We start from the raw sequence: 124869 nt of genomic DNA, 5'->3' as shown, positions 1-124869 counted from the left end.
AAAGTTCGTGCAAGTCCTATATTAAAATGCAAAATCTGTGATTTCGGCTGACCTGTCAATCAAAATGGCCGCCATTTTGTAAGTTTAGGCCAACTTTTTTTTTGGCAAGTTTGCTTTAAAATGTTCCTTAGGATGTCCCCTTTAAGAAAAATGTTGTCCCGGAGGACGGAGGGGGGGGGGGTGCAATTACTCCTATTGTCATATGCCGGACTAATACGAACGTACTTACACTCTAGGGTGGTCCTTAACTACATGGCAAAAAAAAAAATGTGCGATCTTTTCCGCTCCCACCCCCTAAAGTGGTGACCTCGGGTGAAAAAATAATTCCTTACTTTTTAGTTTTTCCATTTTCAAAAAATTCAGGCTGCGGTGGGCCCCTCAATTTTCAAAAATTTGAAAAAAAACCTAATTCAAAGAAAAATGTTCAAAATTTCAATATTTTGAGTTCCATCATCTCTAGAAGGTCCTTTTTGAGTGAAAAAGACCCTCATGATGATTTTAGCCCCCTTCCATGAAAACCAAGGTGACACCCCCCCCCCCCCGAATAACTGAAATTTGTATATTACGAGTGTGTGGGATGTCCTAAAATTAGTTGTTTTTGGTCTTTCCTCCTCCCAACTCCACAAAGTGGTGTCCTTTGGTAAGAAAATAATTCCTTACTTTTCATTTTTTCCATTTTCAAAAAATTCGGGTTGCGGTGGGCCCTTTAATTTTCAAAATTTTTTAAAAAATCAATTCATAGAAAATTTTTAAAATTTCAAAATTTCGAGTTCCATCGTCTCTAAAAGGTCCCTCTTGAGTAAAATAGACTCTCATGACGATTTTAGCCCCCTCCCATGAAAACCAAGCTGACCCCACCTGAATAACTGAAATTTGAATTTTAGCTTTTCATTTCGAGGTGAAACGAGAAAAGGATTAAAAATGATGTGAAAATTTTCGAGATACCTACTAACTGCTGGAGTTGTATCGAGCCAGAATGTGTTGTACCCTAGTTTTCCCATCCCCTGAAAAATACCACGAAGCACCACGTTTTTTTCTGTTCATTTGAGGTGGCTGACCACGATTTTGAGGTCATTTTCATATTTTAACGAAATATAATTCTGATTTCGAGTCGCTGATTGCGAATTTGAGGTTATTATTGCGTTTTAATGCAGAGTAGTACAATTAATTTGAGGTCACTGATTAGTGATTACGAGCTTCAAGATTTCGAACAGAACGCATTCAAATTCCATCAAGATGAATCAGCTGATTTCAGCACCATAAGTTGCAAAAGAGCTGAAAAAAAAATCAAAAAAACGAGACAAAATGCACGCAACAAAAAAACAAAAATTTTTATATCGAGGTAATAATACAATACACATTCAAATATACAAAAATAACAAAAAAAAAAAAAGAAGGAAAAAACGAGAAAACTAATTTTAAAAAGAGAGAGAACGGGCATTAAAATTCAGTAACTGGAGAAATAAATAATTATTCGTTTATTATCGTAATTATTTAGGTAAATTGTTCGGTACTTGTTCGAAGGGTTGCTTTGGAACATCATTTTTTACGCCAGACTGAGGAATCGCATTATCGACGGGAGCTTGAGGCTGCTGGGCGAACTGCTGACCTTGCTGAGGTTGCTGCGGATACTGTTGATTTTGTTGGGGTTGCTGGGCGAACTGTTGGTTTTGTTGAGGGAATTGTTGGTTTTGTTGTGGCTGCTGAGGCTGAGGGAACTGTTGATTCTGTTGCGGTTGTTGAGCGAATTGTTGATTCTGTTGAGGTTGTTGAGCGAATTGTTGATTTTGTTGAGGTTGTTGAGCGAATTGTTGATTCTGTTGAGGTTGTTGAGCGAATTGTTGTTGGGTTTGCTGAGGTTGTTGAGCGAATTGTTGGTTCTGCTGAGGCTGCTGCACGAACTGTTGGCCTTGAGGTTGTTGCACAAACTGTTGACCTTGATGAGGCTGCTGTACGAACTGCTGGTTTTGCTGCGGTTGTTGGACGAATTGTTGACCTAGCGGAGCACCCGGTGGTTGAACGAATTGCTGACCTTGAGGTTGCTGGACATACTGGTGACCTTGCGCACCTTGCTGAGCGTACTGCGGCGCAGCGTATCCGTTGCCTTGAGCCTGATAAGCATATTGCTCATTGTCATTATTAAAGTCTTGTTCGCGTCTGTTTTTAAAATATTGATCGAGAATTTGTAAATTTTTAACGCGGTCTTGTTCACGTTTATTAACAACATCGAGCTGCAAATTATGATACAAATATTACGCTAAGGCATGCCTTATCTTACTCTAATTTACCACTCGTATCGACGAATGCGTGACGGTTCATTAATCTGCTCAGATACCTACACGATCATTTCGTTCGAAAATATTCGTAATAATAATTGTACAAATCAACGTCCTACTCGTATACTTACTAATGGTTCTCCGGTGCCGAGGTGATTATCATTTACTGGATATGGGTGAGGTTGGATCTTTAACAGAGACAATAATACACCATGAATAACAATGCCATGATTGGTAAATATTTTAATAGGCCTAAGAATCTCACGAGTCGTACCTTTCCTTGTCGAATCATTTCATCCATGTAGTCTTTTCGTGCTTTTTCGAAAGCTGCCATTTCTTCGGGAGAGTAAACTTTTTGTTCGTCGATCGGATCCCAACCAGTATCTTCGTTGAATTCTGGACGTAGGGACATGGCGTGGAATTCTTGCCAACTGTAATTCAATCGTAAATAAATGTAATTTTACCAACAAAATATCATCCACTAAAAAAGCAAAGAAAGAAGAGTAAGAGTACCTTATTAATCTGTCTCGGTTTCTATCCATTTCTAAGAAAACATGCTCCCTCATTCGTTCCATTTCTTCGGCTCTTTCCATCAGATCAGCGTGAGGCATTCCTTGAACGTATAATTTATCCAGTTCTTTCATAAATAACGCTTTTACTTCTTCTTCATCGAGGAATCCGTTACCATCAACATCTGCGAAAGAAAAAACATCTCGTATTATTAAAATCAACATCTCTCTTTACAACTCTATACCGAATGAAAATTTACCATGCATGACGAAAAACGTTTTAGGGTTGAAATCGTTTTTATTCATATGATCTTGTTCGACCCAGACTTCTTCCAATTGCTGTTTACTTCCAGGATGATGAATCTGAAAGAAGAACGATTCTTTAAGTTCGGTTCATCGAACGCGAACGATGCTCATGTCAGAAGATCTAGAGCTTACTTTCTTTTTAGCTTCAGCCTCTCTCTTTCTTTCTTCTTCTTCCTTGGCTAAAAATTGTTTACGTTCGTCTTCGGTCATATTTTTGATCGTTTCTTCTCTTTCGAAATGTTTCTGCATTTCGTACTCTTTGAACATTTGTTTACGCTTTTTATCAGCGTCTTCGAGATCTTCGGCGACCTGAGTAAAAATTACAACGAAATTACGAACTGTGAAGGTAAATAAAAATATATATCCGTGTAAAGCTTACTTTTTTGATCAGTTTCTTGAAATCTTTAACTTCAAAAGTGTTAGGATTCTCATGATCTATATGTCCAGGAGGAGTGAGATTAGCGTGGGCTGATTCTCGCACTAAAGCTCTCAATCGATCAAGTTCGGTTCTTTTCAGTTCGTCGAGTTTCGATCGGACATGATGATTGACGAATTCCAATTCATCGGCGATCTTGGCTGACTGAAAAAAAAACATCGCCATTATCTTGCTCGAATTCAAACCGATGATTCTCGAGAACAGCGAATAAAATACACTAACCTTGATATCGTGTTCATCGGCCGATTCTAACTTCTTCTTGAATTGTTCGTCCTTTTCTAACGTTTCGATAACTTGTTGTAAATATCTAGTATATTCGATGCCTAATTCTTCCTACATAAGATATGATGAAATATGAAATTAATATCACAGTATATACTAGTCTTGGTTTAGTACGAAATAATAGAGATGAATAGAACTTACTAAGTAAGGAGGACTTTCTTCCTTCGTTGGATGTTGCTGCTTTCGTTGTTCTTCTTCTTGTTTGGCTAGTTTATCGAATTCTTCATCGGAGAGCCGCTTTCGAGGAGGCAAACAGAGACTAGAACTTATTAGATAGAGTAATATAACGGAATATTTACCTAAATTTAACATTATTTATCCGGAAGTGGAAAGTTTAAGTAGTGATTTACGCGTCTTGTTCATTAAGTAGAGAGACGAATACAAGTAGAAGGACCTTCGACGTTTACATTACGAATGAGGAATTTATCGCGAATTTTTTCTCGATTCGATTTGATTTTATGGCTGATGCAAATTAAGATTTTAATGACGATTGACGATCGATAACGATTCAACTTCAAGTTATCAGGTTTGAGTGTTTTTATTATTACGTGTACACTGTACTTTGCCTCGAGCCTGGTGATCGGATCGCAAATGAATGGAGTCCGTTGGAACACCACTAGGAGCGCTATGCGGAAAAATCAAAATTTTACCAAATTGACTGAGAAAGGGAGAAAGCTGAAATTTGGAGTATACCCTATTTTCGACATGCCAAATCGATTGGAAACGGTTTCGACCCGTTTTGAGCAGTTCTGGAGCCTCCAGCCGATTTTTGAAACTCGAAAGTCCCACAAAATAGTGAAAATTCCATCAAATTGGAGTTGTAAAGCTAAAATTTATTCTAAAAAAATAAAAACTAATTTCAATACGCTACGAAGTACTGTAGGTGAATTTCAAGTCGTTTTGGAGCCTCCAGCGAATTTTTAAAAAAATCCCTGAAACCTCCAGTCCAGCAGATTTTTGAAACTTTAAATTTTCACAAAATTTCATCAAATGGAGATGGAAAGCTGAAATTTACTCTACACTCCAATTTTAACACCCTCTGAAGACGACTTCAGGTGGTTTCAAGTCATTTTAGGGCCTCCAGGGACTTTTTTGAAAATTCCTGAAGCCTCCAGCTGATTTTTGAAACTTTAAATTTTCACAAAATTTCATTAAAAATGGAGATGGAAAGCTGAAATTTATTCTATACTCTAATTTTAACACCCTCTGAAGACGGCTTCAGGTGGTTTCAAGTCATTTTAGGGCCTCCAGCGACTTTTTTGAAAATTACTGGAGCCTCCAGTAGATTTTTGAAACTTGAAATTTCCCCAACTTTAATTTATCAAATGGAGTTGGCAAGCTGAAATTTACTTCGCAGACTACATGGTGGTTTCAATTCAAATGGTTTTGAAGCTTCCAGCTACTTTTAGGAAATTTCAATTTTCCAAAAAAACATCATACAACCTTTCAAAAAGTTGCTGGAGGCTCCAAAACGACTTGAAATTCACCAGCAGTCAACTTCGTAGCGTATTGAAATTAGTTTGCAGAATAAAGTTCGACTTTCCATCTCAGTTTGATGAAATTTTTGGGGAAATTTCAAGTTTAAAAAATCTACTGGAGGCTCCAGTAATTTTCAAAAAAGTCCCTGGAGGCCCTAAAATTACTTGAACCCTCCTGAAGTCGTCTTCAGGTGTTAAAATTGGAGTGTAGAGTAAATTTCAGCTTTCCATCTCCATTTGATGAAATTTTGTGAAAATTTAAAGTTTCAAAAATCTGCTGGAGATTTCAGGGATTTTCAAAAAGTCGCTGGAGGCTCCAAAACGACTTGAAATTCACCTACAGTACTTCGTAGCGTATTGAAATTAGTTTTTAGAATAAATTTTAGCTTTACAACTCCAATTTGATGGACTTTTGTGGGAATTTCGAGTTTCAAAAATCGGCTGGAGGCTCCAGAACTGCTCAAAACGGGTCGAAACCGTTTCCAATCGATTTGGCATGTCGAAAATAGGGTATATCCCAAATTTCAGCTTTCTCGGTCAATTTGGTAAAATTTTGATTTTTTCCCTCATTTTTGGCCTAAATTCGATTTTCAAAAATTCACCAAAAATCGAAAAACGCATTTTAGCACTTGAAATTTTGACAGGTGATAAATTTTTGCATGATCTTTCGATCTACTTTTGTAAAGTTTGAAAAAGTTCGTGCAAGTCTTATGTTAAAACGCAAAATCTGCGATTTCGGCTGACCTGTCAATCAAAATGGCCGCCATTTTGTATGTAAGACCAACTTTTTTTTGGCAAGTTTGCTTTAAAATGTTCCTTAGGATGTCCCCTTTAAGAAAAAAGTTGTCCCGGAGGATCGGGTGGGGGGGTGCAATTACTCCTATTGTCATAGACGGACTATTAACCACGCGAGAGCGAATTTCGCCATTTCCAGCCTTTCTTCATTCTTGGGCCACCCTTTAATTTTTGAATACATATTTTTATTATGAAAAAAGCTGGTCAAAAACCCACTCTTGAGGTGTCCCCTCCGGAATCGGCTCAAATGTGAATAAATTCGTTAAACAGGTCGAGTATAACACACAACTCGATTTTTAGCTGCCCAACTTCATATTCGCGCCTTCTGAAAGTTCTGGAGAAATTGAAAAATCGCGCTGGAGCCTCCAGAATAGCTGGAAATGGCGAAATTCGCCCTCGTGGGGTTAGTTCATGGCAAAATACAGCGATTCACACAAATTTCGAAAATTTCCTCGCAAACGGTAAAATTTTGATTTTTTTGGATTTCTTATTATGAAAAAAGGTGGTCAAAAAACCACACTTGAGGTGTCCGCTCCAGAATCGGCTCAAATGTGGATAAATTCGTTAAACAGGTCAAGTATAACACACAACTCGATTTTTAGCTGCCCGACTTCATATTCACGCCTTCTTGAGCAAATTGAAAATTCTGGAGAAATTGAAAAATCGCACTGGAGGCTCCAGAATGGCTGGAAATGGCGGAACTCGACCTCCGAGGGTTTGTTGTGTTCGATATACAGCGATTCGCGCAAATTTTGAAAATTTCTTCGCATTTGATTTTTTGGATTTCTTATTACCGTAAACTGGGGTAACATTGAAGGATTTTCCATAATTTTTTATGTTTGAGGGTATGAAAGGCGGAGGTAGGGGAAATGTGTGTGGTGCTTTTGATGAAGCTATGTCAGCACTACGTTTTGGCGGTTACAGATAAGTTGCCTACCTTTTTCCTGTCAAGCACAAGAGCCAAAAGAAGTGCCCTTCAAAGTTACCCAGCGTTTGGGGTAACTTTGAAGGCCCCCTTGAAATGTGCTTCGCTCAAGGTCAAAAATTTTCAGAAATATAAATATTCACTTCTCAAGCACTTACAAAATGATCCATATTCACGATTGAATTCATGAAAGAGTACTCCAAAATGATAATTTGAAATTTTTCTAGTTTTCACTGCAGGGGTGCTAACCTTAATTATTTTTATTAAGGTTACAGTTTCACTCCAATTTTTTCATTGAAATTTTTCGGTTTTTGTTTCGGTTTTGGTTTTAAAATTCAAAATTTCAGTTTTGGTTTGGGTTTTGGTTTTATTTACAAAAATTCCGGTTTTGGTTTCGGTTTTCGGTTTTTTTCGGTTTACGTATTTTTTAAAAATTTCTTCAAAATTTCTCAATCTCAAAACACAAAGTGATTTAACAACCCAAAAAGCAACAAGTCAACAACAACAAGTCAACAACCAAGGACCCAATTTGATAGGTTCATTAAATTTATCAATTTCCCCGGATTTCGAGTCTCAAAAGTCGAAAATGTGAAAAAATCCCCCCAAAAAAATTGAAAAAACTGAAAAAACCCAAACCGAAAACCGAAAAAAACCGAAATAAATTATATCGGTTTAGGTTTCGGTTTCAGTCACTCTGCTTTATTATTATTGTTATGGTTTTTTAGGGTTTTTAAAAAACTTATGAAATTTTGGTTTTTGTTTTCAGTTAGGGTTTGAAAATGGCTAAAATTAGGTTCTTGTTTGGGTTTCGGTTACGGTTTTCGGTTTTTTGCGGTTACGGTTAGCACCAGGGTTGTACAAAAACGTGTTTTTTTTGAAAAAAACAAAAAAAACGTTTTTTTTTGTTTAAAACGTTTTTTTTGTTTTAAAACAGTTTTTTTCTCATGTTTAAAACTATGTGTTTAAAACGCGTTTTAAACGCGTTTAAAATGTGTTTTAAACACAAATTCATTTGTTTTGGGTTCACCAGACATCAATTTTTGAGATGTGACGTCATAAAAACGCTATAAAGCTCAAGAAATATTGAAAAATTGTAATCAAAACACAAAATTTGTCTCTAAAAATACAGTTTGTTCAATTTCACTTTTTTTCAACAAAAAACTAAAAAAAACGTGTTTTTTTAGGAATTTGGAGTTGAAAAAAAACACGTTTAAAACAAAAAAAACACAGTTTTAAACGGCTATAAACGTTTTTTTTTGTTTAAAACATCGTTCTGTTTTTTTTCACTTGTTTTAAACGTGTTTTAAACATGTTTAAAACATTTTTGTTTTAAACATGTACAACCCTGGTTAGCACCCCTGGTTTTCAGGCGTTTTTCATGCATTTAGGCCAATTTGACCAAATTTCATGATTTTTCAATGATTTTAGAGCTGTTTTTCAAGTTTTCACATCGTTTTTAACAAGTTTTCAAGCATTTTCAATTTTCATGCATTTTCGGCCAATTTTACTGAAGTCTGAATTTTCATGATTTTTTTATAGCCTTCAAAGTTACCCCAGTTTGAATATTATTATTTTTGAATTTCTCGATGCTTTTTAGTGAATTTTCTCCTGTTTTGATTGATTTTTACATCTTGAATTTTGGTGGTGATTTTTTTCCAAAATAACAGAGTTGGAAAAAACGTTTTTTTTTGAAAAAAAACAAAAAAAACGTTTTTTTTTTGTTTTAAACAGTTTTTGTTTTAAACAAATGTTAAAAACAGTTCCATCGATTAGTTGTTTAAAACAGTGTTTAAAACATGTTTAAAACACGTTTTAAACACAATTTTGAATAAATAAGCAAAATAAATAGGTAGTCAAAACTCAAATCTCAAAAGTCTTACTTTTGTTGTTTAAATTTTATTCATCATGTAGTGTTCTTTCTACTAACGATTGAAATTTCTGTTTATCATTTTTATATTGGTTATCAAATGATTTTTAAATGTGACGGTGATTGTAAAAAATTGGGAAATTCATGAGAAAAATGAAAAAAAAACATGTTTTTTTTCCATTTCAAAAAAAACATTGTTTAAAACGTTTTAAACGTTTTAAACACTTTCCTTGTTTTAAACACTTCAATTTTTTTGGGACTGTTTAAAACACTGTTTTAAACACTGTTTTAAACATGTCTGTTTTTTTTTTGCCAACCCTGCAAAATAATGTTTCCATGAGATTTTGCTCTGCATTTTGATGATGTTTTTCGCCTGAATTTTTGCACAATTTCATCACCTTGAATTCTCGTGATTTTTTCATTGAAATTTTCCCTCGACCTTGTGTGATTTTATTGCTCAAATAGTCGGGATTTCTCCTTATTTTGGTTCGATGGCTTTTTTTGAATTTCGTGAATTTTCATCTCCGTCGATTTGGTGAGTTTTCTTTTGAAATTTTGTAGATTTTCCCCTATTCTGACGGGTATGATTTTTCTGAATTTTCGCGAGTTCTGTTTTTTCAAATGTTTCGATAATTTTCTCAGAATTTTCATTTTTTTATATTTTCACATTTTGGCAAAGTTTCTCCAGTCTTGACAAACTTCTTCAACATTGAATTTTCACGAATCTGTGGTTTTTATTCTGCATTGAGGTCCTTTTTTTGCCTAAATTTTCACTGCATTTTTTTATTTCAACAGTTTTTTTTGAAACAAGTGATTTTTCTTGCTCACATTTTTGTAGAATTGTGATTTTTTTCTTCCAAAAATCGATTTCCTTTAAATGTTAATCTTTTTTTCGAGAAGGAAGGGAAGCTTCTTCAAGATTTCATGACTTTATTAATTTTTTTTCACTTTTTGTGGTGGATTTTTCTGCATCTTTATATCTTTCATTCGTTGATCCCTCTCTCTCTCTCTTCCTCTTCCCTTCCAGTTATGAGGAAAGGTGCTCCGGATTTCCTCTCTCTTTGAACATTTTTTTTTTTCAAGTTCGAATTATTTTTCTCTGTTGAATCTTCTTGAGTTTTGCTAGACATTTTTCGATGATTTTTCTCAACATTTTTCTGATTTAGTTCCGAATTTATACCTAAAATTATAGTTCCCGTGAGTTTTCTGTTCCGAATTCTTAATGATTTTTACTCAACTGAATTTTCGAGATTTTTTCATTTTCATCATTTCCATAATTTTGTTTTGAATTTTATTGACTCGTTTTTCTACCTAAATTTCTGTTCTTAATTTCGGCGAAATTTTTTTTCTTGAATTTTCGAGATTTTTCATGAAATTTTCTCCTAATTTAGCCCCAAATTTTAGTAATTTCTTCTGCCTAAATTTTTGCGGAATTCTCCTGCTTACAGATTTTTTCCGAGTTCTTTGGACTTCGAGGCTTGATGATTTTATTTATAATGTTTTGTGGATTTCTTGATTTTTTTTCAAGTCTTATTCTTTTGAATTCTCATAGGTTTTATTTTCCAATTTTTTGACGATTTTCCCCGAATTTCCGTGTTTTCTCTTGTGAGTAAATTTTTGTGAAGTTTTCGCATTTTCATCGTTAAATTTCGTGAATTTTGTTTTCAATTCGTGCGAGGTTTTTTTTAAAATTTTAGTGTTTTTTACTTTAATTTTTTTGATGGAGTTTTTTTATTCTTCTAATCGAATTTTCATTCAGAAATCCTCGTGATTTTTTTCAACTTTTTAAATTTTGACAAAACTCTGTTTTTTGGTTCATTTTGAATTTCGCGATTTTGATTTATTTATTAAAAGAAGATCACGAAGAAGTTTTTCAACATTTTTTTTTCTTTCCAGATCTTGATCTTTGCTCTGCTTCCTGTTTTGGTAATTTTCTCTCAATTTCAATAATTTTGTCAATTTTTTTCCATTTTTTGACAGTTTTTAAGGAATTTTTTTTCTTTTTGAAGCAAGGTACATTTTTCTGTATTCGAATTTTTAAAATGATTTTTACAAATTACTTTTTTTCCAAATTTGGATTGCAATCTCCCCCCCCCCCGCCGCCTTTTCCTGATAATTTTAATAAGTTTCCCGTTCTAAAATGATTCTTCTTATTTATGGATTTTTTTTACAAATTATTAATTATTATTTCTCAACACTCGAATATTTTTTCAGTAGCTTAACACATTTTTTGATTATGTTTCCGGAATCCAATATTTTTTTTATACTTTCTTTTTGTATTTTGATCTACGAGTAGTTCACTTTCGAAATGTTGATAATTATCTGTTTTGAGCTTTTGCTAGTTTTTTTTTCTAAAATGGTTTGTATTGGAATATTTCAATGTTTTTTTCCTGTGTTTTTTGAAAAAACTGCAATCGAAATTTTCGTTACGTTTTTTTTTTTTTTTTAATCTAAAATAAACTGTAATGTTTTGTATGCATTGAAATTTTTTGGTTGCAACTTTTGTTTACATTAACATTTTTTTGGGTTACTTTTTGGTTTTTTTCCGGCTTTTTTGGTTACCAAAGTTACTTTTTTTGAGAAAAATTTCAGTATAATCCCTGCATAAATGCTTTATTTCCGTTCAAACTGTTCTTCGTTTAATAATTTTTTTATTTTTCGATTAGATTTTGAAAAATGGAAATGGAAACACCACTTTGAGACCGGCGAAGTTTGCAGATTTGTGAAGAAAAGCGGTGCCAGGGTAGGCGAAGCTGGTAAATCGATGTATTTGTACTGCAGTCGTAGCGGAACGTTCGTCAGTCAAGGAAAAGGAACGCGTTTGAAGAAAATAGGATCTTCCAAAATTAGCGCTCATTGTACTGCTCTGATAAAGTACTTCGAGGCTTGATGATTTTTATTTATAATGTTTTGTGGATTTCTTGATTTTTTTTCAAGTCTTTTTCTTTTGAATTCTCATAGGTTTTATTTTCCAATTTTTTGACGATTTTCCCCGAATTTCCGTGTTTTCTCTTGTGAGTAAATTTTTGTGAAATTTTCGCAGTTCCATCGTTAAATTTCGTGAATTTTGTTTTCAATTTGTGCGAGGTTTTTTCTTAAATTTTAGTGCTTTTTACTTTAATTTTTTTGATGGAGTTTTTTTATTCTTCTAATCGAATTTTCATTCAGAAATCCTCGTGATTTTTTTCAACTTTTTATATTTTAAAAAAAAAACTCTGTTTTTTGGTTCATTTTGAATTTCGCAATTTTGATTTACCTACTTATTAAAATAAGAGCACGAAGAAGTTTTTCTGCAATTTTTTTTTCTTTCCAGATCTTGATCTTTGCTCTGCTTTCTGTTTTGGTCATTTTCTCTCAATTTTAATAATTTTGTCACTTTTTTTCCATTATTTTTGAATCGTGTCATTTTTTGACAGTTTTTAAGGATGGATTGCAATCTCACCCCTCCCCTCCACCACCGCCTTTTCCTGTTAATTTTAATGAGTTTCCCGTTCTAAAATGATTCTTCTTATTTATGGATTTTTTTTTACAAATTATTAATTATTATTTCTCAACACTCGAATAGTTTTTTGTCCTCAAATTCTTGCAACATGTTTGCTATTTTACGATTGGTATTTTTGTGTTTGATTTTTTGAAATGAATTTGAATTAAAGATTAAAATAAATTTCGTTCCACCCTGTTCCGGTAGACTTCCCCCTCTTCTTTCAATTTTGCAATTTTTTCATTAACTTAATACATTTTTTGATTATGTTTCCGGAATCCAATATTTTTTTTATACTTTCTTTTTGTATTTTGATCTACGAGTAGTTCACTTTCGAAACGTTGATAATTATCTGTTTTGAGCTTTTGCTAGTTTTTTTTTTCTAAAATGGTTTGTATTGGAATATTTCAATGTTTTTTTCCTGTGTTTTTTGAAAAAACTGCTATCGAAATTTTCGTTACGTTTTTTTTTTTTTTAAATCTAAAATAAAATGTAACGATTTGTATGCATTGAAATTTTTTGGTTGCATCTTTTGTTTACATTAACATTTTTTTGGCTTACTTTTTGGTTACTTTTTCTGGCTTTTTTGGTTACCAAAGTTACTTTTTTTGAGAAAAATTTGAATACAATCCTGACAATTTTACATCGTTTTATTTTTACCTATTTTATGTATTTAGATGAAAATGCTTCAATAATCGATTTTTATTTTAGTTTTATAGTTATTCGTACCAAAATTAGATACCTCTGGAAATATTCAATAACTCAATACCTACATTATTAATTTACAATTGAAAAATTTTAACTTTTAAAATGACGATGAAATGAATAAATGATAAATACAAGTTGAACGAAGTACCTCCGACAATACCCGACAACTTCCGAGGTTTTGCACCGAAAAAAAAATTAGTGCACTTTAACCTCTAGCTCCTCTAGCTAGTGTTTTAACGACGTCATGAGTAAAATATTCATGAATGGGGCAATGACGAAACTGCGTTTATTATTACATTCTACCTACGCAATTCGATAACGAGCATTTGACGTGGAATAGTGATGTTGATATTTAGAAAAATTTCATATCGATATATCACGATATTTTTCCAACAGATATCGATATATCGACGATATATCGATATCTTCAATATTGCCTTAAAAGTACCTATTTTTCCCATTTGTATACTCAGTCATTCTAGTTTAATTGCGAACTAACAACTGCAAAAAATTTGGTACGACAAAAAATTATTTTATAGATTTTTAAAAAAGTGAGAAAATTTTTTTTTGAAAAAAATGAAAAATTTTTTAAAATTTCTTTCTAATTTCAATTTTTACTCATATTTTTGGCTGTTTTCGTGCATTTTTTCCTCAATTTTTGACGATACGATATATCGTCGATATTGATTTTTCATATCGATATGTCGATATTGGATCTCATATCGATATATCGTTTAAGATATCGATATATCAACACCACTAACGTGGAATGGTAACTTGAAAATTGAAATTTTTACTTGTAATTCGACTAAATTAAAATAATTTTACTAATTTTGTGTACGTTGTACTCGTCTAATCGTTCTACGTGAAAGAATATTGTTGAATTGGTAAGTTCATCTCGTATAATTTACAGATTTCTGCTTTGTAATTGCGTTTATGGGGCCCTGCCTAATTTTAATTTTAAATCACCATACAATATACATATGTGACAGTTTTGCGACGTTATTTTACAGTTTAAATCGAGTACCAAAGCAGCAGTCCCTTCATGATCACCAGTATGACGTTGGATTGCCCCAAGAGGGCAGTTGTTATAAACTCGTTCAACTCGAAATTGGTATGCCCGATACCAAGCCAAAGATTAACCCCTCTAATATCCTACAGCGAAAACATTCGAATCAAAGAAGAATCGTCATGTTCGCAAAAGAAAGGCAGAAAAAGATCTCTGGACCATTTATCATACGAGGAAAAGCTACAGCGAAAGTGAGTGTTTACATCAAGAAGGTACTTCAATAAATTCCCCATTCGATGTACTACATAATTATAACCTGTTGACTATGTTTTTTTTTTACAGAAAATTAAAGAATAGAGAAGCCGCACAAACGTCACGAGATCGTAAAAAAGCCCGTATGGATGAATTGGAAAGAGTTGTAAAATTCCTAGAGAAAAATGTACGTACGTTTATTCGTGCGTAGGCCTACACGATTGATCGATCCTTTTTAGGCCGCCAACTAAAATAATCGATTATTACAGAATAAAGATTTAAGATCGGAAGTCAGCTCGCTTAAAGTAGAAAAAGAAGAAATGCGAAAGGAAAACGAAAGGTTGAAGGAAGAATTACAGCAAGCTAGATGTGCCAAGGAAGACGATAGGTTAAAGGAAGAAGAATCACGGTGTGCCAGATGTGCTCTTGAGTCAACTCCTGGATCTGCAGTATCCACGGTTTACCCTCTGCCGCAGGGTCGCTCGAGTCATCTAGTTCATCGGATACCTCTGCTAGCCCATCTTGTTTTCCTGAGCTCGATTTCGATTCTCTTTTGGATCACAATGAGGGTTATTCACCTACGTTTGAGGAATTTCTACGAGACATCACCATCTCACCGCTGGCTTCTTCAGAGGTATGTATTTGCTGATGAAACCAGATTTCGTTAATATTTCTCTTACTTTCACGTGTTTACTTGACTGGTCGTTTTTTTGCGCAGAATATCCAATTTAACCTCGATGAAATGGTGGGGCAGCCATCAACACAGTTGGAACCCAGCATCGCTACTGTACCTTCTACCGATCACGACAACTTAACCAAACCCACCGAACCGCAGAGTAGTACGATTATTCAAGACGCGTGGGAAATGACCTCAAACACTATCGAACCCTCAAATACAACAATCCTCGTTGGTATACCCGAAATAAAAGAAGAGCAGCCGGAATTCGTTCTAGAAGACATGATATCCGAAGAGATAGTCATTACCTCGGAAGATCACTTTTTAAACGAAGCCTACTGCGATGAGAAAAAAATATCCCCTAAAAGTATCTGCAGCGATATCGATATCGATGATAGAAATTCCGACCAAGGTTACGAGTCGATCGATTCGCCTCTCAGCGACGTTGATCTCTCGTTACCAGAATTGTTTCCTGAATTGATGTAAAACCACACTGACACTGGCGTCTGTAATTTTAATAATTTTTCTACAAGTTCCCTTTCTTTTAATTTATCGTTATGTTGTTTATTTATATGCTCTTAAGTTTTCATCACGCAGTATTCTCTTCTATGTGTCTTGTGTAAAATAAATCTGTACTACTACTACTACGTCGAGTTAGTTTTTTCTGTTCAGCAGACAACGACAATAATGCGACACATGTCACTAACAACAACAACAACAACAACTGTATAAACAAATAACGATACAATGTTTTAATTAACATTTACAAAATTATTGCTCATCGACAGCATGGTACATAATATAAAACGAAATATTCGTACAGAATATAATAAGTTTTTTAAAAAAATAAAATAAAATAGAAAAAAAATTGTGCCTAGGCTAAAATAAACATTTTTAATCACAGAATAAACTGGCCGCGTCTACTTTTGCAGTCACCAGGTGACGAAATACATAATTTAATGATGTAATAAGAAAATCATGAAACCGAACATCCTATTAGTATCACAGCAACGGGAAATTTTCCAAATCGATGTCCTTGGAAATTAATATTTAGTAGATTGTAGAGCCAAAACGGACGCTTTAGGCTAAATCCGTTAGACTATACAGCGATTGGATTTTTCTTTCTTTTATTTGTGAGATTACTTCGATGAGGTTGATTTGCCTGTTGAAATAATCACTTACCGGACTGCTCGTCAGCGCAGTCGCTATGAACTGTTCGGCCGTGATTCGCCATCCATCTTTTTTGATTGAAGCCTAAAAAAATAATAAATACGTTCAAGTGTTTCGAATAAATATGTACCTGAAAATTGAAGTGAGCTGTACAGCTGTTTGATTAGCTGGCTTAAAAATAGAGGAAGAGTAGCGAGGGTGAAGGAAATGATGTTTCCCGGAATTTAATTATCTTATCTGTTGATACGTATTTTTACACGTTAAACCGTTTATCGCTCGAAATGACGGATTTTTGGAACGAATGAGTATTTTTCCCCAGAAAAAATTGTGCTTCGGAAATATTAGAATCACGATGAGAAAAATGAGTAACGTAAATTCAATTTTAAAAATACTCGATAGATACTAAATTTGGTGAAAATACGAAGAAAAATATCACGAAAACATTCACAGGGATTGTACTCAAAATTTTCTCAAAAAAAAGTAACTTTGGTAACCAAAAAAGCCGGAAAAAGTAACCAAAAAGTAACCCAAAAAAATGTTAATGTAAACAAAAGTTGCAACCAAAAAATTTCAATGCATACAAAACATTACAGTTTATTTTAGATTAAAAAAAACAAAAAAACAAAAAAAAACGTAACGAAAATTTCGATTGCAGTTTTTTAAAAAAACACAGGAAAAAAACATTGAAATATTCCAATACAAACCATTTTAGAAAAAAAAAAACTAGCAAAAGCTCAAAACAGATAATTATCAACGTTTCGAAAGTGAACTACTCGTAGATCAAAATACAAAAAGAAAGCATAAAAAAAATATTGGATTCCGGAAACATAATCAAAAAATGTGTTAAGCTACTGAAAAAATATTCGAGTGTTGAGAAATAATAATAATTTGTAAAAAAAAATACATCAATAAGAAGAATCATTTTAGAACGGGAAACTTATTAAAATTAACAGGAAAAGGCGGCGGTGGTGGAGATTGCAATTCAAATTTGGAACAAAAGTGATTTGTAAAAATCATTTTAAAAATTCGAATACAGAAAAATGTACCTTACTTCAAAAGGAAAAAAACTCCTTAAAAACTGTCAAAAAATGGAAAAAAAAGTGACAAAATTATTGAAATTGAGAGAAAATGACCAAAACAGGAAGCAGAGCAAAGATCAAAAAATTGTGGAAAAACTTCTTCGTGATCTTCGAAATTCAAAATGAACCAAAAAACAGTTTTTTTTTTTTTTAAATATAAAAAGTTGAAAAAAATCACTAGGATTTCAGAATGAAAATTCGATTAGAAGAATAAAAAAACTCCATCAAAAAAATTAAAGTAAAAAGCACTAAAATTTTAAAAAAAAACCTCGCACGAATTGAAAACAAAATTCACGAAATTTAACGATGAAACTGCGAAAACTTCACAAAAATTTACGCACAAGAGAAAACACGAAAATTCGAGGAAAATCGTCAAAAAATTGGAAAATAAAACCTATGAGAATTCAAAAGAATAAGACTTGAAAAAAAATCAAGAAATCGACAAAACATTATAAATAAAATCATCAAGCCTCGAAGTCCAAAGAACTCGAAAAAAATCTGTAAGCAGGACAATTCCGCAAAAATTTAGGTAGAAAAAATTACTAAAACGTGGGGCTAAATTAGGAGAAAATTTCATAAAAAATCTCGAAAATTCAAGAAAAAAAATTTCGCCGAAATTAAGAACAGAAATTTAGGCAGAAAAACGAGTCAATAAAATTCAAAACAAAATTATGGAAATAATGAAAATGAAAAAATCTCGAAAATTCAGTTGAGTAAAAATCATTTAAGAATTCGGAACAGAAAACTCACGGGAACTAAAATTTTAGGTATAAATTCGGAACTAAATCAAAAAAATGTTGAGAAAAATCATCGAAAAATTTCTAGCAAAACTCAAGAAGATTCAACAGAGAAAAATAATTCGAACTTGGAAAAAAAACTGTTCAAAGAGAGAGGAAATCCGGAGCACCTTTCCTCATAACTGGAAGGGAAGAGGAAGAGAGAGAGAGAGGGATCAACGAATGAAAGATATCAAGATGTAGAAAAATCTACCACAAAAAGTGAAAAAAAAATTAATAAAGTCAGCAAATCTTGAAGAAGCTTGCCTCCCTTCTCGAAAAAAAGATTAACATTTAAAGGAAATTGATTTTTGGAAGAAGAAAAATCACAATTCTACAAAAATGTGAGCAAGAAAAATCACTTGTTTTTTTAAAGCACAAAACTCAAAAAAAAACTGTTGAAATAAAAAAAATTCAGTCAAAATTTAGGCAAAAAAAGGACCTCAATAAAAACCACAGAATCGTGAAAATTCAAAGTTAAAGAAGTTTGTCAAGACTGGAGAAACTTTGCCAAAATGTGAAAATATAAAAAAAATGGAAATTCTGAGAAAATTATCAAAGCACATGAAAAACAGAACTCGCGAAAATTCATAAAAATCATACCCGTCAGAATAGGGGAAAATCTACAAAAATTCAAAAGAAAACTCACCAAATCGACGAAGATAAAAATTCACAAAATTCAAAAAAAAACATCGAACCAAAATAAGGAGAAATCCCGACTATTTGAGCAATAAAAAATCACACAAAGTCGAGGGAAAATTTCAATGAAAAAATCACGAGAATTCAAGGTGATGAAATTGGGCAAAATTTCAGGCGAAAAACATCATCAAAATGCAGAGCAAAATCATGGAAACATTATTTTGGAAAAAAATCACCACCAAAATTCAAGATGTAAAAATCAATCAAAACAAGAGAAAATTTACTAAAAACCATCGAGAAATTCAAAAATAATAATATGTACCTGTTGAAATTAGAAAACCTCTAAGTACATTTTAGAAGAAAAATCATCAAAACAGAAAAAATTGAATTCGTCGAAGAATGTTGGATAAAATTTTTTTAAAAAAATCTGTGAAAAATCTCGGAAAAAGTAACTTTTAGTAACCAATATTTTAAAAAAGTAACCATAAGTTACTGTTTGTAACTTTAGTAACTTGGTTACTTAAAAAGTAACCGAGTACAATCCCTGCATTCATTCTGCGTTTGTTTGATTAGAAATCAAATTTCAACAAGATCAAAATTTTCCCATTCGTTGAAACAAAAACGTTGGAATTTTTCATAACATTTCAAATTAATCGAGTCTCAAATATTAATTACGCGAACTCAGATAAGCAAAAAAAAACTAAACGTTTCCGAATCGATAAGGGGCAACGTACATGGAAACCATGTTACTCGTAGTAGGTAATTGAAAAACGAAACGTTCCAATTCGGCGATAAAACGATTTAATTTCTCTCGCTCGATAAACCGTATCAATGACGCGTAAGCCAAGCTCATTTACCTCGTCTAAATTCGAAGACGACATTTCTTTCATCATGAACTTTTCCGTCGCTTCTCCCAGATTGAAAAGCATCGAACCTAAAAAAAACACAGAAAATTGAAAATACTTAGAATACGTAATCGCCGTTATCGCGTTCAAAAGGCCACTAAACGTTTACCGATTGTCGATAAAGCGGCGTACAAATTACTCGGGTCGGGTTCAGTCTCAAAGATATCGTAAAGTGTTTCCCATAAAGCGCAGAAATGTTTCTTATCCATTTTAGGCAACGCTTTCGTGTCGGAACGGCTGATACGATTTTCAAGTAATGAACGGAATGACCTTAGACTACATAATTCGGAATCTTCGTCGTTTTCGGTACCTGAAATTGGGCAAAAAACATTATAATTTTAGAAAACAGCTAACCGGATGGTTGCACGATGATGAGTCAGATTCGTACCTGAATTGGTGGTGGGATTAAAATCAACGAATCTTTCGAAAGTTGGAGTTGATTGATTAGACGAAACAGGAGTAACAACGGGACTACTCGCGTCTTCGAAAAATTCCACGGCGTCGGTAGCTACTTCTTCAGCTTCGATGCCTAAATTCAGAAGACGTAATTTTACGGATAACGAGCGCATTTGTCAAGTTTTTAAGATCACACAGAAGGACATACTGACCAGAAACGCTATCTCTGCGGAGATCACAAGCGGGTAAAATAGGAGATAAATGCAATATGTAAAGTAGAGTCAGTCTCTGCGATGCTTCGACTTTACTCATCAGACCTATGGCACGGACAAACTCCTTGAAATTGATGAAACCATCTTTATCGTGATCTAAAACCTGAAATAAATTTATATTTAAACTCGATCATCTCAAAAAAAAAATAATAATAATAATAATGTAAACATGACGTATTCGTACTCTGAACAAACGTGCAGCTAGATCTTCGGCAGTGCTAGCTTTGCCCCAAGGCGATATGCTCACATAAAACAGCTTAAAAAGCTGGAAATCAATTTGATAGGAATTATAAACTGGTTGCGAGGAATCGTATTTGATCAAATCGCAGTAATTTATTTGCTTCTCCGGAACGACTGGTTCTTCGTGGCAGGTATCTACCGACGTAGTTCGTTTTCGAACAGACATGTTGAATTTTCTTTGCATGTTGAATATTTCTTCTTTGACCAAATTCAGTAATTCCTGAAACATTTCGTAAAATGTTTTCATTTTCGATTTTTACTTACGAAGACTTCAAAGCGCAATACGATTCAAAAAGATGCTAATGGAACATGGATAAAAATCTAATTTCGTACTTGAAGTTCGTTCATTTCGAAAAATCCATCTTGACAAACACTTCTAACGACATTTCTACCGATTCCATCTTCCAAAGACTGAACCGTATGAACTCTGTGTTTAGATCTGAGTTGCTCGATGTATCCGGTGGTCAATTTACCGTATTTTACGTACGAATCGAACAATAATCGTCTAACTGAAACACTCTGTAACAAGAGCATTCAAGGGCTCGATCATAAAACAAATCCGAAACACCAACGTCAAGATTAACGACCATTCGATGACAATTTACCTTCTCACTTTTAATGCTTTCCTTGAGAACAACAACCTCGTCAGTAGATTCGTCATAAACCCCTTGTAAATATTTCGTCAAAATTTGAATACCTTCCCCATCATCAGAACATTGAATTAGTTTCTCTTGATTAGCCTCCAAAACAGTCAAAGTGACCTATAGGAAGATCAATAATTATTAAATCCGTAATCTTAAATACCTAATTTCCAAGTAAAAATTTCCGCTCACTTGGAATATAACTTTGGCACCGTCGAAGAAAAATGCATCCATAATGTTTACAGCGCTATTATAAGGCATCACGCTGCAAAACAAATCATCGTACATATAAATAATCTCGAAATGAAAAGTGAGTCTAGACTTTGACCTCGTAATTGTTAGCTTACTTGATAAAAATAGTTAAAAACCAAGCTAACGAGATCATTCTTATCATATCTAATCGTTTCAACGTCTCGTGTAACGCAGGTAAATATTCGGCGATTAAATCATCCATGACTCCTTGATCGATTAAAGCTCCGACCACTTTGTTATTGTAGTAATCTGGTAAGAGATATTCGCATAAACAAACCAATAACCAGAAAGCTTCTTCTTCCGTGCAATAGATGAGTAAAACAGACGCGACTATATTCATAGCTTGACAATATCCTGTTTGAAAATAACTCGAATGAGTAATCTAAATCGGAAATTATTTCTCTGAATCGTCAGTCATCATCGAACCTATTTGCGGATTCCGAACAGCGTATGCTTTCAGAACACGTCTCAAAGCACCAATGCCGGCATCGGTCTGATAAGCAGGGTATTCTGGTAAAGATCGATGGAGATCACGTTCAATTTCGTCATTGGTTGTAGAAATAACAGATGAAGATTTGCGCAGTAGTTCTTTGTACGTTTCTGTATTCGCAGCCATTTCATTCCAAGCACCTGTTTATCACATCCGTCGTCGCATCAAAAATACTATTTTAAACAGGCGAATAAGAAGGAGAATGATTTAAATACCGGAGAAAATCATCCACACTTCGCGACGCAGCGAATCAGGAACGCCTTGAAGAATCAAAGTAGATAATTCGTTCGTCCTGTATATTGAAACACCTCGACCGTAGTCGTTAAAATGCAATTCCCATTGTTTTTCTCGTAATTCTTGCTTGGCTTTTACATCTGGTGGTAGTGATTTTTGATAAACTTTGAGGAATAAACCTTGCATCGCATCGTCTCCTTCACCTGTAATGAAACATGTGGCCAATATGAAGGAGGTGATTGGAAGAAAGTGTGATCAAAGTTGTATTAGTTACCTCTACTTCCAGTTGCGTTCGCATTTTCATCCATTACTTTTTCAGAACTAAAAAAGAAAGATAAAAACGCACGAATTGAAAATTTTCATGAATTACTAATTAAATTAAAAGAATCGAATTCCGTTTAGAAAAAATTTTCATCAAACACTTACACAGATATTTTAGACAAAAGCTCTGATAACTTTCGAATGAGAAAATCACGATCTTTAATCCTCGAAAACAAAAATACAGGTTTAGAGGCGCTTTTCATCGATATAGAAATCGCCTTATGAAGATCAGGATTCGAGTTATTCTCGACTTTTTCAACTTGACTAACATCGCGTAACGGTATAACCAAAGATACCAATCTAGGTACCTGGAAAAATACATCGATTAGCGAACAAACCTCGAATCAATATCGCTAAGATTAGATATCTCACCTTGCTATCGAAGCATAAATAATTCTGCGATAAAAACATAGTGCCGCAGTTGTATTTTTTATTGTAGGGAGTAAACAGATTGGCGTCCGTACTGCCATCTAATTTTTCAGAAACTGGAAGACGAAATAGAAGCCTGTATCCTTCGGAGATGGCTCTAGCATCGAGATCACGTTTCAAAAATGAAGGCTTCTTCTTTACATTTTTACTACGAATAGAAATACCGAATTAATACGATGATTAACTTGCGAAGAATAACTTGGAATTTGCATATTCAACATACCTAAGCTTGTTTAATAATTCTTTATCTTCATCGAAGCCTATTTTTTCATCAATTAGTCTGCAAAATTCGCATAAGTCAGTTGTGATAAAACAAGAACAAAAGTATCGAGATCACATAGGTGCTTACTGTCTCATCGTGATATTCATCAGTTGCTGCATAAGAGAAAATATTTCATCTTTTCGCATGTAGACAGAAAAATAATGCTAAAAAGATAAAATCTAGTTTAGTAAAAATACTCGGAGGAAAAATAAAACTAGAAAAAAGAAAATTATTCGAACGAACTTTCTGCTGATCCTTCGTAGTAACTTTGATGGTATCGTGTAGTATGTGTTTTTTCGATCTCTTCAAATCGATCACATCAGTCCAACGTATCACTACTTTGGTCTCCACTCCCAGAATAAATGCGTGAAAACATAGATGATTTATCGATAAATACATCCATCCTTGATAGAACATCGGACCTCTCCAATAACTAGCATAAAAAACATAATGTAATTAGAATATTAATCTAGACGTTTGACGTACCAACACAACGGAATTTAGAAATCAAACCTGCTGGAATAATAATTGACCAATTTCTCTTCAGCTGGCATATTAAATAATCTTGAAAACTTGTAAGAGGTATTTTTAAAAGAATCATCGTCGTCTGTAATAAGATCTACAAAGTATTAGCTGATTAAACACACGCTAAAAAGTCGAATACCTACGTGAAGAACCAAGAGAACGAAAAATACCGTACCAGGAGCATCGTTATTAGCAACAACAGATCGAACTTTACAGCATACGAATTCGGTAACTTCTTCTTCTTTTTCAAAAGCAGTCAGACACATTAGATTTTTCTGCAACCAGTCCCAATCTTTCTCGATTTCTTGCAGAGTTAACGAACATGCTATTTCTACGATTACACGAATAGACTTAGGTACTCGAATATATCAAAATTCAGTCGATAGAGATAGTTAGTAATATGTACAAACCGTAATAAACTTCGGAATTTGGAGTCTGGTGTAGAATTCTAAACGGTGGAGGTTTTCTATCAAGGACGCTGTCGAAAGTACCGACTAAGATACCAGATAAACTTCGGTTACTTTCACCATAGCCTTTCCGTTTCTGTAGAACGAAGTACAGAGTCGATTGCTCGGTAGTCCTAAACATATACAGTATATGAGATAATCATTTTCGAAGAAGGAAATATCGAAAAAATTGATCAACATACCAGAAAGCGTTGGCGATAAGAACTTCTTTCGGATTAACCAACATGGTTGACCATTACTCATTTGTACGTACCCAACTTTGTACGACTATTTCACGATAATGCTACCGATCGCGTACAAATTTATGATTTCTCTCGAAATTTATGATAGATAAAAGTAGTGGTTTACGATCAAAAACAGCTATTTATCGTTACGTAAACGAAAATATGAACGCGAATTCGTCTTTTGGAACGTCTAAAATTACGCATTCATTCCATTATCACTTATCAGTGCTTTGTTCGGTTTGTTTACTAACATTAGCCAATGAGAAGCGCCCCTCGTAATCAATTGAAGAAGTGGAAAAAATTTTGAATTTGTTGGCAAAAATGGATCTTCTCAATTCGAGCTGTACGTCGCTTAGAAATGTTTGAACAAGTTTTTAAATATTGTCGCTTGTTTTGAAAATGGATTCAATTTTTTTTTTCGTTGAGGAAATTTTTACCTTATCACTGAAAAGTGTACTGTCTATACTGAAAAGTTTCAAACCATCTTGGAACCTTCAACAAATTCTCAAGAATCTCCGAAAAAAAAAAAAAAAATAGAAAATTAAATTTTCAAAAACGTTATAGTCGGGGGGGGGGGGCGCATAAGGATCACTTGCATCCCCCTGCCGATCCTCCGGGACAATTTTTTTCTTAAAGGGGGAGTTCTAAGGAACATTTCTAGCCCTTGACCTCAAAAAAAAGTGGCCCTAGTTACAGAATGGCGGCCATTTTGATTGACAGAGGTCAGCCGAAATCGCAGATTTTGCATTTCAACATAGGATTAGCATAAAATTTTTCAAACCGTACAAAGGTAGATCGACAGAGCAGGCAAAAATTCATCACCTGTCAACATTTTAAGTGCTAAAGTGCATTTTTCGATTTTTGGTGAGTTTTCAAAAATCAAACTTTGGCCAAAATGGGAGAAAAAATCAAAATTTTACCAAATTTACCTTATTTACCTATACAAAGCTGAACTTTGGGATATGCCCTATTTTCGACCTGCCAAATCTATTAGAAACGGTTTCAAACCATTTTGAGCAGTTCTGGAGCCTCCAACAGATTTTTGAAACTCGAAATTCTCACAAAATTTCATCAAATGGAGTTGGAAAGCCGAAATTAATTCTGCAAACTTATTTCAATACTCTACGAAGTTGACTGCAAGTGAATTTCAAGTCGTTTTGGAGCCTCCAGCAATTTTTTGAAAATTACTGGAGCCTCCAGTAGATTTTTGAAACTTGAAATAAATTTTCTCAAAATGGAGATGGAAAGCTGAAATCAACTATGCACTCCCATTTTAACACCCTCTGAAGACGACTTCAGGCGGGTTCAAGTAATTTTGGAGCCTCCAGTGACTTTTTGAAAGGTTTCATGGCGTTTTTAGCAGAATTGAAATTTCCAAAAAGTAGCTGGAACCTTCAAAACCACTTGAAACCCCACGCAGCCGACTTCATATTATTGTATTGAAATTAGTTTGTATAAATTTCGGTCTGATAACTCCATTTGATGAAATTTTGGGGAAATTTCAAGTTTAAAAAATCTACTGGAGGCTCCTGTAATTTTCAAAAAATCGCTGGAGGCTTCAAAACGACTTGAAATTTACCTGCAATCGACTTCATAGAGTATTGAAATTAGTTTGCAGAATTACTTTCAGCTTTCCAACTCCATTTGATGAAATTTTGTGGGAATTTCGGGTTTCAAAAAAATGCTGGAGGCTCCAGTAATTTTCAAAAAAATGCTGGTGGCTCCAAAACGACTTGAAATTCACCTGCAGTCAACTTCATATAGTACTGAAAATAGTTTGCAGAGTAAATTTCGGCTTTCCAACTCCATCTGATGAAACTTAGTGGGAATTTCGAGTTTCAAAAATCTACTGGAGGCTCCAAAACGACTTGAAATTCACCTGCAATCAACTTCATAAAGTATTGAAATAAGTTTCCAGAATAAATTTTGGCTTTCCAACTCCATTTGATGAAATTTTGTGGGAATTTCGAGTTTCAAAAATCCACTGGAGGCTTCAGTAATTTTCAAAAAAATGCTGGAAGCTCCAAAACGACTTGAAATTCACCTGCAGTCAACTTCGTAGAGTATTGAAATAAGTTTGCAGGATAAATTTCGGCTTTCCTTTCAAAAATCCACTGGAGGCTCCAGTAATTTTCAAAAAAATGCTGGAAGCTCCAAAACGACTTGAAATTTACCTGCAGTCAACTTCATAGCGTAATGAAAATAGTTTGGTGAGTTAATTTCAGCTTTCCAACTCAATTTGATGAACTTTTGTGAGAATTTCGAGTTTCAAAAATCTGCTGGAGGCTCCAGAACTGCTCAAAACGGTCTGAAACAGCTTCCAATCGATTTGGCGGGTCGAAAATAGGGTATATCCCAAATTTCAGCTTTCCAGATCAATTTGGTAAAATTTTGATTTTTTCTCACATTTCGGCCAAAATTTGATTTTTGAAAATTCACCAAAAATCGAAAAAGGCACTTTAGCACTTAAAATGTTGACAGGTGATGAATTTTTGCCTGCTCTTTCGATCTACCTTTGTATGGTTTAAAAAATGTTATGCTAGTCCTATGTTGGAACGCAAAATCTGCGATTTCGGCTGACCTGTCAATCGAAATAACCGCCATTTTGTAACTAGGGCCACTTTTTTTTAGGACAAGAGCTAAAAATATTCCTTAGGACTCCCCCTTTAAGAAAAAATTGTCCCGGAGGATCGGCAGGGGGTGCAAGTGATTCTTATGCGGGCCCCCCGACTATTATACCACATCAGAGAAATTGGAAAATTTTTCTATTTTAGAAATTTGATGGAGCCTAGCAAAAAATCTTGGTCAAGTGACTTCAAAAATATGTATGTACGTAGAAAAAACGTCAAATTCTTGGATCAATTTTTAACCTCATCGTCCCTACCTCCCTCTCTCTCACACGAGAACTTCAGATCGTACAACTTTTTGAAAAATTCCAAAATTTCAAGAGCTATCTGGTCAAACTTTTTCAAAATTGACTCCAGATGTCCAGAATTGAGGGACCTTTGACTTTTTAGAAAATTTGCTTTAAAAAAAATTGTTTGGGAAGCTGTAACCACCACTGCTCTTGGATTTTGTAAATCCAGAGTGTCTAACAGTTCCGCTAATCCTACAAGTGCTGCATTTTTTTGTCTTACAATAGATATTAAATTTTGAATTTTTTAAAAATTTATCTTCGAATTCGAAAATAAATTCGCTCAAAAAGAAAAAATATACTCGATAAAAACGCCGCTCGTCTTGATATTTTTGAATCGAAAATTTTCCAAAATTTCATATGCTCGCTTTTCTTGGCCAAAAAATGTGCTCTTCCTTTCTTCAAAAGTAGGTTTTTTTCTTTTTTTTTTTTTTAATGGAGCTAATTACAATTTTTTAGAACAAATAGCGTACGTTGAAAATGTACAATGGTAATTTCATTAAAAACTCTCGAAAAAGCTTGAAAATTTCAAAAATGATAGATTGAAATGGTAGAGGTATTGTTAACACTCCCTCTTCTTCTCTTCTCCCTCCAAAAAATGCTTGGAACACCCCGAAAACCTTGGAAATTTGAAAAAACCGACTTGTAAGTAAAAATTTATATTTTTGGCAAAGAATTCTACCAAAACTTTTTTTTACTGAAAATTTTTTTAAAATTGTAAACTTCAAAATTTTGACTTCTCCATAAATTTTTAAAAAATCTAGTTTTTTTGCCAAAAAGTTGCAAAATAGTCTGACTATTTCGACAAAAATTGTTAAAGTGTATCTCTTTTTGCTAATAATTATTTGTCAAAGAATTTTGTTTTTTTTTAGTGATTTTATTCGCTGCATTAAAATCATGTTTTGCGGGAGTTTTATATAATTTTTTTCCCTAATTTTTGGTCACTTCGTGGCTACTTGTTGTGGGTTAATTTTTTGAACTTTTTTTGGTTACCACAGTTATTATTTTTTTTAGAGGGAAATGGAGTACGACCCCTGTAAAATCGAAACAATAAAAATGCACTTCTATAAATAAAGCATCTATTAGATCAGATGTACATGCCAAATTTCAGCCTCCTTGGAGTGGCTCTAGTGATAACGCAAAATCAAAAACCGTGGAAAAAGGTGCCAAAAATCAACTCTTTTTTTTAGCTAAAAAGAGAGATGCGAAAGAGGTTGATGAGCGAATATGAGAGAATCTTATAGTTCGATAGGACAAAAATAAGAACGAAAAAAAATCAGACATGCATAAAATTGATTGAAACGAACCACGAATTTTGCGAATGATTCTATCCCTAATCCTCAAAGATTATATACGTAGCTTTGAGAGTACATTGAGCATAATTTTCCGAACGTCATTAATCGTAAAAAAAACCTATCCAAAAATTTGAAACTGCAAATAATTTATTAAAAATAAACGCAAGTATAAATCTAACATATTTCATATGTTACAAGACTAGACCAAGTTATATAGCTACAGTTACACTGACCATTGAACAAACTGTATGTTAAACTTTACATGAATATCTTTCATAAACGCTTTCGTTCTACATACAAAAGCGCGAGTAAAAAATCAAATCGAGATCACTATCATTGTGTAAAAAAATCATAAATTAATAATATAAACTTATCTACACATCGTCGAATATATTCTTCGATGGGAATGTTTCTCTGGGAGACGAAGCTTGAAGATTCATTTCGAATTTACTAGAATTGAACGAACTTTCATCAGTTGATGAACGATCTGCTGTGGGAAAAATACACGAGTTATTCGCATATTGAAAATAAATCAATGTGATATGAGGTCACTTTAGGCCTACAGCTCACCTCGCTTGAAACGACGACCACGTGAACTATCTTCATTTCTGTACGTACTTTCAGGTAGCTCATTAGGTGACAGAAGTCCTCTTCTTAAACGTTTATCTTTTTCTTTGAAAAAATTAATCAATATTACGCCAGGAAATTAATGGGAAAACAAAATTTAAAAAACTTGGTCATCATTTTGATAATATTTACCAGCTAAAGCAAGCCTCTGTCCTTCGGTGACTATATCTTCGGTGATTTCATCATCGGCGAAATATTGCGGGAAACCGATGGCCGATAGCAAATGTGAACCTATATTGAAATACGTTGCTGTACTAATGATGATCATCACCATGGGGAAATAAGTATTGAATCCATTGCTGATTATCGAAATCACATCCATATGGCCCATTATCTAAACACATCCAATGATTAGTTCTCTTTTACAAGGTACTGTAGATATTTATTCGCTGGATAATGATTTTTTTCACAACTAACCTGAGTATACTGAGTCTCTAGAATACGTTTTTTAATAATATGACTATCCATGTGGATTAATCCGAGAAAATTCAAGCATAATGGCGGCGTCAATCTGCTCAGCAACCTGTAAAAATTCCTCTGCATTAGAATCCATATTATGTGACAACATTCGTTGACAATATTCTACTTATAAAATAGGTAGCAGAACTTACATGCCCGAAAATATCAAACTATTTTCATCAGTTTGATGATCAGGAGCGAAATGATAATAATTAAAAATACGTATTTTGAATACGGTGGAGTAAGCGCAGTAACACAAATAAGCTAGAGTTACAGCACATAAGATCTGTAACAGAAAACGAGTCAAATTTCAATGATTTTTTTTTTTTTTTAATTGAAATGTATAAAATGTGATCTAGACCTCGATCACGGCGTAATTATAATTCGACTTGGAACCCCTGATCAACAATGCGAACACAGAGAGCACTGGGTTTTCTTTGAAAAATGTCGACTCAGACCACACAACTGCGGCAGACATAACGATCGAGATTGTAGATAACACCTTCATCACCACAGGTTTCCATATAGCTGCCCATAAATAATCTGAAACATATTCATCAATATTTTTAGAATTCGTCCATTTTCGAATCATTGAAAAAAAAAAAAAAACAGAATAAAATAAAATACCCACCGAAGCAAAATAATCGCCATTTATCAGGCCACTGGAATGGACCCTGAACTAAATAATCTTTATAATTTTGATAATCTTCCTTTCTATTTGAAATTATTTTTTGCAATTCGTAAACTTGATCGAACATACGCTCTCTTTGTATGTGAGTTCTGCGATACGTGTGAAGGGCGGATTTCAACTGTAAAAAATAATTGTTTCATTAGGAATTATTCTTTAGTAAAAATATTCTGACATGTTGCAAATTGTTTGACAAGCATTGAAAAAAGTTCTCTAAGCAAATTTTTGACAAAAAACGAGACTTTATGGCACTTTTGACAAATGCTGAGACATCTCACCATTTTTGGCTGAACGCGATACTCACTAATAGGTACAATAATTTTAGCATGAAAGAAGATGAACATTTTTTTTTTGAAATTCCAATTTTAAAAAAAAACAAGAATTTTTCTAATTTGTGGCCAAAAAGCTCTACTTTATGGAAATTATTGAGGAAAAAAATACTTTTTCGCAATTTTGATAAAAAAAACGTGACTTTTTCACAAATTTTTGTAAAAAAAAACCGACAATTTTCGCAGTAGGTATTTGGCAACGCAGTGAGAATTTTTGGAATTTTTCGCCAAAAAAAAACTATCTTCAATTTTGACGATGAAAGGCGCGACTTCTTGCAATTTTTGGCAGAAATCAAGAGTAGAAAAATAATTTAAATTTTCAAGATTTTTTTTTTCTAAATACATAACTTTGAAATTTTTAGAGAAAGTTGAAAAATCTCTAGAGGCTCCAGAATGGCCCAGAACAAATGGTTGTTCACATTGGTTCATTTTTCTCAAAAAAATTCATTTTTTTTTTTGTAAAAAAGTTTAAAAATCAGTCTCGAAACAGTTTTTTTAAATTTTATTTCCAAGATTTTTACTGAATTTTATAAATATTTTTCTAAAAAGCACCAATCTCCAAAAATTTTAACTCAAATTTTAAATTTTCAAAAATTCGCCAATAGTACCTAATTGAAAAATCAATAGTTAGTTGAAATTTTAGTCATTGGAGGTTTTAAACCACCCTCTTTCCAAAAATCGCGATCCCGTTTAAATCAGAGGCAAACACCTTTAGGGTCATTTCATGTCAACTCAACCAACGTTTTTGAGTCATGTCTTTCGATTTCGCTCAAATTTTTTTTACAATATATACCCACCCAGTAAGTAAGAACCTCGCAATTAGTTTCATCCCAGCCCCCTCAGGGGACGGGCGGGGGGGGGGGCTTCACATTATCTCGAGGTACTCAACTTCACCAGCCCATTCCTCCAAAACTATGATACTTTGATCCTAACTGATTTCACAGTTTGAAAGGGCATTGCATTTAAAACTTTTTAAGCATTTTGAAATTTTCAAAAGTTGAAAGTTGAACTTTCAAATTGAAATTTCAAATTTCAAAATGGCGCTGTAAGTTGGAGCTACCATTTAAAATTTTGAAAAAATTTCCATAGATGAACCTCTTGATGCATTTTCGAAATATTCAAGTTTCGAGATGGGATCTCTCAATGGAGAGGGAGCACCCCTACCCCCAATTTTGGGCGAAACTTTCGAAAGAAAATCTGGGGCATGTGACATATCGAATTCTATGTTTTTGGTGGCACTAAACACGAGTATGACGTCAGATTTTTGATAAGACCCCCTCCACGGCCCTCAGCACCTCCCCAAAGGGAGTAAAAGTTCAAAAAGGTGTTTTGTTCGTGCGACACATGGAATTGTATGTTTTTGGTGACACTGAACAGAAATATGACGTCAAATTTTTTATTGGACCCTATGCACGGTCCCCAGCACCTCCCCAAAGGGGGTGACTCCAAAAAAAATAGTTACATTCGTGTGACACATGAAATAGTATGTTTTGGATATCGCCGAACACGAATGTAGTCATAGTTTTTCAAATCGACTTCACCCATAGTCCCCAGAACCTCCACCAATACGTAAAAGTCGAAAAAAAATTGTTGGGGGCCATGGATGGGGTCCAATCAAAAATCTGACGTCCATATTCGTATTCTGCGTCACCAAAAACATACTCTTCCATGTGTTCCACGAACAAAACACTTTCTTGAACTTTTACCCCCTTTAGGAAGGTGCTGAGGGCTGTGGATGGGGTCCTATCAAAAATCTGACGTGATATTCGTGTTCAGCGTCACCAAAAACATAGAATTCGATATGTCATATGCCCCAGATTTTCTTTCGAAAGTTTCGCCCAAAATTGGGGGTGGGGGTGCTCCCCCTCCATTGAGAGATCCCATCTTGAAACTTAAATATTTCGAAAAAGCATTAAAAGGTACATCTATGGAAATTTTTTCAAAATTTTAAATGGAAGCTCCCACTTACAGCGCCATTTTGAAATCTGAACTTTCAATTTGAAAGTTCAAGTTACAACTTTTGAAAATTTCAAAATGTCTAAAAAGTTCTAAATGCAATGCCCTTTCAAACTGTGAAATCAGTTTTGATCGAAGTATCATCGTTTTGGAGGAATGGGCTGCTGAAGTTGAGTACCTCGAGACAATGTGAAAATAACGGAAGTCTCCCCACCTGCCCCCTGAGGAGGCTGGGACCAAACTAATTGCGGGGTTCTTACTCACTGGATGGTTATATATTGTAAAAAAAATTTGAGCGAAATCGAAAGACATGACTTTCAAAATCGCCTTTTTTTGGTTGAGTTGACATGGAATGACCCTTTAAATATTTTCTTGGCAATCGAGTTCAATATATTGACGTCTACCTGTTTATGATACTGTACTAGAACTTCTTTCGTGGGCGAAGGAGTTGTCGAGGATCGATCTGAATTAACCCTCGCAGCAGTCGGATGGAACTGAACAGGTATAATGCTGCAAACTATGTCCACATAAACTCTCAAAGGATCATTTTCCGGTATCCTAGCCTCAGTTATGTAAATTCTCTGCAATATTTAGCACCGTAAGTTTTCAGCATCATAAGACAATAATTTCACCAGTAAAATGAAAAAGTAAATACTAACTTGTATCAAGTTTTTCAACTCCGCTTCAGCGTCGTAAAAATCAGACGTTAATTTTGAAACTTGAAAATAACTCCTTAACAAGCATAACTGAGGGTTTCCGGAAAACCAAAGCTTTCGAGGTACGTCTACCAAAGCGTATCCTAATAGAATAATTAATAAAAATAAACCCCAAGTGTTACTGGCTGACGATGCTATTGCTCTTAGTTTCGATCTGCGGGCATTTACAAAAGAAAATATTAAGATATAATTTGTACATATAACTTCATGTTGAAAAATTCAACGAAATGATACCAACCCGTCTAAAGGAATATCCGTGTATAAAATAATATAGAATAAACAAATTACGCATAGACACACGTAAGATCCGTAATACAAAATATTGTCTTTCAAAGCTGATTTCAGCTTCTCATAGAATGTGAAGTCACCAGCTCTAGCATAGGATTGCATTAATGGCAACAGAACCCTGAAAAAAAAAATGATCAATTTTTGCAAATTAGTAGATAGGCGTTTCTTGAACATCTTGTACCGAACTACGAACCATGTTAGAAATTGTGATGTCCAGTAAACAATACGCCACAGTCTTGGCAGCACTTCTTCAGGTACATAGCTCCATGGTTCTTTGCAAGTAGTAGAATGATGAGATCCATTAGTACTCGCATTCTCCACTCCCAATTCCATACATTGACGAAACGTCGTCTAAAAAAACATAATTTTTCGGTATTAAAAAACAATGCATTTAGAACGTTCCCGTTCCCAATGATCTAGATAGGTATCTTTATCCTACTAACCGAAGAAATATCCAAGGGTAATACGAATACAGTCAGCAATGAAAAGTACCACGATATTAGAACGACTAAAATAATCATAGCATTTTGCCTCTTCCAGTCTCCATATTTGTGCAGAAGCAGTGCGGTGATCACGAATACGACGACGATCTCCACCAATAATGAAAGCGGCGTAATCATTATGAATAGGTACTTCCAAATACCTGTAATTAGATGTGAATAATTGATACCTACATATTTCATTTCTGACAATGATAAGACGTGTGTTCTATATTTAGTTCATCTTACTCGACAAAATTTAATTATTTTTCGGTGACTTGGAATTTTTCAAAACGTTGTCAGCTTCGTGCTGCAGCTTCTCCAATTTCTCTAGAGTAACCGATTTCAAAGGCATTAATTTCGGTTTACAGAATATCAACTGATTAGATTCTTTGTGATAAATGAGTCCAATTTTGGGCACATAATCCTTAAATTCTGAAGTAGCAGCACCTTCGGACATCATGCAAATGTTAATTCGTAGTGAATTCCATTAACTTTATCCTTACGGTCGATGATTTAATGATGAATAAAGATCATTCCACGTATTTTGCAATTTGTAAATTGGTGTTTTGCTGCGGAGAACTTACAACGCGAACATTTGTTTGTTTACTAATTTTGCAGAAGAATAATCAAAATATTTTTGTGGTAATTCGCATTTCCTGTGAGTCTCTCGGAAAGCCTGGTCACCTGTAATGGTGACTCATCGAATACTGATGTTCTTTCTTTCCCAAAGAGCGCGCTGTAAGTTATAGGACAGCTGTTTCATTCTCACTTTCTCTTTCTCACAATTTCACAAAATATATTTTCCTGAAAAATGAAAATCATGGCCCCGAAGCACCAGAGCCCGATTGCCCACCTATTGGCTCAAAAATCAAAATTCTTCAAAACTAGGTACCTATCGAAAAAAAGTCAAAATAAATATTTATCCTAATTTCTTTGCAAGTTTGCATTGCATTTTTGATTTTGCAATTTGCAACACCCCGAAAAATGAGAAAATGACCCAGTTTTGGCTTTTTGGCTCCACCCTCCACCAACCAAATTTTTTCAACGTCTGGACTGGAGTTCTGGAATCTGGACTCTCAAGTGAAAATGAGGAGCTTGGTGACAAAGTTAGACAAACGCCACGGAGGGCGCATACGGAAAGGGACCTAACGACCAAAAAAAAAAAAAGTTCTCCGAAATTGTTGTAGGAACCCTTTACAGAGTTCCTACAACAATTTCGGAGAACTTTTTTTTTTTTTTTTTTTTGGTCGTTAGGTCTCTTTCCGTATGCGCCCTCCGTGGCGTTTGTCTAACTTTGTCACCAAGCTCCTCAAATGAAAATATAAAATAACAACCGTCTTGTAGTTGTTGTAAACAGCTAAATACCTGAACAAAAACAGAAAAAAGAAGCCAGTCATCAATTAAATTAGAAATACGTTAATGAAAACCTTCACAGTTCACAGTTGAAAATGTGTTTTTATTAAGGTACTCGTCTATTAACTTGATCATTAGAAAACAAAAATTTGAAGGAAAAAGATATAAATGGTAAAAACATGGTAACAAATAACAAAAAAAAATCAAAAGTTCATAACTTTATCAATTATCACACAATATTGCACTATTCTGACTGAATCATATTAGAAATAAAAAAGAGTGCTAAAGCACAATTTAAGAACCTGAAACTAACGAGTAACAACTATTAAGTAAAATATAAAATATCAGACATGATTCAGTTTTTGGTCTAGGGGGCCCAGTAAAATAATTGAATGAAACCAGAAAACTCGTTGATTTTCACTAAATCTGTCACTTATTTTACAAATAACTTATGGAAGAAATAATATTACATTTTAAGAGGCACTGCATAGTTAACATAAATCACAATCCTCGAAGCTCATTATTTCATAAGAATAAAAACGCGATAAAACAATTGTAAATGCAACAATATAGGTACTATTTCCATAGTACATCCATTTAATTCTTCTAATTCTCCAAAATACTGCTTACTGGTATAGGCATGTTATCTAGATCACTTTGATTTTCACCCTACAAACAGGTATTCAAATTAATTCGACTCTGAGACAAATGTACTTTTTTTTGGAAGTTTTCAACTCAAATTCTATCAAAACAACACTTACTTCGAATATATAATCGTTGTTTTCCACATTCGAAGCCGTACAGGTGGTTGAAGTTCCAAAAGAAGGTTCAGTATCATCAACGGGTTGTGGAGTGGAAGGTTGCACATTGATTTGTGGAAAGACTTGTATTTCTGTTTGTTTATCAGAGGGAGTCGAGGGAGAAGGAGACAAAATTGGTTCATTGGTCGGATTTTGAGTACTCATTGGAGGAGTAACTCTCACTGGAGATATTCTCCTTTGGATGTCCATAGTACTCGCTTCTATGGTTCCCAGGACTTGACGTTGTAAATGTGAGGGGGCTGTAGGCGATGTACTCAGCACAGCTGGTCTACTGGCGGGGGGACTCTGTAGAAAAGCCGAATATTAATCATCTATTTCAAGAAATAACTGCAGATGTTTATTTTTGAGCACTGATTTGGACAAACCGGGTATAAGTAGTGGGGGACTAAATTTGAATGTGAGCCTGGTGGTATAGATGGTCGTCGTTCGATATGTGATGCAGTCATTCTGTCTATAAAAGTTTATCATCATTAATATCTACATAGGTATAACAGGGCGAGTTTGAAAGAAGGCAAGTCAAAGAAACTTACTCAGTAATTGTCTACTTTCCATCATATTATCCAATTCTTTCAACACGATGGCCATGAAAGGCCTACCTTTGGCAGTATCGTGAGTGCACTGAATTCCCAATTTGATCAAAAGCACGTAATAATAATCTTCTTCTGGTCCAGCCTTCGAGTCTTTTAAATTAATAGAATTATTTTCTGCTTCGTGACAATGATCTCTCTAGAATACCACAAAAAGTGGGTAAATAAACAAATATGTATATAAATCATTTTAAGGAACATGACATTATGCATATGAACCAGTATAGAAATAAGAAAAATTGAAATATTTACCAAAAATCTTTCCTTTCTTGACTCGTCATAAGCTCTTAAACCAGTTGCTAACTCGAATAACACCTTAAATAATTAGCAAAAATGTACTATTTACCCGATTCAAAAAAGAAAAAAAAAGATGATGAAAAAAAGCACAAAGGAAAATCAGGCTAATTACCACTCCAAATCCATAAGTGTCCACTTTGACTGATAATTTCCTACCTCGAAGAAACTCATGAGGTAAATAAGGTTTAGTACCTTGTACTTTGGTTATTTCTACGTGAGTGATATCTTTGATAGGACCTTCTTTCGCCAAACCAAAATCTCCAATTTTTGGCACAAAATTGCTATCCAGAAGTATGTTGGCACTACATCAAAACATTATAAGAAAATTACTGGGAATTCAGAGGTAAATAAATATGGGAAATTTACGTTGGCATTATACGTGCAATGTATTTGAATGAAGCATAGATATTTTCCCCAAAAGTCACGTGGGGGAACTTCTCGAGGAGTTCTCCTCTGATTTAAACAGCATCGAGATTTTTTTAGAAAGAGAGAATAGTGAAAACTCCTTCATTAAAATTTCAGCTTCCCAAATTAATTTTTTAAAGTTTTAATAGATTTTAGAAAATTCAAAATTGACTATTTTCAACAATTTATAATTTTATACCTTTTTTTTAGAAAAATAAAAAATATTTACATTCAAACTGGAGCCTCCAGCGCTTTTTTTATTTCCTCAGAGAGCATGGAAATCATTTTAAACAGTTAAAAATCAAGTTGTGGCTAATTATCAATACACTTTTAGGAGGCTTATCTATTCGAGAAAATTTTTGAAATTTGCATGAATTGCTACGTCAGCTACGTCTTGTCAGAAACCAATCGCTTGACATACCTTTTGATATCGCCATGAATCAAGGGAACCTCCATACTGTGCAAAAATTGTAATCCTCTGGCTGATCCATTTGCAATTGTTACACGTTGCCACCATGATAAAGCTCTGGTTCCTTGCTGCAAAACGTTGAGAAAAAACACATTCACTCGTTTGACGTTTGATTATTTATCGTACATTGCATGTCACACTTACTCTGCATTGCAATCGATCTTCTAGGGAACCATTTGACATGAACTGATAAATTAAGCAAGGTTTCTCTCCGTCGATACTGTATCCATAAAGGGGCAAAATGTTATCGTGTTTATAATTATTTAAATACTTTAGCTCTCTTAATGACTGCTGTCTTTGAACTTCCGCTGCGTTATAGTGAGGGTCATTAGGTCTCTGTAATTAACCACACACAGACAATGTGAGTACGATTATCGTCCTAGATCACTTAATGAGGTGAAGTAATTGATTAGCTTTTGTACCTGTGCTTCGAGTCGTTTAACAGCTACCGAAGTATTCTTCCAAGAACCTTTGAAAACTACTCCAAAGCCACCTTTTCCTAGTGTAAGTCTTCTATCCCAATCTCTAGTCGCTTCTTGTAATTCCCTATACGATATATGAAGGGAACAGGCATCTAAAGACATTCCTGAACACATTTGACATCGATTAAATGGCTTGCTTCAGCTTGAGAGTATCTACCTACCGACGACGTATTGGCCTAATAACACTAATTACTTGTCAAGTTGGTTTCCAGGGTGGCTGGGGTGTCTCCAGAACCGGATCCTGATCGTTGTTGAGATGTTAGTGATGCAGCTGGAGGTTGAGCAGCATTTGATCTGTTTGATACTCTATTCTGAGAAGCAAAGAAACAGACAATGTTGAAAATGAAAGTGTTTCTTTGTTTAGAAAAACCGATTCGGAATACGGTTAACTTACTCTGTTTGATGCACTGACTGGATTTGAAGGTGAAGAATGATTACCTACGTTGAATTCGATATCAGTGGAGAAAGAAATATTTGAATCGTCTTCGTCTTGGATATAAGAATGATATTGCGGATCGACTACGATGAAAAATAATTAAAATTTTGTTACCTTAATGATTCCAGGTTATCTTTGATTGATGAGTTGATCTATTAATATGTACTTACCGAATGGTTTTAGTATTTTCATAGCTTGGTAGTTGCGCATTTTATGTAGGTATTTGAATAATTTCACAATTGTGCCATTCTGACTGCCCCATTCGCTCAATAAACTGTCTGTGGGAGAACGATGATGAGCGGCCATTTCAAATCTGTTCAATGTACGGTAATCGAAGTGCAAGTATATGCCTCCTGTTAATCAGATATACGTAAAATAAGGTTTGGGTTCAATAATAGTGAGATATATTGGAATGTTTGAATAACAATTAGACATGAAAGTAGACTTGTAACCTACCCAAATCTTTCCATTTATTGTTCAAATCCAAACATAAGCACAATTCGTTTCGTTCATAGTATGGAAGTTCGTACACATATTTTATCTGTTTCCTACTGTGTGTTTCACTTGACGATCGAAATGACATATTTAGGTACGTAGCACTTTCACGAATAAAATACAATACCTACTCGATCAGGATTAATCACTATTTAAAAATAATAAAACCGAATTGCGAACGGACATTCCAATTTTACGTTGTACAAAATGTTATCACTAGTTTGTTATCACTACTTCATAATAAACAATATGTCTAATTTTCACCGATTTTTTGATTTTTCGTGCGGATGCGTTTTTATTTTTCACCAATGGTGCGTCGCTCGCGCATACGTGTTGCAAACTTATAAAAATTTTCTAAGTGAGTTCTTAATGGCGAGAATGGCGAGATACTTCTTTTTATTTTTTGAAAAACGTGATTTTTCAAATCATTTTTGATTGCTAATTCGTTTCATGAAACGATGTTTTTGATTCAGTAAAAAAAGGATACGACGATACGAGTATGAACTATGAAAGCAATTTTAAACTACATACCTACTCATTAAAAATTGATGAAATTGAAATATTTTAGAATTGGAGTAAAAATGTTGTGAAAATTGTGTAGATTTCTCAACAATAAATTTATTAAACATTAAAATTATTGAATTTGATAAAACATCATGAAGTATCACGAATAATGCACAATAAGTACGAAATTTTATTGAAATTGTCCAAAAAATTGATGAAATTTTCGCAAAACTGAGGTGAAATTAGCAGCAATTTGCAATTCTATTCAAATTGGATGAAGTTTTCTCAAGATTTGAAAAAAAGTGCCAAAATTAATAGTCCGGCATATGACAATAGGAGTAATTGCACCCCCCCCCCCCCGCCGATCCTCTGGGACAACTTCAAATCGATTGGAAACGGTTTCAACCACTTTTGAGCAGTTCTGGAGCCTCCAGCAGATTTTTGAAACTCGAAATTCCCACAAAATTCCATCAAATTGGAGTTGTAAAGCTAAAACTTATCCTAAAAACTAATTTCAATACGCTACGAAGTACTGCAGGTGAATTTCAAGTCGTTTTGGATCATCCCGCGACTTTTTGAAAATTCCTGAAGCCTCCAGCACATTTTTGAAACTTTAAATTTTCACAAAATTTCATCAAATGGAGATGGAAAGCTGAAATTTACTCTACAATCAAATTTTAACACCCTCTGAAGACAACTTCAGGTGGGTTCAAGTCATTTTAGGGCCTCCAGCGACTTTTTTGAAAATTACTGGAGCCTCCAGTTGATTTTTGAAACATGAAATTTCCTCAAAATGTCATCAAACTAAGATGGAGAGTCGAAATTCATTCTGCAAACTAATTTCAATACGCTACGAAGTTGACTGCTGGTGAATTTCAAGTTGTTTTGGAACCTCCAGCAACGTTTTGAAAGGTTGTATTTCATTTGATAAATTTTATTAATGTTGTAGAGCGGGTAAATAGCGGTTTTAAAAAGGAAAAAATTGGCACATCAATTTTTTCTTCGGGAATGTGTTCGGATGAACCCTCTGAACCACCAAAAAAAAGCCGACTCTCCTATCCCTGGAGGAAAATTTTTTAGGGGGCTGAAACCGGTTCCGATTCACGTTTTTTGCGTTTTACTCCGTAAATATTAGGTTTTTGAGAAAAACTACCATGACAAAAAATGTTCCCCTTTAAATTCTCGACCATTTGATGCTACGCTCGATACCCATTGCTCAAGGGGGGTGTCCAAAAAAAGTGGTGGAAAGAGTAGGTGTTTCAAAAAAGGTCAGTCCAATAAATTAATCAAAATTACCACATAAAATCATTCGTTTTGGCTCAAATTTTTTTTACAAAGTCTACTCACCCAACTACTAATCAAACTATCATTGGTTTTTCTTCAACCCTCCTCGGGGGTTCGTGAGGGTTGCTTGATTTTTCAAGTAACACACTACTGAATCATGTATTTGAAAAACAAATCTGGACGTGCGATATATCGAATAGTATGTTTTCGAGTTCGCTGAATACGAATATGAACTCATTTTTTGCATACAACCCCTCAAAGCCCCTCTGTGCCCCAAAATGGGGGTCAAAATTTTGAAAAATCGTAAAAAGTCGAGTGATATATCGAATGGTACGTTTTCGAGGTCGCCGAGTGCGAATATGAACTTATTTTTTGGGTCCCACCCCCCAATGCCTCTCTGTGCCCCAAAATGGGGGTGAAAATTTTGAAAAATCGTGAGAAGTCGAGTGATATATCGACGTGTATGTTTTCGAAGTCGCTGAGCACGAATATGGCCTTGTTTTTTCGGCCCAACCCCTCACAGCTCCCAACTGCCCCAAAAAAGGCCAAAATTTTGAAAAAATGTGAAAATGTCGAGTGACATATTGAATGGTATGTTTTCGAAATCGCTGAGTACGAATATGAACTTATTTTTTGCCTACAGCCCCTCAAAGCTCCTCTGTGCCACAAAATGAGGGTCAAAATTTTGAAAAATTGTGAAAAGTCGAGTGATGTATCGACTTGTATGTTTTTGAGACACTGATGAACTGGAATATGCACTTTTTTCCTGCTCTACTTACGATTCCTCAAAATCCCCTTACGCCCCCTAAATAGGATAAAATTTTTACTTAATAAAGCTAGAAAGCTGAAAGTTGGCATGTATTCCATTTTCGATTCCCTAAATCGACTGAAAACACTTTCAAGCCATTTCGAATCGTTTTGGAACCTACAGCAGATTTTTGAAAATTTTTGGTAGCATTTTGTGGAAATTTCAACTTCTAGAAATCTGCAAGAGACTCCAGAAGTGCTCAAAATAACTCTAAAACGTCTGCTCAGTTACGAGAAATTTTAGTTTTTTTAAAATAATTTTTTTGCAACGATTTAAAAAGTTTACCAAAAATCAAAAAATGTACTTGAAATGCCTAGAACTGAAATTTTTGCTGTTGGGTATTTTTGCATGCTCTTTAGTTTTAGTTTACGTAGTTTTGTTTAAAAATTTTCCTGCTGGTTGGAATCCCTCTCTGCTTCTCAGTTCTCTCCACATCAAAGTTTCAATGAATGATTATTACCAACTTCAGACCCTCATTTTGGTACACAGAGGGGCTTTGAGGGGTTGTAGGCAAAAAATAAGTTCATATTCGTACTCGGCGATTTCGAAAACATACCATTCAATATGTCACTCGACATTTTCACATTTTTTCAAAATTTTGGCCTTTTTTGGGGCAGTTGGGAGCTGTGAGGGGTTGGGCCCAAAAAATAAGGCCATATTCGTGCTCAGCGACTTCGAAAACATACACGTCGATATATCACTCGACTTCTCACGATTTTTCAAAATTTTCACCCCCATTTTGGGGCACAGAGAGGCATTGGGGGGTGGGACCCAAAAAATAAGTTCATATTCGCACTCGGCGACCTCGAAAACGTACCATTCGATATATCACTCGATTTTTCACGATTTTTCAAAATTTTTACCCCCATTTTGGGGCACAGAGGGGCTTTGAGAGGTTGTATGCAAAAAATAAGTTCATATTCGTATTCAGCGACCTCGAAAACATACACGTCGATATATCGCACATCCAGATTTGTTTTTCAAATACGTATATGATTCAGTAGTGTGTTACTTGAAAAATCAAGCAACCCTCACGAACCCCCGAGGAGGGTTGAAGACAAACCAATGGTCGTTTGATTAGTAGTTGGGTGAGTAGACTTTGTAAAAAAAATTTGAGCGAAAACGAATGATTTTAAGTGGTAATTTTGATCAATTTATTGGACTGACCTTTTTTGAAACACCTACTCTTTCCACACCTGTTTTTGGACACCCCCCTTGAGCAATGGGTATCGAGCGTAGTATCAAATTGTCGAGAATTTAAAGGGGAACATTTTTTGTCATGGTAGTTTTTCTCAAAAACCTAATATTTACGGAGTAAAACGCAAAAAACGTGAATCGGAACCGGTTTCAGCCCCCTAAAAAATTTTCCTCCAGGGGCGGGTCCATCCGAACACATTCCCGAAGAAAAAATTTATGTGCCAATTTTTTCCTTTTTGCCCCTGCTTTTTTACGTTATTTTCCCGCTCTACAATTCGTGCAAGTTGATATATTTGCCTACCTTATCCGCCGTAAATACGTACGACCTGTTTCAACAAAGTAAGCTGCTTAGTGCTTACGTTATCCCTTTTTTAACAAAGCGCCTTCCCCTATAAGATGGGTGAAACGGCCTTTGATCCATAATGGGTCTAAAGTGGCCCAAAAAGTCACCCTTGATGTAAAAACTCTCCATACAAATTTTTGTCTTCCTGCCCCCTCCCCTTTTGAAGAAACTGCCCCCTAACCATACGTATCCACCTATAGCCTTTCAATTCAATATTTGGATAATCGCGAGTCTCTTCGCACTTCGCAGTCTTCACTTAACTCAACGATGTATTAATTGTTTGAATATTTTCCGCAGATTTGTCAAATCAGCGTATTATCCACTGGATCACAAACACGAACCAGTCAGCATTACTTTCGACAGAAAGTTAAATTCCAAACTCAACATACCTTTCGATAGCACTCACACAAGTCATCTGGTAAATCATCATGAATTTAGATTTCATTTGAAAAATGATAAAAATTGAAATAAATTTCATTCAAAAATAACGTTGGATTATTTCAGAACCGCCGGAACGTTCCCTTACCAGAACACTTTACAAAATGCAAGAAATGCTGAAAACGCAGTCATCGAAACACGCCATATAGTAGTAGGTAGGTAGGTATTAACGAATAAAACTTGTAATCCGGCCGAACTTACCACTATAGCTTTATTTTCGAGCTAGGCCTAATTTTAGGGAACTTTCTAAACGTTCTAAGATGCGTTCCTTTTTCGCATAACGGTCTCAGTATATCTATCGCTCGTTGCCTGTTGTTAGCGTATTTATGCTCCCAAGCATCCAGTAATTGATCGTAATATCGAATTTTTTCGAAATATTTCAAATACTTGTGCGTATCTCGAGTGGGGAATATTTTGTCGAACGATCCGCATCTCGCTTGTTCATCTTCGTAGGCGACCAGCATACGTACATCGGATGGCGACAGGCTTTCCAAAATCGGTTCTAGGTATTCTTCGCGTTTTATTTTGTTAGCGTAGGTGTACTGTTTGTATTTCTCGTTGAATGATAACGATACCGAGTACAGCCTGCTGTCGTGATAGAGACGCGAAACAGGTGGTTGACCTAGTTCGGTGTGCAGGTGGTGGGATTTCATGTTTTTATTCGAAGGGATGTGAAAACCGACTATGTTGAGGATATCGCTCATCAAAGGCTGCTTTACTGCTACGTCGACCGCAGTTGAAGATCGTAACGATGGAGAAATGTTCACCTCGAGTAACCAGGGTTGCAGATTTGCGTCTAATAGGACGTCGAAACCGAATACTTCGTAGGCATTGTACCTGTAGTAAAACGAACAGGATGAGCTGTAGTTCAACGAGTTGGTTGAAGACTAATTTATAGATTTTAAAGGCGAGAAATACCTACGTACCTGGATGGTAAATGATCTGCGATACATTTCGAGATACCGTTTTCGCCGCAGATCAACGTTTTTATTATTAAATCGTTTAGTTGGCTTTTAACTCGATCGACGTCCACGTTACGATCTTCTCGTAAATATCGCCAAAGTGTTCGTAACGTCCATTTGTGACCCTTCGGGGCATTCACATCGGACTCTACTTTGAACTTGACGTTTTGAACATTGATACAGTAATTGGTCAGGTGAACGAAACGATTAGCAACTGTTCGTAAATCGGTCGAGTATTTCTGCGAAGCGAATCTAACCAATCCGTCGTCGTACAAGTAGATCCTGAGCGGATTAATCGACGTAACGAGCACGTACAATCGTAGATCGAATTTCATACTGTTGATCAAATAGGGATTCTCGATGTATTTTTGAACGATGATAGGAGTACATCTGGGCACTTGTGATTTCTTATGCACGATTTTAATACCATCTCCGCGATAACTAGCCGGAGGTTTCACGATCCACAGTTGATTCTTTTCACCTTCGTTGTAACTACGTAAGAATTGCTCTCTTTCGCGAGGCAATATGAAAGACTGAGGCATGATTTGAAACTGTTTACCGCCGTGTTTGCTCATCATACGTTGAACATTACGACACAGGTAGTCTTTTCGGCCGATTTCCACCGTGCCTGGGAAATGATTGTATTTCTGGTGATCGAGTAGTTTACGATAAATCGTCGACTTGATCTGGTTACCCCAAACGCCGGTCCATGTGGAGCTTTCGTCCATAATATGGAAACCGGTATTACGCACGATGTTTCGAACAATGTTCGGCATCACGTCGCTATACTTCCATTTCAGAACGCTTCGCATTCGCCCAGGTAACGAAGGAGAGCTTGTATTACTGAAACGAATGTAAGGCGGAACGTTTGGAAACAAGCTTAAGCGTATACGAGGATGAATTGGTTTTTGTTTCATCGACGACGGTAACGCCGTCTTACGCGGTTTCTTTGCTCCTGCGGAACAGCATTTCTGCGACATTGCTTCGGTATTTGCTGTAAAGCGAATGCGATCGGAGGTACCGAGAAATCGGCCATTTTTACATTTCCTTGGATATTTTTATAATTAAGCGCCAGATTTGATGATGAGGTTTATTTTACAGGCTGGCGTTGTCGAAGCGATGTCTGTGCTGGCTGCTGCGTTCCCGCCGCACAGTGACTCGGATGGCGAAAAAAGGCACGCATATGGCGTTTTACAACAAAACTATGACCATATCAAGAATTTAAAGTAGTGATTTCGCTGTAATTTTCAACGAGGAATTCGAATCCGACGCCTTTTTTTCGCCAGACCCCTTGGAGGGGGTGGTACCAAAATCAAATTTTGTAAAAATGATAAAAAAATTGAGTGATATGTCAAAATGTAGGTTTTTTGGATCGAGAAACACGAATCTAGTCCGGCATATGACAATAGGAGTAATTGCACCCCCCCCCGCCGATCCTCCGGGACAACTTTTTTCTTGAAGGGGACATCCTAAGCCGAAATCGCAGATTTTGCGTTTCAACATAGGACTTGCACGAAAATTTTCAAACATTACAAAGGTAGATTGAAAGATCATGCAAAAATTTATCACCTGTCAAAATTTCAAGTGCTAAGGTGCGTTTTTCGATTTTTGGTGAATTTTTGAAAATCGAATTTAGGGCAAAAATGAGGGAAAAAAATCAAAATTTTACCAAATTGACCTTGAACGCTGAAATTTGGGATATACCCTATTCTCGACATGCCAAATCGATTGGAATCGGTTTCAACCCGTTTTGAGCAGTTCTGGAGCCTCCAGCAGATTTTTGAAACTCGAAATGTCCACAAAATTCCATCAACTTGGAGTTGTAAAGCTGAAATTTATTTTAAAAACTGATTTCAATACGCTACGAAGTACTGCAGGCGAATTTAAAAGTCGTTTTGGAGCCTCCAGCGACTTTTTTGAAAATTCCTGAAGCCTCCAGCGGATTTTTGAAACTTTAAATTTTCACAAAATTTCATTAAAAATGGAGATGGAATCCAATTTTAACACCTTCTGAAGACGACTTCAGGTGGGTTCAAGTCATTTTAGAGCCTTTAGCGACATTTTTGAAAAATACTGGAGCCTCCAGTAGATTTTTGAAACTTGAAATTTCCCCAAAATTTCATCAAACTGAGATGGAGAGTCGAATCTCATTCTGCAAACTAATTTCAATACGCTACGAAGTTGACTGCAGATGGATTTCAAGTCGTTTTGGAGCCTCCAGCGACTTTTCGAAAGGTTGTATGGTGTTTTTTTTGGAAAATTGAAATTTCCTAAAAGTAGCTGGAAGCTTCAAAACTATTTGAAACCACCATGTAGCCTGCGAAGTAAATTTCAGCTTGCCAACTCCATTTGATAAATTAATGTTGGGGAAATTTCAAGTTTCAAAAATCTACTGGAGGCACTAGTAATTTTCAAAAAAGTCGCTGGAGGCTCTAAAATGACTTGAACCCACCTGAAGTCGTCTTCAGAGGGTGTTAAAATTAGTTTGCACAATAAATTTGACTCTCCATCTCCATTTGATGAAATTTTGTGAAAATTTAAACTTTCAAAAATCTGCTGGAGGCTCCAGTAATTTTCAAAAAAGTCGCTGGAGGCTCTAAAATGACTTGAGCCCACCTGAAGTCGTCTTCAGAGGGTGTTAAAATTGGAGTGTAGAGTAAATTTCAGCTTTCCATCTCCTGCATTTGATGAAATTTTGTGAAAATTTAAAGTTTCAAAAATCTGCTGGAGGCTTTAGGAATTTTCAAAAAGTCGCTGGAGGATCCAAAACGATTTGAAATTCACCTGCAGTACTTCGTAGCGTATTGAAATTAGTTTTTAGAATAAATTTTAGCTTTACAACTGCCATTTGATGGAATTTTGAGTTTCAAAAATCTGCTGGAGGCTCCAGAACTACTCAAACCGGGTTGAAACCGTTTCCAATCGATTTGGCATGTCGAAAATAGGGTATATCCCAAATTTCAGCTTTCTTGGTCAATTTGGTAAAATTTTGATTTTTTTCCCTCATTTTTGGCCTAAATTCGATTTTCAATAAATCATCAAAAATCGAAAAACGCACTTAAGCACTTGAAATTTTGACAGGTGATAAATTTTTGCATGATCTTTCGATCTACCTTTGTAAAGTTTGAAAAAGTTCGTGCAAGTCCTATATTAAAACGCAAAATCTGCGATTTCGGCTGACCTGTTAATCAAAATGGCCGCCATTTTGTAAGTAAGGCCAACTTTTTAAAATTATAAAGGACAGAAATTTTTTTAATGTCTCACTTAAAATTCTGGAAATATTACGAAATTGTTCAAGTGACATCGAGAAGCGCGGGGAGATAGGATTACTTAAGGGTGTTTAGTGCCCCAAGGAGAGAGAAAAGGGTTGCTCTGGTGGATCCAGTCGTGCTGCAATCACCGCTCCTTTAGCACTACATCCTTCGCCGACATTATCATCCAGGACACTACCATCGTAGTCCGGATGAATGCATGAGACCTGAGGAAAGAACAGCATGCCCTCCTGATCGTCTGTTTTCAAACAAAAAAAAATTGTATGTTAAAAGCTGGTTGCTGTATTCTTTACTTTAACAGACATTTCTACCAATTAGTGCAAGTTAATAAAATTGGCTACTTTGTCCGCCGTGAATACACACGACCTGTTACATTATACTGCTGGTATTCGTGCAAGTTGATATATTTGCCTACCTTATCCGCCGTAAATACGTACGACCTGTTTCAACAAAGTAGCTTACGTTATCCCTTTTATAACGAATTTGGAAATGATACCGATCGTCGTACATACATCGAACTAACCCTGTACTAAAAGATCACATTACTCTGGCTTGGCGTTCTCTGCGACCATATGTCGTGTGAGTGATGAAATTCGAGGGAAAATCCTAATATAAAGATAAAAACGAAGAAAAAGCCAAAGAAATGATCGAATTCCAAGAACAAATAGGGTAAACTTTTAGTGAAAATGAGTGAACATTTTTCGTTCACGAGAATGTTTTACAAACATGAAGAAAACAATAATATTGCACGATGGGGGGGGGGGAGTAAGATTGAAAGCCTCCCAAAGTCCCTACGAAGATACATGCAGTTTATTGTACGTACATATGTACCTAGGACAGCTACTCACTTACCGTTTATAGCCTCATATAAGATGGTGTCGATGAATGCCACAATTGCCACTTTGCCACCGCCACCTGTCAAGTTGTATTAAAAGTTGAATTGAATAGAATTCCCAACATTAACCTGTGTTATTAATAAACATGAGATTGGTCATTGCCCCTGCGCGAATTTCTTGGGATATTGTTTGTAATCCTCTCGCAGCTTCTCTGGCTATGCATGTGAGCCCTTCTGATTAAAGCTGGCACAGAACCGGTCTCATAATCAGAGATTTTGTGTCTTGATCTCCGATTAGGAAATCATCACATTTCAAATTCTGGATCCACCTTTCGATACATATTCCAACTCGTTCCTTCTTCCAAAAAAACATGCCAAATTCTATTCCAATCAATATTTTTTGCTGATGCATGGCGGTAAGGTGTAAAAACCGCGGAGGGTTTTGACGAGATGGATGATGGACATATCTTGAGCGTACAGCTGCGGATTCAGAAACGGTCTGATCTTTCAATTTTCGAGAATGAAATCCATTATTACTCCGTAAAGGCGGTAAATGAAGCCGTCGCCAATCATCAGATGATTATCTAGTAGTTCATCTCGTGGAGTTGGTAGCCTGCACTTTTTTGACTTTTTTTCCCAAAATTGACCCTTTTTGACTTTTCTCTCCAAAGTGAACACTATACATACAATTTTGACAAAAATATACACAATCTTGACTTTTCCCTAAAAATTGAACCTTTTTGACTTTTTTTAAATCCAAAATTCACAATAAGTATTTGACTTTCCCCGCCCAAAATGAACACTTTTTACAATTTTGACAAAAATGAACTCAATCTTGACTTTTTTTCATAAATTATACTTTTTGACTATTTTTTAAAAAAGTGAACCTTTTTTACTTTTTTATCCAAAATTCACACTTTTTGACTACCCCCCCCCCACCAAAATTGACACTTTACAATTTTGACAAATTGTACACATTCTTGATTATTTTTCCAAAAATTGACACTTTTTTGACTACTTTTTGAAAAATTGAACCTTTTTTACTTTTTTATCCAAAATTGACACATTTTGACTCCCCCCCCCCCAAAAGAACACTCTATACAATTTTGACAAAAATGAACTCAATCTTGACTTTTTTTCATAAATTATACTTTTTGACTATTTTTTAAAAAAGTGAACCTTTTTTACTTTTTTATCCAAAATTCACACTTTTTGACTACCCCCCCCCCCCACCAAAATTGACACTTTACAATTTTGACAAATTGTACACATTCTTGATTATTTTTCCAAAAATTGACACTTTTTTGACTACTTTTTGAAAAATTGAACCTTTTTTACTTTTTTATCCAAAATTGACACATTTTGACTCCCCCCCCCCCAAAAGAACACTCTATACAATTTTGACAAAAATGAACTCAATCTTGACTTTTTTTCATAAATTATACTTTTTGACTATTTTTTAAAAAAGTGAACCTTTTTTACTTTTTTATCCAAAATTCACACTTTTTGACTACCCCCCCCCCCCCCCACCAAAATTGACACTTTACAATTTTGACAAATTGTACACATTCTTGATTATTTTTCCAAAAATTGACACTTTTTTGACTACTTTTTGAAAAATTGAACCTTTTTTACTTTTTTATCCAAAATTGACACATTTTGACTCCCCCCCCCCCAAAAGAACACTCTATACAATTTTGACAAAAATGAACACAATACATTGACTCTTTTTGACTATTTTTTCAAAAAGTGAACCTTTTGGACTCCCCTCCCCTCCCCCCAAAATTGACACTTTTTGACAATTTTGTCTAAAATCAACATTTTTTACATTTTTGATTATTTTCCCAATGAAAAATTGATGGTTTTTGACTTTTTTTAAATCCAAAATTCACACTTTTTGACCGTTCTCCACAAAATGAAAACTTTTATACAATTTTGACAAAATTGTACCTACACAATCTTGACTTTTTCCCAATAATTGACACTTTTTGACTATTTTTCAAAAAATTGAAACTCTTTGACTTTTTAAAAATTTTAATCCACGACCGTCACGAAAAATCCGGTCACAATCGTCAGGTCCCAGTGTTGGCAAAACAAAAATAATTTCGTTTCGTTTTTCATAACGTTATGTAAAATGGAGAAGCAATGCGTTTCGTTTTCGTTATGCTCAAGATTTTTTTCGTTACGTTTTACGTTTCGCGTTATGCTTTTTTCTATTTCGTTTTCATTTCGTTTTGCCTAAAATAAAATCGTTTTCCTCACTTTTGCTCAAATTTTTTTGTTTTCATTTCGTTATACTTTGAAGTGAAGTAACGTTATGCCTTATAATAACGGGTAAAACGAAACTAAACAAGCAAGGTCACAGGTGACCTGGCAACGAGTTCCCCATAAAATGATACGAATTACCATTAAAAAAAATATTGTTTTATTAATTAATTACGAATACTATATAGGTACCTACTTTTGATAAACACGAGGAAAATTGAAAATGGTGGAAAATGGCCTGGCTTTTGAAAGTGAAAAGTGAAACAAAAAAACAAAAACAATCAATAAACAGAATGAGGATGTTTTGTTATTTTTGTTGTTGACAAAAAACGAATATTTTTTGGGGTTCTTGAGAATTTTTTGAATAATTATTAGATTGGTAGAATATACAAAATAATTAGAAAATTTTAGATATTATAATTTGTTGTTGTCGAAAATTCGAATCGTTGATATTAGCAAGGTACCACATTTCATTCATCTTCTGTTGGTGATGAGCATAGCATAAGCGTAAGAACATTTTTTTCTAAACTGACGTTCTCATTCCACTTATATCACTTATATATATTGTGTACTATGTAAGTACTAAGTACCTACTTGCTGCTAAAAAAAAAAAAAAGATTGAATATTGAATTATTGAATGCTCCATAAATGACAAATAAATGTTTATAAAAATGATCAAAAATGATGAAGTTGATCACTGTGGTAATACATTTTTTGAACTGTTACTTAGTTTTTCGTAATAATTTCTCAAAAATACATTGAAATAGTCACCAGAAAAGTAATTGACGTACAGAAATGATGATGCTTTAATAGCTTTAGCATTAGCTTTACTCGTTGCTGCTAAAAAAATATCATTGCTCAATTAATTAAAAATTTTATGGTCAATCTTCTCCAATTTGCATTCACCTGGATTTAATCTAGAAATAAGTATGTTCAACATTTCACATTACATAAATAAAAAACAAAAATCATGTTTGAGACAGTGAGACTGCTGTTTATAGTTTCTTTACCCGTATTACTTCATTTTTCTATTTTTTTTTTAATCGCCATCGAAATCCGAAGTACTTAGGTACTGACTTGGTGATATTTTGATTTGAACATCTATTCATTTCATTCTACATATTTACAGAGGAATTAAAAAATATACCAAATGTAGTTTTTATATTTTACTTCACTGGTTTACTCCTGGTGCTTTAATTTTCTGAATTAACATTTACTACGAAATAATTTGAAGTTGAAGCATTTAATTTCAATTTCGATTCGAAAAAAATTACGAAAAAAAAAATACAAGTCCGCTGATAGATAACAGTAACACAGTGAAATGATAATATTGAAATGAATAAACAAACTATAAAACAAACATGAGGAGCTCATTGCAAAAGTAGCCCTTGTCACATGAACTTTTAGCAGTGTTGGCGTCCCGTAACGGTAACTGTAACGAAAAATGAAAATAACGAAATTTTTTCCGTTACAGGTAACGGAACTGTAACGAAAACGTTATTTTGATCATGTGATGTTGTGTAACTGAAACGTAACGTAACGATATTTTTCTGAAAGTAACGTAACAAAAAACAGAAAAATTTCGTTACCTTTTTTGTTATTTTTTTAGTTACAAATTACAAAAGAAACCCTTAAAAAAACTCTAATTTGTGAGTAATTTTAGCTGTAGCTATGAAAATTTGAAGTGAAGTCAAAAAAATGAATTTTCAGTGTTTTCATTTGTCTGATTTTGAGTGCGGTAACGTTATATTTTTCGTTACACTGGTATTTGAACCTTCTTGTTTCGTTATTTTCGTTATTTTTGTCACATTTTTTCCGCCACAAATGCATTTTACATCAAAATATACGTTGAAAAAACATTTCTGTAACGAAAAAAGTGTAACGGAAATAACGAAAATAACGTAACGAAAAAATGTAAATACCGGTGTAACGAAAAATACTGTTACAGCAATTTTTTTGTTACAAAATACCATAATGAAAAACGTAACTAAAAAAATATCAATTTTGTAACGTAACGAAATAACGGAACGAAAAAAAATATCGTTATGGCCAACACTGACTTTTAGACACGTTTTAGTGTACGGTTATAGTGAAGCAGAGCCGCGCCGAGCCAAGCAAAGTCACCAACGTTGAAACATGGATAAAAAGGTTGACGAGACCTTTCACCAACGCATAGCCACGCTTTCAAGAATGGCAATCGCTATTCTTTACAGCGCGGCTCTGCTAGGCTCGTCCTTCCACCTTTTTTCTTTGTTTCTAGCTTGGTGACTTTGCTTGGCTCTGCTCGGCTTTGCTTCACTATAACCGTACACTTACTCGATTGCACCTATTGCCAACTGCGGAGATCATGTTGTAATGATGAAATGACCGTCAAGTTAGTCTACCCTGAGTAGCCCTGAGAGGAATTGCTTTATAGAGTTTACATTCATGATACTGGGTACGCTGAAGGGAGAGCTTTGGAGATTGCATAGGTTCATGTGACAAGGGCTACTTTTGCAATGAGCTCCTCACATGTTTGTGAGCGGGAGCCGTTCGGACTCTACCGTGGCCATTTTTAAAATGAGAAATGAAAAAAAAACTTCAACCAATAAAAACAATAAATGAAATACTTCCACCAATAAAAAATAAAAAAAAGTTCGCATTAAACAACGCTAGAAAGCGTTGTTGTAGAGTTCTGAAAATAAATGTCCTGAAAACCGCACTCGTCAAGTAGAAAGGTGCCGTACATTACGCACTGAATCTCGTAGCGATTTTAATAGGGTTTCCCGAGGCGGGGCTCGGGGAACCCTAAAAAAGGTGAAACGAAATAGTAGATAAAACGAAATGAAAACGGTAAAAATAACGTTTTGCGTTCAGGAAAATTCGTTTTCAAAACGGAAGTTTTTAAAACCATAAAACCTAAAACGTTTCGTTTTCGTCATAACGTTTTCATTTCGTTTTCGTTTCGTTTTCGTTTCGTTTTGCGTTTTTTTAATATGCGTTATCCAGTCTTGTTTATAAATTCATGGCTGTTTTCTGTTTTCATAATAATTTTTATCAGCATTTTTTTTTTCAAAAAATGAAAATAAATTGCCTAAAGCTGAACTTTTTATTGAATTTTAAGCTTTAGAACTCGAATGAATTGATTTAAATCGTCTCAAACATGGAAGATAAACTATGGGTAAGTGCGTGAATGATCAAACTTTATCGTATTCGTTCATTTCTTATTGAAATAGTATGTATGATAATGCAATTAAAGTACATACATTCGTACTCGTATTTTTGTTGCTGTAATATGGAATGTATTGCTATCATTATCAGCGAATTGAATACAGCTTCATGTTGAATATATAAAGAGCTTCTATGATTTATTATCTACACACCTAACAAGTGCTTTTCTCTGTTCTCTTATAGGATATCCTTCCCAAGTTTTACGAGTACAAGATAGACACCTTTGAAGGAGACGAATCGAACAACTTCGACGCAACTTTTAAAGTCAATTTATTCAACGAAATATCAGTCAAGAATTGGTTAAAACAATTCGAACAGTGTTCCCTGACTAATTTTCGCGTTGCTAGAACAGCTCCAGCGAAACGGACGCGTGTATTATTCAAGGTATCTAGTTTTTATTATGATTGAAACAAAACCTTCAATTTCTTCATTTGGTAATTGTTACGATACTGATTTCTTTCAGAAATATTACCGATGCCATCATAATACTCGAGCTAGTGAATCAGCATCCAAAACTAAAAAGGCACACGTTAAACACACCGGTTGTGAAGCTACTTTATTAATAACTGTGAATAACTCGTGTATGAAAAGGTATTGAATTATTTCAATCTATCCAAGTTTTCATTTTTGAACTAAGATTGATATTCATATTACTGTATTTTGCAGTTGTAAACAACTCGATGTGAAACGTTTCCCCTGTACCGTGAAATACCATAATTACCATAATCATCCGTTATCTAGCGAGGAATTGCTATGTCATCGTAAACCTATCGAACGAATCGAGAACAAAATCCGAGAACTGTTGCTGAAAAACCACACACCGGTGTCCGCTTTGAAAATACTTAAACAAGACCTTCAACAAGAATTCAAAGACGAGTATTCGAAAATCGTCAAAGATGGCGCATTTTGCCCAAAATTGCAGTGGATTTACCACAAATATTATTCCATTTTCAAGGAAATGTACACCGATCCGTATAAAATAAAGTGCTTTCCGGCAGAATTCATAGAAGAGTACGAAGAAAGCGATTCCGAAAACGACGAAAGTAGTCGAAAAAAGCGATCTGTTTCAGCTGCGTCGCGTTCTCTGAACACAAATTCCAGTACGGTTTCGGTGAAAAACGAAGATGTTATGTACGACGAGTTCATTCTATCACCCGAAGATGAATTATTACTAGAAAATCATCTTGTCGAAGTTTATACCATAGATCAGAATGATTCGGCTGATTACGAGAGTGAAGATGTCTTCATTCCCGAAGAAAATATCGCTGATATGCCATTAATACGAGATGATATGAGTCCTGATGATCGCAACGAATTATTTATAGTCGACGATGAGATTTGCAGGCAGAGAAACGATGATTTAATGATCGATGAAACGGTCGTAACCGTGAATGATGTACATAATGTTGTAACTAATCATCACGAGTCGAAATTGTGGAGCAGTGCTGATGGTCATTTGAAAATTGAATTGCACGATGATTTTAGTGATATACTAAAAGAGGATATTTTTTTACCGTCGGTCAAAGATGAATTGGAAGATGCTGAAAAACTAGTAGATACTTGATACTCACGAATTTCTCGTCGCTGTGAAGTAAAAAAAGACGTCCTTTGTATTCGCATTTTGTGAAAGGATTTCTCTTGTACAGTGAGCTTTCTTGGCTCGTTTGTGTATTTGTTGTGAACATTTTATTTATTTTTGTCGAGGGTCGATGTTGTTACATTTGCATTCGTGCAATTCAATTATTATATTATGGTCGATCCGTGTCATATCTGTTGAAAAAATAATCAATAAATCACGTTTTCAGTAGGTTGAGTTTGAAATTTATTGATGAAGATCGATAGAAAAAGAAAATCAAACACTGAGAATGAGAAATTCATGTTATGTTCTTTTTTTAGCTACGAAGACTTCCAAGATTTATCTCTAAAGCGTTTATTTTCACATTGTTTTTTTGGGGGAATAATGAATATTTTGTATTAATATTATTATCATTTCCAACGTTTACAGGTTTGTTGGCTAGAAAAATCTTTCATTGCGATGACTTCTGCAATCTGCAAATCTGCACTGCAGTTTTTGAATTTTTGGAGGATCCGCTACATGTAATCAAAATTCAAAATGTAATGTAAAAAATTAGAAAAAGAAACTGGTTTTCTTGAATTTTGTATTTCCCACTGATCAGGTGCCACAAATCTGGCCTTGTGCTTTCCATTCAATGCCATGGCACCCAGGGCTGTTGGACACGAAACGTAAACGTATCGTTTCGTTTCGGTTGAGCTCTTTGAACCAAACTGTTTCGTTATAACGTTTCGTTTCGTTCCATAAAAGTGGTATCATTTCGTTTCGTGCCGTTTTGTGTCGTTTCGTTTCGTTTTGTTTCAGCCAAAAAAGTGAAAAAAGCGGACATTTTTATTAATAAATTCAGAAGAGAACCCCTGTAATGACTCTAAATGGATGAAATTTGAGTGAATTTGGCAAAATTTTGTCAAAATTTACAAACAAAACTTGCAATAAAAATCCAAAAATTGAAGAAACAGAAATGATTCGTTTCGTTATAACGTTTCGTTTCGTGTAATTTTTTTGATTCGTTTCGTTTCGTGTCTCGTTTCGTGTCCAGAGGAAAAAATTGCCGTTTCGTTCCGTGTCTTTCGTTTCGTTTCGTTTCGTATTAACAGCCCTGATGGCACCAGGGTTGTACATGTTTAAAACAAAAATGTTTTAAACATGTTTAAAACACGTTTAAAACAAGTGAAAAAAAACAGAACGATGTTTTAAACAAAAAAAGCCGTTTAAAACTGTGTTTTATTTTGTTTTAAACGTGTTTTTTTTCAACTCCAATTTCCTAAAAAAAACACGTTTTTTTCAGTTTTTTGTTGAAAAAAAGTGAAATTGAACAAACTATATTTTTAGAGACAAATTTTGGGTTTTGATTCCAATTTTTCAATATTTCTTGAGCTTTATAGCGTTTTTATGACGTCACATCTCAAAAATTGATGTCTGGTGAACCCAAAACAAATGAATTTGTGTTTAAAACACATTTTAAACATGTTTAAAACGCGTTTTAAACACATAGTTTTAAACACGAGAAAAAAACTGTTTTAAAACAAAAAAAACGTTTTAAACAAAAAAAAACGTTTTTTTTGTTTTTTTCAAAAAAAACACATTTTTGTACGGCAGTGAGACATTTGACCCATGCGACATATGACCCATGCGACATTTCACCCATGTTTTTATCAATTTTGGATTTTCACAAAACGACATTTGACCCATGCGACATTTAACCCATGTTCTGATAAATGTTTGCATCACACCAATATGCGACATTTGACCCATGCGACATTACACCCACATGAATATCCGATGTGAAATAGACATTTCGCCCATGCGACAATTGACCCAGGGTAATTCAAAATAGCGACATTTGACCCAGGCAACGGTTTAATTACAAATTGGCACATTTGACCCATGCGACATTTGACCCATGATGTTATTAATGCTGAAATGTCTCCTTTGCGACATTTGACCCATGCGACATTACACCCATTAGATATTGTGAAAGTAGCACTACGCAGTGGAGGAAATCAAAGGCAGCCAACCATCTACATAAAACTTCTTTTAGATCTTTCCCTGTATTTAAAAATCAGTGCGTGCGGTGAAATACAAAATATACCTTTTCAATTTTCATTCTCTGTTTTATATGGGAAAGCAGTACTCTCGTCACAGTATGGTTCCGCATTTCAATGCTTTCGTTTATTGCAGGGTCGTAAATAAATACTTACTAGGAATGTTGGGATATACCTGTTTTTTTTTCTTCTTTTTTTCCAACAAAACTACCCTTCGGCTACAGTATAGTATAAAAGAGGACGATCTTTTTTTTTATTTCCTATGCTGCATTCTGCATTTGATCTGTTTCACTGTACGAGTAAAAACCACTTACAAAGTCAAGTTTTCGAATGTTAAGAAATTCATGTAATTGATGTAACATGATTTAAACATATTCTTCACTTACCTACCTAAAATTATACGTACCTAACAAGGGAACCTCTTGAGGTGTCCGCCTCCGATTTGAATGGGACCGCGATTTTTTGAAAGAGCATAGTTTAACACCCCCGAAACCAAATTTTCAGCTGCCCAACTTCATATCTCAATATTTGGCGAACGTTTGAAAATTCAAAATTGACTGTTTTTGGTGATTTATACTTTTTTCAAAAAAGTACCTACGTGCATACCTAATCAGTAAAAATAATCAAAATAATTACTAAGACTGATATTAATTCCCCAAATCCAAATTTCGCCATTTCCAGTCATTCTGGAGCCTCCAGCGCGATTTTTTAATTTCTCCAGAATTTTGAATTTGCTCCAGAAGGCGTGAATATGAAGTTGGGCGGCTAAAAATCGAGATGTGTGTTAAACTCGATCTGCTTAACGAATTTATCCATATGTGAGCCGATTCTGGAGGGGACACCTCAAGAGTGGTTTTTTGACCAGCTTTTTTTCAAAATAAAAATATCCAAAAATCAAAAATTTCCCTTTTACGAGAAAATTTTTGAAATTTGCGCGAATCGCTGTATTTTGTCATTAATTAATCCCAAGAGAGCGAATTTGGCCATTTTCAGCCTTTTTGGGGCCTCCCTTTATCGAGAGTTTTTGCCCGAGCGATTCAAAAAAAATCATACCTAATTCGAATACAATTAATATTTTGAAGCACAATAATAAACTTCTTATAAGTTATAAGTGACTCGTCTCACAAAGAAACATCATTTTTCATATCTCTCAAAATATGTACTAATTTTTCAGAGCATTTGCTCTCGCCTCGCTCGGGCTCGTTTGATTTTTAATTTTATTTTCAATTTTGAATTTTAAAAAAATCATTACCTATTTGAATTTAAAACTGCTTAAAGTTGCCTAGATACTCGTCACACAAAAAAAACATCGTTTTTTAAACCTCTTGAAATATTGATTCTCGAGAGCTTTTTGCTCTTGCTTCGCTAGCTCTAAAAATTATATTTTCGGCATCCGCCTGCTTAAAAAACGTCTTGGGATGTTTGAAAACATTGGAAAAGTGAAAAAGATGAATACCCTCAAATTCTAGCTTAGAGTATTTTTAGCAAAATTGATGAATTTTGATTCTATTTTAGCTCAATTTTGAACCTAGAACCCCCACCACCAAGTTTATCAAAAATCCGCCCATCCCCTCTTTCAAAATTCTCTTTTTTGCTCTATAAAAGTTTCCTTTAATGGAAAAAATGATAAAGGCACAAGTACTTGTTCAGAGTGTCGAGCACTAGTGGAAAACAAGTGGTTTCAAAATAATGTTAATTACCTACTCTCAGGGTTTTTTTTTGTGGTGGGGACTCGGGAGGACGTCGTCCCCCCCAAGAAAAAAATCGAAATTATCAAAAAAATTCCATAAAAACTAAAAATTGAACGAATTTGAAAAAAATGAAAAAATGAATAAATTTTGGTAACTTTTTAAACAAATGTTGAATTATCGGAATAGTAAAGTGCGAAAACGAGATCAGAATTACGATGAAAATTCGTAAATCTAAAATTTAGCATTCAAGTTTGTACCTCAGTACTTATTTTGCACGTCGGGGAGACCGCTCAAGAATAATTGCACCCCCCCCCCGTCGATCCTCTGGGAGAACTTTTTTCTTAAAGGGGGAGTCCTGAGGAACATTTCTAGCCCTTGTACTAAAAAAAAAAGTGGCCCTACTTACAAAATGGCGGACATTTTGATTGACAGATCAGCCGAAATCACAGATTTTGCGTTCCAACATAGGCCTTGCACGAAATTTTTTAAACCTTACAAGGTAGATCGAAAGATCAGGCAAAAATTTTTCATCTGTCAAAATTTCAAGTGCTTAAGTGCATTTTTAGATTTTTGGTGAATTTTTGAAAATCAAATTCAGGCCAAAAATGAAGGGAAAAATCAAAATTTTACCCAATTGACCAAGAAAGCTGAAATTTGGGATATACCATATTTTTGACATGCCAAATCGATTGAAAACTGTTTCAAACCGTTTTGAGCAGTTTTGGAGCCTCCAGAACATTTTTGAAACTCGAAATTTCCACAAAATTTTATCAAAATGGAGTTGGAAAGCAGAAATTTATTCTGCAAACTAATTTCAATGCGCTACGAAGTACTGCCGGTAAATTTCAAGTCGTTTTGGAGCCTCCAGCAAGTTTTTGAAAATTCTGAAGCCTCCAGCAGATTTTTTAAATTTTAAATTTTTACAAAATTTCATCAAATGGCGATGGAAAGCTGAAATTTACTCTACACTCGAATTTTAACACTCTCTGAAGACGACTTCAGGTGGGTTCAAGTCATTTTGGAGCCTCCAGCGACTTTTTGAAAATTACTGGAGGCTCCAGCAGATTTTTTAAACTTTAAACTTTTACAAAATTTCATCATTGGAGATTGAAAGTGAAATTTATTTCGTAGAGTAATTTCAATGCGATATAAAGTCGCATACATGGTGGTTTCAAATGGTTTTGAAGCTTCCAGCTACTTTTTGGAAATTTCAATTTTCCAAAAAACGCCGTACGACCTTTCAAAAAGTCGCTGGAGGCTCTAAAACAACTTGAAATCCACCAGCAGTCCACTTCGTACTTCGATGAAAGTGGTAAATAAGCACTCGAAACTCACATATTCCACTAGTAATTGACATGCTGAAAAACTTTTGTTATCATTATTTTTTTGATTAAATGGTCCTTTCACTTGAAATAGATCAAAAAAATTTTTTGAAAAAAATCAAAATTCATCAATTTTGAGCGAAACATGGCCAGAAAATTATCGCGAAACATGCGTTCCCACTAATCTGAGGTCGCTAAACATGAATTTTGATTCAATTTCAACACAACTATACACCCTGCACTTCCCAATCCCACCAATTGTGTTTCACCACAAATTCCACCCCCCCCCCGCCCATAAGAAATTTTTTTTTGAAAAAGTAATCTGCGGGCTAATTAATGGTGTTCTGATTGAGCCATATACCAATTTTCAGCTTGTTCGGATGGTTTTCGGCCAAAATAACCCCAAAAAACACATTTTTATACTGTTTTTCGCCTGAGCAGGAAATATCCACTTTAAGAGTATAAGCTGTACTCCACTATACATCGCAATCTAAAAAATCCAGCAGAAATAGTGAAAAAAAATAATTTTCTGGGGTTGTAATTAAACGAACAAGCTGAAATTTAGTATATGACTGTTTCAGTAGAACATTGATGTGTCTGTACACAAATTTTACAAAAAAATAAATTTTGGGAGGGGAGGGGTGGATTTTGGAACGAACTTGATGGTGAGGGTTTCTTATTTAAAGTTGGGGTAAAATAGAATCAAAATTCGAGTTCAGCGACCTTGAATTAGTGAGGAAACGTGTTTCGCGATAATTTTTTGGCCATATTTGGCCCAAAATTTGACAAATTTTAATTTTTTTAAAATTCTGTTTTGCTCAATTATAAGAAAATGACTGTCTTAATCGAAAAAAATGCAATAACAAAACTTGTTTAGCATGCCAAGTACTAGTGGAATATGAGAGTTTCGAGTGTTAATTTCCTAATTTCATTTACCTACCCAACTTGGTGGGAAGTAGGTAGACGAAAGTTGGTAATAATCATTTGAAATCCATGTATTTCATTAGTACACGAGATGCTAAACAACTTTTGTTATCATCATTTTTTTGATTAAACAATTCTTTCACTTATAAATTGATCAAAAAATAATTTTGAAAAAATTAAAATTTGTCCATTTTGAGCTAAATATGAGCAGAAAATTAACACCAAACAGGTCCCCCACTAATTCGAGGTCGCTGAACTCGAATTATGATTCCATTTCAGCCCAACTTTCAACCCAGAACTCTCACCACAAAGTTTATCTCAAGATTCGCCCCCCTCCTATTGAAATTTATTTTTTGGAAAAATTTTTGTACACACGCATCAATGAGGTACTGGAACAGTCATGTACCAGATTTCAGGCTCTTCCGACGATTACAACTTCAGAAAATGAATTTTTTCACTATTTCTACTCGTTTTTAAGATCACGATGCAAAGTGGACTACAGCTCATATACAGCACCTGGATATTTCTCGCTTAGGCGAGAAATGTACTAAAAATGCGTTTTTTGGGGTTATTTTGGTCACATACTAACCGAATGAGCTGAATTTTTGTATATGGCCGAATCAAAACACCATTGATAGGCCTGTAGATTATTTTTTCAACAAAAATAAAATTGTCAAGAGTGGGGGTGAATTTTGTAGTAAAATGCGCTTGAGGGGGCAGGGTTTACAATTGCATAAAAATGGAATCAAAATTCGAGTTTAGCGACCTCGAATTAGTGGGTAGACCTGCTTCGAATTTATTTTCTGGTTATATTTAGTTCAAAATGGACGAATTTTGATTTTTTTTTCAATTTTTTTTTGTCCTTTTGTAAGTTAGCGATTCGTATAGTAGAAAAAGTGATCAGAACTAAACTTCTTCAACGTATGGATGTGAATAATAAAATATAAACTGTGAAAAAATCATTTTTTCGCGTTGTAACTATTAGATCAAAAATTTGAAATATAGCAATATACCTACATTAGCGATATGTTGGTACCTATACCTACTGTTTAAAAAAAAATTTTTGGGGTGAAATTTGACAATATAAGGGCTTGTTCGTATTGCAGAATTGAGGTTTAAATTGACTTCAAATTCGAATTCAGTGACCACGAATTAGGAGGGAAATAAATTTTTACTTGGGTAGGTATAGTTACCTATATCGTGCAGTTATTATTATTACCTCGTTATTCTGTTCAAAGTTGATGAATTTTGATAAATTTACTCCCAAAATGGATGTTTTGAAGAATGATTTGAACGGGACCGCGATTTTCGGAAAGAGCATGGTCTAAAACCCCCAATACCAAATTTTCAGCTGCCCAACTTCATATCTCGATATTTGACGAACGTTTGAATATTCAAAATTGACTGTTTTTGGTGATTTATGCTTTCTTCAAAAACGCACGTATTTGATGAGTAAAAATGATCAAAATAAGTCCTAAAACTGATATTAATTCCCCAAATCCAAATTTAACCATTTCCAGGCATTCTGGAGCCTTCGGCGCGATTTTTCAATTTCTCCAGAAGACGTAAATACGATGTTGGACATGCTAAAAATCGAGTTGTGTGTTATAATCGACCTGTTTCCCGAATTTATTCACATTTGAGCCGATTCTGGAAGGGACACCTCAAGAGTAGTTTTTTAACCAGCTTTTTTTCAAAATAAAAATATCCAAAAATCAAAAATTTCGAGTTCCCACGAGGGCGAATTTCACCATTTCCAACCATTCTGGAGCCTCCAGAACTATTTTTCAATTTCTCCAGAATTTTTCATTTGCTGCAGAAGATGTGAATACGATGTTGGGCAGCTAAAAATCGAGTCGTGTGTTATACTCGACCTGTTTACGATTGTGTTCACATTTGAGCCGATTCTGGAAGGGACACCTCAACAGTGGTTTTTTGGCCAGCTTTTTTCATAATAAAAATAGGTACCCAAAAATCAAAAATTTCGCATTTGCAAGAAAGTTATCGAAATATGCGCGAATCGCTGTATTTCGTCATTAATCAAGCCCACGAGGGTAAATTTCCCCATTTTCAGCCTTTCTGGAGCCCCTGGAGAAATTGAAAAATAGCTCTGGAGGCTCCAGAATGGTTGGAAATGGTGAAATTTGCCCCTCGTGGTTTTGATTAATGACGAAACACTGCGATTCGCGCAAATTTCCAAAATTTTCTCGCAAACTGGAAATTTTTGATTTTTGGATATTTTTATTTTGAAGAAAAAGCTGCTTAAAAAATCACTCTTGAGGTGTCCCTTCCAGATTCGGCTCAAATGTGAATAAATTCGTTAAACAGGTCGAGCATAACACACAACTCGATTTTCAGCTGCCCAACTTCATATTCACATCATCAGGAGCAAATTTAAAATTCTGGGGAAATTGAAAAATCGCGATGGAGGCTCCAGAATGGTTGGAAATGGTGAAATTTGGATTTGGGGAATTGATATCAGTTTTAGGACTTATTTTGATCATTTTTACTCATCAAATACGTACGTTTTTGAAGAAAGCATAAATCACCAAAAACAGTCAAATTTTGAATTTTCAAACGTTCGCCAAATATCGAGATATGAAGTTGGGCAGCTGAAAATATCGCGGCCCCGTTCAAATCCGAGGCGGACATACTTCAAGAGGTTCTTTCTTGTAAGTAGGCTACTTAAAATTAGGGGTATTATGTATCACATTCGTATAAATATGTATAATGCCGGGGGAAAACATCAACACATGGTCTCGTCTCTGTCTAATCATCTAATCTATCCAACTTACGTTAATTTATAAAAATTAAAATTAACTACGTACTTATGTACATCTACATACATAGGTACAATATGCTTGAAATAACGATTCCGCCATTCAACCATTGGTGACTTCGCGTCTTCCTATTTCATTCATTCATGGGATGGCGATCGGGGGGGGGGGGAAGGGTGAAGTCGGAAGGGTCTTTAGCAGTTTACTGTTACATTAGTAGTGGTGTTACATAGTTAGTATAGAGCAGGTAGAGGGTGTACAGAGGGAAGTAGCTATACTGTAGCTACAGTAAGCATTTCTGTCCGTCGCATTTCTAAATAAACCAGTTTGAAAAAAAATATCAGGATTGACCCACCCGCTACCATCTAAAATCAAATCAAGTACATATTTTAAAAGGGAGACAGTCGTGTTAGTTGCATACACTGACAACTCCCATCCTGGGTAAATTCAACGTTTCAAAAATCTATAGGTTGGCAGCGGCGCTGCGTTACCTGGATCTTGCCTTACGCACAACGTTCCGAGATGGGTGTAATGTCGCATGGGTCAAATGTCGCAAAGGAGAAATGGCAGCATTAATAACATCATGGGTCAAATGTCGCATGGGTCAATTGTACCAATTTGTAATTAAATTGTTGCCTGGGTCAAATGTCGCTATTTTGAATTACCCTGGGTCAATAGACCCGTTCATGGTGAGATATTCGGTTTTAATAAGCGTACGGGTACAGCGTGAATTTAACTAATATTTCGTAGTCGAAGCGTTTTTTCTTTCGTTGTGTGAGGGTTCACCGGGTTCACCGGGACAACTTTTGCATAGAAAAACAATGCTTAGACACCCACTATAATTCACACAACACTCGTACGCGAACGGGTCTATTGTCGCATGGGCGAAATGTCTATTTCACATCGGATATTCATGTGGGTGTAATGTCGCATGGGTCAAATGTCGCATATTGGTCTGATGCAAACATCTATCAGAACATGGGTTAAATGTCGCATGGGTCAAATGTCGTTTTGTGAATATCCAAAATTGATAAAAACATGGGTGAAATGTCGCATGGGTCATATGTCGCATGGGTCAAATGTCCTGGTCCCTTTTGTACAACCCTGCTGATGGCACTAAAAAGTGGCACGCGCCGGTGGCGCCACCACTCTAAGCAAAACGAAAACAAGAACGCCTTCGCGCACCTGGCTCAGTGGTTTATGAGAAGCCACGAAGAAGGATCATCCTTCCAATTTTGATCGAAAATAAGCATTTTTGTGCATAAATATGATAAATTCATTGTTAATTTTTCAATTCATCGTTCGGTATTTCGAATAATCTTTCGCATTTGTGTTGTTCAGAAATTGTTCGGTATAACTTCGTGCAAATTATGGTTCTGTAAACCCAGTACGCTGTTGGTTTAAATTGATTGCTTCGATAAAAGTCAGAATGACAGATAATAATTGTGATTCTTCTAACGATTCCACTTCCAAAAGTTCCAACTTCATTTGCGGTGTTGTAGAAGGTACGTTTTCATCTTTGTGCCTATGTGATGCCATTTCAGTTCAATGTACTAACTCATTTCCGTTTGTATTTCAGGTTTCTACGGCCGACCATGGACTTCGGAACAGCGTAAAGACTTATTTCAAAAGTAACGATTTTTCGGCAGTATTCATTTACTTATTATCTGTTTGTATCTGATGTGAATTATTATTACATTTTTACCCGAACAGATTGAAAAAATGGGGCATGGATTCCTATCTGTACGCTCCCAAAGATGACTACAAACATCGAGCATATTGGCGTGAATTATACACGGTGGAAGAAGCGGAACATTTGACTGGGCTGATTACATCAGCGCGAGACAATAATGTTACTTTTTATTACGCTTTGTCTCCCGGTTTGGATATTACGTATTCGAATCCGAAGGAGATCGCCGCACTGAAACGTAAATTAGAACAAGTATCGCAGTTTGGTTGCTGTGCCTTTGCATTATTATTCGATGATATCGAACCAGAAATGTCAGAAGCGGATAAAGAAGTTTTTCAGTCTTTTGCTCATGCTCAAGTTCGTATTTACGTTATGATCAACGAATAATTACTGAATCATTGTGTTTGTGTAACCGAAGTGTGTTTTCTTTCAGGTTTCGGTTACGAACGAAATATTTCAACATTTAAATCAGCCTAAATTCATAGTATGTCCTACGCAATATTGTTCAGCTAGAGCTACTCCTAATGTTCGTAATTCGGAGTATTTGAATACCTTGGGTTCCAAATTAGCTCCTGAAGTGGATATCATGTGGACAGGTGTGTTTTATTGTATAGAGCGGACAGCTCCGTTGTAAAATTGTTGTTACGGTTTATACTTAATTTTTGTTTGTTATTTTTTTAGGAACCAAAGTTATCTCGAGATTAATAACGAGCGAAAGTATCGAAGAACTCACCGAAGTACTGAAGAGACCACCAGTCATATGGGATAATATTCACGCCAACGACTACGACCAAAAACGTATATTTTTAGGACCATATCAAGGACGCTCGCCTGAGATAATAAAAAAATTACGCGGCGTTCTGACCAATCCAAATTGCGAATATGGAGCTAATTTCATCGCTATTCATACTTTAGCTCAGTGGAGCAGATGTAGCTCTGACGGCACACCTGACTTACTTCTCAGTAAGTATTTTCAAACGAAAGTAATCGTATTACATTTTTTTACGTATCGTCAACACGAAACTCCTATTCTGGGCCATTTTTCCGCAGACGAAAGCGTATCAGCCGATATCAAATTGGAAACCGAAACCGAAGACGGCATCTCGGAAGACATTCCACCTACTCTGCCGGAGAACATTTATCATCCTCGTAGAGCTTTGAAAAACGCCATTACAGATTGGTTTGCCGAATTCAAACGTCACAAACAAGCTTGGGGACCGATATCGAAACCGCAGCCAGCAGTCACAATGGCTATACCGATACCAGTACCTATTATTCCGTCCATTAATACTTGCATGAGTTTAACTACTACTACGCAAGCTACCACTACCGTTTGCTCTCCTATCGTCGTTCCTTCGCAAACGATTACCGTAGGAAGTGCCGCCAACGGTGGCGATCCGGCTAGTAATCAATTACAAGCGTTAGCCGAAGCTTGTAATACTGTAAGTTGAATATCATCTAGCAGTTAGCAGTCTAGTAATAATACTTCGAGCTGATTCGATGTTGGTGGATATTTTTTTTTTTTTTGTACAGATTACTGTCAACTCCAGCTTATTGCAACCGACCACTACCACACCTGTGATCTTGAATTCGTTAGCTTCGGAATGCAAAGTCATCAGCGAACCAATGGAATGTAATCTTACTCCGGTGGATTCTCCTTCGCATATGAAATCTAATAATTCTTTAGACGTTCCTATGACCGATACTTCCAATAACGTAGAAGTTCAAGTAATTGCTAATCCTTTTTTTTTTCTAGTTTTACTCGTCGATTGCGAAGTACATATTAATGATTGTGATGGATTTTACAGAATTCAAACTCGTCATCCATGCTAGTTGAAACTCCCAGTCCTGGTAATACAATGGTCGTGGATTCCACTCAAAGTGATACTGCCAACGAAAAGTAAACCATAATGAACGCTTGAATCCTTCGTCGATAGTTTTACGTTATCTAAGGAAGATTTTTTATTAGGGATTATGACAGAGAACTACGATACGAAGATCTTTCACTGTTATGCGATTTGTTCTATTTACCATTCGAACACGGAGCCCAAGGCTTACAAGTTTTGCAAGAATTCAATTGGCTAAAAAGTAACGCCCATCTAGTCTCTGAGTCGAATTTACGAAAACATACGAGGTCCACGTCTGGTGAAGATTCGCCCGAGGTAGTATTACTCGCCTTTTTATAATATTTCCTGCGATCAATTTGCTAAATTATTTGTGTTAATTGTCTAGGTTCAAGAATGGAAAGACCGAGCTAAAAAATTAGAGGAAATTAGCGCCGCTATGAACAGATTACACGAACGCTTGACTTTCTGTAATAATCGCGAGCTGTTGTATGATTTATATCCTTACGTATGGGATATGAGAGGAGTTGTTTCGTTGTTGAATTCTTACGTCAAGTGGTTAGGTGAGTATTTTTCTGAATAAGAGCTGCTTGATTTTGTGAAATCGCCTGGGTGTGGCGAATGTCTTTATGCGTAGGACTAATGTAAATGCTTTTGGTGATATTGATTGGGTCGCGTGTTAAGTACATACGAATTCATGAAACTATTGCCCAGAGTACAGGGATTGTACTCGGTTACACTTCAAGTAACCAAGTTACTAACAGTAACTTATGGTTACTTTTTGAAAATGTTGGTTACTAAAAGTTACGTTTTCCGAAAAAAAAACATAAACGGCATCACTGCTTTTTCAGCGTTACGAATTTAATTTTTTCTGTTTTGATGATTTTTCTTTTAAAATGTACTTAGAGATTTTCTAATTTCAACAGGTAGATATTATTATTTTTGAATTTCTCGATGGTTTTTAGTGAATTTTCTTCTGTTTTTATTGATTTTTACATCTCGAATTTTGGTGGTGATTTTTTTCCAAAATAATGTTTCCATGATTTTGCTCTGAATTTTGATGATGTTTTTCGCTTGAATTTTTGCCCAATTTCATCACCTTGAATTCTCGTGATTTTTTCATTGAAATTTTCCCTCGAGTTGTGTGATTTTATTGCTCAAATGGTCGGGATTTCTCCTTATTTTGGTTCGATGGCTTTTTTTGAATTTTGTGAATTTTTTTCTTCGTCGATTTGGTGAGTTTTCTTTTGAATTTTTGTAGATTTTTCCCTATTCTGACGGGTATGATTTTTCTGAATTTTCGCGAGTTCTGGTTTTCAAGTGTTTCGATAATTTTCTCAGAATTTTCATTCTTTTATATTTTCACATTTTGGCAAAGTTTTTCCAGTCTTGACAAACTTCTTTAAAATTGAATTTTCACGATTCTGTGGTTTTTATTCTACATTGAGATCCTTTTTTTTCCTAAATTTTGACTGCATTTTTTTTATTTCAACAGTTTTTTTTGAGTTTTGTGCTTTAAAAAAACAAGTGATTTTTTTTCCTCACATTTTTGTAGAATTGTGATTTTTCTTCTTCCAAAAATCAATTTCCTTTAAATGTTAATCTTTTTTTTCGAGAAGGGAGGCAAGCTTCTTCAAGATTTGATGACTTTATTAATTTTTTTTTCACTTTTTGTGGTGGATTTTTCTGCATCTTGATATCTTTTATTCGTTGATCCCTCTCTCTCTCTCTTCCTCTTCCCTTCCAGTTATGAGGAAAGGTGCTCCGGATTTCCTCTCTCTTTGAACAGTTTTTTTTTCAAGTTCGAATTATTTTTTTCTGTTGAATCTTCTTGAGTTTTGCTAGAAATTTTTCGATGATTTTTCTCAACATTTTTTTGATTTAGTTCCAAATTTATACTTACCTAAAATTTTAGTTCCCGTGAGTTTTCTGTTCCGAATTCTTAATGATTTTTACTCAAGTGAATTTTCGAGATTTTTTCATTTTCATCATTTCCATAATTTTGTTTTGAATTTTATTGACTCGTTTTTGTGCCTAAATTTCTGTTCTTAATTTCGGCGACATTTTTTTTCTTGAATTTTCGAGATTTTTTATGAAATTTTCTCCTAATTTAGCCCCAAATTTTAGTAATTTCTTCTGCCTAAATTTTTGCGGAATTCTCCTGCTTACAGATTTTTTTCGAGTTCTTTGGACTTCGAGGCTTGATAATTTTATTTATAATGTTTTGTGGATTTCTTGTTTTTTTTTCAAGTCTTATTCTTTTGAATTCTCATAGGTTTTATTTTCCAAGTTTTTGACGATTTTCCCCGAATTTTCGTGTTTTCTCTTGTGCGTAAATTTTTGCGAAGTTTTCGCAGTTTCATCGTTAAATTTCGTGAATTTTGTTTTGAATTCGTGCGAGGTTTTTTCTTAAATTTTAGTGCTTTTTACTTTAATTTTTTTGATGGAGTTTTTTTAAGATAATCAAATTTTCATTCAGAAATCCTCGTGATTTTTTTCAACTTTTTATATTTAAAAAAACTCTGTTTTTTTGGTTCATTTTGAATTATGCGATTTTGATTTACTTATTAAAAGATCACGAAGATGTTTTTCAACAATTTTTTTTTCATTCCAGATCTTGATGGTCATTTTCTCTCAATTATAATTTTGTCACTTTTTTTCCATTTTTTTTTTGAATCGTGTCATTTTTTGACAGTTTTTAAGGAGTTTTTTTTTCTTTTCGAAACAAGGTACATTTTTCTGTATTCGAATTTTTAAAATGATTTTTACAAATTACTTTTTTTTCCAAATTTGGATTGCAATCTCTCCCCCCCCCTCCACCGCCGCCTTTTCCTGTTAATTTTAATAAGTTTCCCGTTCTAAAATGATTCTTCTTATTTATGGATTTTTTTTTTACAAATTATTAATTATTATTTCTCAACACTCGAATAGTTTTTTTCCCTCAAATCCTCGCTCATGTCAGCATTTTTTCTATTTTACGATTGGTATTTTTGTGTTTGATTTTGAATTAAAGATTAAAATAAATTTCGTTCCACCCTGTTCCGGTAGACTTCCCCCTCTTCTTTCAATTTTTGCAATTTTTTCAGTAGCTTAACACATTTTTTGATTATGTTTCCGGAATCCAATATTTTTTTGATACTTTCTTTTTGTATTTTGATCTACGAGTAGTTCACTTTCGAAATGTTGATAATTATCTGTTTTGAGCTCTTGCTAGTTTTTGTTTTTTTTCTAAAATGGATTGTATTGGAATATTTCAATGTTTTTTCCTGTGTTTTTTGAAAAAACTGCTATCGAAATTTTCGTTACTTTTTTTTTAAATCTAAAATAAAATGTAATGTTTTGTATGCATTGAAATTTTTTGGTTGCAACTTTTGTTTACATTAACATTTTTTTGGGTTACTTTTTGGTTACTTCTTCCGGCTTTTTTGGTTACCAAAGTTACTTTTTTTGAGAAAAATTTGAGTACAATCCCTGAGAGTAGTACGTGGGTTGAATATCCTGTTTTCATTGTTTGCTGTTGTTATAATTACCTAATCCCCCAAATAAGATTTTTGTTTGCTACGTGCATACAGAATCGGTTTTTGCCAACGAATAAGATGGAAAGGGGTAAAATATAAATATTTAATATGACTTCGCCGCTTGAAAACCGCTTATAAAAACAACGAACTGTTCCTCGATTGTATTGTAAAATAACGAATGAAATCTTTTGGAGATTTATGAAGATAGATAACACGAACGGAATGTGAAAAGGCGTAAATTTTCATTAATTCGTATTCATAACTCGTTTCCAAGTGTGTTAAGGGGGCCTTTTTCAATATTTAATAGAACATTAATTATTTAGATTTTTTTTTTTTATTATTTAAGCGATTAATTATCTGCTAAGTGACTGAAAAAGCGCTATTTCTGCGTAAGAATTTGTACATTATTATATTTTAATCGTTGTTTTAAATGTATTTCTCTTTTAGCTAACGGTCATTTTCCACAAAGCATCGGAAGTTACACATTGGGAAATTATACATGTACGTTTCATTATCATTAAGAATCAATGTAGGTAGCGATTAGAAATAAGTAGGTATAGTAATCCTTGGAATATTCCCTTGGAAGCCTGGAATGATATTGGACTCTTTATTAACACATAGTATCGTTTTAATATTACATGTTATGACTTATGAGTAATGGCAGCAAAAATCTTATTTATTCGTTATCGTCTGTCGATAGCCCAGAAACGTGTAAAACATATTCTCAAACGTTATTTTTCATTTACAGGGTTTTCTAAAGGATGGAAAGAAAGCTTCATGAGCGGAGATCAAGAACCTTGGGTATTCAGGGGAGGATTAACTTCGGATCTACAGGTAAATCCATTTCCGGTGGCGGAATTTTTCATCCTTATAAAAAAATGTCATTGGTATTGTTTATTTTTGTGTTTCTTTTTTTGTTCGTTTTCATGTTCGAAAGGTTTATTGGTTTTTGGATTGTGATCTTTTGGTTGTTTTATGCATGAATTTCATAAGTTGTTTTCAGGTTTTTAAAGTATTGTTTTGATTACGGAGCAAAGCGGAAAGTGCATTACGTTTGGTCTGCGAGAGTCAGTTGCTTTGAAATTTCAAACTGGTCTGAATTTTTTTCTTCATTTCGAAATTGAGAAAATTGTTGAGGAATCGATAGTTCTGCATTGATGGAGCTGTTGGGCGAGTAATATCGAGTAATCGATATTTTTATCACATTTCATTCTATTTTTAAGGCTGCGCTGCGCGTTTATTTATTTAATTATCATAATTATGTTTCGCGTCCTTCGACTCCATCAAAAGAAACATTTCGAGAATACTCTGTAATATATTGATAACTTTCGAGTGAGAGAAAATCGCAAAATCTGACTCGGAAATCGGCTAAATGGACACATTTGGAAGCGTATCACACGATTTAATGGGAATTTTCTGCTGTGAAATTTGTTACAGAGGTTAATACCTGTAGATTCGGGCAGCGATTTATTCGTATACAAAGCGCCGGAAGTGCCTTTGAATAAGATTTACACCATCAGGCCTTATCTATTGGAAGACGAAGTCTCGGTGTACGACGTTTGTCGCAAAACCTGTCTAGATGGATCAGACGGAACCGAAATATTTTCCGAGTATCCTAATTTGGCTCCAGAAAGGTAGGCTTGCGGTTGTTGTAATAATATTTCTCTTTATGTTGTAGTTTTACCAGTCTGCAGTCCCCAGGGTATTTATTCGTCATTTTTTTATTTTTTTATTTATTTGTGTTTTAGTATTATTATTATTATTATTATTTTCAATTTCATGCGCGGAACAATCAAAGTGAGATTATTTGATCGAGATCAGTTGCTGTTGTTCGTAAAAGAAACTTTTCGATGGTGTAGGCTAAATTTTTCACGCTGAATTTATTCTAAATTGTATGAAACGTGAAACATCAGTTTTTGGACAAACGTTAGTTTTGTGAAGACTGACAGAAAAATGGATTAGAATCATGGCGCTTTATACGTATTTTATTGGTTTTACAATAGCTGAAAAACGATTTCTGGTTATTTAACTGAAATTAACCCCGGCGCGTTAGAAAATAACGATGCGCGAGCGCGACTGCTGCATGCGAAGCTGCCTCTTGCTGTGCGTTTTAGTATTTTTTTAATTCAATATTATAATTTTGGGGTTGTTTTGATGATTTTTGCAGATTGGTCGGCGCCTTTGTTACGTTCTGTCCTGAATTCTGTTTCGTGGTTGAAGATAACAACGGTGTGGTCGGATACGCGTTAGCTGCGTTGAACGCCAAACAGTTCTATCAGAAAGTGAAAACTGCTTGGATTCCAGAAATGTGTTCCAAGTATCCGGAGAATTTGGGCGAAATGGAAAATGAAGGCGTAGCCCTAACTCAACCCAAAGTACGATCATTTTTAGATTTTTTTTTTTTTTGCGATCCTCGATGCTTCCCTATTCTTTTTCACATTGGATTTGGAATTTTATTTGCTTTTAGGAGATGATTCGTTGGTTCCATTCGTTTAAAACGGATTCATTACCGGAGAATATGTTAACGCAGCATCCGTCTGTAATGTGTGCTTCTTTACTGTCCGTTGTTTCGGATCCAGCTGTCGCCAAACGTCTAATAATTTGCTTATTAGCTGCGTTACGAGCTAATGGTAAGACGAGTATATTTTTTTTTCTCGTATCTGGTCGACATGCCTAAATTAACATGAAAAACTCAATCTAAATCTAAATACCCTTCTCCTGCCAGTACTCAAGGAATCTAACTGCTTCATCGTCAAGTGCCCCATTTAATTTTCCAGGATTGATTTTTCCTGATAATTCACACTCAAATTAGTGTTTGTCAGTCTGAACATCGCCGCATTCACACAGATCATCATCAGCCTACTGCCATCTGTGGAGGTTGTACTTGGATTGTGTGACTCCACTCCGACCAATTTGTTAAGTGTTTTCCACAGTCCATATTTCAATAATATTCTCCACTTGGTAGGGCTTCCTGCCTAGTTCTTCCCTGGCCACCTGCATTCCATATGCGACATCTATCTGTGCTAGGGGTATCTTTTAGTTCTTCAACTGTTTTCATGAAAGTGTGTCTAGATCTGAGGCGGGTTTCTGCCAGTTCTCCATATCCATACATAGGATGCAGCGGATTTTTTAGCATCTTTGTCTTCTCTACCATGGATGCAACTTCACATCTGACTGCTGGTGGGGCAATTCCACTCAACTCATATAGGTTATTTAATAGTGTTGGGTGTAAGCACCCTGTCACCAATCTACATGCTTCGTTTAAGATTAAGGGTATATCAACTTTACTTGCATGTGCTGAACGACTCCCCCACTGAATAGCACAGTGCCAGTGCAGATGCTCTCATAACTTGGGGCTTAGCTCTCCAACTGCTGCCTGCTAGTTTGCGAATTATATTTGTTCCGGCTGCAACTTTCATTGTAGTTGCCTCACAGTGCCTTTTGTAGGTCAATGACCTATCTAGGGTTACACCCAGGTATTTGGGGTTATCTGCATGTTTCAGATCTGTTCCACCCCATTAAGTATTCAATTGTCGCTTTGCTTCACAGTTTCTGAGATGAAAAGAGCATGTCTCTGTCTTTGCTCATTGTTGGATTTGGTTTGAGGTGGTTATCTTTATAGTAAGTGTTCAGTTCTTCTATAGCCTGATTTAGTGTGTCCTCTACCTCCGCAAATGTATCATGTTGGGCAGTTAGTGCAACATCATCTGCATACAGAAAGTGATTAGTATGTGGTCCAATTGGTTGGTCATTGGTCTAAATGTTGAAGAGAATTGGTGACAAAACACTGCCCTAAGGCAATCTGTTCTTTTGCCGCCTCCAGGTGCTGTTTTTACCATTGAGTGTCACATAGAATCTTCTGTCTTTCATCAGCATAGTGATTATCTGTGTAAATTTAAAATCCTTTGTAAGTTGGTACACCTTATACTGGAGTAGTGGGTGGCACACTGTGTCAAAAGCTGCTGTAAGGTTGACAAACATTACTCCAGTGACTTTCTTCTTTTCAAAGCCATCTTCAATGTGCTGTGTCAAGTGTAATATCTGGCCAGTGCATGATTTTCTTGATCTAAATCCAGCCTGCTGTCTGATCAGCCCCGCATCTATACAGTCAGCCATGCGATTTAAAATGACTCTTTCAAAAATATTGTATAGGTGACACAACAGGGAGATAGGCCTGTAGCTCTTTGGGTCATTTGCGTCTTTGCCTGGTTTCTGTATTGTAATAACATGTGCCTGTCGCCATAGTCTTGGCATTCTTGAAGTTTCTATATAGGCATTAAATACTTTTTGGATCCAATTTATTGACTTTGGTCTGATGTGTTTGATCTGTTCAGTATACATGTTATCCACACCAGCAGCCTTCCTATTTTTGGACAATTTGATTGCAGACTTCACTTCTTTATTAGTAATTGGTGTGGCAAAGTTATTCACTTCCACATCCATGCATCTTTCCACTTTTGTTTGGCTGCTTTTGCTATCACGCTGTCAGTCTTGCCATTCAGGAGTAGTTGATGGGCTACTTGGTTAGCTGTAACCTGAGTGAAATTGCTCTGATGGGTTTTGCCTCCATCAAGTCTCTTCAATAGTTGCCAAGCTTTTCTACTATCTTTGCAGAAATCCAGATTTTATACTAATTCCTGCCATTTTTTCTGTCTAGATTCTGCTATATCACTTACTAATTGATTTCTGAGTTCAATAGTCTCATCACTGATCAGTGATCACTGAAAGGATTTTCATTAAATTTTTTAATATGTGATGCGCTCTGTGAAATAGGACCACAAGTTGGAAAATAAAATTGTTCAGTACGAGGGGAGTTCAAATATAACCCGGAAGTTTTCCATAGACATGTGAGAAATTGAGTTTGGAAAATGTGGCTGCACTGGATGATAGATCGGAGTGTTATGAAACGTGAAGAGCAGCTGGAACCGCAAAATCTCACTTTTTAGTGTATTTTTAGCCATGAGCAAAAATGACGATCTAATTTTCGTTGCGCAACGCATCATTTTTGGTTTTTTGGTCAAAAATCATGTAAAATCGGCGGAAAATTATTGAAAATTACGCGAATAGTTCAGGGATGAGTGCCTTACTGAGACCCAAGCGTATGAATAGTGTTCCACTTTCGGAAAGGGCAAAAAAGTTGCGACAAAAGGAGTGCCAGTTGAAGCAATTTTAAGGGCATCAGCTGGGAAGGTGGTGTGTATAGTGTGTTTGGACATGAGGGGGTAATCTCATGCGATTTTCTGCTCAAGCAACCAACTATGAACTCACTATATCGTAGTAGGCTTCTAAGAAACACCTTAAAACCTTCCTATACCCATCAAAACGACGAGAAATCGCTATTCTTAGTGTGATATTGCTGCAAAACAGTGTCAGGTCACCTACAGCTCAGCTTCCGAGTAAAATATTGAACAAATTGGGATGAAAAACACTGGGGCACCTTCCATATAGTCCAGAATTAATACCTTGTTGATAATTATTAAATTGGTCCATTGATAGAGGCCCTGAAGGAACTTTATTTCAAAAGTAATAATTAGGGGAAATCATTTTTGCGCAAGTGACTATTTGAAAAGCTGCGAACTTTCTGCAAAAAAAGAACCATAAAGCTCCCAAATACGTGGCAAATGCACAAACCTTATGAGAGAGACCACCAAGAATAACTGTACAAAATTTTAGCACTGTAGGTGTATAACAAAAATTTTTATGGAAAATTTCCGGGTGATATTTGAACTCCCCTCGTACATTAAAATAATCGAATTGTGATATCAATTTTCAAGTTTTGTTATATTTTGAAAGAACACACTTCTAAGAACTTGTGTACAAATTTTCAACGCAAAATATTGGTTAGTTTGTCTGTAATTATGTGTTATAAAAGCGCTTATCAGATTTTTAAAAAGGATCACAAGTCAGTAATCACGTTTTGGTGATTTTTTCTGCTCTTTCCTGTTATTTAATTATGTTAGTTTCACAATAAAATTAGTTGTATACCATTAGAAAACCCATTTTTAAAAATATTTTTGGTGGCTGGGTGACTGTGGTGACAGCTTGGCACGCCGGAGGTCACGGGTTCAAGTCCAGCTGCCGGCAAAAATTGTAAAAAATTTTTTTCACTCATTTCTGTTTCAAGTCCTGAGTTTTTGTAAAATTATCATTTTTTTTACACATTTTTACGTTTTTTTTTCAAATTTCTTGCGTCATTTTCCTACTTTTGTGAGTAATGAATTTATGCATGCCTTGCATAATATCAGAACCATCCATCCATATAACGTAATTTTTTTTTTTTACAGCATCCCATGGTACCCAGCAGTGGCGTAGCCAGGGGGGCGAAGGGGGCCATGCCCCCCCCCCTTGCGAGCGAAAATTTGAAAGAAAACATGCAAAAATGGGTGTTTTTTTGTTGTTTGGACCCATTTTTTCTAAAAAATTTCGCTCACGCTTCGCTCGAGCAGTAATTTTGCTTTCATTTTCATAAAATCACCACACATCACAGTAGGTTTCCAGAAAATTACCCCTCATTTCGATTTTTCATGCCTAAAAATCTGGTTTTGCCCCCTCCTTGAGAAAATCCTGGCTACGCCACTGATACCCAGGATACACATGAAGGGCTAATTGTGAAAGTCGCCTTAGTCAGCAGTGATTTTTGTACATAATCAATGAAAACATTGTTGTCCTGCTTCAGTGATAATGTAAAATCTTCATGGTCAAGTATTAAAAAAACATCTTCAATTATCCCAGAATGCATTACAATACTCATTTTTCCCTTTAAAATTGATGAAATATGAAAAAAAAATGTTTAAAGTTATGTGAACAAAAAAATGACTAAGGCGACTTTCACAATTAGCCCTTCACATATTAAAATTTCAGATAAATATGTAAAGTGGTTTTGAAGTAAAAAAAATAATATGTGCTCGGAAACGCAAAAAAACTTTAAACTGATTTATCTCAAAAAGTATTTTTTCAAAATTAAAACTTAGAGGCGCCGTGTCTCGGGTATTTTTCAACCAATTTTCAATATTTTTATATCAAAATGTTCGGAATGAAGTCCTCTAATAATTAAGCAAAAAAAATCAATTTCAATTTTTCTGATTTGTGGTCCTGTTTCACAGAGCACATCACATATACTCCTTGTATTGTGTCATGAGGTGCAGCTCCATTCCAGAGATATACTCCTTTCTTGCTCCCCTTCGAATATGATATTTTGAGGCTTTCTTAACAATTTCATTGAAGAGTTCATAATTTTCTGGTATTGGCAGTGGGTCATCTATCTTTTCTTCAATTGCCTGTTTAAAAGATTCCCAATTGGCCTTTTTGAAATTGAATCTTGAAGGTAGGTTTTCACATTTAATTGGGCTGATGACCACGTTAATTTCACATATAATTGGCCTGTGTTGGGTTTGGGGAATTGGATGTGCTACTCGTTTGTGACATCAACTTGAGATTCACTTCGAAACAAAAATGTTATCTGGGTTATATCCGCGTTTCCATCTTCCACTATTGAAGGATGCTGGCAGTTTTGCATCAAAGACTAAGCTCAGCTGCTGCTCTTCTCCACTATGTCACCATCTGTATCATTTTCAGCATATCCCCAGCTTACACTATGGCTGTTGAAGTCTCCAACTATTATTCTTGTTTCTGTGAGTGGAACATTGCTGTTTTCTTTCCATGTAAATTCCACATTTGGTGGTTTGTAAACTGTTGAGATTAAGCAGTCTCCCATGTCAATTGTTAGAATCTTAACATTATTTTCATTAGACAGTGATGTACTTTTTACCTCCATGTTTGGTTTAACTAGTATGGTACTTCCATATTTCTGACATCGACTTTTATTAACCTAGACCGCTAATCATACGCGAAAAAAAAACAATTGGTTATGTCGCCAACTCTGTGTAATAAACAAACGCAACTGCGCATGAGTCAACAACTGATGATGTGAGTGTGTGTGTATATGTGTGTATATTGCTGTTAGTAGTTGAGTTGAGTTTACGGTAAGGGTAAACCGGGGTAAACTCAACTCAACTACTAACAGCAATGTACACACATATACACACACACTCACATCATCAGTTGTTGACTCATGCGCAGTTGCGTTTGTTTATTACACAGAGTTGGCGACATAACCAATTGTTTTTTTTCGCGTATGATTAGCGGTCTAGGTTAATAAAAGTCGATGATTTCTGATGGGGTCTATCAATAATGAGTTTCATTCCTTCAATTTTTGGCTTCTGGCTGTCTCTGCGCCAGTGTGTTTCTTGAATGGCAATCACATCTATGTTTAGGTTCTTGACCATTTCAGCTAGTATAACTTCCTTCGGCCCTGACAGGCCCTCTATGTTCATGGACATGATCCTTAAGGGAGGTGTCCTCATTGGAGGCCCTGAGAAAGGCCATTTTAACCTAGGTGTAGGGTGCATGATAGACCAGTGATGGAATGATTGGCCAGCAGTTAAACTACTGTTTCCAGGGGGTGCCAGCTTATTGAGAGAAAATCTATAGTATAAAGCTACAAGCAAAAAAAGTTCAGCAGGCTCTCATTTGGCTCCAATTATACCTAGGAAGCTAATTTTTTTTTCAATAGAAAGCTCTCGACGAGTACTTGATGCGAAAAATAAAGCGAAGCCCAAATTGTGATTTTTAGGGCCCCAAATTTGAGAAAAAGGGGGCTAAATTCAACATAAAAAAATTTTGGAAATATGTTTTCTTCCAAATTGCATTATAAACCTAATTCCAAAATTTGAACCAATTTGGTCCCATACAGAGGGAGAAATGGCCCAAAAACTAATTTTTGGGCCCCCTCCTCTAAATTTATGAAAACTGAACCGATTTTGCTGATTTTTTTTTCAAAGTGATCCTCTTATGTAATGAATTATTGAAAACGGAAGTAATTTATGATTATGACGTTCGTTGAATCCATTTCAGGTTCATTTGGAGTATACGTAACGGTGAGTACAGAAGACAGGAATTTCATCGAGTTCTACAACAAGTTGGGCTTCGTTGAGATATGTCACGGTCTCAGCTCCGAATGTGTGTACTTGGGCAGGATCTTTTAGCGTTTATTATGAATAATTACCTATTCAAATTGTATTGAAAATCCTTACGATGTATTCTCGTAATTATTTCTGTTTTCATTTTTATCATTTCTTTTGTTAGTACCCATTTTTATTTATTTATTCGTATTTCGTTCATTTTTTCAGAATGGTTTTTTTAAAAAACATTTTTTTTTATGTATTTTCCATTAATTTTGCTTTAGATTATTTCTTCGCGGAAGTGTAAAGTTGATTAATTTACTGTTACTTACGGCGTATTAATAGTATTTCTTTTTTTTCTAAATTAATGGTCATTTTCGTCGGCGACTGAGTCGATTTTATAGATTTTTATTTGTCGTATTTGAATGAATATCGGTTGAGATTAGTGTATTTAATTTCTGTATGCATGTGGCAGTGTATCGGTGGAAGTGCTATGGTATGTTTAGTTTAGATGAGCGACATTTATGTGATGTTATTTTAATATCCAATATTTTTGTTAACAGTTTGTGTAATATTGATTATTAAGAGAATTATTACGTTAGGTAAAGTAATAAATAAACGTATCCAAAGTTTTTAGTTCTGTTAGTTTATTTATTAAGTATAATTTGAATTATTTTAATTCGCCCATCGTTGGTAATAAAGGAATCAGATACAAAAGATATCGAACTATGAATGATGACGTGTTTACTGTTGGTCTGTTGATTAGGTAAAAGTTTCTGAGAATTCTGGCCAGACGAAACAAAAATCAAGATCAAAGAGAATGATGCCTTTTTTACCACAAGTTGAAACTGATCGCCAATAGAATAATTATTTTTTGAGAAATGAGGAAAAATTGTGACGTGATCTATCACTCTACTGGTTCAGTTTTGTTCAGTGAGAATATTTGAACTTTCCAGCAGAAATGAAATGAGCAACAAATACTTGAATAAGTAAGTAAGTAATGCGTCAACATGTCAGAAAATTGTAACAAAAAATAAAGATAAATTCAAAACGTTATAAAATACTAAATAGTTATTTACCTGAGGGAACAAACTTCACTTTTCTCAAAAAATCATTCGATTTGTTTGTTTTGTTTTTCTCAAGTACCTATTAACTATGTTAGGTATTCAGACTTTCCAGATGAAGATGAAAAAAAAACTAAAAATCTAAATTTTGGCAAAATGGTTGAATTTGGTGATAATTTATGAAAAATGTCCAAAATCATACCATTGATCAGTACCTCCATTATGATCAATATACCCAAATTTCTGCTTCCTATGTCATCCCCACCCCATTTAAGGTAAGAAAAACCACATTTGACCCCAATTTTTGACCCCCTCACCCCTAAAATTGATCTAGAAGGTCCAAATTTTCAGCATGCAATGGGAGGGTGCCCCATGAGTGATTATTGCAGGTTTCAACCTTCCAACCCTATTTGACCTCTCTCCAGGGCCAAAAAGTGGGTTTTTGGTCTATTTTACACGTTTTTCAATTTTTCAGACAACCTACAGCCTCTCCAAATTGATCTAGAGGGTCCAAATTCTCACAGTACAATGGGAGGATGTACTCTAAGTGCCTTTTGCATGTTTCAACCTTCCAACCCCATTTTTACAGAAAGGTCATGCATAATATGACTCCAAATAGATGAAAAGGGTCCAAAATCATACAATTGGTCAGAACCCCCATTGTGATCAACATATCCAAATTTCAGCTTCCTAGGTCATCCCCACCTCGTTTTACGTGGGAAAAACCACATTTGACCCAACTTTTGACCCCCCTCACCTCTAAAATTGATCTAAAAGGTCCAAATTTTCAGCATGCAATGGGAGGGTGCTCCATGAGTGATTATTGCAGTTTTCAACCTTCCAACCCTGTTTGACCTCTCTCCAGGGTTAAAAAAAAGTGGATTTTTGGTCTATTTTACGTGTTTTTCAATTTTTAAGACAGCCTACAGCCCCGCCAAATTCATCTAGAGGGTTCAAATTTTCACAGTATAATGGGAGGGTGTAGACGAAGTGCCGTTTGCCTGTTTCAACCTTCCAACCCTATTTGACCCATTTCAGGGTCAAAACAAATTTGTTACCATAGCTTTTGAAGGAGGAAGAAGATGGTTTGGCGAAGCCCGAGAGGGGTGCAAGGAGAACATAAGAAGGTCCACAAAATCCAGCGTAAGCTACTTTGACAATGACATCTTCATCTGATTCTACTTTGGGAATTTCTTCATTTGCGATAATCGTTTGATTATTTTTAATATGTATCTACTTTAACACAATTCATATTTTTACGATGAGTCCATCCATAGATGTAAAGTCTTCAGAAGGAGAACACCTTTTACCAGCTCACCAGTGGTATAATTTATTGAAAAATTTTACTAACCTTATTTTATACAGGGTGTTAAATAAAGCGTGGGCAATAATTTCACAATCACAATAGATGCAACTCGAGTAGACGAACAAAAAACGTTATCATGATAAGTTGCCTATCTTGTAAAATGAAGGCGCTACGTGCTCCGCAAAACTGGAAATTTACCAATTTTGAAAATTCATCAAAAATAAGAAAATGTTTGAATCATTCAAATGATGTCCCTTACCCATACCTAGTACTCGAGTGGATGATCAAAAAAAGTTATGATGACCAATTGCCTATCTTCAAAATTGAAGGGGCAAACCTGATTCAAAATTTCCAAATTTCGAGTGCCCCAAATTTGAATTTTGAAATTGTGCCTGCCCCTTCAATTTTGAAGATAGGCAATTGGTCATAATAACTTTTTTTGTTTGTCCACTCGAGTACTATGGGTTAAGGGCATCCTTTGAATGATTCAAACATTTTTTTACCGTCTGCGCATTGAAGAAATTACCACATTTTTGAACTAAAATTCACCAATTTTGAAAAATTCATCAAAAATAAGATGTTTGAATGATTCAAAGGATGCCCTTAACCCATAGTAATCGAGTGGACGAACAAAAAAAGTGATTATGACCAATTGCCTATCTTCAATATTGAAGGGACAAGCACAATTTCAAAATTCAAATTTGGGGCACTCGAAATTTGGAAATTTTGAATCAGGTTAGCCCCTTCAATTTTGAAAATAGGCAATTGTTCATAATAACCTTTTTTGTTCGTCCACTCTTTTACTATGGGTTAGGAGCATCACTTGAATGATTCAAACGTTTTCTTATTTTTGATGAATTTTTCAAAATTGGTAAATTTCCACTATTTCCAGTTTTGCGGAGCACGTACTACGTAGCGCCTTCATTTTACAAGATAGGCAACTTATCATGATAATGTTTTTTGTTCGTCTACTCGTGTTGCATCTATTGTGATATAATTGCCCTCGCTTTATTTAACACCTTGTATAATGTCTTTTTATTTATTTTTCTTTGCACACTGCTCATATTTAATATGTTTAAGATGATCACAAGATGTATGATGGTACTGGTAAAAAAACAAATAAATGACGCGATTCAGTAAACGTATGTTTTATAGTTCAATAATATCAGCTTATACATGTAGAAGAAAACAACAATGTAGGTACCTACTTAATATTCTAGCGTAAAATTAATACCTACTTATACTTATGTTGATAAATACGAAGAAAATTTAGAATGAAAGTCGGATGTCGGCATCAAATAAAAAATAAATAAATAATAAAAAATCCTATAAGCTTTCAATTATTTAGCTCACAAAAATTCAACGCCTGTTTAAGTTTTATTGGTGCGATATAGATTTAAAATAAAACGATAACATTGAAAAAAAACTTGAAGTTATCTGTGTACATAAATTTGGGTACCTGTCTAGGTGTCTAGAAAGGTCTACTGAATAATCCCATCGTGTAAAATGTCTCTCTGAGTCAAATTAAGTATGTATCACCTAATCTTGTTAATCAAACTTCGAACATTATTTTAGTAAATGAACCACTCGAAAATGCTTTCAATGCAGCTTCATGCTCGCTCAATGGAAACGTTTTTATTCCCAAAATTTCCATGGTAAGATATCTATAAAATTGAAACAAAAAATATGGTAAGTATATTTCAGCATGAGAATAAGATATTTGATAATTTTCAGGAAAAAATTGTGCATGGCATACGAACGTTTTTGACATTGATTCAATATAGGACATGGATCTTTCAAAGGTATTAGGTGTATTTATGTTTACTCCCAGAATGGATATTTCTTCGTAGAATAATTTATAAGGATTTATTCTGAAACAAACGATCGCGTCAATTATTAAAAAATGATTCATTAATACGCTCCAGTAATTAGACACAGACACAGGTACCTATACCTTGTACATTCCTCGTATCGTAATACTACGCAAATTAAATGAATAAATACACTTACGTTATCTGTTTATCTGGATGAGCAACGCCAAATATTAGAAATGTACCCCCTCTTTGAATTAAAGGAATAGTTGCTTGCATAGCTTCCGCATTTCCACTACAATCAATACAGATATCAGCTTTGTAATTCGGATTTTCTTGTAATAATTCTTCATGAGTTGTGCATCTGTATCCTAAACCTGTATTTAAAAAAAAAAAAAAAAAAACGTGAATAGGATGATGAGCTTTATTTTAAAAAAATGTTTAGATGTACTGATTTAATTTTAAACCTGCTTTCAACAAGAGTTGTCTACGATTAATGTTTGGTTCAAGAACTGTTACTTTTCTATGTCCCATTACGTGTAATAAACAACTCCATAAAAGTCCGATTATTCCCACGCCAATTACCAGTATATTGCAACCCATATCGAGATCTAGTCCTAGTTTATCCAATCCGTGAATTACGCATGATAAAGGCTCGCATAATACAGCTATAAATAATATTAAAAATAGGCGATAAACAAAGGCATTCAACGAATAGAAGTGTAAAATGTGAGTACACCTTGGCTGAGTAAAACCTCATCAGGTACTTTGGCTACCAGAGAGACATGAACTTTGGCGTATTCAGCCCAACCACCGTTACTAGCTATGCCTATGGTATGCTTCAAGCTTCCTTCTTCGCAGAAAATACTCTTCTTTCTTTTGCAGGGTATGCAAATTCCGCAACTCCTAAAAATCAGATGTACGTGATTCTTGATCATTGCATTATGTGAATTGTGAAGATTGGAGAAACATACATATTCGGATTAACAGCGACTCGATCACCTTTCACCAAATGAGAATATTTCGGTGAAATATCAGCGATGCTTCCAACGAATTCATGTCCTAATGTTATTCCATCTTCGGCATCGAATTCTCCCTGAAATAACATAAGTAGGTACATAAAAATTAACTACGAAATTAAAACACATTTTATCAAATTAATTTATGTGTAATAGAAGTATACTTACATTGATAATATGCCAATCTGTTCCACAAAATCCAGCATAAGCCACTTTGACGATGACATCTGTATCGGTTTCCCTCTCAGGGATTTTTTCACTGGTGAGTATCGTTCGCTTATTTTTGATGTCGACCTTGATGCAATACATTTTCAACAAATCAGGATTCGTCGACAACTGTAAAAAAAACTTCGAAGTTCGAGTTAGAATAAATATACTTCGCAAAAGTGCAGAACGAGTTCTACTATCGGTTATATAGTTACCTATCTAATCAATTTTTGGTAAGTCAGTCATAGTTAAGAAATAATTATTCGTTTAAATGTCACGTACGTTTGACATATTAAATTTATTTCGTCGAATTGCTACCGATACGATATTATAAATATGGTGTGCGATAAATTTATTCAATCTATTCCGTGAAATAAATTACCATTAGAACAGAATCAGAAGCGAACTGGAGTGAAGTAGACCAATAAAGATTAAACAAATGCTATAATATCACATTCACTGAATATTTTTTTTTTTAAATCATGTCATTGGAGAATGAGTTATCGGAATTGATTTTTTCACATTTTTTTTGGAATACGATCACAAACACGAACGTAAAAAAAGAACACGAATGGGTTTTTAAAAAACTAGATATCTACGAACTATCTTCACCTTACTTACCACTCAAAAAAATGTTATCGATTTCTGTAGCTTCGAAGTTCGATTTTTTAAAATGTACGAAAATACTTATTTTTATTCTAAATTATTTTGGATTGAACAGCACACATTATATGTAGCAGCAGAAAAAAGTTATAGGATTAATACACGTAGATAGATTAAATTGATTAAATAATTGAACGTCAATTTCATTTCGCATTAGATAAATTTAGTAAATTAATTTATTTTCTGGACTTCGTAATAAGTTAATTAATATTTTATTACAAAAGAATAAAAATGAAATAAACATCGATAATTTCACGAATTTATTCAATAGATTTGATATAGGTACACTTTCCTTTATAAAATAAAACCACGATAACAAAATGTAGCACATAAATAGGTAATAGGGAGGGTATAAAAAATAAAATTAATTAACAACGTTTTCAAATATCACAACGTAGATCACACTAGATTCGGTTTTGTAAAAGATAAAAAAATGAAATAAAAAAATCTTTGAACGAGTTGCAGCATAAATGAGAAAACATTTTTAAAAAATAATGAGAAATTACAGCACCGAAAATACTTTTAAAAAGCTACCTATTGAAATGAACATTATCATCATAAATGAAAATTATACTGTGACAGAAATTGATAAATTTTCAAGTCAATTTGAAAATGATTCAATAGGAAGCATTTAGTATCAGGTATTTTTTAAAAACACCGGTTGATTCGATTAAAATTAAAAAACTAGGAAAAAATCTTCATTACTAACATAAAAACCCAACCAAACATCATAGCTACTCGTACAATAATTTTTTTTTAAAATAATAAGACGAATTTAGAATTAACTATTCTTCAATACTGATTGAATTGTTTTAAAGCCGTCTTCAAGACATGATTTGAATTTAGATCCATCAGTCTGACTGTTGTAATTAGTTACCACAGCGCCACAACTATCATCTCTTATCATATATCTGCAAAAATAAAATTTCCAAAAGATTATTCTTCATAATTATGAGAATATATAAAACGGATAACAAAAGTTCCGGAATAATTAAACGTACGCTATGCCAAATCCATCTTGAACAACTGGACCGAAACCACCTCCTAGAACAACTTCGGATGATAATGTCGAAGTTGATAGAATATTCTGATTAATTTTCTGATAACTCTGATCGGTGAAAATTGAAGGTAACGTTGAACTCTTCTTTTCGGCCAATTTTCTCAGAGCGAAGAGATGCCTGTCGAATCCTTGCCCTGAAAAAAAACCATAGGTATCTCAGCGACGAGTTAAAATGCAAGATTCAGGGATTGTACTCAAATTTTTCTCAAAAAAAGTAACTTGGTAACCAAAAAAGCCGGAAAAAGTAACCAAAAAGTAACCCAAAAAAATGTTAATGTAAACAAAAGTTGCAACCAAAAAATTTCAATGCGTACAAAACATTACAGTTTATTTTAGATTGAAAAAAAAACAACGAAAATTTTGATAGCAGTTTTTTCAAAAAACACAGGAAAAACACTTTCAAATTGAAAGTTCAAATTTCAAAATGGCGCTGTAAGTGGGAGCTACCATTTAAAATGTTGAAAAAATTTCCATAGATATACCTTTTCATGCTTTTTCGAAATATTCAAGTTTCGAGATGAGATCTCTTGATGGAAGGGGAGCACCCCCACCCCCAATTTTGAGCTAAACTTTCGAAATGAAATCTGGGGTATGTGATCTATTGGATTCTATGTTTTTGGTGACGCTGAACACGAATATGACGTCAGATTTTTGATAGGGTCCCATCCATGGCCCCCAGCTCCTCCCCAAAGGGGGTAGAAGTTCAAAAAAGTGTTTTGTTCGTGCGACACATGGAATAGTATGTTTTTGGTGACGCTGAACATGAATATGACGTCAGATTTTTGATTGCACCCCATCCACGGCCCCCAACAATTTTTTTGGACTTTTACCTATAGGGGGAGGTTTTGGGTTCCATGGGTTGAGGTCTATTTAAAAAACTATGGCTATATTCGTATTCAGCGATATCGAAAACATACTATTTCATGTGTCACACGAATGTAATCCTTTTTTTTGGGTCACCCCTTTTGGGAAGGTGCTGGGGGCTGTAGACGGATCCAATCAAAAATCTGACGTCATATTCGTGTTCAGCGTCACCAAAAACACACTATTCCATGTGTCGCACGAACAAAACACTTTTTTGAATTTCTACCCCCTTTGGGGAGGTGCTGGGGGCCATGGATGGGACTCTATCAAAAATCTGATGTCATATTCGTGTTCAGCGTCACCAAAAACATAGAATCCGATATATCGCAGCCCCAGATTTCATTTCGAAAGTTTAGCCCAAAATTGGGGGTGGGGGTGCTACCCCTTCCATCAAGAGATCCCATCTCGAAACTTGAATATTTCAAAAAAGCATGAAAAGGTATATCTATGGAATTTTTTTCAAAATTTTAAATGGTAGCTCCCACTTACAGCGCCTTCAACGTTTGAAAATTTCAAAATGCTTAAAAAATTCTAAATGCAATGCCCTTTCGAACTGTGAAATCAGTTTTGATCAAAGTATCATAGTTTTGGAGGAATGGGCTGCTGAAGTTGAGTACCTCGAGACAATGTGAAAATAATGGAAGCCCTCCCACCCGCCCCATGAGGGGGCTGAGACCAAACTAATTGCGGGGTTCTTACTTACTGGATGGGTATATATTGTAAAAAAAATTTGAGTGAAATCGGAAGACATGACTCAAAAACGTTGGTTGAGTTGACATGGAATGACCCACCAAAAAACAGTTTTTTTAAAATATAAAAAGTTGAAAAAAAACACGAGGATTTCTAAATGAAAATTTGATTAGAAGAATAAAAAAACTCCATCAAAAAAATTAAAGTAAAAAGCACTAAAATTTAAAAAAAACCTCGCACGAATTGAAAACAAAATTCACCAAATTTAACGATAAAACTGCGAAAACTTCACAAAAATTTACGCACAAGAGAAAACACGAAAATTCGGGGAAAATCGTCAAAAAATTGGAAAATAAAACCTATGAGAATTCAAAAGAATAAGACTTGAAAAAAAAATCAAGAAACCCACAAAACATTATAAATAAAATCATCAAGCCTCGAAGTCCAAAGAACTCGAAAAAAATCTGTAAGCAGGAGAATTCCGCAAAAATTTAGGCAGAAGAAATTACTAAAATTTGGGGCCAAATTAGGAGAAAATTTCATAAAAAATCTCGAAAATTCAAGATAAAAAATGTCGCTAAAATTAAGAACAGAAATTTAGCAGAAAAACGAGTCAATAAAATTCAAAACAAAATTATGGAAATGATGAAAATGAAAAAATCTCGAAAATTCACTTGAGTAAAAATCATTAAGAATTCGGAACAGAAAACTCACGGGAACTAAAATTTTAGGTATAAATTCGGAACTAAATCAAAAAAATGTTGAGAAAAATCATCGAAAAATTTCTAGCAAAACTGAAGAAGATTCAACAGAGAAAAATAATTCGAACTTGAAAAAAAAACTGTTCAAAGAGAGAGGAAATCCGGAGCACCTTTCCTCATAACTGGAAGGGAAGAGGAAGAGAGAGAGAGAGAGAGGGATCAACGAATAAAAGATATCAAAATGCAGAAAAATCCACCACAAAAAGTGAAAAAAAAATTAATAAAGTCATCAAATCTTGAAGAAGCTTGCCTCCCTTCTCGAAAAAAAAGATTAACATTCAAAGGAAATTGATTTTTGGAAGAAGAAAAATGACAATTCTACAAAAATGTGAGTAAGAAAAATCACTTGTTTTTTAAAAGCACAAAACTCAAAAAAAAACTGTTAGAATAAAAAAAAATGCAGTAAAAATTTAGGCAAAAAAAGGACCTCAATGTAGAATAAAAACCACAGAATCGTGAAAATTCAAAGTTGAAGAAGTTTGTCAAGAGTGGAGAAACTTTGCCAAAATATGAAAATATAAAAAAATGGAAATTCTGAGAAAATTATCGAAACACTTGAAAAACAGAACTCGCGAAAATTCAGAAAAATCATACCCGTCAGAATAGGGAAAAATCTACAAAAATTCAAAAGAAAACTCACCAAATCGACGAAGAAAAAAATTCACAAAATTCAAAAAAAGCCATCGAACCAAAATAAGGAGAAATCCCGACCATTTGAGCAATAAAATCACACAAGCTCGAGGGAAAATTTCAATGAAAAAATCACGAGAATTCAAGGTGATGAAATTGGGAAAAAATTCAGGCGAAAAACATCATCGAAATTCAGAGCAAAATCATGGAAACATTATTTTGGTAAAAAATCACCACCAAAATTCAAGATGTAAAAATCAATCAAAACAGGAGAAAATTCACTAAAAACCATCGAGAAATTCAAAAATAATAATATTTACCTGTTGAAATTAGAAAACCTCTAAGTACATTTTAAAAGAAAAATCATCAAAACAGAAAAAATTAAATTCATAACGCTGAAAAAGCAGCGATGCCGTTTAAATACTTAATGGCAATGTTTTTTTTCAAAGAATTTTGGATAAAAAAAAATCTGTGAAAAATCTCGGAAAAAGTAACTTTTAGTGACTAACATTTTTAAAAAGTAACCATAAGTTACTGTTAGTAACTTTAGTAACTTGGTTACCTAAAAAGTAACAGAGTACAGCCCCTGAAAGATTAAAAAACATTTCACTGTGACACGTACCCATAGCTGCATTTCTGACTAAATTTCCATGTACTTTGGAACATTCGTCTATCATTTTACGTAATTCTTCGTTACTTAAATTTTTGGCAGTAACAGCTTCGCAGAATTTCTGTACATTCGCGAATTACAAAATATAAATTACAACTCGACGATAAAAAAGATGAACGAAAATTGAATTAAAAATTACTTTGGTTTCCATTGTACAAGGTCTTATGGTTTCAGTTCGTCCATGTTTAAAGGCAGCAGTGCTACAAGATTCGTAGGTAGCGACTGTTTTTCTAGCATAATTGTAATAAGCTAACTAAAAAAAAAAAAAGGAAAGAAATTAAGAGAAAATCCAACCAATTCCAAGTAAAAATTTTTCAAAAAAGAACACGTACTTGGAAAGACAATTGCATAATTGCATCAGGACTAACTTTGAACTTCTTACATTGAGATTTACCAATATCATATATAACATCGTTCAGATCCAACGAATCACAGACTTTTTTAAAGGAAGACTTGGCTAGATCGACTTCTCTCTTGATTCGATCATCGATAATAAAATCTAAAACACGAAATGTAAATCAGCATCGAGTTGTAAGAAGTTAGAATGACAAAATGATCACAATTCTTACTCAGTTTTCTCGGACTATGACTTTCAGATGGTAAACTAACAGTTTCCGTTATTTCGGTAACTTTGGGGTTTTCTTTGGCGTCTTTATGGATATCTTGGAAGTACCTCAGTACAGCTACACCGTCGCCCCACGAATGCTCGAAATTCAATCCAGCTATTCCGTTTCCGGTGCAGATGAGAGTGAAGGATTTATCAAACCATCTGACGAAAAAAAGATACGAATAAATATCGAGCGCTATCGTGTTATATGTAAAAAATTACAACAAAAAATCCACCTGTTGACACCATCGGAATGCAAAAACCATTTGCAAATGTCTTTGGGTGCTTCGGAAATTGGTTCGTCGAGAGCGACAGCAAATAAACTAGTATCTATTACATTGAGTGAGGCCGCGTTACCAATGTTTTCTAAATGTTTGCGATTTTCAGCCCATTTATTTCGTTCTGTGGTAGTTAAAATACCGAGTGGGTGTTCCGCTGGAGCTGAATCGTCGCTAAGGATTGCATTAATCGAAGTTAGGATCACCTCTGGGCTCAATATATGTCCTAAAAAAAATGATTACACTTTTAAATAAACATTCGAGTCAAATTTTAATAACTTACGACTGTTCAAATCAACATACCACTATTATCCAGTACATCAACCGAGTAAAAATGTCCTCTTCTCAACACAACAATGTGTTTACGATGATCTCTATGAAACAGTCGATCTTTACCAGGTTCTGGAATTCGAGTACTACCGAACAGGTGAGAGTATTGTACCATATCCAAAGGATACGCCTGCAATGATGATAAATTAATCGATAATAATTCTATTCGTAATAACCAAGTCCAAAAAAACTACTCACATTAAATAAATACGCTCCATACCAACTAATGGCTGGTGGTAACAAAGATGTTATTCTACGAAACATCAACGTATCACTTTTCTTCGGATTCAAATGGAAGACTTCAGGTTCCAAGATATTATCCTTCAACGATTTATAGAATCTTAAAACCAAAACATCGCACATTAAACTCAAAATTCTTTGGAACTGAAATACATTCGTACGATAATTACCTCAACGAAGAAATAATCAAATTCGACGTCTTAATTAGTTGTTTATCGTAAAAGCTGCTTCCTTGATTGACGAAAATCAAAGCTGGATTGTAATTTATAGGCAAAGCTGTTCTGTCACACAAATACATGTGGAACCACGGCTCGGATATATAACTGGTATCTTTGTTCTCCGCATCTTGATCTTTGAGTTCTTTATGCAGCTGAGCACCTACTTCGGTTTGGAATTTCTTCACAATACTTTCCGTATTACTGAATTCGTCATTGGTGAGAATTGGTTTCAGTGATTGTAAATATCTGTCGCAAGTTTTAGGCAGCTCGGGAATTGGTAAACGGGGTAGTGATTGTTGAAAATGAAGAGTTGGTATAATACTTCTTTGAACGAACTGGTAGTCGTCAGTGGATGAGCTGTAAAATCAGGCATATTATTATAAGAATTAGGAAATATCAACAGATGCGGTCGTATGTAGTGATCTACTTACTATTTTGTTCTGGAACTGATGCGAGGAATTTTCAGGATTATATCGACACCGATGGTCCTTTTTAATTTCAACATTGTGACAATGACCGTTTGAACTTAAAGCTCAGTATCAGTCACTTCACAGTTCTATTTACCTACTTACAAGTTTCAACACCTTCGATCTTGCATAGATAAGAATCCGAAAGAAAAAACAACCTCCTAAATGAAACACATTGGCCTGGCAAAAAATTGATTAGTTAGAGACGTTCACATTATTTTTTAACAACTCGGAGCTATGCTATGAGCTATGTTTCGAAAAGTTTCGAATTTCGATTATTTTTATTTGAAAGATTTAATTGTGTCATTCCGCAGGTAATGGGCCGGATGGGCCCATTTGGTCGGTATTGAGTTATGGGTGGGGGGGGGGGAGGGTCAAGTAGACCTCCGGAGCAATCATATGAGCTGGATAGAAACCCAAAAACAAAAAGTGCAAAAAAAAACTCCAAAAAAAATCCATAATTAATTTGAAAAGCTCAACTTTTGAAGTGAAAATGGTGAAATGAAATGTAATCAACTCATCATAAATACATGTAGGTAGAGGTACATTAGCTCGCAGTTTTTTCAGTTTTTTGTCTCATTGTCTGCAAAACTTTGCCACCAAAGTTAGATATGTTTTCTCCTTAATTTTTTGTAAAATTTGCCCAAGTCAAAAAGGGCCAATCTTTGGGTAAAGTTGTCAAAAAAGTGTGAATTTTAGGAAACATTGTCAAAACGTGTCTATTCTTGGCAAAAATAGTCAAAAGCAATTTTTGAAAAAATTGTTGAAATGGTGTCAATTTTTAGAAAAATTGTAGGCAATAAGTATAAATAAAGTGACAAAAGTTGTCACCAAGTGTCAATCAATATTTAGAACAGTTGTCAAAAAGTTTCAATGGGGGGGGGGGGGAGTCAAAAAAGGTAAATTTTTGGGGGGGAGAGCAATAAAAAACACAATTTTTGAAAAAATGGTCAAAAAGTGTCAATAATTTTTACATTTTTAGAAAAATTGTCAAGAATGTGTTCATTTTGTCAAAATTGTAAAAAAGTGTTTATTTTGGGAAGGAATCAAAAAGTGTCAATTTTGGGAGGAGGGCAGTCAAAAACTCAAAAAGGTTCAATTTTTGAAAAAATAGTCAAAAAGTATAATTTTTGGAAAAAAGTCAAGATTGTGTTCACTGTTCATTTTTGTCAAAATTGTATAAAGTGTTCATTTTGAGGAGAAAAGTCAAAAAGTGTGAATTTTGGATTTAAAAAAGGTCAAAAAAACATCAATTTTTGGAAAAATAATCAAAAATGTGTTCATTTTTGTCAAAATTGTAAAAAATGTTGATTTTAGAAAAAATTGTCAAAAAGTGTCAATTTTGGGGGGATAGGGGAGTCCAAAAAGTTCAGTTTTTGAAAAAATAGTCAAAACGAGCCGATGTTTGGGAAAAAGTCAAGATTGTGTTCATTTTTATCAAAATTGTATAGAGTGTTCACTTTGGGGGGAAAAGTCAAAAAGTGTCAATTTTGGATAAAAAAGTAAAAAACGTTCAATTTTTGAAAAAATAGTCAAAAAAGTGTCAATTTTTCGAAAAATAATCAAGAATGTGTTCATTTTTGTCAAAATTGTGAAGAAATGTTTATTTTTTAAAAAAATTGTCAAGAAGTGTCAATTTTGGGGAGGGGGAGTCAAAAAGTGTGAATTTTGGATAAGAAAGTCAAAAAGGTTCACTTTTTGAAAAATAGTCAAAAAAGTGTCAATTTTTGGAAAAATAATAAAGAATGTGTTCATTTTTGTCAAAATTGTAAAAAAGGGTTTATTTCCAAAAAAAAATGTCATAAAGTGTCAATTTTGGGGCGGGGGGGGGGACAAAAAGTCTAAATTTTGGATAAAACAGTCAAAAAGGTTCACTTTTTGAAAAAATAGTCAAAAAGTATACTTTTTGGAAAAAAGTCAAGATTGTGTTCATTTTGGTCAAAATTGTATAAAAGTGTTCATTTTGGAGAGAAAAGTCAAAAAAACGTCAATTTTTGGAAAAATAATCAAAAATGTGTTATTTTTGTTTTGTCAAAATTGTAAAAAATGTTGATTTTAGAAAAAATCGTCAAAAAGTGTCAATTTTTTGGGGGGGGGGGGAGGGAAGTCTAAAAGGTTCACTTTTTGAAAAAATAGTCAAAAAGAGTCATATTCCGAAAAAAGTCAAGATTGTGTTCATTTTTGTCAAAATTGTATAGAGTGTTCATTTCAGGGAGAAAAGTCAAAAAGTGTCAATTTTGTAGGTACATATTTGTATAAAAAAGTAAAAAAGGTTCAATTTTTGATTGTGAAGAAGTGTTTATTTCAAAAAAAATTATCAAGAAGTGTCAATTTGGGCGAGGGGAGTCAAAAAGTGTGAATTTTGGATAAAAGTTGAAAAAATAGTCAAGAAGTATAATTTTTGGAAAAAGTCAAGATTGAGTTCATTTTTGTCAAAATTGTATAAGTGTTCATTTTGGGCGGGAAAAGTCAAATACTTAGTGTGGATAAAAAAGTCAAAAATGTCCAACTTTTGAAAAAAAAAGTCAAAAAGTGTCAATTTTTGGGGGAAAAGTCAAGATTATTGTGTACATTTTTGTCAAAATTGTGTAAAGTGTTCAGTTTGGGGGGGGGGGGAGTCAAAAGTGTCAATTTTGAATTTTAAAAAAGTGTCAATTTCTCGAAAAATAGTCAAGAATGTGTCCATTTTCATCTTTGGAGAAAAATGTAAAAAGATGTGAATTATTTTTTGAGAAATTATCAAAATGGTGTCAATTTTTAGAATAGTCAAAAACGTGCAAATCTTAGGAATAGTTGTCAGAAAGTGTCAATTAAAAAAAACATTCAAAAAGTGTCAATTTTTGGAAAAGTAATCAAGAATGTGCCTTTTTTTTACATAAATTGTATAAGAGTTCATTTTGGAAAAACATGTCAAAAAGTGTCAATTTTTGGAAAAATTGCCAAAATGGTGGCAATTTTTAGACTCAAAATGTACCAATTTTTGGAAAAATAGTCAAAAAGGTGTCAATTTTTAGCAAAATAGTCAAGAAGTATCCATTTTTAGAAAAGTTGTCAGACGGTGTCAATTTTTGGATGAAGTGCCAAAAAGTATTACATACTTTTGGAATGGTACAGAATACAGAATAATTATTAATTATATCTACATATTTAGGATTTTTTCATTATACAAAATTTCGAGCCCAGGGTAAACCGTCTTCTTTGCCCTCCACTCGACAACCCTGACATCATCGTAATGAAAAAAATAGGAAAACATCAATGATATTCAAAATGCTTTAATTAAAACGTAGTACACATAGATTAATTTTTTAAAAATGACGTAGATTTGAGACTAATGAAGATAACTCGCTGACTTGACTAGAATTAATAATACATAATAGGTAGTATTTTTTCATTCGGTAGCGAATACTGAGTGTTGTATTACTTTGTAGATAAAATGACATTAATGAGTGAAAAAGAAATTAAGTAAAACTAACCTGAACAAATTTTAACGCTTAAAATAAAATAGGTACAATGATGATCCGGCGGTTATAATAAATTAAAGTGAAAATTATTACTTATAGGAGAAAGTTGTCTTATATTGCGCAGTCGCCTTCAAGTGCGAAAAGTGAACTTGGGTTTTTTGAGTGTTGGCAACACTACATTAAATTAGAAACTGACTGAGAATGAAATTAAAATGCTAATTGAAAATTCAACTTAAATTAAATCAAAAACCGAATCACAATTATCAAAAATTGAAAGTTGAAAATGAATTTAAATAATCGTGTGAAACCAAAAACTCTAAACTGAGAATTCAAGTGAAAATTCTGATCATAAAATCACTGAAATGAAAAACTAAAATTGAAATCAACAGCCGAAAATGAATTGAAGAAACTAGAGCGTCAAAATCACAAGGCAACTTTCCCCTATCTACACAGCAATTTGGACTAGGTTTGTTCGTCATGGTAAACTAGATGATATTGCAATTAGCTAGTACATAGAAACTGAAATACGTAATACAAACATATCACTTATCTAATAGTAGGGATAAAAAGTTCGAATTCCCTTGGAATTTACAATAATTATTCAATCAACATAAACAAACTACCTACTCGTAATGTCGAAGAGGAGAAAAAAAAAGGTAAAAATACTATAACAACAAAAATACACAACGATGTCTTAAAATTGACGATTTACAAATTAGCAAAATGATTAGGTATAAAAATGAAATAGCTCACAAATAATTTAAATATCGTGCCGCGGCGAACAAAACAAAAAAAAATTTACACGATGAACAGAACATTTAAAAATAAAGGGAGGTACAGAACACTGAACATTTGAAGAAACAAAGTATCGTTGGGTAGCTTACGATAGGATAAAAACGTTTGTGCTAAATAAAAAATTTAAAATAAATCTCTTACGCGATAAAACGGCAGAAATGCTTTGCTCATCGAGAATCGAGATTATAGAATTTTGAATTCCGGCCAATGGTTGACACGATAACGGATAACTGAGCCAGATCCGTCGAATAATTTATCCAGCCATTCTCGTAGACCTTTTAATAGCTCTTCGTCCGTGTAGGTGGTGAATTTTGTAGATATAACAAAATTCTCGGCTTTTTCCTGTTGAATGATTTCGAAATTTTAGTACAAAAATTCATCAACTTCAACGTAAGAAGTAAGGTGCATCTTATTCGTGATTGGTGGAAAAAATCGTTTTTTTTTCGCTTCCAGTGAGAAAATCATGCCATGAAATTTTTAGTCAACTCGGTGAAAAATAAGACGTAGAGTGCCGGTGAGCCCCCCAATTTTACAAAATAAGAGAAAATTTAAAATATCAGAGAACATTTTTAAAGTTGTGAACTTTCCAATTCTAACACCGCAGTCGAGTTCATACTTAGGTAAAATGAACTTATATAAGACGTAGGCTACCAACTTCAGCTCCTTATCTCTACTCATGGCCAACTTGTGGATTAAAGGGGAGAGCTCTTATTATTATAACTACTTGTGAAAAAATAGTTGACACTTCTTGACAATTTACCCAAAAATTGACACTTTTTGACAATTTTTTCAAAAGTTGCAACTTCCTGACAATTTTTGACATCTTTGCCAGAAACACTTTAATGTTATTTTCTTCAAAAAATTACAATTTTTGACAATTTTACAAAAATAAGTTGACCCTTTATGACAATTTATCCAAAAATTGACAATTTCCGACAATTTTTTCCAAAGTCAAAACTTTGACAATTTTTTAAAAAATTGACACTTTTTGGCAGTTTTTTCAAAAATTGCCACTATTTTGTCAGAATTCAACGCTTTATAACTATTTTTTCAAGAATTGACATTTTTTGACAATTTTACCAAAAGTTGACACATTTTGACCATTTATCCAAAAATTTACACTTTATGAGAGTTTTTCCAAAAGTTGCAACTTTCTGACAATTTTTCCAAAAATCAACAATTTTTGACAATCTTTTCAAAAATTAACACTTTTTTGACATTTTTTTCAAAAACTGACTTAATTTTGACAATTTATTCAGAAGTTGACGTTTTTTGACTCTTTTTTAAGAAATTGACATTTTTTGACTCTTTTTCAGAAAATTGATACTTACTTTTTGACAACTTTACCAAAAGTTGACATTTTTTGACAATTTATCGAAAAATTGACACTTTTTAACAATTTTGACAAAAATCAACCATTTTTGACATTTTTTTTTTTAATTGACACTTTTTGACAATTTTTTTTTAAAAGCTGACACTTTTGGACACTTTTGACAAAAATCAACAATTTTTGATGATTATTATTCCAAAAATTAACCTTTTTCGTCATTTTTGGATTCCGGCTCATGTGCTTTTAAAACCAAAATATTATTGTGTTGTGAGCACTTTAAAAATAAATGCCTATTTCCCTTTTTCTATTTTTGACAAAAATCAACTTAATATTGACAATTTATCCGGAAATTGACACTTTTTGCCTCCTTTTTAAAAATAGACACTCTTTGAGAATTTTACCAAAAGTTTACAATTTTTGACAATTTATCCAAAAATTTGTGCTTTTGACAATTTTCTTTCAAAGCCAACAATTTTGACAAAAATCAACCATTTTTGACATTTTTTTTTAATTGATACTTTTTGACAATTTTTTTAAAAGCTGACACTGTTTGTCATTTTTGACAAAAATCAACCCTTTTTTGACATTTCTTTCAAAAACTGGACTTAATCTTGACAATTTATCCAGAAATTGACACTTTTTGCCTCCTCTTTAAAAATAGACATTCTTTGACAATTTTAACAAAAGTTGAAATTTTTTGACAATTTATCCAAAAATTGGCGCTTTTTGAGAATTTTACCAAAAGTTTACAATTTTTGACAATTTATCCGAAAATTTGTGCTTTTGACAATTTTTTTTCAAATCTGACAATTTTGACAAAAATCAATCTTTTTTTGAGATTTCTTTCAAAAACTGACTCAATTTTGACAATTAATCCAGACATTGACACTTTTTGTCTCCGTTTTAAAAATAGACATTTGATAATCTACCAAAAGTTGAAATTTTTTGACAATTTATCCAAAAATTGGCGCTTTTTGACAATTTTTTTACAAAGTCGTCAATTTTGACAAAAATCAACAATTTTTGACCCTTTTTCAAAAATTAACATTTTTTGACAATTTTTTTAAAAAACTGACCTCTGCCACCATTGAGAAAAATGTATCCAAAAATTCACACTTTTCAACTTTTTTTTCATAAATTGACATTTTTAGACATTTTTACCTAAAGTTAGCACTTTTTGTCAATTTATCCAAAAATTGGCACTTCTTAATGTACTATGTAGTTCTTACAAAAGTGTCAATTTCCCAACATCTTTGCCAAAAATGAACACTTTTTGAAATTTTTTTCAAAAATTGACGCTTTTTGACTATTTTTTCAAAAATTGACACTTTTTGACAATTTTACCAGAAGTTGTCACTTATTTTTGACATGGCAATTTCTGACAATTTTTACAAAAATTGGCGCTTTTTGACAACTTTTTCACAAAGTTGACAATTTTGACAAAAATCAACCATGTTTGACATTTTTGCCAAAATTAACACTTTTTGACTTTTTGTTAAAAAACTGACACTTTTTGACAATTTTGACAAAAATCAAAAATTTTTGACCCTTTTTCAAAAATCAACATTTTTTGACAATTTTTTTAAAAAACTGACGTCGTCTGACACCATTGAGACAAATGCATCCAAAAATTCACACTTTTCAAATATTTTTTCATAAATTGACATTTTTAGACATTTTTACCAAACAATAGCACTTTTTGTGAATTTATCCAAAAATTGACACTTTTTGATGTATTATGTAGTTCTTACAAAAGTGTCAATTTTCTAACATCTTCCCCAAAAATCAACACTTTTTGAAATTTTTTTTTCAAAAATTGACACCATTTTGACAATTTATTCAAAAATTGACGCTTTTGACTATTTTTTCAAAAATTGACACTTTTTGACAATTTTACCAGAAGTTGTCACTTTTTTGACAGTTGAACCAAAAATGGCAATTTCAGACAATTTTTACAAAAATTGACATTTTTTGACCATTTTTTCAAAAATTGACACTCTCTAACAACTTTTACAAAAAACTGGAATTTTTTGACAATTTTGACAAAAGCAATGACTTTTTGGGCAATCATCCAGTGCTGTTTGAAAATGTTGGCAAAAATTGGCCCATTTGACAATTTTACTAAACATAGACACTTTTTGATAGATATTTTTGATGGAAATGGACACTTCTGGACTATTTTGACACTTTTTGATCTGAGCACAAGGAAGGGGTTTTCTAATTGAAAAAGATTCCGCCCATTGAAAAATTTTCAAAAAATTTCCACAGAAATAAATTTTCTATTTTTTTTCATACAAGAGAAACAACATAAATTTGAGGGTCCAACGAAGGTTTTTTATTTGAAAAGGAGGTTATGTCAAAAAATTTTAATGTACAAATGAGATTCTTATTAAAAAAAAAAAAAAACATCATTAAATATATGAAAAAAAAAATGATTTTGATTAATTTTTTTATGACTTTTCAACTTTGAGGGGCTCTTACGGGGGGGGGGGGGGTCAAAATGGCTTGAAGGATCGGAGAAAGTTTCATCTTGAAAAGGGGATTATTAGGAAAAATTCGGACGCAGAAACAAAGAATATTGACAGATTGTTTTTTTTCTTCATATTTTCAACTTGAGGGGCTACCGGCACTACTTTTTTTTTGCAGATGGGGAAAATAAAAAATAGCGAATTACTATCTCATCCGAGGTAACAACTTGGATGGCTGGTAGGTGGAAAATTCTCGCTTTGCGAAATAAGATACACCCTGATAAGAATACAAATTAGCTAGGCTTACTTTACTAGGCAAAATGCCCGGATGTTTTATATGATACAGGCAGAAATACTTTCTCATTCCAGATAACGCTAGTACAGTTCCAGCACAAAAATATGGATTTATTTCAATTTCTTGCTGCTCTGGAAGACAGGCCTTGACTAATTCTGAATACCATTCCAGCGAAGCTTTCTTCTCCATATTCGCGTATCCGAATAGTAAATTTTTATTCCTGAACAATTTCAACATTTTAAGTACCTACATATTGATATATCTGGCAGAAAGTCGTACATTGAAAATGATCTTCAGACTTACTTGCGATACGGCCACACAGCTTTATAAAACTGCGATACTAATAAATCAGCTCGAACACGATCAAACATTAATATTATGGTGCGACACCCTGGCTTGAGTAATCTCACCATACCGTTATAGGTTTCAGCTTTCAGCTCGTGTAAACGAAGCTCGCGACTAGTAGTTATGCATTTACCATTTTTCAAGAACACTTCTGGCGATATCCCGTCTTTTCTGTGACAATTTGGAACACGTTTTTTCAATTCGAAACTTTCTTTGTATTTTTCTTCTTCGTGCGGTCCCATCAAGTTATTCATACTCAGTAATAATACATCGAACCTAAGACAATAATAATTAAAATACAAATTTACACAATATAAATCTCGATTACTAATTTCTGTAATGTAAAAACCGATCATACCATTTCAAGTTCATTTCAGTCCATCGGATTTTACGCCAATGGGTCGAAAAATACGCCACGAAATAAATTACTGTAACGACGAATATCACATAAGGAAGGAAATTTTCCAACGTGATTTTATTTATGTACATTTGCAGTCTGTGCATAATTCTATATATCAATCCGGGTGGTTTTTCGTTAATGAATTCGTTCAGTTTAAATGTATCCAATAGCAATGTCTGTTTTCCGTCAATAACTTCTTCGATGGAAAGCTTTAGACGTTCCTATGAATAAAAAAAAATCAAAGCCCAGTATGTTACGATGAACATGATTGTATTCGACGATATCGTTGCTCATTTAGTATTTACCTTCGTATTTTCATAATCTTCCCAATTACTATGACCGTTCATCAGCAACATATACTTCACATGATCTTTATCGATTCTCTTCAACGCAATAACATGAGGCGCATTGCCTAAATTTTTCGTAAACTCGTCTGAAAAATTCGCAATTTTAGTCGTCACAAAATGCTGAAGCCATATTTCGTAAAAATCAACCAATACTAACCTTCTATAGGTAAAACGAATCCTGGTTGGTAATCGTTATAAACGTACATAAACGAGACTTCTTTAAAATGACGAGAATATTCTTCGATAAATCTTCGAAATACGGTTTTTGGGTCGAATTCGCGGCCATGCAAGGAATTTTCAATGACTAGAATTATACACAGCGAAGCTTGGATTTTGGAATATTGCGAATTTATCGGGCAAATGGTATCGAACATTTCCTGTACATAACACCAATATCATCGTAAGTTCGATTCATTTTCAGATCTTTCGTATTTGTAAGACGTATTTAGATACGCTTTCTTACCTGCGAAGTGATTCGTGGCAATGTCAAGAAACTGTTTTCAAATAGAGTATTATTCAGAACTTTTGCAGGTATTACAGGTAAGCTGAGCTTTTTACACGGGATTTCTTGATTTTCTTTAAATAATAGCAACGTATCAAAAATACGCGACGCGTTCATTTTCTGTCGTATCTCTATCGTGTTATCATTTGACATATCGATAAATCTAAAAAAGTAAGAATTGATACGAAAATTAGCACACTTGTGTATTTATACTTGGTAGTCCGGCATATCACATGTATGGAGTAATTGCACCCCCCGTTTAAGGCCATTTTTCAATTTTTGGTAAATTTTCAAAAATCAAATTTGAGCCAAAAAAATTTTAAAAACAAATTTTTTTCCAAATAGATCTAGAAAGCTTAAATGTAGTATATACCCTAATTTCAACCTGCCAAATAGATTGGAAACGGGATCAAACCGTTTTGAGCAGTTTTAAAGCCTCCAGCAGATTTTTGAAACTCAAAATTTCCACAACATTTCATCAAGTGGAGTTGGAAACCTTAAATTCATTTTGTAAACTAATTTCAATACTCTATAAAGTCGACTGAAGGTAGATTTCAAGTCGTTCTGGAGCCTCCAGCAGATTTTTTGATGCTCGGAATTAAATTTCAGGTTTAAAAAAATCTGCTGGAGGCTCCAGTAATTTCCGAAAAGTCGCTGGAGGCTCCAAAATGACTCGTACTAACCTGCAGTTGACTTGATAGCGTGCTGAAATCGGAGTGTGAAATGAATTTTGGATTTAAAGCTCTGTTTGGTTAAATTTTATAGACATTTCCAGCATAGAAAAATCTGCTGGAGGCTCCAGTATTTTCCAAAAAGTCGCTGCAGCCTCCAAAGTAGATTCAGGGTATCGAACGGAATTTTTCAGACGAAAATCACTACAATTTTTTAAAAAAATTTCTTAACAATTTTTGCCCCCACCCCACCTAACAAATTTTTCCAACTTGATAGAGTTATTCCGAAAATGTCACCTTTGAACACTGATGTGGCATTTTTCAATTTCAAAGCAATCTAGAACGCCGAAAGAACCAAGGGGAAAAGCTCTCCAAAATTTATTTTAAAAAAATCAAAAAACAAATACCTACTTAACTTGACAAAATTATTAATTTTTGACGTGAGAAGTTTGTTTCAAATTTTAAAATCATTTTTTTATAAATTTAAATTTTGAACAAGAAAAGAAAATTGACTTTAATAATTCAACAAATTATTCAAGATCACTTTTGATGTGATAGTTGATTTTTTTCAGTTCTGGCATTTTTAAAATCGGAACAATAATTTTTTAAAAATTTAAATTCTGGATTAGAAAAGTAAATCGACCGGACGCCAGCGAAGCAGAAACTTTGGAAAATGTGGCATTTGAGAAGTAAAACGAAGCTATTTTCTCTGTTTTTTTTGGGCTATTTTTGATATTTTTGAAATTTGAGTCAAAAGCCTAATTTCCAAAACACATCTAAAGTGATCTGAAAGAGGAAAAAATGATGGCCCAACCAACGCAGTGAGGGTGAATTTTTACAAGTCAAATAACTAAGAGGAAAGGGTTCGACATGTAGGTATCCAAAGTTTAAATAAAATCAACTTCAGTCGACTTCATAGCGTATTGAAATTAATTTACAGAATGAATTTAGGTTGTCCAACTGCATTTGATGAAAATTTGTGGAAATTTCAAGTTTCAAAAATCTACTGGAGGCTTCTAGAATTTTCAAAAAGTCGCTGGAGCCTCCAAAACTACTTTAAATCTACCTGCAGTCGACTTAATAACATATCGAAATTAATTTACAGAATGAATTTAGGCTTTCCAACTGCATTTGATGAAACTTTGTGGAAATTTCAAGTTTCAAAAATCTACTGGAGGCTCCAAGAATTTTCAAAAAGTCGCTGGAGGGGTCAAAATGACTCAAAATCACCAGCAAAAGACTTAATAACGTGTTTAAGTTGGAATGCAGCGTGAATTTCGGATTTCCAACTTCATTTGATGATCAATTAATTTCACCTTTTACAACACGAACACTTTTTTTATTCACGAAAAATTAAAATTACAAATATTTGATGAAATTTTGTGGAAATTTCGAGTTTCAAAAATCTGCTGGAGGCTCCAGAACTGCTCAAAACGGTTTTAAACCGTTCCCAATCGATTTGGCAGGTCGAAAATAGGGTATACGCTAAATTTAGAATTTCTAGGTCAATTTGATAAAATTTTGGTTTTTTCTCATTTTTGGCCTAAATTTAATTTTTTTTTAATTCACCAAAAATCGAAAAATGCATTTCAGAATTTGAAATTTTGGTTGTAATTACTCCATATTCGCCATAAGACAGACTATAGGGTATTTTTTCTCATTTCAGAGTTTTAATTTATTACATACCCGAACAACACACTATTGCGATGAAGGAAAGCAATCAGAAGATACTGTAACCTAACTGGTAATGATTGTTGAAATAATAACGCTCTAACTTTATTATCGGTATGCCACGAATTGAGGAATTTCTTCGCAGATTTATCGGAAATTATTTGCAATAAATCGGTAGGTAGATTTTTGCGAATAAAATCTGGAAATATAAAAAATAACAAACATAAATTAATAAACGAAAGTTGAAACACAATGTGTTTGTGATGGATTACGTTGAGAATAAAAATGCAGCTAGTATTTTGCTCACGCAGCGAGTACCACCGGTAGCTTACCCATAATCAGAAAATCATAGAATTCACTATCGTAAGGAATAGTCACACCATCAACTAGCAATAAAAGGTATGGAAAAGTAGTAGGATACTCTCCTACGATATTTTTAGTATCTTCGAAACTTTCTTTATCCATATTTATGGTCACCATCACAACACCTGTCACGAGATCAGATAAAAATACATTGATTAAAAAGTGAAACATCGTAATACATTTCGATTAATTGATCAACAAACTGTGTAATATATCTACCTAATGGTGTTAGAATTTCTAATAGATTGAACCATTCGTGTATTACTCGAGTACTGGAGGAATTAACGGTATAAAATAAAACCAAATGAAGACTTTTATTACTGTTCTGCATCAATTCTGTGTTGTATAATCTGTAATAAAGTAAGTATATTCCACATGAAATTATACACCATACGAAAGCCATTCGATTCGTGAATCATCGTAGGACATACCTCAAAGGAACAGATATACCATGAAGCACATCTATATCCAAATTTTGTATCGTAGCTCTATAATAATCAGACGTCAGTAAATGTTTATCACGAAAGTCCATGTCCATATCGGTTTTCAGTTCCTGTGCAGACATAATACGAGCATTAAAAACACAACTAGGTATACTAGAATCTCTCTACAGATAACGTTCAACGAAACTTACTTTATAAGCTTGAACTATTTTTAGATGTAATATTTCCGATTCCGAACTAAACGATTTGCTGGCTTTATACCTGCAGAAAATGAAGAAATTAATCGAGTGGTTTAGGGTGTGCAGCTGAGTGATAATGATTGTGTTACTTACCATTGTCTGAGTAATTTATGGAATTCTAAACGCATCTCTTCGACGGTAGCATCTTCGCTAACTTTTAGAATTTTGTGTAAAATACCATAACTTTCGACATAACGAGTTACAATAAATATTATAAATAAAACCCAAAGGGTTACTGGTTTCATCACAGTTTAGCGTTGGAAGAAGAAATAGATTCATTTATAACATTTCAAATTGGTCAGAATTTTGTGTAACATAACAAAGTAAGCTGCGATCTAATTAAAATATAATTAAATTGTCTGGAATATAGACAACAAATATTAATTAGTGTAAATACTAATTTGTAATCAGATCACTCAGTATCAGAGTTATCAAATGATGAAGATAAAAACTTGGCTTGATGACGCGCTGTCCAGGTTCGCTACCATCGCGTGACGTATGCAGACGGATCAAAAATTCAAAATGCATTGGTTAATTTAATACTTTGCGAAAAATCGCCACTGCAAACTTGCCAAAAATTCCTAAATCCTAATTTTGCCAAAATTATCAAAAAAAGCCTCGTTTTTGTCAAAATTATAAAAAAAAATCCTCTCTTTTGTCGAAATTGTCAAAAAACACAGTGTTTTTGGCCATAATTGTCGAAAAATAAAATAATCCCACCACGTTATCAAAAAATACTATATTTTTTTTGTAAAAATAAACAAGAACCCCTGCTGTTTGCCAAAATTATTAAAAAATCTCAACTTTTTTTTGTAAAAATAGCAAAAAAAGCACAATATTTTTTGCAAAAATGTTTGGAAAAATTGTCAAAAAAGAATCATTTTTCCCAAAATGCAAAAATTGTACAGAAGTTTCTTTTTTAAAAAAATTATAAAGAATCCCAACCCAACTGTTGTTGAAATTGTCAAAAAAGTCTATTTTTGCCAAAATTGTTGAAAAATACCTTTTTCTTGACGTTATCAAAAAAGTCATTATTTTGCAGATACGAGGTCTGACAATTATATAACGACATTTTTGACATAGATGAAGTTGTGGTAACACTACAACAATGAACGAGGTCTCGTTCGAAAGAGGAGTGGATTCTCTACTACTGTGCAAAATTTCGAGTCGATTGGATGAATTTTGCGTGTTTTGTAGCTGCTTGAAGTGAACAACTTTTAGAGCCTCGTCGTGAAACTTTGAGGAGTAACTTGAGGAAGATATTTGAGTCAAGGAGATCAAACTTTTGAGTTGGGGGAGAGTTTAAGGTCTGAAAAGGTCAAATGAGATGTTTAGAAGAGGTAAGAAAATTTTGGAGAAAGATCAAGTGATCAAAATCTCACAAAAAGTAGGTCATGAAAAACTTGTTCCCAAGCGGCTCTGAGGAAACATCCTCTGAGGTGAGTAAAAAAAAAGTTTAAGTAGATTGACCTCATATATCATCAGTGTAGTCATCCTTCAACTCAGGGCATCATATTTATTCTCAATGCATCCCTTTAGAAAACTGCTTTGACTCTCTCAGAGGTGACTTTCTCAAAATTTGAGTGAAAGTTTTTGAGTCGTCCTCAGAAATGCAATTGATGTTGATATTCAAGTAAAAACCATCTGAGAACGAAGTAAAGGTCACAGGGAATCGAAACTGGTGAGGAGAAATGGTGAGGAGACGCTAAGATGTTTTGAGGAGATGAATGTTCCTCTGAGAAGTAATTTGCAACACTCATTCTCACGACGAGGCTCTAAAAGTTGTTCACTTCAAGCAGCTACAAAACACGCAAAATTCATCCAATCGACTCCAAATTTTGCACAGTAGTAGAGAATCCACTCCTCTTTCGAACGAGACCTCATTCATTGTTGTAGTGTTACTACAACTTCATCTATGTCAAAAGTGTCGTTTTATAATTGTCATACCTCGTATGACCAAAAAACGTTGTTAGTAGCAAAAATTTTGAAAATTCCTGCTTTTTTTGTCAAAATTATCCTAAAAACTCCTTATAATGTTTTTTGCGAGAATTGTCTGCAAAGTGCAAAGTTCTGTTCCTTCTGTTTTTGCCTAATGGCTAATAGCCCTGTCAAAATGCAATTTGACCCAAACATAATTGGGATCAGAAGTTTTTTTGCTGAATATTGTCTAGCTAGGGTGGTATGCTGAACAACATACTAAAAGTCCCCGCCTCTACCCCACCAGCTAACCCTCCACAGTGGATCAAAGCCCCCCAAAATCAGTTTTTCGTCAAGAACTCCTGAAATGTTGAATTTCGAGTAAAATGAGCTCAAAGATCATTTCATCTCCTCTCCAATACCTATCAAATGAGCTATCGACCAACTCCCTAGCCTCAAGGGGGGTGGCGCTATGACCCCTCAAAGTGACGTGATTTTAATAATTTTACATTTTATAACTTGGGACTTGTAATCTGTTCTAATTGATAAAATGAAGTCAAACTTGGGGACTGGGATTCTTTTGGGATCTCAAGTTGACCTCTGGAGTGGGGAGGGTCAAAGTTGAAAATTACAGAAAGGTCGTTTTTTTGGAGGGGCATAACATGACCCCAAATGGATGAAAAGGGTCCAAAATCATACCATCGGACAGTACCCCATCTGTAATCAACATATCCAAATTTCAGCTTCCTAGGCCAACTCCACCCAATTTAAAGCGGAATTAAGCTGAAAATCCCCTTATTTTTGCCCCTATTTTCGGTTTTTTCCATCTTAAAAGGAGTGGGGATGACCTAGGAAGCTGAAATTTGGATATGTTGATCACAATGGGAATACTGTCTGATGGTATGATTTTGGACCCTTTTCATCCATTTGGGGTCATGTTATGCCCCTCTAAAAAAATGACCTTTCTGTTATTTTCAACTTTGACCCTCCCCACTCCACAGGCCAACTCTAGCTCTCAAAAGAATCGCATTCCCCAAGTTTGACTTCATTTTATCAATTAGAACAGATTACAAGTCCCCCCCTTGAGGCTAGGGAGTTGGTCGATAGCTCATTTGATAGGTATTGGAGAGGAGATGAAATGATCACTGAGCTCATTTTACTCAAAATTCAATATTTCAGGAGTTCTTGACGAAAAACTGATTTTGGGAGACTTTGATCCGGGGGGGGGGCGGGGACTTTTAGTATGTTGTTCGGCATACCACCCTAGACAATATTCACCAAAAAAACGTCTGTTATTTGACTGGGCTATAAATTGTCAAAAAAATCTCGTTTGTGTGACAATTGTAAAGAAGTTTCTTTTTTTGTCAAGATTATAAAAAACTCCTAACTTTTGTAAAAATTGTCAAAAAAAACTTCTGCATTTTGCCAAAATGTTCAAAAAAATCCTCTTTTTTGCCAAATCCTTGTTAAAATCAATTTTTTTCGATGAAAAAAAAAACAATTTTTTACCAAAATAAATTCATACTTACCTACTCTCAATACTTATTGTAAAAAAAAAAACGTTGCTTTTACCCAAAATTTTCAAAACTTCTGCTTTTTGTCAAAATTGTCAGCAAGTTCTAATTTTTTGACAAAATATTGTAGGCAAAGACCTTTTTTTGACAATTTTTCCCAAAAAATTCTGTTTATGCCGAAATGGTCAATGCCTTTTTTGACAAAGTGTAAACATTTTTTGTTTTTATGCAGAAACGACGATTTTATGGATTATGATGTGCATTTTGTACAATCATCATTTCATTTTTCTCAGCGAAAAATGTTGAGGATTTCAAAAAATGTTGGTGTCATTGAAAAGGGGACAACATTTCCTTTATTATGGTACATATTAAAAAAATTATGGGGTATTCGAGATGGATTTCGAGGAAAACGCATCGAAAGTTGCTCAAAAATTTATTTAAACACCAAAAAAAATGTTTGAAAATTGCTGATAATTGAGGAAATATGTCAAAATTCAAAAAAAATAACAAATTGATGAAAATTCTGAAAATTTGATCAAATAACATTGAAATTGAGTGAAATTTCGTCAAAAGTATACCTACTGAAACAACAAAAAAAATTTAAAATTACTGAACTTTCAAAACTTTTGTTCATTGAGTATCAAAATTCAATTTCGTATCAGGTCTCTGAATTTTTATCCAAATTTTTTAGCGAGTTCCTCGCATAATTATCAGTTTTGAAGTCTAACTGTACGACATGACACTACGAAATTTGGAGAAAAAAGTTGACTGAAAGGAATTTCAAAATTATTATTCAACGAAAATTTCCAAGATTCGAAGTTAAGCTTTTTTGGGAGCTCGATTCTCAAGAGTTTTGCCAATTTCGAAGCTGTAATTTAAAATTTAAAAAAATAACTCAGTAAGCATTATTATAGGTAGGTATTACTGAATATTTGGCGAGGTGGAGGTACAGAACTTCCAAAATTTTGGTCAATGTGTAAAAAAAAACCGTCAAAGCTCGTGTTATTTTGTTTTCAGAAGAGCTGAATATATATTATAAATATCAATTTGTGTTTTTGATCTAACGCTTCTCAAACTTTCAAGTTCTCCTATTGCCCTTTCTAAAGCCTCCGATACCTCGCTAATTACCTGAAAAAAGAAAAAAAAACATTAATAAAATAAACGCGCAGCTTTCTAGAGAAATAAATATTTTATTACGTAATACTCGCCTCAATTTACATTATTTCTTTAAAAACTATTTTTGTTCGATTCATTTTAAACTATACAATACATTTTAAAAAAAGGAAAAAAATACATACAATAATAAGTAAAAGGAAGATAAATTAAAATAATTATGTACTGGCTATAGGAACCTAAAAAGTTGAGCGTAAATATAGATCGTAAATCTACATAAATAAAGGTACGATTCACAGGCAGAAATTCAGTATTTTATCATACACATGGCGGTATGCGGTAACAACAATGGCCTGGTAAATATGATTTGATCGTACCGGTAGGAATATTTAGCGTCCAGTTTGTTTAAAAAAAATAACATAAAAATTTTCAAAAAAAGCAACAAAATAAAATAGAAAAAGATCGAGCATCACAAAATAATTGAATTTGTCGCCTCATCTTGGCGTACTATATTCATTCAGACAAGTTAGCGAGCCGTAAAACAACGCTTCTTAATCAGGCACCGGACAATTAAGTATTTCGTTGCATAAAATGCTACGATTGGAAGTTGGTTGAGAATTTTTGATACGAATCAATGAGAAGAGGTTTGCGAAGGAAAAATTTGGACGAACAGAATTTTAAATATCGCATTTTTAAGAAAAATACACAAAACGTTACCGAGTTTGTAAAACTTAAAGTATCCTTGAGTTACTTATAAAAAGGCAAGACAAAAGGCTTCGATCAACATCAAGTTGAGATTAATACTGAAAAAAAAAAAAAAATACTGAAAATTAAACTTGTAAATTAAAAACACACTAAAGCGTTTGTTCTAAAAATAACGTTCTCGGAATTCTTAATGGAAAAATAAACGAATGAATTTCAAAAAAAAATTTCATTTGGGAAGAACCTTACGTACGAAGATTTTTTGAAACCGGTTCATTAATTTGCAACCAGTTGACAAAAAATACCCAAAAATTGTAGATAGGGGAAAAAGCTTGAATAAAGAGTTGTAGAGCGTGAAAATTGAACCATTTTCACTGACCGGATTCTGAAACCGGTTCATTAATTTGCAACCAGTTGACAAAAAATACCCAAAAATTGTAGATAGGGAAAAAAGCTTGAAAGAAAGTTGTAGAGCGTGAAAAATTGAACCATTTTCACTGACCGGATTTTGAAACCGGTTCATTAATTTGCAACCAGTTATCAAAAATTACCTTAAAATTGGTCATCGAGAAAAAAGCTTGAAACAAAAGTTGTGGGGCATGAAGAATTACACAATTCTGTTCAATCACATTTTGAAACCAGTTCATTAGTTTGCATTTAGCAACCAGTTTTTGACAATCACCTAAAAATTGAAGATAGAGAAAAAAGCTTGCAACAAAAGTTGTAGAGCGTGAAAAATTGATCTATTTTTGCTGATCGGTTTTGAAAATGGCTAATTAACTTGCAACCAGATACTTTTGATGGTTTGTTGCGATTTAATGAACCGGTTTCAAAATCTGATCAGCAAAAATGGTTCACTTTTTCACACTCTACAGTCTACAACTTATGTTTTAAACTTTTTTTTCTATCTTCCATTTTTAAGTGATTGTCAAAAACTGGTTGCTAAATGCAAACCAATGAACCGGTTTCAAAATGTGATTGTACAGAATTGTGAAATTTTTTATGCGCCACAACTTTTGTTTTAAGCTTTTTTCTCGATGTCCAATTTTAAGGTAACTTTTGATAACTGGTTGCAAATGAATGAACCGGTTTCAAAATCCGGTAAGCAAAAACGGTTCAATTTTTCACACTCTACAACTTTTGTTTCAAGCTTTTTTCTTCATTTCCAGTTTTTAGATAATTTTTGATAACTGGTTGCAAATTAATGAACCGGTTTCAAAATCCGATCAGCAAAAATGATTCAATTTTTCACGCTGTACAACTTCTGTAGTTCTGTTTCAAGCTTTTTTCTTCATTTCTAGTTTTTAGGTAACTTTTGATAACTGGTTGCAAATTAACGAACCGGTTTCAAAATCCGGTTTCAAGCTTCTTTTCCTATCTACAATTTTTGGACATTTTTTGTCAACTGGTTGCAAATTAATGAACCGGTTTCAAAAAATTCATATCACGTTTTTGTCGTCTTAGTGTGTAGAATACATTGCGCCAATAAAAACCAGTTTGAATTTTTTGACCAGACCGGTTTTTCAATTTGTGGACACCCTGTGCATTGGCTTGAAATTTTCAAGGTCGTTTTTGAAAGCCCTTATTTTTCTCTACTCAACGCCTCTTCATTCATCTCTCTAGCTCTTTCCACTTGAAAATAAGTCACCGACACTACTTTTGTGTCATACTGTACATCATGAAAAGTATTGTAATACGATGGGGATTGAATTTGATCAGAACCTGATCAACTTTTTGTTGAACTTGAACTGAGTTTGATGGGCTTCAATATCGGATCAAGATTTTTGTAAAATTTGAAAATGGAGACTAAGAGTGCTTCGCGGACCAACGTGTAGAATAAAAAGAATGATCAGTTGTTGATAAATGTGTGAAAATTTGGAAATTCATTCGTCGATTTTCCCTCGAAACAATAGTCAAATAAAATACAATAGTACGAGTACAAATGGTACAAAAAAAATCCTATCAAAAAATAGATATTTAAAAAAAAAACGAATCGTAACCACACGTTCGCGATAAACTTGTGTAAAAATAAGAGGAAAAAAAATCGATAAAAACAAACTGAGATCTGATATTTCTGGCAGAGGAGGGAACCTGCACCTAAAAAAGTAGACTCGTCAAGATATGGGAAACATTAATCGGTGAACATTTTCTTCGCGTAACTCGTTAGAAGCGATATTTCACTAGGTTCGTTGTTGGAAATATGGCTCAATTCGATACCATCGGCGGCCGAACTTTGTAAATCAACCTCGGAAGGCCATTGCTTATGAGACGGAGCGTATAAAATCATTAACGCCAATATGTACACGTTCCACATACCGTAGACACCGGTAAGAAAAGCCGACGTGAACTCTATCTCGATCTCTTCGTTCCATTTCCAACGACCTTCGGAGACTTGATCCAATATAAATCCGATTATCGTCATCGCGGCGCAGGCTAAGGTGGCCAACATTAGGAATTTAAATCGGTAAATGATACCTTCGTAGTGAAGTCTGCGTACGCTGGACATACTCGGAAGAGCGGATCGTTTAATGCTTATGTTGCAGAACACTCTCCAAATCATGTAACATAAAAATATAAAGTAAAAACTGGCTGATATACCCGCGCAGATAATGAACGTTAGAGCTAAATTAGTATCCAGTTTGTTCACCCAAATCGAATAGAACGGATTCGTTATCTGCGATCCTTTTTCAAATAAGTCGAATACGAGTAAAGATGCGCAACCGATGGCCACGGCGCTCAAATGTTTCCAATAGGTTCGCAAGTGATGAGGTGTAGGATCTTGGATCATCAAGTGCTCGCCGGCAAACACCAACCAAAACGATAACAAGGCTGCGTAGAATATACCTTGTCTGATATCTTGATACAGCGACATGAACGGTAACTCGAAGAACAACGTGAATAATTCGACCGGAAGATTTAAAAACGTCAACGTAGCTCCCAGAGACAGCAGCATGTATTCGAGTAACACAGGGGCTCGATTCAATTGCTTGACTCGATTCCAAAACCAAACCATGGTTAAAATGATGAGCGGAGTGAAGGCGGTCTTCATAGTTAACCAAACTTTAGTAAATCCGCCGTTTTGATTAATAGCAACGAGCCATATATCAGTGACTCGTCCCAAATCGGCGTTCGTCGGTTTACCCAGTTCCGCCGGTAGTCGAATATTAACCACGTAATAATCGTGATGCAAAGATGCCAATTCGAATAAAGGCACGATTTTACACTCGTAATCGTATCCCGGTGTTTTATGATCGGCAACGCATTCCAAATGTCTTTCGACGATACCTTGCGAGTAGATTTTCCAATCACCGCTGGCGTCTTCGTCATTTCTATAGGCTAGTTTTACATCTAACGTTAATAATAAATCGGACGGCATTTCGTGAGTGCTATCGTACTCGATATCAAAGTGCAATACTCCTAACAAGTTCTGCTGCCATCTAGAGTAATCGAGAACCATATTACTTCTAGGATTTGGTAGCTGGAACATGAATACTATCTGATTCGCTACTTGCACTTTGCTATCAATTTTACTAATAATATTCGGACAGCCTTCTTTAGTTTGAGCTCCTTTGCTGTCCCGGTTGTAAAACACTCTACTCGTATCGTTCGAGAGGCATTTCTGCGCCAAAACACTATCAGCTGTCGATGGAGAAGGTGCGATCAAACCACCGATGAGGAAACATGTTGTTTGCAAAATCGCTAAAATGCAAACCAGCACGAATAATTTTCTGCCACTGAGGTTCTCTAGAATTACTCCAGGCATTGCGACAAACGTTCGATCTGTAAAACGAAAAACGTGAAATAACAAAAAATATAACCGTAGTAGTGATTCACCGGTGTTTGAATTTCTGAGAAAAATGCACCATCAAATTACCCTGTAAGCAACATTTATTGTACTCACCGGAAGCCTGGTTCTGCGAATTAATATATCAGCTCAACACTGTAGAATACTGTTCACAATTCTATTATTATGAAAATCATTATTATTAACAACTTTGAAACAATTTAATCGTCGTACAAAAGTTCGAAATTCGAAAACTTGAAAACACTTCAATGAAAACAATAAACAAACAAAAAATCAAGAGGGTGAGGTGGAGAGGAGAGGGAGACTCGAAAGTGCACTCGTAATTTTACATAATGCCACATTTCACAGAGAAAAGTAAGATGAATCATTTTGCAATTGGCACCCCTCCCCTCAGGCGGTCCTCCGAGGCTCCGAGACTCGGAGTCAGTTTTTTTCTTAAAGGGGGAGGGGGAGTCCTAAGGAGTAAGGAACATTTCTAGTTCTAGCCCTTGTAAAAAGTGGCCCTACTTACAAAATCAGGTCAGCCGAAATCACAGATTTTCAGATTTTGCGTTCCAAGTTCCAAGTCTTCCAACCTTCCAACAGTTCCAACATAGGACTTGCAGTTTTGCTTTTGCACAAAATTTTTCAACTGTACAAAGGTATATCGAAAGATCAAGCAAAAATTCATCAGTTCATCACCTGTCAAAATTTCAAGTGCTAAAGTGCGTTTTTCGATTTGTGGTGAATTTTTGAAAATCAAATATTCAAATTTAGGCCAAAAATGAAGGGAAAAAATCAAAAATCTTACCAAATTGACCAACAAGCCTGAAATTTGGGATACACCCTATTTTCGACATGCCAAATCGATTGGAAATTATTTCAAGCCGTTTGGAGCAGTTCTGGAGCCTCCAGTAGATTTTTGAAACTCGAAATTCCCACAAAATTTCATTAGTTGTAGTTGGAAAGCCGAAGGTGGATTTTAAGTCGTTTTGGAGCCTACAGTGACTTTTTGAAAATTACTGGAGCCTCCAGTAAATTTTTGAAACTCGATATTTCCCAACATTTCGTCAAATAGAGATGGAAAGCCGAAATCCATTCTGCAAACTAATTTCAATGCGTCACGAAGTCCACTGCAGATGGATTTCAAGTCGTTTTGGTTTGGAGCCTCCGGCGATTTTTTGAAAGGTCGTGTGGCGTTTTTTGAAAAAATAGCTGGAAGCTTCAAAAACATTTGAAACCACCAAACCACCATGTAGTCGACTTCATATCGTATTGAAATTAGTTTGCGAAGTAAATTTCAGCTTGCCAACTCCATTTAGTAAGTATAAAATGTTGCGGGAATTTCAAGTTTCAAAAATCGACTAGAGGCTCCAGTAATTTTCAAAAAGTCGCTGGAGGCTCCAAAATGACTTGAACCCACTTGAAGTCGTCTTCAGAGGGTGTTAGAATTGGAGTGTAAAGTAGGTAAATATCAGCTTTCTATCGCCATTTGATGTCATTTTGTGAAAATTTGAAATTTCAGAAATCTGCTGGAGGCTCCAGTAATTTTCAAAAAGTCGCTGGAGGCTCCAAAACGACTTGAAATCCCACTGCAGTTGACTTCGTAGCGTGTTGAAATTATTTTGCAGAATGAATTTTGGCTTTCTAACTCAGTTTGATGAAATTTTGTAGGAATTTCGAGTTTTAAAAATCTGCTGGAGGCTCCAGAACTGCCCAAAACGGTTTGAAACAGTTTCCGATCGATTTGGCATGTCGAAAATGTGGTATATCCAAAATTTCAGCTTTCCTGGTCAATTTGGTAAAATTTTGATTTTTTTCTCTCATTTTGGCCTAAATTGGATTTTTTTAAATTCACCAAAAATCGAAAAACGCACTTTAGCACTTGAAATTTTGACAGGTGATAAATTTTTGCCTGCTCTTTCGATCTATCCTTGTACGGTTTTGAAAAATTTTGTGCAAGTCCTATGTTGGAACGCAAAATCTGCGATTTCGGCTGACCTGTCAATTAAAATGGCCGCCATTTTGTAAGTAGGGTCACTTTTTTTGGAGGTACAAGGGCTAGAAATGTTCCATAGGACTCCCCATTTAAGAAAATAGTTGTCCCGGAGGATCGACGGGGGTGGGGGTGCAATAGATCCTTAAGCGGGCTCCTCGACTAAAATGAGACATTTTCTCAAATTTTTGTAGTTTTCTGAGTCTGACTGGTACATAAATTTTTGATAGTTTTGAGCGATTTCCAAAATTAATTTTGATATTTTTATCTCGTACCTATTTTATTATTGAATTATTCATTTCTGCCGCTTTATTAAACGTCGAGATTGTCAGAATTTTTGCTTTTTTGGCCTTCGACCTTTATTATTTTATGTACGATTGTATTTGTTGATAGATTAGTAATTTTATAACCAGGGCTCGGATATTCTTTCCCTAAAAAACCCAAAATATGCGCTTAAATTCCCTAAAAAAAATGACAAAATATGTGATGCGATCTGGGATAGGGTACCCAAAGTCGGAAAATTTTTTTTCGTTTTTATTGTGTTATTTGAAAGCTTAAAATGTCAGCTTTTTTTTAAAAAAAAGATATTAAGTCTAGCCCTTTTTGCGGCTGAGCAATGAACAGTTGAAGTTTCTGCTTAAAAAAAGAAAATTTTGAGAAAATCAAAGTTCAAAGTTTTTCCTTCAAAATTTCGAAAAAAAATTATTTTTTCGACTTCTACTGCACTAAATTGGCTGAAATTTTGATATGATACTTCAAAATTATAGACAATCAAATTTTAAAAATTGTGTCAACATTTGTTGACTATTTGTTGAATATCATGTTGAGGGAAACACATTTTTTGTACAGAAAATTTGAAAAAAAAACCATTAAAATGTGTAAAAAATGCAAATTTTACAGAAACTCACGACTTTAAAAAGAAATAAGTGAAAAAAATTATAAAAATTTTTTAGGAAGCCGGAGCCGGAGCAAGAGGTACTTGAAATTTGAAATTTTTCAAGTGGAGCCAGAGGTGGAGGTGGAGGTACTTATAAAAAATCTCCGGAGCTGGAGCCGGAGCCGGAGCTGGAGGTGGAGGCACTGATCCCCTCCCCCCGCGATCCCTGAATTTCAAAAGCACTTGAGTTTGCTCGTTTTGACATTTTCATCCGTAATTTAGCAACTTTAAATTAAAATTTAAAATTTAATATATCAACCGTATTGTAAAAAATAAAAATAAAATAACACATTGCAAAGAGTGAAATTATTTATTTTATTTTTCGCAAATAATTGATAATTCATGGAAAATCAATGAATTGGGATGAATATTAATAATATTATTAAAATATTTTATAATAAATAATTAAAAATTATATATATTATCATTGATTTTTTACGTATACAGATAGTCCATGTAATGGTTCTAAAACGAACAGCCCTTATGCATCCGACCACATTGCCGCGCTACAGTCGCTGCATCCGACAGAACACTCTTCGGATGCAGCATACTTCATATCTAGTGCGAAAGATGGCGCTTTTGAGAAAGTGTATTTGTGTGAGTGTGCGAATGTGTAAAATTATTCTCTGTAGTGGTGACTACGGAGTTGCGTTTAAGTGTAGCGAGATGACAAGAAATATGTGAATGAATAGAACAGACCATTGAATACAATGCATGACGCGGGTAGGTGATGAGGGTGTAAATGCTAAAGAAAAAGAACATTGATCTCCAGAGGTGGAAAAAATATATGTACAAAAGGCAGACGAACTGTTTCATATCATTGTTTAACCAGAAAATAAGTACCCCGATTTGTAATAGGTACCGTTGGTTTTTTACGTAAAAAATCAATTCTGGTAGGTAGAGGTACATATGTGAAAGATTTCGAATGGAGATAATATAACTCAATTAGAATATGCCTATTTCATTGCATCAAACCAAGATGCATATCAAATAAGTACTTGATAACACTTATGTTAACAATCAAGTCCTACAAGAGAGGTACATTCCGACTCAGGAACTGATGAAAAATTTTTGGACCGGACACAGCTAGGTCTAAAGAACATGCAAAAATACCCGCATCGAAAATTGCATGTACAGAAGTGATGTATTTTTCAATTTTTGGTGAATTTATGAAAATCAAAGGGCTGAAAATGAAAAAATGACGAAAGTTCACCAAATTAACCTAGAAAGCTGAAAATGACTTTAGGTATACCTTACTTATGACTCATAGAACCGACTGGAAGCAAGTTCGAGCCACTTTGAGCAGTTCTGGAGCCTTTAGCAAATTTTTGAAATTCAAAATTTTTATAAATCCTAGGAAAGCTAAAATGCACACTGTACTGTACATAATTGTAATTGCTGAGTCGACTGGTGGTGCTTTTGAAAAGTTTTGGAGGCTCCAGTACTCGAGCAGCTTTTTGGAAATTCGTATTTTCCACATTTTCAATTGAGCTTCATAATTATAAAAGTGCTAGAGAAAAATATGGTTTTGAACTGGGTGACTGATCCCACCAATGTTGGTATTTATGATGTGTAATCATTCGAGTGAATAACTATATAACAAGCAACAAATGCGCGGGTAAGTATAGGTTCGTACTAAGGTCTATTTGGGCAGATTTCATTGAATATTATTAAATACTGGATTTTCCATAAGTAGCTGGAGTTTCCTGAATCAGAGACAAAACTACTGGGGGGGTGAGGGTAGACCACCACTCACTCAAAAACTATTTGAAAAGTCGGCAATTTTTCAAAAATTGATTGCATTTCCTTCAAAATCGGCAAATTTTACCATTGGGTGAAATCTTTCGAAAAAATTGAAGAATTATTGACTTCAAAAAACGGTAAATGCGGGTAATTTTTCCAGAAAATTTGAAAAATTCAAAAACTTGAAAAATAAGAAAGTTTAAAAATTGACTGATTTTTTTTTTTTAAACATCAAAAATTTTGAAGTCGGCAAATTTATGAATTTAAACACCTGAATTTGATAATTTGAAAATTAAGGACAATTTGATTGGTTGGAAATTTAGCTAAAGTAAGCAGAGCTGTTGAAATTACGTAAATTTTTAAAAGCTTCTGCCTCGTTTGCTTTTCTTAGGGATTTAAAATTTCTAAGAATCCATCATTCAAATACAAATATTAAATTTCGAAAAAATGAAGTTTTTCGATTTACTTATCGAAATATCAATTTTCAAAAGATTTCGCCCTCGCTTCGCTCGGGACTCTTCGGTTTTCTTTTTCAAATTTGGATTTCAAAAAAAAAACTAGTAATCATTAAATCCTAAAATCTTGAAGTATAAAAACAATTCACACGCGAACTTGAGCTTTCCATCTTCATATTTTGAAGTTCAGTGATAGGTCATTTCTAGTTTTCTAAGATCATTTGGAAGCAACAGGAGTTCCTCAAAACGGCTCAAAACTGTTTCTAATCGATTAGGTGGGTCATAAAATGGGGTTTAGGTACTCTAAATTTTAGCTTTCTCGGGTAATCTGGTGAAATTTGTTTTCTTCCATTTTGAGCCTTTTAATTTTCAATATTTCATCAAAAATCGAAAAATTCATTTCAGCACCTGAAATGTTGAGTGGTGGTGTGGTATGATTTGGAATGGTTCTTCAGTGTAGCCTTGACGGGTTCAAAATTAGCTCTTCCAGTTAGGATACCTCGCCCTTATATTTGCTAATCCTTCAATATTTCAAGTACTCGAACGTTTTTCTCAAACTAGGTAGTGTGATCCATTAAAGTTGGTTGTTAATTGATATGAATGTATTGTTTTTCACTTTTTTCACACATTTTTAATCAATTAAGTAGGTACACCATTTACATAACGAACATTGATTTTTGATATTTTTTCGTGAATGAAATGTTCGTGCTGTAAAAGGTGTAGGTACCTACTCAATTGATAAAAGTTGGTTGTGGTTTAACTTTCTCGATGAGATAAAAAATGCCAACAGCTTTCATGTTTTCCTCGCCCTCCCTTTCACTTTTCCAAAACTTGACTACACGATATATTTTTGGAATGCTGACTTGAGCCATAAGATATGAACAGTGTTTTTTCCTCAAAAACAGCACAATAAAGTTATCTAACCCTATCTTTGATCAAGAGAGATCTATTTTCGGACTTTTGAAAGAAATGATTATTGGCTTTTTTGTCCAATTTTAAAGGTTAAAAAATTATAAATAAAAGTAATCCGCTGCAGATTTTGTTTAAACATTTTGTAAGTACGAGTAAGTATCTCTCAGCCACATTCAATTTTTTTAGAATAATAAAGAAGATATGGCACATTTTAAAAATTTATTTAGGTAGGTACCTACTACTTACTGAATTAACTAACTGACTTACTGACTACCCAAAGGCCAAGTACGTACTTTTGGAATTAATTTTCATTATTTTTAATAAATAAATAATAAATAGGTACAGTTTTGTAAAAAGCATAAATCATTCACGGAGAATGGTCAATTTTCGATTTTTTACAATTCGCCAAAAATTAACAAGTCAATTTCTGCAGCTGAAATTTTAATTATGTTTGTGCGTTTCAAACCATACTCTTTACAAAAAATTTCCGTCTCAATCGAATGGAATGTGAATACCTTGGAGAGGAGAGGTTTCTTCTCAAGTTGAATACAGTACACGCATTGTTTATTTTGTTGACATCCTGAAGACTATTCTTCTCACTCTACAACGTTCTAATAAGATTAATTATCTTAAAAATTCACTGTCAATGCTATTTCGCAAGTATTTTTCGCCGAACCTTCTTTTACTTCTGCATGCCATTTATAAATCTTTCAGTGATATTGTTGGTACTGTACCTAACAGGGTGGTTGACCCAGTTGAATCCATTATCAGCTAGTTTTCTTTTTTTGCTTGATGTGGCGTCTATTCTTAAACAATATGATTTCATCATTCGAAACTACCTGCTTTACTTAAAGAAAAAAATGTGAAATGTGGTCATATTTTTTTTAAAAAGGAAAGCCGCTAGTATTCGTAAATATAGAAATACAATCTTCCAGGAAAAGTTCATCACTCAGGTGAGCATGTTCATTATTTGGGGACAATAGTTGTTGTAAATGAAAGAAAACAATAATATCATTTCGCGAGCAAACATAATGCATTTCTTTTCAGCAACAGGCAAAGAAAAAGGTTCTTGAACTTCTCAATAAGGCCTTTAGCAAAAGTGATTTTTTTTGCATAGATACCTCAATTATGTAAATGTATAAATAACAGCTCGCTTCTCAGGTTCTTCTCATTCCTGTTTTAAATTTCGTTCGTGTAACTTATTGGAATGGTTTCCAAAAAAATGTGATTTTTGTAAAATGTCTGGTAATATATGTGAATTTTTTGGTTGTCGGAAGTCAAGAAAGACTAATCCCGAATTGGTTTATTTTCGCTTTCCGAAAGAGGAAGAAAGAGCACTACAATGGGTAGCTAATTCAGGTAAGTTCAATTTCTTTCATCAACATTTTAAGTGATTTAGAAAATGATGAGTAATTTATAAAATTAATCGCGGTGAATTCAAAGTTTTCTTTCAATTTTTTTGTTAGTGGTCTGTTTTATTTTAACAAAAATATGAGTACCTACATACCTACCTACAAAGTACAAACAAAAATTGAGCTTATTTACGAGTAATTATTTCTTTGAATTTTTTCAAATTTTTAAAATCTTCAGTGAGTGTCGTGTGGCTCGATGTGACACCAATTTTTCGAGACTATTTTCTTCAGTAGTTTTGTTACCAATTTTTCAGATTTTATTATACCTATGTAGTTTCCTGAGGATAAATTACCTTACAAAATAACCTACGAGTACTTATCAATTCTACTTTTTTTTTTTTTAAATGACAAGTTGCCTATAAAATACATACACCGGAGTATAATTATTTTGAAAATTTTAAACTATTGGACAAAGCCACATAATCGAAAGAGCATGCAAGCTCAAATTTCATGCGCTAAAGTGCATTTACCTTTGATGAATTTTTGAAAATCAAATCGGAGAAAAAATTAAATTTTCAACAATTTGGTCTAACGTAAGAAAGACATAATTTAGAATAAGTACATATCTATTTTTGATCGGCCAAATCTATTGGAAACGTTTTCGAATGGTATTGAGCAGTTCTAGAGCCTCCATCAGATTTGAAAAGCCAAAATTTACTCTGTTTCCCGTAAAATTTTCACTTGCTGAGTTGGCTGAAAATAGTTTCACGACGCTTTGGAGCTCTCAACGACTTTTTGGAATTTACAGTTTCAAGGTGTCTACTAAATCCAGAAAACGAAATTTCATACTTTTATTGTATTTTTTTCGTACGATATACTGTATTTTTAATAGTTATACTTTGTAGCGACATTGTGGGGGGGGGGAGGAGGAGGTGTATCATGTCATTTTAGCCATGAAAATCAAAATTTTAACGTGCTGAGCAGTGTGGTCTGGGCCGTTGAAAACCAATGCGAGCCCGGAACGAATATAATCTGGCCCATAGAGGTTTTTTGAGAGGGGGAGGGGGTTTGACTGAAAATTTGTCTACAGGAAATAGGGGGAAAATACCCATTTTGCTGATTGATAGCATATTCAAAAGACTTACAAAAATTTTCACTTTCTGATTGAATTTTTGGGGGCCCAAATAAGACTTTTTTCTAATTTTAAAAGAAGATAAAAAATTGGCCGGGAACTACCTGAACCGGCAGAAACGAAAATGAATGAATCAAAGCTAGATCGAAAGGGGACCACCTCAGGACCCCAAACCCAAAATTTCAAGTGCTAAAGTTGATTTCTCGATTTTTGG

The 124869-nt window shown here is 34.2% G+C and overlaps 12 protein-coding genes across 15 annotated transcripts; 3 read left to right on the top strand and 9 right to left on the bottom strand.

Annotated features, from left to right (window-relative positions):
• Positions 1-1306: 1306 nt before the first annotated feature.
• Positions 1307-4350, bottom strand: LOC135849727 (nucleobindin-2-like). Of its 2 annotated transcripts, none has more exons than XM_065370273.1 (9): positions 3951-4350; positions 3750-3860; positions 3471-3671; positions 3224-3400; positions 3046-3148; positions 2790-2970; positions 2551-2707; positions 2408-2464; positions 1307-2231 (listed from the first exon to the last, which is right to left on the bottom strand). In XM_065370273.1, the coding sequence occupies exons 1-9, from the start codon at positions 4119-4121 to the stop codon at positions 1491-1493; spliced, it is 1899 nt and encodes a 632-aa protein (XP_065226345.1). In that variant the 5' UTR covers positions 4122-4350; the 3' UTR covers positions 1307-1490. The 2 variants fall into 2 exon arrangements, with proteins under 2 accessions (XP_065226345.1, XP_065226346.1); XM_065370274.1 differs by having other exon boundaries at positions 1307-2111; positions 3951-4349.
• Positions 4351-13694: 9344 nt separating this feature from the next.
• On the top strand, positions 13695-15647 carry LOC135849726 (X-box-binding protein 1-like). Its single transcript, XM_065370272.1, has 5 exons — positions 13695-13950; positions 14077-14323; positions 14415-14511; positions 14594-14958; positions 15043-15647. The coding sequence occupies exons 2-5, from the start codon at positions 14109-14111 to the stop codon at positions 15137-15139; spliced, it is 774 nt and encodes a 257-aa protein (XP_065226344.1). The 5' UTR covers positions 13695-13950; positions 14077-14108; the 3' UTR covers positions 15140-15647.
• An 82-nt stretch (positions 15648-15729) lies between these two features.
• Positions 15730-24558, bottom strand: LOC135849725 (TBC1 domain family member 9-like). Of its 2 annotated transcripts, none has more exons than XM_065370269.1 (22): positions 24281-24558; positions 24042-24211; positions 23807-23962; positions 23620-23725; positions 23350-23539; positions 23194-23270; positions 23068-23124; positions 22788-22992; positions 22521-22723; positions 22369-22415; positions 22076-22297; positions 21797-22000; positions 21466-21724; positions 21311-21383; positions 21083-21238; positions 20811-20996; positions 20422-20697; positions 20178-20340; positions 19958-20098; positions 19679-19879; positions 19522-19598; positions 15730-16254 (listed from the first exon to the last, which is right to left on the bottom strand). In XM_065370269.1, exons 1-22 carry the CDS (start codon positions 24322-24324, stop codon positions 16081-16083), a joined length of 3387 nt encoding a protein of 1128 aa, XP_065226341.1. In that variant the 5' UTR covers positions 24325-24558; the 3' UTR covers positions 15730-16080. The 2 variants fall into 2 exon arrangements, with proteins under 2 accessions (XP_065226341.1, XP_065226342.1); XM_065370270.1 differs by having other exon boundaries at positions 23620-23713.
• Positions 24559-28660: 4102 nt separating this feature from the next.
• LOC135849724 (LMBR1 domain-containing protein 2 homolog) lies at positions 28661-34702 on the bottom strand. Of its 2 annotated transcripts, XM_065370267.1 has the most exons (14): positions 34524-34702; positions 34323-34403; positions 34038-34237; positions 33788-33945; positions 33545-33712; positions 33250-33460; positions 32995-33171; positions 30249-30426; positions 29979-30160; positions 29770-29903; positions 29576-29681; positions 29291-29492; positions 29102-29203; positions 28661-29021 (listed from the first exon to the last, which is right to left on the bottom strand). In XM_065370267.1, exons 3-14 carry the CDS (start codon positions 34212-34214, stop codon positions 28906-28908), a joined length of 1911 nt encoding a protein of 636 aa, XP_065226339.1. In that variant the 5' UTR covers positions 34215-34237; positions 34323-34403; positions 34524-34702; the 3' UTR covers positions 28661-28905. The 2 variants fall into 2 exon arrangements, with proteins under 2 accessions (XP_065226339.1, XP_065226340.1); XM_065370268.1 differs by having other exon boundaries at positions 28661-29018; positions 34323-34702.
• Positions 34703-35511: 809 nt separating this feature from the next.
• Positions 35512-39650, bottom strand: LOC135849723 (pelle-like serine/threonine-protein kinase pik-1). Its single transcript, XM_065370266.1, has 13 exons — positions 39383-39650; positions 39097-39279; positions 38885-39009; positions 38684-38801; positions 38431-38594; positions 38153-38344; positions 37961-38076; positions 37247-37436; positions 37090-37152; positions 36781-36976; positions 36616-36701; positions 36191-36535; positions 35512-36098 (listed from the first exon to the last, which is right to left on the bottom strand). Exons 1-13 carry the CDS (start codon positions 39507-39509, stop codon positions 36036-36038), a joined length of 1968 nt encoding a protein of 655 aa, XP_065226338.1. The 5' UTR covers positions 39510-39650; the 3' UTR covers positions 35512-36035.
• Positions 39651-44029: 4379 nt separating this feature from the next.
• On the bottom strand, positions 44030-46115 carry LOC135842060 (tubulin monoglutamylase TTLL4-like). The gene is made up of 2 exons (XM_065359395.1): positions 44922-46115; positions 44030-44832 (listed from the first exon to the last, which is right to left on the bottom strand). The coding sequence occupies exons 1-2, from the start codon at positions 45935-45937 to the stop codon at positions 44199-44201; spliced, it is 1650 nt and encodes a 549-aa protein (XP_065215467.1). The 5' UTR covers positions 45938-46115; the 3' UTR covers positions 44030-44198.
• Positions 46116-54330: 8215 nt separating this feature from the next.
• LOC135849722 (uncharacterized) lies at positions 54331-56346 on the top strand. Its single transcript, XM_065370265.1, has 4 exons — positions 54331-54489; positions 54723-54923; positions 55003-55130; positions 55206-56346. Exons 1-4 carry the CDS (start codon positions 54472-54474, stop codon positions 56101-56103), a joined length of 1245 nt encoding a protein of 414 aa, XP_065226337.1. The 5' UTR covers positions 54331-54471; the 3' UTR covers positions 56104-56346.
• Positions 56347-66058: 9712 nt separating this feature from the next.
• Oga (O-GlcNAcase) lies at positions 66059-81519 on the top strand. The gene is made up of 16 exons (XM_065370262.1): positions 66059-66376; positions 66451-66502; positions 66585-66918; positions 66995-67157; positions 67243-67524; positions 67612-68003; positions 68095-68289; positions 68370-68461; positions 68531-68723; positions 68794-68968; positions 72371-72424; positions 72672-72757; positions 73361-73557; positions 74091-74298; positions 74391-74553; positions 80837-81519. The coding sequence occupies exons 1-16, from the start codon at positions 66301-66303 to the stop codon at positions 80965-80967; spliced, it is 2793 nt and encodes a 930-aa protein (XP_065226334.1). The 5' UTR covers positions 66059-66300; the 3' UTR covers positions 80968-81519.
• A 2866-nt stretch (positions 81520-84385) lies between these two features.
• Positions 84386-86596, bottom strand: LOC135849719 (D-altritol 5-dehydrogenase-like). Its single transcript, XM_065370261.1, has 8 exons — positions 86573-86596; positions 86252-86419; positions 86039-86160; positions 85804-85970; positions 85532-85732; positions 85264-85441; positions 85014-85124; positions 84386-84917 (listed from the first exon to the last, which is right to left on the bottom strand). Exons 1-8 carry the CDS (start codon positions 86579-86581, stop codon positions 84806-84808), a joined length of 1068 nt encoding a protein of 355 aa, XP_065226333.1. The 5' UTR covers positions 86582-86596; the 3' UTR covers positions 84386-84805.
• Positions 86597-87198: 602 nt separating this feature from the next.
• On the bottom strand, positions 87199-93900 carry LOC135849718 (carnitine O-palmitoyltransferase 2, mitochondrial-like). Its single transcript, XM_065370260.1, has 11 exons — positions 93733-93900; positions 93254-93658; positions 93042-93183; positions 92817-92973; positions 92472-92739; positions 92198-92397; positions 91961-92127; positions 91768-91881; positions 91581-91689; positions 87955-88147; positions 87199-87864 (listed from the first exon to the last, which is right to left on the bottom strand). Exons 1-11 carry the CDS (start codon positions 93804-93806, stop codon positions 87735-87737), a joined length of 1959 nt encoding a protein of 652 aa, XP_065226332.1. The 5' UTR covers positions 93807-93900; the 3' UTR covers positions 87199-87734.
• Positions 93901-97024: 3124 nt separating this feature from the next.
• Positions 97025-107513, bottom strand: LOC135849716 (dnaJ homolog subfamily C member 16-like). Its single transcript, XM_065370259.1, has 13 exons — positions 107192-107513; positions 107051-107120; positions 106848-106969; positions 106636-106766; positions 106386-106541; positions 106069-106252; positions 103673-103874; positions 103367-103586; positions 103168-103295; positions 102821-103083; positions 102421-102738; positions 102130-102337; positions 97025-98366 (listed from the first exon to the last, which is right to left on the bottom strand). Exons 1-13 carry the CDS (start codon positions 107341-107343, stop codon positions 98208-98210), a joined length of 2313 nt encoding a protein of 770 aa, XP_065226331.1. The 5' UTR covers positions 107344-107513; the 3' UTR covers positions 97025-98207.
• A 6315-nt stretch (positions 107514-113828) lies between these two features.
• On the bottom strand, positions 113829-116487 carry LOC135849715 (protein wntless-like). The gene is made up of 2 exons (XM_065370258.1): positions 116246-116487; positions 113829-116124 (listed from the first exon to the last, which is right to left on the bottom strand). The coding sequence occupies exon 2, from the start codon at positions 116105-116107 to the stop codon at positions 114476-114478; it is 1632 nt and encodes a 543-aa protein (XP_065226330.1). The 5' UTR covers positions 116108-116124; positions 116246-116487; the 3' UTR covers positions 113829-114475.
• Positions 116488-124869: the final 8382 nt, after the last annotated feature.

The sequence above is a fragment of the Planococcus citri genome, chromosome 1, assembly GCF_950023065.1.
Source record: "Planococcus citri chromosome 1, ihPlaCitr1.1, whole genome shotgun sequence".
Lineage (NCBI taxonomy): Eukaryota > Metazoa > Arthropoda > Insecta > Hemiptera > Pseudococcidae > Planococcus > Planococcus citri.
This window is presented reverse-complemented; position numbering and strand designations above follow the sequence as displayed.

Coding starts and splice junctions, on each gene's coding strand:
- LOC135849718 (XM_065370260.1), bottom strand. CDS start 93,806: ATGTTGAAATTAAAAAGGACCATCGGTGTCGATATAATCCTGAAAATT. Junction 91,690..91,767: donor CTTGTACAATGGAAACCAAA/GTAATTTTTAAT, acceptor GCGAATGTACAG/AAATTCTGCGAAGCTGTTAC. Junction 87,865..87,954: donor CAAGATGGATTTGGCATAGC/GTACGTTTAATT, acceptor TTATTTTTGCAG/ATATATGATAAGAGATGATA.
- LOC135849716 (XM_065370259.1), bottom strand. CDS start 107,343: ATGAAACCAGTAACCCTTTGGGTTTTATTTATAATATTTATTGTAACT. Junction 106,970..107,050: donor AAATAGTTCAAGCTTATAAA/GTAAGTTTCGTT, acceptor ATGTCTGCACAG/GAACTGAAAACCGATATGGA. Junction 106,542..106,635: donor AGAAATTCTAACACCATTAG/GTAGATATATTA, acceptor ATCTCGTGACAG/GTGTTGTGATGGTGACCATA.
- LOC135849725 (XM_065370269.1), bottom strand. CDS start 24,324: ATGTTGGTTAATCCGAAAGAAGTTCTTATCGCCAACGCTTTCTG. Junction 23,963..24,041: donor AAATTCCGAAGTTTATTACG/GTTTGTACATAT, acceptor GTGTAATCGTAG/AAATAGCATGTTCGTTAACT. Junction 23,125..23,193: donor ATGAATATCACGATGAGACA/GTAAGCACCTAT, acceptor CGAATTTTGCAG/ACTAATTGATGAAAAAATAG.
- Oga (XM_065370262.1), top strand. CDS start 66,301: ATGACAGATAATAATTGTGATTCTTCTAACGATTCCACTTCCAAAAGT. Junction 66,377..66,450: donor CATTTGCGGTGTTGTAGAAG/GTACGTTTTCAT, acceptor TTTGTATTTCAG/GTTTCTACGGCCGACCATGG. Junction 68,724..68,793: donor CTGGTGAAGATTCGCCCGAG/GTAGTATTACTC, acceptor TTAATTGTCTAG/GTTCAAGAATGGAAAGACCG.
- LOC135842060 (XM_065359395.1), bottom strand. CDS start 45,937: ATGTCGCAGAAATGCTGTTCCGCAGGAGCAAAGAAACCGCGTAAGACG. Junction 44,833..44,921: donor GCAGATCATTTACCATCCAG/GTACGTAGGTAT, acceptor GTTTTACTACAG/GTACAATGCCTACGAAGTAT.
- LOC135849723 (XM_065370266.1), bottom strand. CDS start 39,509: ATGTCATTTCGATCGTCAAGTGAAACACACAGTAGGAAACAGATAAAA. Junction 37,437..37,960: donor ATTCATGGCGATATCAAAAG/GTATGTCAAGCG, acceptor GTTTTGATGTAG/TGCCAACATACTTCTGGATA. Junction 36,977..37,089: donor CAAGAAAGGAAAGATTTTTG/GTAAATATTTCA, acceptor GTGGTATTCTAG/AGAGATCATTGTCACGAAGC.
- LOC135849724 (XM_065370267.1), bottom strand. CDS start 34,214: ATGATTACGCCGCTTTCATTATTGGTGGAGATCGTCGTCGTATTCGTG. Junction 33,713..33,787: donor ACATCACAATTTCTAACATG/GTTCGTAGTTCG, acceptor TTTTTTTTTCAG/GGTTCTGTTGCCATTAATGC. Junction 30,427..32,994: donor TAGTACAGTATCATAAACAG/GTAGACGTCAAT, acceptor TATTTTTTACAG/TTGAAATCCGCCCTTCACAC.
- LOC135849719 (XM_065370261.1), bottom strand. Junction 85,971..86,038: donor GTCGCTGTTAATCCGAATAT/GTATGTTTCTCC, acceptor TCTGATTTTTAG/GAGTTGCGGAATTTGCATAC. Junction 85,125..85,263: donor CATCCAGATAAACAGATAAC/GTAAGTGTATTT, acceptor CGTTTGTTTCAG/AATAAATCCTTATAAATTAT.
- LOC135849722 (XM_065370265.1), top strand. Junction 54,924..55,002: donor GGACGCGTGTATTATTCAAG/GTATCTAGTTTT, acceptor GATTTCTTTCAG/AAATATTACCGATGCCATCA. Junction 55,131..55,205: donor AATAACTCGTGTATGAAAAG/GTATTGAATTAT, acceptor TGTATTTTGCAG/TTGTAAACAACTCGATGTGA.
- LOC135849715 (XM_065370258.1), bottom strand. CDS start 116,107: ATGCCTGGAGTAATTCTAGAGAACCTCAGTGGCAGAAAATTATTCGTG.
- LOC135849726 (XM_065370272.1), top strand. CDS start 14,109: ATGATCACCAGTATGACGTTGGATTGCCCCAAGAGGGCAGTTGTTATA. Junction 14,324..14,414: donor GAGGAAAAGCTACAGCGAAA/GTGAGTGTTTAC, acceptor TTTTTTTTACAG/AAAATTAAAGAATAGAGAAG. Junction 14,959..15,042: donor CACCGCTGGCTTCTTCAGAG/GTATGTATTTGC, acceptor TTTTTTGCGCAG/AATATCCAATTTAACCTCGA.
- LOC135849727 (XM_065370273.1), bottom strand. CDS start 4,121: ATGTTAAATTTAGGTAAATATTCCGTTATATTACTCTATCTAATAAGT. Junction 3,861..3,950: donor AAGAAAGTCCTCCTTACTTA/GTAAGTTCTATT, acceptor TATCTTATGTAG/GAAGAATTAGGCATCGAATA. Junction 3,149..3,223: donor AGGCTGAAGCTAAAAAGAAA/GTAAGCTCTAGA, acceptor TTCTTCTTTCAG/ATTCATCATCCTGGAAGTAA.